The sequence below is a fragment of the Daphnia pulicaria genome, chromosome 6 (assembly GCF_021234035.1).
Source record: "Daphnia pulicaria isolate SC F1-1A chromosome 6, SC_F0-13Bv2, whole genome shotgun sequence".
NCBI classification, from domain to species: domain Eukaryota; kingdom Metazoa; phylum Arthropoda; class Branchiopoda; order Diplostraca; family Daphniidae; genus Daphnia; species Daphnia pulicaria.
In genome coordinates this window covers 13,797,778-13,934,531 of record NC_060918.1, presented here as the reverse complement: position 1 = coordinate 13,934,531, position 136,754 = coordinate 13,797,778, and the positions used below count along the sequence as shown (strand labels likewise).

Sequence of the window (136,754 nt, the reverse complement as noted above, 5' to 3'; positions counted from 1 at the left end):
CTGGTACGTTTTCCTAAAATGATCCAAGTTTAATGTATTGCGTTATAAGCTCTTAGCGGGTTATGTCTATAATCTCGAAAAGCACTAAAGTCATTTCTTGGAGAAGCGGGTGGTAGAAAACCTATTGTAATCAACGGAGCCCCTTCATATTCATAAATAGGAATGAACAAAGGGAGAATACTCAATCTAAATCAAAAGAGATACCAAAGAATTCGTTAAAAAAGAAATCAAAAACAAAGATAGTCCCACGCATCCTCACGAAAAACAATTAAATAAATAAAACGACATTGATCACGATTTTGTCGAGCTGATTGTTCCGTCTACAACAGTTTTTATTATTTTGTTTTTGTTTTACTAGCGCCAAAGATATTTATTACTTATTTACGTATTTGAGTGTTCAGGATAGTGTATTCGTCAATATGCAGTAAATTGCTTTGGAGCTGATTGCCCGTAAAGGCGAGGTGAGACAGCTCCAAGGCCGCTAGTTGATGGATGAGGAACCGGAATCGAAAATCCCATTTTTTCGTGCCCTTTTCTTATACACCCCCTCCCCTCTCCTCTCTACTTATTTCCCGTGAAAAATCTCTTAATGTCATTCGTCTGGCTTTTTCTGGCGAGATACAACTGCCGTAGACTGACTAACTATTTCCCAATAGCATGCAGCCGGCCTCGAGGATGAATATGATTAGAATTTCAAGCCAAGTATTGAATACATTCCTGGCAAAAACAAACCACTTTTTTCTACCAGAAATCGGATGCATAATTTTTAGATGCATAATATTTTTTTTTCCTTTGTGGTTAAATTCTGATTTTTTCTGATTGAAATTGACGATTTAAAATTTGATTTCTGTTGTAGGTGTTCCAGTATTGACTGGAACGGGAACCGTACTCATTTTCGTCGAGGATATCAACGACCACAGCCCGGAATTTTCTCAAAGCCAATACAGAAGTGATGTCGTAGAAAACGGACCCATTGGATTGTCCGTGACCAAAGTGTCTGCATTTGACAACGACTCCGGAGAAAACGCGCTCATCAGGTAATAATACAAATGTCCAATTATAATTTTATCCAATACGTTATCACAAGTACAAAAATGAAAGATAATTTATGTTTGACGTCTATTTTTAGGTATCAACTGAAAAACGACAAGGACAAATTTAGAATCGATTCCAGCACTGGAGAAATCTTCACGCAAACTAAATTAGACCGCGAGGAGCGTTCCAAATATGAACTGGTGGTCGTAGCCTCCGACTCCAGCTTGACTAATACCCGCACTACTGAAGTCAACGTCATCCTCTTTGTAAATGACGTCAACGACCATCCACCGATTTTCAGAGAGATGGTCGACATTATCTACATCCCCGATAACATTCAACCTGGGCAGTTTGTACTGGGTGCCAACGCAGTCGACGCCGACGTGGGTCTCAACGGAAAAATCGTTTATCATTTGTTTGGTGACGATGCTAGCAAGTTCAGTGTCAATCAAGACACTGGCGTCATCAAAGCGTCAAACCTTTTGGCTTCATCCGCTTCCAAATCGGCTACCTTCAAGTTGGAGATCCGCGCTTCCGACAGCGGAGTGAATTCCCTGTCGTCCATCAGCACCGTTGAAATCCAGTTACGTCCCGCTGACCAATTCCCCGTCATTCGCAGCGATGCCAAGTCTTTCACGTTTAGCGAGCAGATAGAAAATCGAGTTTTCACTACTGTCATTGCTACTTCACCGAAAACTGGAGCTGCAGGAGAAATCCAGTACGGAATAGCTGGCGGCAACACGGGAGATGTCTTCCAGATTAATAGCAAAACTGGCGAAGTGTCGATTGGCACAGGATTGGACTATGAAATCTCAAACCAATACGAACTGTGGATTGAAGCTCGCGACTCGGACGACATTTCATTGGCTAGTGTCACTCGTCTTCTCATCAATGTGACAGATTTCAACGATAATTCGCCGATATTCGATCACGCCATCTATTATGCAAGTATCCTAGAAGAGCAATTCCCTCCATCTCCATTGATGTCTTCTCAACGTGCGGGAGTTGACTCTGTTGCCTTACAGGTAAACTATATAAGAACTAGACGCAATGAATTACTTACAGATTTTTTTACTCATTTTTGCTATATCAGTTACTTCACATAATTCAATTTATGTTCCTTAATGTATAGTGTATTAACAATTGATTTTCTTTTATTAGGACGGAAAAGCTAGTTCAGGATTTTCTCATTCTAGTTCTCGCCATTCGACAATTGGTGAGTTTCGATTGCCATTTTGCTACAACAATCTTTTAAAATTTTAAAATTTTATCGTTTCTTTATAATATTTGCATGAAATTGCATAGAAGGTTAAAAATATTTGCCAATTTAATAATCCAATTAATCGCCTGATTTTTTGTTGTCCAGGGCACGAGAACTTTTCGGCGAACCAAATCGATCGTGCCCGTGGCCAAAATTCCACCGATAAAGTGGTCCTGACGGTGCACGCGACCGACTTGGATTCCGGACGCAATGGCCTAGTTCGCTACCAACTACGAAATAGCGGCGACCTGGATAATGCCTTTAGTGTGGACGCCGAGTCGGGGAAAATTTATACAAATGTCAAACTCGACCGAGAAGATGTTGGCCATTATGTGCTGATTGTGGAAGCGGTCGACCAAGGGGCCCCACAGCGGTCAGGAACGGCCACTGTCTCGGTCACAGTTGCCGACAAAAACGACAACCCACCTCGTTTCACGCGTCTTTTCAGCGTGAACGTAACCGAAAATGCGGCCATCGGCACTTTTGTCATTCAAGTGACAAGTTCCGACCGAGATATCGGAGTCAACGCCAACGCCACTTACAGCTTCACTGAAAATCCAACCGGAAAGTTCCGAATCGATCCAGTCAGCGGCAATGTGACGGTGGCCGGCGTCATCGATCGCGAATCGAAAGAAGAATATTTGCTCAAAGTATCGGCGGTTGACGGCTCTTGGCGTGCCGAAACTCCGCTCACCATTACCGTCCAGGATCAAAATGACAACGCTCCCGAATTCGAGCACAGCTTCTACAGCTTCAATTTCGCCGAGTTGCAGCGCAATGTGGCGTTCGTGGGACAAGTGACAGCTGCTGATCGGGACAAGCAAGGCCCCAACGCCATGATAACCTACTCGATCAAACATCCATCCGAGTTCTTCTCGATTGATCTGACCAGCGGAGAGATCCTGTCCAAGCAAACGGTGCGCTACAAGCACACGAACAAAGGATCGTCGCCCGAGAATATGTACACATTGTGGATAGTGGCGACAGACAACGGCAAGCCTCCGCTTTCATCCGAATGTCTGGTCAGCGTCAATGTCATCAACGCCAACAGTTACGCGCCTCGTTTCGACAAGTCCGTCTTCTTCTCGCCCGTTCCCGATAGCGCCGTCTTGGGGCAGAACATCTTGCAACTGATGGCCGAACGTGGCCAGCCGGATACAATTGGCGGCGGCACCGTTCAAGCCGATTCGGTGGAATTCACCAAAGTCGGTGGCAATGGATCGGATTTCTTCAATGTCGAAAAAGAAACGGGATGGGTGACTGTGACGGGCCCACTTTTTGGCCGCAGGGATATGGAATTTGTGCTGGTCGTTCGGGCCTACAGCACGGGAGCTCCATCGACTCACGACGAAACGCTGGTGCGTCTGGTGGTGACGGGCGAAAACCGGCACACTCCCATTTTCACGGCGCTGAGTTATCAAATCATCGTGCAGGAGAACGAGCCGTTGGGTTCCATCATCGTCAGCGTGACGGCATCGGACAACGACAGCGGTCCCAACGGTGTCGTCCACTACGCCATCGTCAGTGGTAACGACGAGAACAAATTCCTGATCGATCCCAACACGGGAGACATCAGCGTCGCCAATACTTTGGATTTTGACACGCTGCCCAAATTCACGCTCAACATCACCGCCACTGATATGGGTTTCGAGCCTAAACTTGCCACGGCTACTTTGACTGTGTTGTTGACGGATGTCAACGACAATCCACCGCGATTCAATCAATCCCATTACGACGGATTTGTACGTGAAAATTTGCCACCGGACACGCTGGTCATGGATCTGGAAGCGTTCGATGCCGATTCAGCCAAAAATGGAATCATCCAATATTCCATAATCGGCGGCAATGGCAAAGATTTCTTCACCATCGACTCTGAGACGGGCGTCTTGACCACAAAGAGCTCATTCGATTTCGAAGAGAAAAATTATTACGAACTGGACGTGTTGGCGTCCAATCCAGACTCGTCCATGTTTGGTTCAACGGTCGTTCGCGTTCACATCACCGGCCGCAACGAGTTCTTCCCCAAATTCGTCCAGCCCGTCTTCCAGTTCACCGTCTCTGAATCGGTGCCGGTAGGAGCCAGCGTTGGTATTATCCAGGCGACGGACAGAGACAACGGAGAAGACGGAGAAGTGTTCTACCTCTTCGTGGGATCCAGTAACGATCGAGGATTCCACATCACGCCGGAAACGGGAGTCATCACCGTGGCCCGCCCACTGGACCGTGAATCGAATCTTCATTTTGTCAGCATCTTGAAAGAGCAATTGCCGATGACTAGCGCCCAGCGTGGCAGCCAGTCCGACCTCAACGGCCAAGATATTTCATCCGTCGACTACATGGTGAGTCCCGTGGATCACGCTCGCATTGTCCTGTCGGTTATGGCCAAGAACAGGGGCGGCATTCGGGGCAATGACACCGACGAGGCCCAAGTCATCATTTCAATTCAGGACGGCAATGATGCGCCCGTCTTTGTCCAGCCGATTTATCATGTGCTCCAACTGGTCGAATCGGCTCCCATCGGCACCAAAGTTGTCACCGTCGAAGCTGTCGACAAGGACGTCCGGCCACCCAATAACGAATTCACCTACTCAATCCTGGGTGGTGAAGGAAGCAAAGCTTTCAGGATCGATCCTCGCAGCGGAATTATCGAAACGGTTTCCCTGCTGGACCGTGAGCGTCAGGCCGTCTACAACGTCACAGTGGGAGCCATCGACAGAGGCGTTCCACCCCAAACAGGCACCACTGAAGTGCATATTGTCATTCAAGATATCAACGACAACGGCCCAGTCTTTGAGCCAGTGCATCCAGTTGGTTCCGTCTTTGAGAACGAGCCTCCAGGCACAAGCGTCATGATTTTAAGTGCCATCGACGCCGATCAAGCTCCAAACGCCGAACCTTTTACTTACACAATCGTTGGAGGCGATCACAAGGACTACTTTGTCGTTGACAAAGATACAGGCGTCCTACGAACGACCAACATCCTCGATCGAGAAGAAGCGCCGCAAATGACGATCCTGGTGGAAATCGCTGATGCTGGAACCCCTCGACTCAAGTCGCAGTTACCTGTGAGCATCAATGTGTTGGATAGGAACGACAATCCCAGCACGGCTCGCACAGTCCGGCTGGTAGTCAACATCTACACAGAGACGTTCGTTGGTGGCCGAATAGCCGACGTGAGACCCAATGATTTGGACATTGCGGGCCAGTACCAGTGCCGCATTGTCAGCGGTCAATCTGTCAGTGCCGCCAATCTCTTCAGCATACCCAGAGGTTGTAACCTGCACGCTTCACGAATTCACAAACCATCTGATTACAATTTGAAAATATCGGGCAACGATGGCGTCCATCCGGATGTCACCTCCTCGATATCGATATCCTTTACATCTTTCGACAACAAGACGTTGCAAAATAGTGTCACTCTCCGCCTATTGAACACATCCACTGAGCGATTGCTGGTCAACCACTGGAAACCGCTCCTGGATGCCCTGCAGGCCAGCGTCTCTTTCGGCACGGTTCACATTTACAGCATCCATCCGGAAGGCGATCACGTTGATCTCACTTTGGCCGTCCAAAAGCCGCAAGGAGATTACTGGGATCAAGAAAGCGTGGCGACTTTCCTGGACACAGCCAAGGATCTCATACAAAAAGCTCTGACTCCGTCGACTAGGTTCGTCTCCAATTTCACTCCGTGCCAGAACATGCCCTGCGAGAACGGAGGTGTTTGCTCTTCCACTCTGCGGATGTCGGAAGAGCTGGAGACGGTTGATTCTCCAGTTTTCATTTTCACTTCTCCGCGACTGGAAAATCAGTTCATTTGCAGCTGCAAAAACGGTTTCAGCGGATCTCGATGTGAATTGCGACAAGATCCTTGCACACCTTCTCCGTGCCGTAACGGAGGCGCTTGCACCCGCCAAGGATCCGATTTCCAGTGCAGCTGTCCGATGGGTTTCCAGGGAAAACAATGCGACCAAGAACGCAGCCGGGCATGCGAGCATACGCCATCACCATGCCGCAATGGCGGATCATGTCAAGAAACACAAGAAGGAGCTTACTTTTGCCTGTGCCGGCCTGGATATCGAGGAAACCAGTGTGAGCTGACATCCGATTCGTGTCGACCAAATCCTTGCTTGAACGGAGGAATATGCGAAAATCGGAAGCCAGGCTACCGTTGCCTGTGCTCCGACAATTACTTTGGCACTCATTGCGAGAGATCATCTTTCGGATTCTCAGAACTGTCTTACATGATGTTCCCGCCTCTGGAAGCTAGCACCAATGACATTTCGATTGTTTTCTCCACGAATATGGATGACGCACTTTTGGCCTACAACTTTGGGCAGCAGACTGGCGGCCGTTCAGACTTTGTAGCGCTGGAAATTCACCAGAAAAAGGCCCGTTTTATGTTCGGCGGTTCCCAGACAGCCATCGCTTCCATAAGTGTTCCGAAGGTAGTGTCGGATGGCAAATGGTATCGGGTAACCGCAACCCGGAATGGCCGCATTGGATCTCTCAGCGTTGGAGAATGTTCCCACACGGGCGAAAGCTGTCGAGATTGCCGATCAGGCGATAGGACTTGTTCCGCCGATTACACCGGACCCACAGGGTAAAAATTAGTTTGAATATTTGATTTAATTCTGGCACACAATTTTTAAATTCTTTCTTTGTTTTTTTCTATTTTTATAGAACTCTGAACTTTAGCAACCAGCCAATGTATTTAGGAGGTGTAGCCACAATCGAATCAATCCAAGATCGGCCCGGCCAGGTGCACAGTGACGATTTCATCGGTTGCTTCCAAAGTGTATCGGTCAACGGTCGCTCCTTGAACCTTTCAAATCCATTAAAGTCGAGAGGAGTAACCAGCACTTGTCAACGTCGCCGAGAACTTTGTAATGGGCATGGCCCATCTTGCGGAGTGGGCGGTACATGTGTTGACGGCTGGAGCAACGCTACCTGCGTTTGCCAAGGAGGTCTTCAGGCTCCTAATTGTTTTGCGGCCCTGGAACCCATGTCTTTTACTCAGGGCAGTTACGCCGAGTTCTACATCTCCGAACGACATCGAAGACGTCAAATCATTCGCGCCCTCTACTCTAGCGGCCAGAAATGGAAAAGAGAAATAGCGGAAGAATTCCGCTCTATAAGCGGACGATTTAGCCAAAGCCGGATCCCGCGGGAAATTGGAGAATCCATCTCTCTTCACAATTCCGTCTCGGTCAGTTTTAGGACCGTAGCGAAAAATGGCTACCTATTCTTTGCCGCAACAAATAACGACTTTACAGCATTAAAGGTAATTGACAATCAAAATAATTTACTAGCGGGAAATTCAATGTCTATTTTTTCTTGCTTTTAGCTTCAAGATGGATTCTTACAATATGCTTCGCGATACGGATCTGGATCGCTGGTCAACATGACGGTTGAAGATACAATGCTGGCCGATGGAACGTGGCACAATGTCACATTGACGTCGAAATTCCGCACCTTGCGCTTAATTTTGGATGGCGTCGAAGTTGGAGATGAGCTTGACATGTCCATCGTCCACGACTTCATGGATCCTTATCTAACATCTGTCATCATTGGCGCCGCGAATAAAGACGTCTACAACATCAACACGAATGTCTTTGGTAAGTGAAATTTCTTCTTTAGACTACAACTTTTCGTTCTTGTTTTCACATTTGCCTATTTTTGTTTAAATTTCAGAATTCGAAGGATGCCTGGCTAATTTCACTGTCAACGATGAGATCCAGCCCCTGAACGGTTCTGGTGGAATATTTGACAGAGTTGTTCACCACGGTCGCGTTTTGACTGGATGCAGCAACAGTATCGCCGGTGCCTCAACTGCTCCCGATCCTTTAAGCATCGGCATTACCCTCGTCATCGTTTTCTTCGTGATCCTGCTCGTAGCCATTTTGATCAGCTTCGTAGTCGTGCGTGTTCGCCGCCAGCAGCGTGACAAAAAAGCCGGTTTGCAGATCAACAAGCATAACGGAGGCGCCATGATGGGAGGCGGATCGATCAACGATCCATCCCGAACCTTGGCCGAGTCAGGGTACGTCGAAACGTCTGACGTGAGTGAGGACGGATGCGTCCGTCCCCGGTTGACTCAAGATATGGCGTCGAAGAAATTTCGCGAGCGCGAAGTGGCGGACCATCGGGATCGAGACAGACCACAGCGGCCGGATATAATTGAACGTGAAGTGGTTAACAAATCTCCCGGTGTGCCCTTACGGGTTGAGGATTCGCATTTAGGAGACAACAGTTCCATGACTGGCCTTGGTTTAGGTGACTGCGAAGGTCCCGAGCATTACGACTTGGAGAACGCTAGTTCCATCGCTCCTTCCGACATCGACATCGTTTACCACTACAAGGGCTATCGTGACGGTAACGTCCGCAAGTACAAGACCAATCCTCACGTTCCGAGTTACCACAAGCACAGTCATCGTCATTCGCCACACAGCTTCGTCAGCCCTACTCACCGCGAATCGCCCAGAAACATTTTGCGATCCAGTCCAGCTCCTGGGTTGCCTGGTGGACCACCAGTGGCTCCTCCTCGTGAGTCTCCGGGAGTGTTGAAGATGCAAAGCACACCGCTAGCTCGACTTAGCCCCAGCTCTGAGCTCTCGCAACAAACTCCGCGCATTCTGACTCTACAAGATCTAAGCGGCAAACCACTTCAGACGGCCCTTTTAGCCACGTCGCAAGTAGGAGGCGTCAAGGATGTAATGAGCACTAGCGAAAGGAGCCTGAATAGTCCTGTCAGTCAGTTGAGCCAGAGCACAAGCTCGATACGAAACTCGTCCCAAGCCACTAAAAAGAAGAAGAAAACTGGAAGCGAAATGGGCGTAGCGCTGGGCTTGACGGCCGAAGAAATCGAGCGTCTAAACTCCAGACCTCGTAATTCCAGCTTGGTCAGTACACTGGATGCTGTTTCTAGTTCGAGTGATGACCGGCCGAGAAGTAAAGAAAAACTGTCCGAATTGATGGAAACCAACACGGAGTTGTTGGAAACGGCCGAGAGTTCCACGGACGAAAGTGGCAACGATTCGTTTACTTGCTCTGAATTCGAATATGAGAACAACTACGAGAAAGTTTCCAGGGATTTCGGGCCAGGGAACATGATTTTCTCCAAGCTGGCCGAAGTCGATAACGAAAACGAACACGACAACGAATCGGGCAAACATTACGACGGATTCGATTCTTTCCGAGGCTCTTTAAGCACTTTAGTCGCATCCGATGACGACCTTTCCAACATCAGTGCATACAAACCTCCGAATGGATCGTCACTAGGATGGGACTATCTTCTCAACTGGGGGCCAAATTTTGAGAGCTTGGTGGGCGTGTTTAAAGACATTGCAGAATTACCAGACTGCAATGGAAGAAACAATGTCTCTTCTCGTATGGTCGTGTGTCCCAAAGCAAATGAAGAGTATATATAAAAAAATACTGAATGTTTGTTTGGCTGTGAAGTTTTTTGCTAAGTGAATAAGAGTGTGGGAACAAGTGACTATTTAGCAATAACATGTGACGCAATTAGAACAGATAGTTTTGAATGTTATTGAAACTAAACAATACTGTGTTTTCGTGGTTTTGCAATTTTTGAGCTAAGTAATTTACCTCTTTAATAACTCAATATTGTTAGTTTTTGTTAGTTCATCAGTGCCTTTTGAAATGTGCATTCAGTTCTCCAATGATTTGTGTACAGCTTTCTTTTTGTCTTCCCTTGCTCACCTTGAGGATTTTTTATTGTTTTATTTGCAACGTATTATTTGCGTGTACATAGAGCACATTTGGCAGTTGTTGTACGCATTGCTCCATGTGTAGTGCCAAATACAGTGTGGTTTTCCAATCGTCAAATTTATTTGGTAATTTTAAGTGCAGAAGTTCCGCGAGAGAAATTCGAAATGGACTTTCTTTTTAAATAAAGCGACAATTAAGAGGTAATAATCATAAGATAATTTTAAAAGCAAAAAAAAGCGCTACCCCAAAATAAAAAAAATAGAGGAATTCTCTTGTGATACTTGATCGTAATAGGTTACGTGGTAACTACTAAAGCCCCGCATTTAATCAATCCGTTTGAGTTAGTTCAGGTAGACGAATCCATTCATCACCACTAGGTAGATTTATTCTTTACCAATTTCAGAAAGTGAGTTCTTTTATCTTAATTTTTTTCTTATATTATACAGATTATATTATATCACGCATAATATACTATCTTCATATTGGTTTAGAAACCTAGTCTTTGTTCTCATCAGATATCTTTTAAATGAGCTTTACCATTGATCAAGCTGGTTGTTGAAGAAGTGTAACGACAGAAGTTATATCCGATAGGTTCTCTGGAGTTAAATCCGACTGAGAGATACCCTATTACTTGTTCCTTCACCTATATACATACAACGAATGACAACTAAATGCCATCTTACTTAGTACCTCACAATAAATCCATATCCCCGGACGAGGAATCGAACTCGGGGTCAATGTGATGTTATCAGTACCACATGACGCCTTATCCGACTCGCCTAACCGTCCTTACAAGATAAATGTTCGCCGCTAGATGGCTATGAAATTAAACGTCTTCTACTACCAGTACCAACAGCGTTTCAACTTTCAAGAGTCAGACATGGTAAACTATTCGAAAAAAATTTCTCTTTCGTAAGCTTCTTTGATTTAATTTTAATTTAATCAGTTAAGATTATACCGCTGCTGATGCAGTTGCTATAGCGCTGGATGTCGGTCTGAAGCTGCGCACAACCATAAGCGTATGAAGAAAAAAATAGACGGAAAAAGCTGATTGAAATTGAATCGTTTTATTTCAAACTTTAATGAAAACTCGATCAAAAAAGGAACACTTAAACAAAAAAAGAAAAAATAGAAGCGATGAATCACTGATGTTCTTCCGCCAGTTGTTCCAACAGGAGTCGCCTTCTTCGTTCTAGTTCATCCTCACTCCACTCACCGTCTTCTTTATTCTTCTTATCATTACCGCTGTCATTTCTGCTTTTTTTTTCTTTGTCCTTCTTCTTTTCCTTTGTCCGATTCTCTTCGGAATCTGACGACGGCTGGAAAACAATAATACAAAATAAATAATAAAACTTAGTAATAATACGACCATCCTTATCTAAAAGAATATAGGCTTTTCACACGAATTTTTAATTTAGCCTAAAAATAGTCAGTACCGAACGACTACGTTCTTTCTTCTTTTTGCTCTTCTTTTTCTTGCTTTTCTTATGAGTAGATGGTAGTTCTTCATCAACGAGCTTCGCTTCATTTTCATCAGATTTAGATCGGGAAGGAGATTTGGATCGCGATTTTGACCTGGAACCCGATCTGAAAAAGAAACCATATAATCGGTTATTAGGTACTTGCATATCAAGACTAATTAAATACCTTGTGGTGGAAGGTGACCTCGAAGATGAGGATCGTCTTTTTTGTTTCTTTTCTTTCTTCTTATTTTTTTTTAGATCTCGAATGATGGTGGCCACATGTCTCTTCCATGTCATGTTGATACTCCTACAGAAAGCCAAATTAAGTGTGTTATTATTCACTCAATTAAAATTTTTCAATTTTTTCAAACCTTAAATATACGAATACGATCGGACTCCTCAGTAATCGCATCAAATGCAGGATCTCCTTCCAATTTTGATACTGAATCTTCCCAACTAACTAAATGATCCAATTCTTTAGCTCTAAGAAGATTTCGAAATGCACTTTCCAATTTCTTTGAACGTCGGTTCTCTTCCTTTAACCTTTCTTTCTCCCGACCTTCAGCCTTTGAGATTTGAAAAAAAAAAAAATGTAAATTATTAAAAGGTACACCATTAATTTATGTTGCAGAGATCTGCCTGTACTTTACATACCTTCTCAAGTAAAGCGTTGTAAGTTAATTTAACATTGCCGCCATCCAAAATTACTGATCGTTTATCTTCACACACCACAGTAGCAAAGTCTTCAAATGTTGTTTTGATCTAAAAAATTGAACGGTTATTAATCATTGTCAATCTAGGTCACCTAGAGGCAGTTTTCACCTAGACTAGGTGAAAACTGCCTTCTAATAGCGTAAATTAAATTACATCAACTTCGAACGATTTTTGCTTAAGAATCTCCTTAATGATTTTCTTTTCGTCGTGAAATCGAGATTTCAAGTCTTCTATATAAAACTTAAACAAGTCAAGTGGATTCGAACCTAAAACCCACATAATAAAAATGAATGTATGAGCATAAGCATATTCAAAATATATGTTTTCGTGACAAACTCACCCGGCTGCCCTAGCATAGCAGAGAATCGTAGGTCGGTGCTTATTATTGGGTATAGTTCGACCCATAAAGACATTGAAGTTAATTTGCCATTTTCATGTAGTTCATCAAGCAGATTCTGTTTTAAATTTACGGTACGGTTACTTGGTGGGATTTTCGATAAATAAGCAAACCTAATTAAATGACTTACCAGGAAAGAATCCCGGTTTTTACGTTGTAGACGTTTAATTCTTCGTTTATCCCTCTCTCCCTTTCTTCCTCTTCTTCATGCTCTAATTCACGAATATGTTGTTCAAAAACAACTAAAGCGTCTTCTTTATCCATCGCTGTAGAAGTGAACACACACACAAAAAAAAAAAATTAATATGTTCTTTCCCAACGTAGTACAGACATTGATGTGGGCTGATATTATTTTTTTGGGGCGTTATCTAGTTTTATACCCATATATATATTACATACTGTGTACAATAATAACTAAGTAAGGTTTGGTTTATAACACGATCTGACGGATTGTTCAGAAACCTAGTCATTGTGTTCATCAGATATCTTAAATGAGCTTTACTATTGATCAAGCTGGGTATTGAAGAAGAGTAATAACAGAAATATCAGGAGTCTGAAAGGTTCTCTGGAGTTAAATCTGGCTGAGAGATGCCTTATTACTCGGATCTTCACCTATATACATACAAAGAATGACAATTAAATGCCATTATGCTTAGTACCTCACAATAAATCCTCTAGGACGTTCGGGGGATTCGAACTGCGGACCACTCGACCCGCTCATGGAACGATCACTTATCCGATTCCACCACAAGACCTCCATCTGTTCCACTTTTAACCGCATTCAAATATCTGGCATGTGAGATGTGACATCCAAATCCAATTGGCACTAAATAGAACAAATCGAACAAAAGCGAGGAAATGGAAATTAAAATATGTCTTCTAAACAGTTAATGCGCGTTGATATTTTTGCATTTGAACTTGGAAGATAAAAACAAACAAAAATTCAATGCGATACTTTTTTTATTGTTTTTAATTAGCGCCACCCGCTTATTTTTGAAAAATGATCTACAGCGTGCCTCTATCCTCTTCTACAATTAGTATAGTCAAATTAGGCCGAAAAAATGGTTATCCCTAAGAATATTATTTAATTTTTGTTCATGAGCATTGTTTATACATTTGTAATAAACTTCTGTGTGAAACCCCCATGAAAAATATTCTAGGAACATTAAAAAAATTTGGTTTAAAAATTTCCATGTTTTTAAAATCAGTGTAATTATACTTTTTTATGCCGATAAATTATTTAAAAAATCTAAAATGTGGGAAATCTTTCATTCTTCTTGTAGTACCAATTTTTGTGCAATGCAAAGACCCGGTTTTTACTAGGGAAAACGATTTCGAAAAGGCATTATTGATGTTTCAATTAATTGTCTTGATGAGCAAGTATTAACAAAGAATTCGTCGCTAGAAAATCGTAATTTGAAGTTGATAATATAATTGTATATTTACATTATAGACGTAATAACAAAACAAATAAGCGAAGAAAAGGATCGAATATTTCTAAATATTCCCAAACAATTATGTCCTATCGTGAGTAAATGCGCCAGTAAATGCGCAAAAATAACCCGAAGGCATCCGTACGGTTCTTTGGCTCTTATCTTATTTTAATTTATATTTGGATAAAACCTTAGAATACAATAGAACTAACGACTATAATTATTTGCAAATTTTTGCAAAATCTTTAATCCAAATCTAGACATAAGTACTAGTTCTCTTAAAGTCTAGTTCTCTAAGTCTGATGCAGCATGAGCAATTTTTGAGCATACCACTAGTTTAACACTTTAACTTAATGTGCTTTATTATGGTTCTGGAAGTAGAAAAAGGGAAGAAAGAACACCTACCGACCTACGTGAATCTTTCTACCTCCGTAAGTTACACAAAAAAAAGAACCAAACAAAATACACTGCAATTTTATTATAAGCGCCATTCACGTTACAGCGTTACATATCGATCCGCATTGCGGCTTCCTTCAAAAAATGTGGAAGAGAAGAAGTTCTATGGTCAACCACTAGCGGTCGCTGATGTTCTGGATCCATTCTGGATCCATAATACTCATTGTAGGCTATTCATTTTGTATGGATGCAGTTCAGTTTGTAGTGTTACTCTAGCCTAAGGGCCTCATCCCTTGAAAAAAAAAAAACATTAATAAGTTGATAATTTGATCAACGCAATCAAATCTGAAATGTTTTCCTTCAAGACCCTTGTGACTATTTTTTTCATTAGTGTTTTTGTGATTGCGGTTCGCTGCTGGGACCCATACGATGTGTTAGGTCTGAAAAGAGGAGCATCAACTTCAGATATCCGCAGAGCATACAAACAACATGCGAGAGAATGGTAATTTTTTCTAAAATATCTTGCCTAAGAATAAGAATTTGTTCTATTTATTGTAATATACCTATGTGTACAGAATTTATTATTAGCATGGGATGTGAATCAAATTTTTTCTTATTATTTAGGCATCCAGATAAAAATAAAAATGAAAATGCAGAATCAAAGTTTGTGGAGATTAATAAAGCATATGAGGTACTTTTACAATTTTATTTTCAATAAGTTGACAGTTCTGATGTATAGATGTTTGGGTTACAGTTATTGTCAGATCCTGCCCGAAGGAAACTTTTTGATCAAAAAGGAGTTGTTGATGATAGTCTGAACAGGAACATGAACAACCCTAATACTGGCTTTGGAGATAGAGGATCATTTTTCTCAGAACATGGTGGATTTAGATTTCAGTTTAAAATGTCTGAAATGACTGCATTTCATCAGCATAGAATTACTATGAGGTAATAAAGTACATTTGTTTTTAATATTTTATAGGAGGTGCTAACAATATTGTTTGTGTAGGGGTTATGAAAATCTAATTTCCCCACAAAGTCAGAATCAACCTTACTTGATTTTTGTCTATTCTGAATGGTGTCTGATGTGTGTTCATGTGTTGCCCATGTGGCAACGATTGGTAGAAGATTTGAATCCAATTGGAATAAACTTAGCTACAGTTCACTTTGACCAAGAAACCGAGTTAGCTCATAAACTTGGAGGGAAAAGAGGAGAACTTCCACACATTGTGCTGGTGATGGAATCCAGAATTTCATGCTACAAGGATGACGAATTTAGCACTGTCAAAGTTATAGGTATGAAAAATTTTAATCCTGAACGTGTGATGTATACAGATAATTGTTATATTCCGTAATCGACAGAATTTATCAGGAGCCGGTTTTCACGTAATCTGATAACCGCAATTAATGACCAGAATTCAGAACAGTTTTTAAGTGGATGGAAAGATAACAAAGTCCGTGTGCTGCTATTTGGAAAATTGGAACTAGTCCGTCTACGTTACTTGACTTTGGCTTTCAAGTATAGATCTCATGCCGTTTTTGGGTAAGCTCCCTTTATATTACTGGAATTTTGTCTTTTGGACTTAATTAAATAAGAAACTTTCTTGTCATAACCACATATATTTATTCGATTGCAGTTACGCGCAGTTAAACATAGAGGCAACACAAACTCTTTCCGAAAAGTTTGATATCCCTTCAAAATTAGATTCTCTCTTTCTGTTTCATGAAGACCGTGACAAACCGGCTGCCCGATTAAGTATGGCGGATTTACCTTACTCAACATTAAAAGACGTGATCGAAACCAACAAATATCTCCAGTTGCCAAGACTTTCTTCTCAAGTAGGTTTTTCAACTTTTCGACTAAAAATGAAACAAACAGAAACATTAATCTGATTTGTGCTACTAGAATATGCTCGATTCACTCTGCCCTCCCGAGAGTTCAAATGTCCGCCGACGCCTCTGTGCCATTCTTGTGACAGACGATCGAGAAGAGGATGAAGAAGCGCGAGAACAACTTCGACAGTTTACTCGCCAGTTTAAATTCAGCCGTGATCGAATTGCCTTCAGTTATGTTTTTAGGGAAAAACAAACGGAATTCCTTCGCGCACTACTAGAAGGTTTAAACAAATAGCTCGTTTGGTTTTTCTCAATAATTAAAACACTTTGGAACAAAGATGGGAAATCTCCGACTGAGACAACTACTCATGTAGTTATTGTTTGGCGTCAAGATATTCGACGTCTAAGCTATAGTTGGCTTTCGCAACCTTTTGTTTCCGGGGTAGACAATTGGAACTCTAGCATTGAATACCTTCATCGTACTTTAACTAAAATCATGGGAACTGCACAACCGTTAGCACATCAAACAGTTGTGAAGGTATAAATTTGGTTTAAAAAAAATCACATTTATTTTAATTATAACCCCAATTGATATGCGATTTGCATTTAAAACATTTAGGAACTCGTTGATGAACATGCTCAAGGTATTTTTGGTCGAATCACTGCACGCCTTGTGACAGCGGCTGAAGTTCTCGGAGATCATATCACTCGTCAAGAACTTCTTGCTGTCGGCTCAGTTGTTGGAACAGGTTCGGAAAATCATATCAAATTTTTGAATTTTTCCCTTCAGTTATACTAATTTTAATTAATTTGACTCTTTCCAGTTCTCTTTATCGCGGCAGTAGGATACGTCATGACTTACCTTGTGTAATTTTTTGCATTTATCGCTATATCCAGAATTGCTGAACAAAGTTTTATCATTTCAGTTATGTTAACGAACTCTGTTTCATTTTTCCGTTGATTTTAGGCGTTTAGAAGAAGAAACAATTCAAAAGAAAAACAAAGGGGTAATTCAAACCCCTCGACAAACTAAAACGGAATTAAAACTCCATGAACTGCGTTCTGAAACGTACAACGGAATGGTTAGACTGCTGAAACCTGGCTGTCGCACTATTGTTTTGTTGTTAAATAACCAATCAATGGACATCTTAATTCCAAAATTTCACAAAGCAGTTTGGCCTTATCGAAAGTAAAATCTTCCGGAAAATTTGCTAAAATTTGATTCTCCCACGTTTATGATTATTTTACTTTGTCATTCTTTAGAAATAAAAGCTTATTGTTCGGTTGGATGAATATCGACCGTGGCCTACAGTGGTACAGCCGACTGCTAAATTTAGCTTTGAAGAACGTCGAAGAGGATGAAGGAACTGGTAAGCCATTTTTATAAAAATGTATTTATTACCCAACATTTGTATACTAAATCAACCTTGGCAGACATTACGCTAGATTCAAATCTTGTCAAGTCGAAAAACTGCGTCGGTACTGTTATTTCTCTAAACGGACACAGACGATACTTCTGTATCTATCACGCTCGTCATCCAGAATGTATTTCTGATAGTGGTGGAAAGGTAATTTATTTTTATTTTGAGCTAGATTAAACTGAAATAAACTTTTTATTTTTTTGTTTTTATTTTATGGAAACAGAGGATGCAAAGCATGGCTCGACGTTTAACAAAATCAAACCATTCTATAAATGATCCCAGTGGGGCGTTTATGGGGTTTGATGATACGTCATTAGAAGATTCAGATAATTCAGATGTCGAAAAGGGTGATTGCATGAAATCACTTGATGATGAGGTAATTTAAAATTAATATTTTGATGAGGTGTTCGTAAATTATATTTTTTTGGTTATTAGCAACCCTTGATAACAAACGGATTGGGATTGCAAAGTCAACGAGCTTCTACAGAATTTGTTTTAGACGGACTCTCTAATTGGTTAGATCGTCTTTTTGAAGGCACAACCCAACGCTATAGTATCAATTATTGGCCCGAATTCGGAAATTTCTAAATTATTTTAGTTAAAAGTCATTTGGTGTTTTATTTGCTTGTCCTCCTAGTCAATAATATTACAAATGTATTGTATTGAATCTTTTCCTTTTACCATTTTTGCCACAACACATTTTCCTTACTAATTGCATTTCTAATCACATTACATTAATACAGGTTGAATCAGGAACTACAACACCATGTATTTTCCATGATGAAACTAATCAATAAATCTGTGAGAAAATTAAACAAGAATTTCAGAAGATGAATCCTTTACATTAGCTGTTGTCCCCATAACCTATACAGGAAATTTGTTTATAGCTGATGTGCATTAAGATCTGCATTAAGATTTTGTACCTTGATTTGATCAGCCCTAACCATAAAAGGGACATTCAACTTGTATTGGCAGTTAGAAGCACCCATTCCTGCTCCAACTCCAACTCCAAAAACAACAGGCCATGATTTCCCTTTTAAAGAATAAAGCAACATTCAGTAAAGTAAATTAACCTAGCACTAAAAGGTTTGCTTACGCTTAAACAAAAACAATGAGAACAGCACACCAGTGGCCATTCCTCCTCCTATTTTAAAAGCAATATCAAATGTGTAGTTTTTTTTAGAGGTGGGATGAATTGTGTTAAATAAAAACAAAGTTAAGCATAGAATTATCCAACTTATAATACCGATTTTGATTATTGTATCAGCAACACACGAGTCAAATGTTTTTGCAAGAGCATCTTCCGAGTTCGCAGAAGGAGCCATGTTTTATTGGCACTTTGTAGAACTACAATTATTTCAGCAGAAAGGATGTGATTGTGAATTCGAGTGAAAGCGATAGTGGGTAAAAAACAGTTATTAGAATAAGAAACGAATTTTACTGTAAAATTTTCGATGATCTGAGATAACGTCTTCTGCTTCGATCACAGACTAATAGACTAATAAGGATGGCTAACCGAAAAAGAGAATGGAGCCTGTGAGAAGTACTGCAGTGCTGCTTTCTTGTGCGTACGCGGTAACGGTTGAAAACTGCGATTTTTGGCCTAAAAAATTAATAATTAAAAAAATTCTGAACAAATTGACTTGACTTGCAACTTTTGACCAACTCACCAAATTATAATAATTTTTAAAAATGTTGAACTAGTTACTTTGCTAGTTACTTGTTAGTTGTTAACTGGTTAGTCGCTAGTCGCTACAGTCACACTATCAACAACACAAGTACAACAATCGTCTGCTAGCCTAGCTAGTAGCTACTAGCTACTCTAGCTACGTTGTTCGTTGTTGAAAACCTAGAAGTTTCAAGTTTTCAAATTATCTGTCAAATATAAAATAATTCATCCAATCGATCAATCGATGAAAATCAGCTTAAATAATAAATACTGAATCTTGAAATTTAAAATGTTCATTTCCTAGAAAATCGTTCATGAAAATTACACTTTGACACCAGTGTATGAACTATACTTCGTCTTTTGCGAGTTAATGAGTGACACAGACATTCTATTTAGATTTCTAGAGCCACTCCACTAGGCACTAGGCAGTAGGCGCGGATAGAATAGACGAACAGACCAGGTCCTTCCTTGACAGAAAATTTGGAGAAGGTTAGCGACGTAATTTCACGAACTTGGAGCACAATTTCCAAAGTCAAAGTGTAGCCGAACGTGTAGCGCGTCACACCCACGGAGAACTGTGTTTCGCTGTACAAAGAATCAACGTGAAATTAATCCTACGGTAGTCGGTAAGCACATTTTAACTTAATTTTTGTATTGCCAAATTACATGTGAAATTGTGAATCATTCTTGAAAATCGAAAAAGGTGTTGCATTTGAACGAAGTCGACAAGAAACTCTTGCCTTTTTCATGTCACGTGATGGCTTCTATTTAAAAGTAAATTTGCAATGATGCTATTTCACTGATTGCCATAATGTTATCAATAGTATTAAAATATGGTTAAAAACTGCAAAGTATGCTACTTAGTATCGCCATGATCTCGACTAGTTGTCGGCTTGTCGCTTTATCCCGGGCAAATTTTTTTTTTCTAATCCGCACTTCGTGCGGTGCCTGTAATGTCACACGAGTAAAGTTAAGTATAAATTTAAAAAAAAAAAATGCACGTCAACACAGAAAGACACTTGACAGGCGAAAAGTGTTTCTGATATTTTTCCAACTCGCATTTGTTTACCTCATAAAGATTTGTGTGTTTATCTGTGCTGCTGACTTATGAACTGCGATTCTCTACTTTCTATTCACGTGCGTGTTTAACCAATAGGGAAATGTTGTGTTTTCGTAGAATGCCAAAAACTAAAAAGAGAATTCAAAAACAAGCATATCAAACAAATTTGATGAAAGATTTATATCGAGAAAAGAATGCAGCAAATAAAATGAAAACAGTTTTATAACAAAGTGTCGTGATCGTAAAAAAGTCTTCTTAGGGACAATTTCCTGTGTCACCATATGCCAACGGCATCCGTTTGGCCGTTTCTTTCTAAGCTAGGCCAAAAACTAAGCGGACTAAACGAAAAGACTACCATCCTCCATTCCGTGCAAGGCAAAAGGGGTGATGCTTGAGTTGTTCAAAAACATGCTTTACGCACCAGGTTGTTGCGGGAAAAACTGCTTAATCAAATTTTTTACTTTTTTGTTCATAATCACAAGTAGCCTTTCTTGACAGAATGTGAATTATTTCCGATTTTTTTTTGTGCCGAAACTTTCCAGTGCCTTAATGAATTGCTTCCCCCCCCCCCCCTCAATGACACTGACAAATCGGCGTCTCAAGGTTACCGATACTGTCGAACAGCGTTGAATGGGACACCAGTGGAGCATTGAACAACAAAATAGCTGGCCAGCAAGCAAGTTCATCTCGCCAACCCTTTTTGGAGTGGCTAGCGCGTAAAACCCGAGATGGAAGTCAAGTGTAGACTTTTAGGTAACACGATAGCACAATGTATGAATATAAAATCACTTGCTTTGCTTTTTCTTTATTTGGTTTCAAATGCAGCTAAATTGTATAGCAACCCAATAGTAATTCGAAAATAACTTTTTATTTGAAATTGACTCGCATTTACAATAATTTTTGAATATGACGTACGTTTTTTTCAATTTTCGATATACATTTATAAGCAGAATAATAGAATGATCGTTCTTTTACTCTGTTATCAGTGTTTAATTTGCTTATAACTATTTATATTTGACATTTATTCATTTTTAGAAATCCCGGGAAAAGCTACTATCCTTGTTGGTCGCCATCGCATAGAAATCGACCCTCGAGTCATTTATAGAACTAACGCCGATGCTTTGCGTGCATTTTTGGAGAAACAATGCGCCGGATTTACGTCGAACCAACCCAACGGCGACTTGACAGTAGATGAGTCGCTCATTCTGAGTCTCGTCCAGCATTATACTTCTTGTTATTGGCTCAAGAGCCTGGACTATGCGTCACTATCCGTTATCAGCGGGCTCGATTGGCTTGACGAATCAACTTGGAACAAGTTTCGAGCAACACTTGATTTGTCAGACATCATTACCACCAGTCACGTAGGCGAGTTATGGGGAAAATTTCATCGCCTTTGGGTTCAGCAACCCTCGAAAACTTCTGATATTCAAATCATCTGCTTCGGTTTTGATGAAGGCTCCAGCGCCCTCAAGTTATCGCTGCCATCATCTCATCCATCCACAACGCATCACTATCACCTGTTGTATGACAAGAAGAAAAAATGCTTCGACGCGATAGCTTGTCTGTCAGAGTTTTATCAAGACACGGCTTCCTATTGGGAACATTTGGTGCTGCGTGCCGAAAATTGTTTCGATCAATTTTTCAAAAAAAAATTTGCCGATTTATCCGACGAGGCGCTGGGAATCCGATTCGATCAACTGAACGATGAAGTCAAGTTAATCGAGAACACATTTGATTCTTTCAAGCAACAGTTTAGAAAATGGGAAATCGGCGACGAATTCCACCACATCGTTTTAGACATGGAAAATTGCATCCTGTCACCGGACCAGAATTCTAAAGATTCCGCCTCGGCGTGCTGTGAGCAATTGTGGCAAGTGACGGCGCGTTGTTTGGTTCGGCAAATCGAACAGGCCTTTATTGATCAAAAGAGGAAGATTGAAATGAATCGGCGAGAAACCAACGAAGAAATCGACAAAATTCTAGAGAATGTTGAACGTCTAAACTCGGAGATTGCCAAATCTCGTCAACGCATCCACCAAATCGACAGACGCGCCGCTGAAGAACTCAAACTGTTGGAAAAATTAGCTTGGAATCAATTGCTGCTCGATCTGGCCAATCCCGCCTTTGTTCCCGACTACAATTTGGCTTGCCAGCGTAGAAATCACGAAATTTACAGAGAAAGGAATGCTTCTTTGTTGGCTGTCAAGGTTTTCGATCTGATACATCCTCAGTCGACTGCCAATCGAGAGAAGCGAACCATGTTACAGAATTACTTGAATAGCCAGTCGAATAAGAATGAAGTGATGCAAAAGCTGCTCTCGGCTTTGGACAAATTTATAGGACGAGAAGTCAGTAATGGAATTACACGCAATCATGTCTTAACCATTGACGGAGAAGCGAGTGTCGTGCTGAAGAAAATTGCATCATCAGTAAAACTCGGTGGTTGCAGAGAAATTGTCATCAAAGCGGAACGGGTTATCTATTTGGATTGCGACTGGAAAGTGCCCGGCATTAGCGTGACCCTCACAGCTCCGCTTATTCACGTCTGTTCACCTGGCGTAGTAGGGAAGTGCTGGACCATAGACACGTCGGGTCGCAACGGTAAAGAGCACGAGCATCTGAAAGCGGACGACGGAAATGGAGCGGGCGGGAGTGGAAACCATGGACTAGCGGGCCAAGATGGTGAGGACGCCGGCAACGTCAACATTTGCTGTCAAGATTTCAAAGGCTTTTTGAAGATTGTGGCTCGGGGTGGAAAAGGAGCCGACGGCCAGGACGGCGGCGACGGCAAACCCGGTTCTAAAGGGTACGACGGGCGTGATGGGGTGACTCCCAGGGATCGAGAAGAAGGATATAGTTGGTACGCATTTGGTGATTCAATACGTGGTATCACAAATATGGTGTACAGTGACAGTGGATGGCCCGGAAAAGCGGGTGGTGATGGTGGATCTGGCGGAAACGGTGGCAAGGGTGGACAAGGTGGGATCGGCGGACAGGTGAAATTTGTTTCGTCCCATCATCGATCGACCAATTCATCTCAATTCATTCAACAAGATTGCACCAGTGGAAAAGACGGTAAGGATGGCCAACCGGGCCACGGCGCTGCGGGAGGATCGGGCGGCAAAGACGGGCAAGACGCGTTTTTGTATTTCGAGCCAAACGACACATGGCCAATCTTTTTTAATACGGGATATTGGCGAAGTCACATGGGTTCCATAACCCATCTGAAACCGGTCAGGTTTGCGGGGCGGGGGGTGATTGTAGGACACGAGATTCCTACTAGTTCTTCAAGAAGGCATCAAGCTAGGGAAGGCAAACGCGGCACTGAAGGCAAAAAAGCCGCATGTCATCAGCAACAGAGACAACGCTCTTCTAATGCAGCTGCTGATCAAACCACTTCACAATTTCACAGTCATCATCAAACAGGAAGCGACGAATACGAACGTGAAAGAAAAAGACAATCGGAGGCGAGACGTCACGGCGAGCGGGAGAAAGCAAATGAAAGGGAATCTATCAACCGAATGTCGAGAGAGGTGATCGGAGAGCAGAATGCCGTTTCACGTCACGAAGGAGCGCTGGCCGCCGATCGCAAACGACTTGAGCGGATGGACGAAATCCGCCAGCGCGTTCAAGCCAAAATTCAAGAAACATTTGAGCAGCGCATCGCTCATCAGTCAGTTGTCGGCCAAAGAATAACGAGGCAGTTGAAACTGAATTTTGAAGACGAAAACCTTCTGGGCCTTCCTGCTTCCAGGATCCCAACTAATTTTGCGAGCGACGTGCGATCCGGCCGTTCGGTATACGGAGAATCGACAGCGGCATTGCGTTGCTCGGCTCAAGTCGATGCATTGGTCATGTCCCTTATGATGAGCAAAGGAGACGACAGTAATTTACTGACGCTGAAAATACCTCAGGCAATTCAATCGCTGGTCCTCAAATTAAAGTTCGATGAACACGAAAAGGAATGGGAGTCCATTGAGAAAATTGTCAGCAAAGTTTCGAGCCATACGCAAAAATTGGCCGATTCTTTGGAGTTTATTGCATCGCATCTTCCGTTGATTATTTCACTTTCCGACCAGTCGCCGGCTAGTTGTAATTTGATCGAAATTCTACTCGCATTTCTGGCGTCAACTGGCCATCACGAAGCTGCAGAGAAGAACACCATTTGGATTTTGCACGAATTCCACCAGCGCCCCATCCCAGTTCAACAAGTCATCGTCTTACTTGGTTGCATATCGGACCGGACCCAGCAAAGTCAAATTTTACTGGGCCTCTTTTTGGACAAGTGGATCCTTAACAACATAACTAAAAAAATTTTTGGAGCTATTGGTAATCAAGAACTCCGTCAACCAAGGGCCAGTCTCTTCACCGAAGTTTGGCTGCAATGCTCGCCGGTGTCTAAATGGATCAAATCTGCTGCACCTTCATCGGACGCCGAAAATGAGTGGTTGAAGCATGTCGATCAATTCGTGAGCAAGCTTTCGAAAGCTTTGGGTCATGAGAATAGCATCGCCGCGGTCGACAAGTTGTTGCTGCCCTTTGCTCGGGATCGGCTCGGTATAGCCCAGGACATATCTGAGATTGACGTCAAAAAGAGATGGCAACTGGTTTTCATCATCGATCACATGTCGCCGGAAGTCGACGAGATGGACGCGATCGGTCGGTGGGCGCGCAAAAATTGCGATCGCCACTTGATGGCGCTTGTCGAACGGGCATTCAGCGAAAGATTCTTAGCACCGATTTGGTTGCAAATGCAGTCGCTTTTCAGTGAAAAATGGACCAAAGATGGGAAAGTAAACGAGGATGTTGGAGAGGCGATACGTCGACTGAAAACGGCTATCCAATCTTCATTCACCAGTTTATCTTTTAAGGAACGACTGCAGTTGGGACGCGCTTTGAAGGAAAAACTGGATGGTGCCGAGAAACCACTATCGGAAAAAGTTGAAGTGTCAACTGCGGAGTTGTTTGTATCGAGAAAAACTGATGCTCGCCAAGAAGTGGAAATCATTTGTTCCTTGCTGGCTGATTCAAAGAAATTTGAAAAGAAGAACTTGATCCTGGAATTGCACTTTCGCCTGAGTCATCTTTCTGCATCGTTCGAACCGAGTCAAATCGAGGAAGTGGCCGGTATTTTGTTCAACAAGTCGGCCAATCCCATCACCGACCATTTCAACAGTTACCATTGGCACTGCTTCCGGTCGACGTTCCTTGAAAAATGGAGTAACTATTTCTTCTTGCGTTGGAGTAAATGCAATGAACAGACAGAAAATCTTCGTAACGTGATCGCCGGCAGAAATCCCGAGGACGACGATCGAAGTTTGAACTCTTTGGAGTTGGCTCTTGAACGATATTTGCTTTTCACAACTGGTCTGCCACCGTTCGAGGCCGTCCAAAAATGGCTTCAACTCCAGAAACAGTCTTCACCCAAAGATCGCTTCGAATTCATTGCAAACGATCTCAAACAAGCGGGTGAGTGCAATTTATTTGAAAGAAGTAAAATTTTCGTGTTTCACTTGTGTTTTTATTGTTATACAGTCAAAGCGATAGCATCGACAATTACTCCAATAATAAACCAACTCTATTCCAATGAATTATTGGTCATAACAAAAAATGGTAATGCTATTAAGTTCGCCGGAGCGTTAACATAATTGCATTAATTACTTTTGTTTAATTTAGAAAAATATGTCGGAAAAGACATCGTCGCCTTGACGGATGTTTTGTTTGAATTAATTTCGGGAGCGACAGTTCCATTTTTTGATGACGCGGAATCAGTTCGATCGCTACTCGTCGTGATCGAGGCAGCTCAATTGATGATGGACTTGATTACTGACGACGCCAAAAATACCAGCAGCCAGCTGATATCGTCAGCTAAGCTCGGAGAATGGAAGAAGAAATTAGTCCAATGGAAAGTCCTGGATAGCGAAGCGCAATCTATGGTACATTTTGCTGTCAAAGAATTAGTCAAAACCGCCGAATCAAAGTCGTCAAGTGAGGACGACTGCAGCAGAGAAATCTACGATCGGATGGCCGCTCGTCGTCGAAACATGTTACACGCGTTCAATCAAGCCCTTTCCTGGTTGGAGATGTTTGTTGGTTATTTGGCTGATTCTAGGTTCGGTATCGACACGCTCACGGTTATCAAAGCGACTATTGCATCTAGCCAATTTCTCAGTTGGAACGGATTGAAAAACGAAAAAACATCCCTACTCCGAGCAGCAATTGACATTTTCGTGGCGTGTACTTCAATCCCAAATCAGTCCGAAATCAGTTGGAGCTCGTTTTTTGACGCTATTTTGAACCTTAACATCAGTCAGGTACATAGTAGGCTACTTTTATTTCCATTTTCAAGTATTCTCTAATCTTCTTTTCAATATACGTGGAATAGAAGCCAATTGGATTGATTATGACATTGGCGAATTTCGTCGGTGGACAGCTGAGCAGCGACCGAAAACGAGCAACTTGGGCTATGGCTAGACGTTGGGTCCTTCGACTTTATGATTTGATTAATCACACGAGAAGGATGCATGATACATCTCATGGTGAAGATGGACAAAATATTAACCACTGGAAAGAAATTATGGGAATCCAGCAAGTGTTGGTCGATTATTGCACCGCCTGCTACGAGAATAAGTTGCTGGCCGATCCAAAAAAAGGTCCAAACAAGAAGGTGGACTTGAACCTTGTTTGCTTCACATTTAAAAACTTCGTTGATCGCTGGACTAATATTGTCCGATTTGTGCGACCAAATAAGAAAACTGCCAGCAGTCGAGTGGAGAGCGAAACCGAATTTATGATAGATCAACTGGAAACCCGGCAACTTGTCCTAAAGGGATTGATTCGACTAGGCCAATCCGATTCCTTGTATTGGGATGAAAAAACTGTCAACCATTTTCTAAGTGGTTTCTTGATTCCAGGTAATTTCAAAACAAAATTTAAAAAATTATTTTAAATTAACCAAACGAATTTATTTCTTTGAAGAACTCGATCCGTCACCCGGCAAAATTTCCTTCCTGTCGGAAATGTTGAGCGGAAGTCGAAAGGCTTTCGTTGAACGATGTGTCGCTCTGGAAAGTTGCTGGGAGCCGGGACGCATTCGTCTTTTGGAGGAGGCGCTTCGGGATAAGAATGGCAGCCTCAATGACGCCCAGTTATTTTTTTCCATCACCGATTACGACATTTTCAACGACGAAGAAAAATTGTACATCGATCTGATCGACGATTGTCCCTCAGTAGAGAGCGCGCTGTTGGTTGACGACCAACACCCGTCGTGTTTCTTGGGTGCGCTACAAAAATTGGCCATCGAACGATTCCGAGCGGAGTTTGTACGCTGTTTCGAGCCGTCCATTACCATCTGGGACATTGAACGCTTTTCGATGCCCAACCAGCAGATTGGCGCTCCATATAGCCAGGAAGCTTTAGCGGACAAGCAGCACATCATCCAACTTTGCCGCTCATTTAATCGGCTGATCCGCACAAAGAAAGAACAAGGCGACGAAGTGCGTGATTGGCTCCTTTGGTTTCGTGACGTCGTTATTCCTTCCCTTAAATCGTACGAGGCGCACCAAGGACTCTCCGTCCACCAGATAATCAAATTGTTTGAAGAGGTTGGAGAATTTTCGCTCGACTTGTGTCGATCCGCCACGACCGGTTGCCGACCTCACCAGTGGATCGATATGCTCGCCATTTTCGCCATTCAGAATTTACTCGATCAACTCAACGAAAAGTGCCGTGAAGATGAAGTTGATGTTAAGAGTTCCGACGTCGTCCAACAACTTGTACAATGGTGGCCATCGTCCGGAGCGCCAGGATCTTTCTTGCATACCTTCTATCATAAGATTCGACAGGAAATGGCGGGTGATCCGATTCGACTGATGAAACTCGTCCAAGAGGTGACCAACAAGTTGACGGCACTCAAGCTTCAATTTCACGAAGACGTAATATTGGCCAGTTTCTCCAATGCTTCTTTGATCGATTGGGCGTCGGTGATGCGTTACGCCCAGCTGGCCGTTGATTGGACGCCCGACCTTGCCCGTCGCTTGGTGTCTATACTCGACGTCCAATTCGGGCAGCAAAGAAGCGACCACTTTCTTCGTTTGGTCATTCACCGCCACCCGGAACTAAAAGATAAGTCGGGCGACACCGCTCATTTAAAAAACATTCTGCAGAATTTGTCTCGGTACCCCTGGATTCAAGATCGTTGGATTGCCTTGATCGACAAAAGTTTGATGAAAAAGTTAATGGTGGTGGGAGATTCGTATTGGAATTCGCTGTCCGATGCGAATATCATCGAAAAAGACATGAGAAAATTGAGTCAAGTCGATTTGAGTGTCGAGGACATTTTTTCCATCATGACTCGAGATCCTGAGTCGAGCAAAGTGATCGGAAATTGCAGCGAAATGGTTGAACGCATCAGACGCATCCGGATTAGAGAATTTGAAACTAAATTCGACGTCAGAAAATGGAGTAATGAAATAAAGAAGCTGAGCAGCAAATCATTGCAGGTGGACGATTTTCTGGCAGTTGCTTGTCGAGTCGTCCACGATAAAAAGGGCTACTTGCCGAGGGACGTTCAACTTATTGCAGTCGCCGCGTTCGTCTCTTCCGATGATAACCGTCAAGCCGGACATATGATTCGACGTATGGGACAAATTTCAACTGGCGAAGGAAAAACGCTCATCTCTGCTCTGTTGGCCATTTACCATGCCTTGCGCTACTGGAACGAGGATCGACACGTGAACATCATCACGAGTTCTTCCGTGCTGGCCGAAGCCAACATCGCCGAAATCAGATGGCTCTTCCAGGCGTTTGGCGTGAGCGTGAGTAACAATTGTGACCAGCAATGTTCGAACGACGAGGATATCAGACGTAATCGGTACAACAACGACGTCATCTACGGCGACCTGGGCAGTTTCATGCGTGACATTCTACTCATGCGCTTCTTCGAGGACAAGAACGTGACCCGCAACCGCAACCCGGGAGCCATTATCGTCGACGAGGTGGATTCGATGACTCTCGACAAAGGTATTAGTGCATTGATTCATGATTATCGATTAAATAATTAACTAGAGTTATTAACTTATTATTTATAAAGGTGAAAACATCCTGTACATGTCGCACAACATTCCCGAAATGTACGATCTCATGCGGTTGTTTGTCGAAATCTGGACGATGGTCAACGCCCCCGACGTCGTTCGTTTGGCCGAATCGAGTGACATCGTCGATGAAGTTCACCAGTTGATCGAGCCGATGATTCCAACTTGCGTTCCCAATTGTTTGAAGCAATTTGCCGAACGGCACCTGTCGACGTGGATCAAGAGCGCGTTCCGGGCTTGTTACCTACTCAAACCCAACGACGCCTACAAGGTGGACGATTGCGGCGACGGACAAGGCAGACGGATCGTCATCATGGACAAAGAGACGGGAGTGGAGCAAGTGCAAACGGAGTGGTCGGACGGTTTGCAACAATTTTTGCAGTTGAAACACGGCCTGAAATGGACGCCCATCTCGTTGAAGGCCATTTTCATGTCCAACATTGGCTACTTTAGCGAATTTAAGGGCCGCATGTACGGACTGACGGGCACACTTGGTTCCGCGGCCGAGTGTGACCTTCTGGGCCAAGTGTTTGGCGTCGATTTTTTCCGCTTGCCGCGATTCAGGCCGCGCTTTTGCCTTCAACACGAGCCGATCATTGCTCACGATCGACAAAATTGGCTCAATGGAATGCAAAAGAAAGTCGTCAGCGTTGCTTCGAACCAGCAGCGGGCCGTTCTTGTCGTTTGCGAGAACATTGAATTAGCCAACTCGATTTACGACCGTCTTAAAGCAGACGCTTCAATTCAAGTCGTCAAATACGTCAGCTCATTCGACGAGGCCTTCAAGGAGAAACAACACCAAGAAGTTCTTCCAGGTCAGGTGATCATTGCCACAAACTTGGCCGGCCGTGGAACAGATTTAAAACCCAGTAAAGAGCTCCTCAACAACGGCGGTCTTCACGTGATTATCGGGTTTCTACCGCCCAACTCCCGCGTCGAAGCTCAAGCCGAAGGACGAACGGCCCGCTCTGGCCAACCTGGAAGTTACCAATTTGTCATCGAAAATACGGATGAGGAAAATCGAAAATCCCACCTAAGTGGCGATCCTTACGGCCGGATACTTCAGTTGAAATCAAAGCGCGACGAAGACGAACGGCTCCGATTGGACAACATCCGACGAGAAGCTCTGCCAAAGATCCAACTGGAAGAGAAACTTTTCCACGAATACCACGAAATGCGTCCGCCCCTTGAACCAAAGATCTCTCGAATCATTTCAGTCATTCAGCACAGCTTCCAACTTGGAGCATTTACAGCAAAATTTCAAAACGATTATGAGAAATTGTTTCAACAATCGCTGGGCGCTTTGGCTCGACGAAAATACCGTCTCCATCGAGAAAGCCCATCGCGATCCGGTACTCACCGACAGACTGAGCGATAGTTTCGATCGTCTGACAATGTCCATCCAATCATCGGACGTCGAGTCTATCATGTCCAGTCCGAGCGAATGGACTATGCTCGCCCGTTGCTACGAGGAATCGTCGCGCCCGAGCCGTGCGGCAAAATGTTACAATAAAGTGGCGACTATAGAACCGAAGTGGTGCGAAAACGCCCTGCTCGATCGCGCCCGCCTCGCTCTGGCCGACAACGCCGGGTACGAAAAGAAAAGGGAGGCAAAAGGCTACTTGAAACGGGTCCGGAAACTGATCGACGATCGAATCGAAGTGCTCACCAGTCTCAACCAACGAGTCGATCAATGTTTGAACAGACAAATGGAAAACGGATCGTCCCTCTGTCACAAGCGGTTCGAAGAACAAGTGACGAATAAAATCCGTTTGTGGCGAATTCACGCGTCCAAAATCGACAACCTGGTCGGCGTGTCGTTGAAATCTGCCCTGGCTTCCATCCTACCCACCGAAAACGACCAACACATCGATCAAGTCATCGAGTTGCTCGTAAGTACTTGTAACATTTAATAATTACCAGAATAATGAAACTGTTGTCATATTTAGGGGAAGTGTTATTTCATTAAGCCACGCCGCTACAGGAAAGCGGCTGAAAATTCGTTCGATTGGCCTTCGTTCGTCACCCACTGCCGCGAGCCTCTCTTAGATCTTGTGAAAAATAAAAATAACAAACTGTCGGATATCGAGGACGCCATCTACAAAGTGGAAACAAGGCTTTGGAGCAGTTTAATTTCCGTTTACATCGATGAGGGCCAACTAGCTGGTGGTGGGAAAATGATCAAAGGCGATCAGCACATCGGCGAAATACCCGACACCATCGTATCAAAAGCTTACCGGCGTATTTTACCCGGTTGGTTGAAATTTCACGACGGCCAAGATTTTTCGCTCGTTTCCTCCACACTCGGTATCGAAGATAGTGGCCAATTGAAGAAGCTGGAAAAGTGGCTGGACGGCGAGAAATTATTGCAAGTGACGGACAAATGCTTTCGTCACCGCATCCTGAAACCGATTCCCTCGATGGATCGAGATCCTGACGCTCAACTGGTGAAAGGTGTAGCCCTCTCGTCTTGCGCCGATGTTGTAGCCACTTGGTTCTCTTCGCCCATCGTCGAACGGAATGGAAATCAGTACGTTCTTCGGCCACTTTTCGATGAACGTAAAAAGAAATTGGCCAAACAATTCCTCGATTTCCTGGTCGACGTAGAAGTTCTCAAAGATCCGGCCATTAAATTTCCGTCTGCAAACAGAGAGCGATCTCGAGAAGATATTCAAAAAGATTTTGATGAGATCAAGAATAGGATTAATTCCCTCAACGGATTCGACAAGCTTGCCAAGCTCTTTTACAGCAAAGAAGAAACAGAAAAGGCGAGAGAAGAAGAAAAGCCAAAAAGCACTTTAGAACAAAACATTAAACAGCTGATCCCACCGATCGTTCCGGCCTTTGGTAGTTTGGCTGTTGTTAGCCATTTTGCTGAGATTATCAACAAAGTTCAAGAGGCTGCCGCTATGACAGAGAGAAGGAATAATCTGTCCGCAGCGCTTATGCAAGCCGTTGGCATTCATCTCGGCCAGTTGAAAACATTGGCGAACGTCAAGTCCTCGTTCTGTTCGTTGCAAGACGCTCTTCCGCCAGCCGGCGACGATCAAGCGAGTCCATTCGACGAGGTTCAACAGTTCAACAACCAGCATTTGGATCGCGTTCTCAAAGTTGACGAGTACGTGTCACGATGGGATTGGCGGATCGGCGTCGTTGCCCTGATTGGAGTCGCTCAACTGGTCGGCGCTATCGCTTTCCCATTCTTCAGTGCGGGACTCGTCGGCGAGGGCATCAACGATTTAATGTTCGCCTTCCAGACCCTACAATCACCAGGATCCTTCACTTGGAAATCCTACCTTGTAGACAAGGCCAAAAGTTTGGCGCTCACTGCCGTCACCATGGGTCTGGGAGCCGCCCGGCTTGTCAAGGCGTGCGGCGGCAGTTTCAAGCAAGCGGGCAAACTGATGTGTCGATTCAATGGAACACTAAAAGGATGGTTTGAGGCCGGCAAGCAGATCTTGATCCAGTGCGCCAACATGATATCGTCGTCCATCATCGGCCAGGCTGTTAGCCACTTCCTCACGTGGCTCAACAAATTCATCAGGGAACAGGTGCTTGAGCGCATAAAATCTTTCTTGTTCAGCAACTCCTTTTTGCGAGAGGCTTTCACTCGGCTCAAGGATCTCATGAAATTCCTGATGATTGCCATTGTCAAAAGCGGCAAGAGCGCAGGCGAAGCGAGCCAAAAGATCAAGGAAGTGCTGGATGGAGCCACAAATCAATTGAAAGCCGGCGATTGGTTTACTGAGCTTCGCACGAACGCTTCGTCAATCACCAGTCGCATGATGAGAATCTTCAACGACTCATCAGCTGGCTTGTCCGGTTTGCAGGGCAACTACGCCGGCGAGTACCGGTCACACGCGTCCACCGGAAACACCCAAGGCATCACTGCCGCTGTTAACGCCGGTACAATTGAAAAGGCCATTCAGATGGGCAAGACTATCGTTGATTATGGCCAAAAAACGACTGAAGTGATTCAAAAGGTCAACAATTTAGTGACTAATTGCGAGTCGGTCATGAAATTATCAACACACGGATCGACGTACGTCGGCGATCTGAATGCCGCTCTACAGGACGAACTGAGAGCGATGAAAATGAAAAATCAGCAGGAGCAATCAGCTGTTGGCGAAAGTGCTGGTGGCGGGTTATCAGCAAAAGAGGCAGAACGATTTGAAAAATTTATTGCTGAAACCGAGGGCGAAATTCAATCATCGATAATGAAGGAAACTCTCGATACGATCCAATCGACGTGGCTCCAGCCCATGATCCAACTCCAAGTCGAGAAGAGGGTAAGAAATATCAGCTCAAAATTCGTCAAAAAATACTGCCCCTCTCTCTTACCGGAAGGAGCTGACGACCTCAAAGACAAGAATGATTCTAAGAACGGCGCTGACGATGGCAAAATACCAACTGAGGATCAATGGATCGATGAAATTGGCAATGGAAAACCGGTCGGGCCCATAGAAATGCAAAACGCGGTAGACGCTTGCGGCTTCGTGCTTGAAATAGAAGATAATACTGGCCAGTACACGCAAGGGACCGAAGGGGACAAGTTCCATTACTGTCCGGAAGGAAATCCTTATTCGGATAAACCCGTAGTCAAAATGAGTTTCACGCAGAATGACGACGGAACCAAGCACGTCTGCCTCATCATGCCCGATGGAACGAAACACGAATATGTGCCCGATCCTTCGGAACCACCTAACCGCTGCTTCTTCAACGCCCTTTCAAAGGCTCAAAATGATCCTTCGGTGGATCACACAATTGAAAAGTTAAAGAATCACGCCAAAGGAAACGATCGAGCTCGATTCATGAGCAAATTGGGTGTCAACCAGAGCTACCAACACTTGCAGGCAGGTGCATGTAGTAAAACCAGAAATGGAAAGACCATTTATGAAAAAGACAAATGGGGAAGGACCGTTCGAATAATTACAACGGAAACGGAGAGAAAACAGGAGCGCAATTCCAAAAACATGAAGGAGATCTAGGAAAAACTAGGTTTTCAACCGGGAGACGTGTACAGTCACGATGTCTCGCTCAACTCTGGAGGTGTCGACGAAGTTAACAATATTTCTAGAATGACACACGAGTGCAATCGCTATCTCTACCGAGAACATGAGGAAAACTTTGAAGATTTTCGCGACTACAATAAACAAAATGGGTCACCAGAAGTGATCACCAGGGTCATCACAAAACATTACGAACATTCAGTCGGCGAAATACTGCGCATGGAGAAGGAAGGAAAATATGCCGACCGTTACAAAACCAAGGGTTACCAGCACAATTTTTATACTGGATCACTGGAGCAACCAACTAACCAGTACTTGAGTGGCTTCATTCCCAATTGTAATGGACAACAAGCAAGCATCTTTTTAATGCGAAATAATGATTTGAGAAGAATGAAGAGGACCGATGCGCGCAGAAGAGCAACCAATGTTCCGTTCGTCAGCGGACGTAAATTCGAAACATTTTTTCTTGATCGCAATTAATAAGGCCCATATGGAAAATTAACACGATGACATCTTGACAGTAACCAGTGCAGCTTATGATTTTAATTAATCAATCCTTGTAATTTTTTTGTTTTTTTGTTAGCCATTTACTAATTAAACTGATGCCCATACTATGTCAACCATCACGCGAATCCTTTTCTTCTGTGCAGCACATTATTTACAGACTATCGGTAGAGTCGCCAGGTTCTACAGGGCACCCGGCACCACTGTCATTCAGAAACCGGCTTCGGGTAATTTGAAAGAAAGGCAGGAAATATTACAGTGAATCCTGCAGACCTAATCCTACTCTTCATCTCAGGGTGACATAAAAGTGATATTCGTACCACAAATAAAGACAACGACGACGTGATTTTACTTCATCTGCGTCTTGGCATTATCAAATTATTTAAATTTTATCTTAAGCCTTAAAACATTACAAAACAAAATCGTCCCAATTTCCGAGAACCCTTTTAAAAGAAAAATGAAATCTGCGTTGAAAAAATTTTGCCTATGCAAGGGCTTGAAAACTGATACATTTGGCATAGTGAACTTGATGAGTTTAGTAGCGAATTATTTTGAATAACACATAATTTATTATTGAAATAATTATCTAGCCAATACATGCTAGATAATAAAAATAATATGAAATGTACTGTCGAATTTGGACAGCAGACGACATTGGTAGCCAGTCGTTTCAATAGAAACCCAAAGCCCTTCCCAAATGCCTGATATCTGTAACACGGAACGACCAAATGCGATTTCCGGCCTGAACCACTACGCCACGGCTGTCAAGGAATCCAGCGCTTACGTAAGAAGCAATATCATTGACCGACAAAACAGAACGTGATGAAACTCTATGCTGCTCTTCAAAAAAAAACTGCGCTTACAATCTGGAAATCAAGAAAAACAAATTAGAACAACACGGTATATAGAGTGGTTGACACTGCTCCAATATTGCGCCAAAGTAACTGTTTCCTGGGGGTGGGGCAGATGTAGAAAATTGAAGTTTCTATAGATTCCAACAGATTTTTTCCGCTTGAACGTGGAAACTGAGAGTAGCACTTGCTAGCATCTGTAGAGCCGTAGAGGTAAGCTGAAGCAGGGAAATTAGAAACAGCATTTCTTTCTTTGATTCTTCAGCGAAATGACGAATTTTCACACGAAGGTAGTGTTTGGTGTAATATTTGGAGTATTATTCGACACAGAAGTTATAAGATTCCTAATACCACATAAGTTCAAATGCCTCGCGTTCCTCGGTCTCTTCGATGCATTCTGTTCCCTTATTTTAGAAATTATTCCTATCAAAAGAAAATAAATTAAATTTTTTAAATAAATTTTTTACTTGATAATTATCATTACTTTGGACGTCTTGGATGATTTTCTCGCTGACATATGCCTTTCAAATTGTCGTCAATTTTTTATTAGTAGATGCGTTTGGTTTCGTTCGTGAAATCCGATAACCAAAAATTGGGAAGCAATGGTGGTGATGCAAGCTCTTCCTCAATAAGTAAAAAAAAATCCAGAATGGTGGAAATGAATAGTGCTTTAAGAAGTAAAGTTGCGCATACATAATTTAAACACTATTTAACACAAAGTACTACTAACGATTTTGTCACGGGCAGTTCAATTTGCACACTTGTTGTCTAGAACGCAATCAATAAAAGGCATATCAAATCGCTGGCCAACGACACCGCCACAGTCAATCAGGTGGCTTTCACCTTGGCCCTACACTAATTACACTTAGCCTAAAACAATGATTTCCCTAGTACATGGGTCTAACACTAACACACACACTCGCACTCAAGCTCACCAACACGGCTTACACACAACCAACACATGGGGAACAAAACCAACTCAAACAGGAGAGTAAATACGACCGTCTGGCGCAACAAGTAGTCAAGATCTGCTATGGAAAAAAGGTTACAACTAGGAACTCAGGTTGATCGGAAGCCATCCAGTGCTCACTTAAGGAACAAAAGCATTAGGGAACAGACGGAACGTGAAAATATTTTCTGCTTATTGCTGTCATCGTTGGGACATGATGTGTAAAATTCAAAATTCTTGGTGAAAGAGATTTGTACAAATAGGTATGTCATCCAATATAATTTGTTACTTGCATACAAAATAGTTGCCTAACACTTTACTCCAACAAAATTCGAAATTACAAGGCAGAAAAGTTACTCTAATTTCGAACATTTGGGGTTGATTGATGGAAGAAATGGAAAAAAACGTCTAGAAGAAGACATTTTTCCTAGTTACCTTTTCAAACTGGATTCACCATATTATGTACTTCCAATAAAACCTAACCGACAGACAGCAAATTTATTCTACATCAAAAGAATAAGCAACCCTTGGAGTTTAATAGAACATGCTTTGGGTTCAGCACTACATGAAAAAGCTATAATCGAAATTGAGTATGTTAAGAATGATAAAATATAGATATTTAATAAAAATTTTCTTAATTTTCTTCTTTCAAAAAAAGGAAGACTTTAAAGATGACATTCAATGTGAAAATTGGGGTTTATTTCAATCTGGTTGCTCTCAATTGGTTGGATTCCAAAATGCTACAACACCAGCTTTTCAGTTTAAAGGAACGAAAGTTAAACCACACATGTCCTATGCTTCAATGTTGTTGAAACTCCAAATAATTAGAGCACTAGAAGAAGACAAAAATGGATTTTTCTTTTTGGCATTCAATCACGAAGATCAAATACCATGCAAACCCGTGGATTTAGTAAGTTTCTTTTTTGTAAAAAATTAAACAAATAATTACTTTTTTCTAAAGGAATTCCAATAAATTTTCTCAAGAGGATTGGGGTTGATTTGAAAAAAATTATTTTCCTAAGAATTGAACTAAAAGATCCCAAATTTAATTACAAATTTGACTGCAATCAACTTTCTGCAGCACTTTATAGTAAAATTAATCCAAATGAAGGAGACACTGTACTACACAAATTCTTACTGATTCTTGCAAAAAGTAAGCAGATTTCAGGTTGTAGTTTAATCAAATTTTTCCAACAGAAATGAAAAATTTTAAAATGTGATATTTAGGCTATAAAGCGAGAGTAGAGAGTGTTGGAATCAACAGAAATTTTGTTCCAAAATCCTTACGTCACTTACTCGGGGCTTATTACGGGTCGAAGAAAATGTATTGAACTTGACAGTTGAATGTCCTTTTTGTGCATGTTTTACAACTGAAGTTGCATTGGATAATCACATTACTAACGATTGTAAGTTCAAATCTTAAAAAAAAATGTGAGTTTTGTTCGCTAAATTTATTCGTAATTAGATTCTGGTGTAGTGCATGAATAGATTACTGCTGTTCCAATTCCTTGGCTGTTTGCCTATTTCATATGTACCTTGAAGTTGTGTTCAATTTTAACAATTTTACAACATAATTTTATTCGATAACTATCACTCCAAAGGAAGTTTCTACTGGAGAAGTTACTAAACCACATGTCCTTTCTTCTCTATTCTCACCAACGCCATCGATTTGATTCGTTATTCAAAGTTTACTTTTATAATATTCGATTTCACATTCGTCTCAGTTTGTAAGTAACTTAATCGCTATGTAATTCACTTAATAAACAATAAAAGCCACAGGTACCTTATGATGTCAATTCTATGTGAATTAGTCATTAGATATAGATATGAAATGGTGGGATATTCAAGTCATGTGAGAATATGTGACAATTCTGCATCTTGAAATCAATAATAATGGAAGAAGCGGCTATAAGGGAGTAATAAACGTTAATCATTTCATACCACACATGACGTCGTGAAGAAAATACATTCCAGCGTTGAAGTCCCCATGGTGGCATTGCTTATCTAGTTTTGAGAATAAATTCATGTATCCTAAAATTTCAAAAAATAAAAAAAAATTTCTTATCTTATTAATCATGAAGAACAATGCAACGTTTCAACATTTTTTTTTGTATTGCCACAATATTGCCCAACGCCAATGTTCAATGGCATGGGTTTTTCTGATTTTCTCAAGATTTTGATAGATTTTGATTTCAATCTGCTTTCCCGCTTGGCTACTTTGGAGATCGCAAACACGACAATTTTTTTTTAAATAGAAAAATATCAAAGATCTTAATGTGTTATTTAAAGGCAGTGGCCTAGAGTGGCACGGAATCTCCAATCTAATCAAACTTAACGCCATTCGATAGAGCTCGTTAAGCCGATTCGAATGGTATATGGGAAAGTTTGTGCAAATGAACGCATCCCTGAGTAAATCGACTTTAAAGTTTTTGGTTTACCGGGCTTCCGTAGCGTCCTTGGCCGCCCCTTTGCGCACCCCCTGAGCCCACCCCTCGTCCCTTGAGGGATCACCCCTATTTTATTTCGCGGTACCTGAGAGCCTTTTTTCGAAAAAGTTTTGCCCGTCGCTGGACTCGAACTCGGAACATGCTTGCTCAACATTTACTACCAACCGAGTACTATAACCACTACACCATTGAAGTTGTGGAAAGATGGAATTTAAATACATAGAAAAACGAAGGTTTTTTTGCACATTCTCTTGTTTGTTTTTTTGACGTGCCCATAAGGACAGACATAATAACAGACACACATAAGGATAATTCATGGCGAAACGTAGAGCCATATTACCTCGTAAACTAATATTCGTAACTAACTCGCACACTTTGAAAACTGTCCAACTCGATAAAAGATCTCTCCCGTGCGTTAATTTCTTGGACGCGTATTGCGACCACGAAAATGTAGCTGTCAGGTCGTCCATAATGGTGTAATAAGAGCCATTTATGCAAATCATGTCTTTTATAAGGCTCAAAAGAGCCAAAGGGTGCCAATTCTTTTGTTACCGTCATTGTTGCCATATAAGACAACTGTCTAAACGTGAGTTGCCAAATTTGTGAGCTGTATTGTCTCTTCATAGTCTTATTTTCGATACTGATGGTTTAATTACAACATATTCGAAATTGTTTGTATCATGTATGGTGTAGTGGTTATAGTAATCGGTTGGTAGTACAGGTTGAGCAAGCATGTTCCGAGTTCGAATCCGGTGGCGGGCAAAAATTTTTCGAAAAAAAGGCTCTCGGGAGTTATTGGTATTGCGGACACGTCAACAAGAAAAAACAAGAGAAGGTGCCAAAAAAATCTTAGTGTTTTTATGTATTTGAAGTCCGTCTTTCCATAATTGTGGCCACCCTATGCGACTCCATCAGTCATCGGCTTACCCTGACGGTTGTTATTGGTATTGCGGGCACGTCAACAAAAAAAAACAAGAGAAGGTGCAAAAAAAAACTTAGTTTTTTTATGTATTTAAATTCCGTCTTTTCACTACTTCAATGGTGTAGTGGTTATAGTACTCGGTTGGTAGTAAATGTTGAGCAAGCATGTTCCGAGTTCGAGTCCAGTGACGGGCAAAAATTTTTCGAAAAAAAGGCTCTCAGGTACTGCGAAATTAAATAGGGGTGATCCCTCAAGGGACGAGGGGTGGGCTCAGGGGTGCGCAAAGGGGCGGCCAAGGACGCTACGGAAGCCCGGTAAACCAAAAACTTTAAAGTCGATTTACTCAGGGATGCGTTCATTTGCACAAACTTTCCCATATACCATTCGAATCGGCTTAACGAGCTCTATCGAATGGCGTTAAGTTTGATTAGATTGGAGATTCCGTGCCACTCTAGGCCACTGCCTATTTAAATGACACTACAAAGTATTTATAATAAAGGAAAGGGCAAATCAACCATTGGAATTGTTAAAGATATTCTTGAGGAAGCATGCTGGATTAGATTTCCTACCTACCAATGAAGATCTGTTGGAACACATAGTACAAAACACTAGTAGTACAAATGTCTGAAAAAATAAAACAAAATATATACGATGACATTCAAAGAAAACTTGCTAATAATAATTAAATAATGAACCCATATTTCCTGATCACAATGCAGCAAGGATAGATATGATGTCAAACTTCTCTAAAGAGTCACAACTAGACGAAGATATTGGTAAGCTAAAATATGAATTAGACTTATTAAAACTAAAACTAATCTATTAATTTTACTATGATGGCCCTTTAATTCGTTAATGTTTTTTTAAAATGCTGCAAGGACAGAGATGATGTCAAACTTCTCTCAAGAGTCAGCACAACTAGACGAAGATATTGGTAAGCTAAAATGTGAATTAGACTTATTAAAACTATAACTAATCTATGAATTTTACTATGATGGCCCTTGAATTCTTTAATGTTTTTTGAAAATGCAGCAAGGACAGAGATTATGTCAAACTTCTCTCAAGAGTCAGCACAACTAGACGAAGATATTGGTAAGCTAAAAAAAGAATTATACTTATTAAAACTAAAACCAATCTATGAATTTTACTAGGGCAAACTAATTCATAACTTCATTTCTGCGCTGGCCTACAAAAGCCACACAATTCGGTGTGCTACAGCGTCGAGAATCAGATTCCCAGCATGTTAGTATCATCCCAGGTGCAAAGCCAAAGGCATTTATCATCCATTGTCACTTCGTCCGGTGCTGAAATGTTGAAAAGTACTCTGACGGAATCACTTGCCGAAGGTTGTGAATTGAAGTCTCTGCATTTGAAAAAGCTTGAAAAGGTTATTTTTGAAATTGAAAATGGAAAGAAACCATCTGTTGTTGCAGATAACTATAAAATGAGTAACAAGAAATTATGGGATGTAGTAAGTAGTGTTACAACAACATTTAATTAACTATCGTCGTATTTAGATTATCATTTATGTAATAGCTTAAAAGTAGAAATCTTCTTAAGAATGACTAGAAAAGGAAGCCGGAGATATAGGACCGGTCGAAATAGGCCCCGACGAAATAGGCCCGGCAAATAGGACCGGACGAAATAGGACCCTACGAAATAGGCCCACTTTTAAAATATTTTTATAGCGGTCCTATTTCTCCGTCAAAGTGGGCCTATTTCTCCCAATTATTTCTAAGTTCCATAAGGTACTTTGAAATAATAAAAAAATAAATTCGACCTACTCTACATGAGCGAGAAGGCGGAATAATATATGAGAGATCCGCCACCGTATATATTCATTGCCGTAGCTCAAACCACGATGATTGATTTCACACATTGCCGTTTCGTTTTTCACATGTTAGGCAGCTGATTCCCGTCTTTATTTTTTGATGAACGTATTCCCCTTTATCTTAACTGTAAAATTCATTTTTTACAAACGTCGTTTTCACTTATTAACTATCGCTAATTTTAAAAAATGAACAAATTTCCGTGTTTTCTTCGCCATTTATTTGTTCCGTAGCTCGATCCCCCCTTCAGCGGCTCAGCCTTGAACGCGTCTCTCCCCTTTCAGCGGCTCAGCCTTGAACGCGTCTCCCCCCTCTACCTATGCCAGTACTCAGGTGAAGTAGGAAATGAACATGTTTGATTAAATAAATCTTACGGATTGATTTCAAACATATCCATAACAATTTCATGTTTTTTTTTTAAGCAACAAACGCATATCACTTTTAAGTTTCTTGTTTTATGGGGCTGACGCGAGGTGCTGCTCAAGCCGGCCAGAAGGGTGGTCGAGCGGGGGTGGCTGCACGCACTCATGGGAGAGGGGTGAGTGAAGGGGGGTTTACCTGGGCCATACCATACACGCCCATGGTTTCCCTTTTCCGTATATGTTAAAGGATGGACTAATAGTTAGCAACTCGGGCTATGAATCTCAAGCGCCGGTGTTCGAATCTCGGCCATGTCGATAAAGATTTTTATTTACAAAATATTTTAGAAAATTAATAGCTCAACAGCATAAAGCGGTGTGGAACTATCCTGGCGAAATTGATGGTTTTTTCTTTTTTTAATTGATTTAATATACAGCACGAAAAGGAAATTTCTATTATAGTTGAATACCAAATGTGGTTTTGAAGATTTCCATCTATCGGTGATAGTAGCGTCACTAGCGTGGTTCAATAGCGTCATGAAGATGGCGTCATCTGCTCATCGTCAACTTCAGCGTTTAATTTACAAATAAGAAATAGAAATCTTATAAAAAAATTAAAATAGCTTCAAGATGTGTACATTTTATTTTTAATCATTTTAAAATTTGAATTGCAATTTTCGTTACATTTGATCTGTAAGAATTCGATTCTGAATCATTCTCATTTCAAATCGATTCACACACATAGCAGACGCTAACACATCAAGCGTCATCAATAGCGTGGTCTATGGTGCAATGCTATCACTGGAGTAAGGCGTTTATCTTCTATTCGGGTATGTTAGAGAACTCTTATCATGTTATTTTCAATCTTTAGTTTCTAATATTGTAATTATCAACTTGTGTGGATAGGTAGCGTCATGATTGGCCTACCCTGATGGCGTCATGATCGCTGCTGATTGCCTTTCAAATAGGTTTTCAGCATTCTGCTTACACCTTTGGCATAGAGTCACATATTTCACAATCCAACATCAATTGGTACCAACAGCAGCCCTTCTCTCCATCATCCAGAAGGGTCTGAGATCAGTGTTGGAGATGTGTGTGACAATTTTAATATGATGAAATTTATCTACCACCAAATTTTTACTCTTATGTTTTTGTTTTTCAGGATGGTTCGGAACAACCCATGGAAAGCTTATCACTCATTGATGCTGTGATGCCTGATGTTGTTGCAAGTCGTCAGCAGCAAACCCAGAACAAACAGAAACCACAAGTGGTAAAGACAGAACCACCAAATTCCAATGGAGATGAACCCATGCATTCCAATCGTAAGATAGTCACTACTTTTTTTTGATCCCCTGAACTGCTTACTTATTTTCCCTTCAACTATTTAATGAAGGCTGGGAAGAGGAAACAGGAGTAGAGATACCTGCCAGCAAATCTACTGTACTTCGTGGCCATGAATCTGAAGTTTTCATCTGTCTGCGCCTGAACCCAACAACATTCAGAAGGGTGGAACTGAAGTTCCGAGCAACAAAGATGTCACCTCACTTGACTGGTATGTAAGTTGTGCTATGTAATGCTATGTGTAATGTAATGTGTATGTAAGCAAGTGCTTTTGATGGAAGTGTAAGTTTGGTTTTACTATTTCATTCGATTTGTTTTAATTTTATTTCATTTCAAGGTATTTGCTGGGATAACTGAACAGAAGTTTTAAAGAAAGACTGAAACAATTGACAAGGCAAAAGATTGGGAACCTGAATGCTATTCAGGTAACTAGTGCCAATACATTTTATACATCAATAAAAATAAGATAATGTGTTCTAAAATTCTTCGTCACGAAAATGTAATTAAGTATCTCTACATTAATATTTTTTGTTTCTGATTTTCTTCTTTTTATCTGAACAGAGTGCAGGCGAGAAGCTTAAAGCTGCACTTGAACATACAGTGACGTCCTTAAGAAGCTTTGTAGAAGAAATTCGTACTAAAGAAGATACTATACAAAAACTTCAAACGCATATCGAATCTATGCCACCTTCAGTACTAACAAGGTAATAAACTTTTGTTATCCACTTGAGTAACGAGATAGTTGTATCTCTTTCTTTTTAGAACATTTTATACTCAAAGAATACTGAGTATCGTAGCCAACGTCAAAAAACAAAATGAAGAAATGCATCGGGTGCTTGAAGATGTAAAAAGTGTGCAGCGTGAAATCAATTCAATACAGGGAAAAGTTGAGCGTACGTTTACCGTTACGGATGTAATTATTTTTCGGGTATCTATTACTACTATCAAAATGCTGATATTATTAATAAAAAAATGTTGTTACCTTTTTCTTTTTTTATTAGATGGCCAAATCGGATGAGACTGCCCGGCGTATTTACAAGTATTTGATTTCATTGCAAACTGATTGCTCTGACATCCAAAAATTAGTGAAAGAATCTGGCAACTTGTCACGAGAGATAAAGGATTTAGAAGATCAAGTATGTTTCGCTAATTTTTGTTTGTTTGTTTGCATTATTGTCAAATAATGTCAAATAATGATGCTGTTTGTTTCGTAATCAGGCGGAGATCGAATTACGTAAGAATATTGCTACAAAAATTAGGCGACTGCAAAGTGACCTCGAACAGATACGGACGGAAAATCAGATTTTAGAAGAACGAGTCGGTACTAAAATTTAATTATTCATCTTAGTTTATTTCCAGTCAGCCTCACTTTGTTCAAATTAAATTTTTCTCACTTCAATAAAGTTCAACATTCCAATATTCTATCTCATTCAGTAGCCATTAAGTGGATTGTACATTATACAACGCTACTATAATGCATTGATTGTGTAATGAAGCGTCCGCTTAGATAGCGCGCGCTGAATTATTATACTATTTTATTTGAATATTATTCACGCATACCATATATAGTCATGTGCGAAACAAGCGCTATAGTTATTTTGGCCAAGCTTTTATTGTATACGCTTCATGTACTGCTTCTTCCATTATTATAATTTTATTATGCTTAAACCAGCTTAATTAGAATTATGAAGCTAGATTTGCAGCTACAAACACGTTTGTTTGCAGCTGCCAATCTGGAATGTTCTTACCTTTGTTCTCGATTTGCAAACATTTATATTTAGCATTTTGTACGAGGGTTTATAAGGAACTCTCGATCCGCCAGTTCAGTTCAGTCTCTTTCAGTCCCAGTTCAATCTTAGTTCTCTTCCAGTCTTTAGTTCTTGATTTACTTCCGTCTTGTGTTCCTGTTCTAGTCTTGATTCATCTTAGTTCCCTTCTTCAATCGTTTCTAACAGTTACCGGTCCCTTCTTGTGTACCGAGAGTTATTAGTGTTGAGCTCTGTGTTGAGTTCTAGTGCTGTGTCAACAAGTGTCTTATCCTGTCTCCTGTTTCTTCTATTTTTCATCTCAGTAACGGTATGTTATTCTTAATTATTATTTGTGCTACTAGTTATTAGTGTTAGTCCAATACATCGGCTTGTGGGTAAAACGCCTCTGGTTGTTTATTCTTTATTATTTTTAGTCTTCTCTTTGTAAAGTTATTCCGTCCGAGAGGATGGATCTTTACATAATGGTGGCAGCGATTTTAGAACTCACCCACAATGTTGAATAATGATGTATTTGGTGCTAGACCTAAACTTGTACGCACGCCTATTATAAGTGTATCGAATCCCTTGTACAACGTTGTTGAAGTCGAGATCCATGCCCCACCTGTTTCCCCGATTCCGTTGAATTCTGTAGTTTCTGATTATCAAGAAAGTTTTGCAAATATTGTCGATACTGGAAGTGCGAAGCTCATCCAGGATCCTGTCCGGAAAATTCAGGGATCTACCGATAAAGAATTAAGAACCAGGGTGTACAGTGAAATCCAGAAAAAACTTAGATCATACTCCGGTTATCAGCAAGTAGATCCGTTATTAAAAACACCCCCACGTAGACAATGGATTCGCGAAGAAGAAACAGTTTTTAACAGTAGTGACGACGTTTCCTCCCCTTTGTTGCCTTATCTCACTGATTCTTCCACGCCCAAATCTTCTCGTCGAATTACACCAATAATAGATTGGACACGTCGTCTCTCAAATTATTTCAAAGAGAAAACAACGAATGGCAGACCATTTCGAAATTCAATCGAACAGATTAGTAGCGGAACAAATAGAAATTCGGATTCGAAGAACAGTAGAAGGAGTAATACTAGGGCCGAATGCAGTTTATCCGAAAGTAGTTCATCTACTTCCATCATTAATCCTAGCTTTGAAGAACTTAGAGGAAAGAAAGACAGATTTTCAAAAAAACAGTCAAGCAGTCTGGACGCAATTACTTCGGTTATTCCAGAATATTCAGGAGTTGGACACAGAGTCGGAGCTGATAGATCTATCAGCGGCGACGAAGTTAGCAGAGATAACAACCGAATTATCGAAATCCCAACTAGAGCTAACCCAGCCAGAGCTGAGGGAAGCAAGCGGACCAGTCCGGGGAATCAAGCTGTTGACGGAAGTATTGATAAATTGCGGGAGGAAAACATTGACATTCCTTCTGGGGGAAATTCTGTGTCTTCACGAACTTCTTCCGTTCGTACCAAAAAGAGAAGAACATTTCCTAAATTATTTTCCAAGCCAGGAAATACAAAGAGTAGACGAGGACGGAGATTATCACTCGGTAGTTCAAGAAATTGGAGAAGCGTCTTACTTCGTGCTAGAAAGTTTTATAAATTCACACGCCAATTTTCTGAGAAATATTCAAGCCCTCTACACGTTTCTGAACTTAGTTTACAAATTGGGACAAGTACAATCACTCAATCCGGGGCCATTGGAAACACTCAGGCCGGAGCTGATCAGTCTATCGAACAAATTAAATCAGCTTCCCCAAGTCAAGAGGTTCTCACGCAAAATATCTGTCCGGGAGTTAGAATTATTGATCAAGAAAACGAAGAAGAATTTGAAGAAATTAATTTCATTAGCAGTTTCAGCTTCCGAGGAACAAGTCCAGAAAGTGAACAGGCAGAGCCTTCAGGTCAATCAAAGCAGGTCAGAGAATCAATCAGTCCCGAACCAGAGAAGACGATCACGAGGGAACAGAGCTCTAGCTTGCGTCGAACAAGTCCAGCAGGTGAACAGACAGAGCCTTCAGGTCAATCAAAGACAATCAGAGAATCAGTCAGTCCCGAACCAGAGAAGACGATCGCGAGGGAACAGAACTCTAGCTTGCGTCGAACCAGTCCAGGTGGACAGACAGAGCCTTCAGAACAATCACAGAGATTTGGAGTGTTACGCAGTACCCAGTCAGAGAAGACGATCACAAAGGAGCAGACGCTCGACGGGATCTTCGCAGATTTTGGAGAATCGCGTAACAACACCACTACAAACAAGGGAACTGAGCCCATCGAGTCAATCGATTATAGAGACAGAAATAAGAAACAACATAGAAAGATTCCAAGCACGCCTCAGACTAGTCCTAAGCGTAGTGCCAGAATAGAGGATTTTTGTTTATTATCAAACACAAATTTAATTACCAAAATGAATACCGATACTACACCTAGATTTGCAGCAGCTTCAGATCTATCCGCTTTTCAAAAAGATCAATATGTCCGCTCAAGCCTACAATCTTTACCATCTTTTTCTGGAGGTGCTCTCCAGCGATTTGACACTTGGCTAGAAACATTTGAAGCCATCATGTATGACTCTGATATGACGGAAAAAGACACTATTCTAGAATTATATAAGAAAATGACAGATAAGGCACATCGAACTATGAAATATATTTTACACAGTGGGAATGACAAATTTGAGGAAATTAAGGAAAAATTATTGGACCATTTTCACGGAGATGAAACGACAGAGAAGTCTTTAAAAAAGTTTAAAAAAGCAAATAGAAAACCAGGGGAAAAGATTTATGATTTCGCTATTCGTCTTAAGGAACTATTCAGATACGCTTATCCCAAGAATTATGAAGAAGACTCCTTTCAAATTATTTTAAAAGAAAAATTCATAGATGGAATTGATGAAAAATTACAAATGAAAGTTAAATATAAAGAATTCAGAACCTTTGACGAACTTGTTGCCGCAACAAGAAAATATTCGGTTCGTATGGAAGCTATTGAATCCAATAAGGAGAGACACGAATTTGTTAATGCTATCAATCAGACTAGCCACTCGAATAATTCAGAGATACAAGAAATCAAACAGATAGTAAGGGAACAACACGAAACGGTCAATGCCATAGCGTCTGCATTAAAACAGGGGAATAAACAGGCAGAAGAAACAGCTACTGACCAAAGTGAAATTGCTAATTGTATACAGGAACTTTCAAAAGCTGTTAGCTTTCTGTTGACAAAAGACGGAAAACAACAACACGTTCAGAAACAAGTAACCTTTCAAAATCAAATGCCAAATTTTCAGCCAACTTACCCCAATAATGGAAATAGTCTCAGATTGCCTTATAAACCATTTATCAGTAATAATACGCAACAGAATCAGCCTTTTTATAATAGACCAAGTTGGCAGCCTCGACCACCCAGATCACAGCAGTGGCAACCGAATCAAAATGCTTTTCAGCAGCCAGGGTTTAGACCAAATTTCCCAACACCTTTTCAAATACCCAATCAACCATCCACTCCGACCCAGCAGTTTACTAGATTCCCACTCATTTGTTTTTCGTGTGGTGTAGAAGGCCATGTAAAGAATAATTGCCCTGTTCCAAGGCAACAGAATTTTCAACCAAATTTTCCATCAAATTTTCAGTCAAATTATCAACCAAATTTTCAGCCAAATCATCAACAAAATTTTCAACAAAATTTTTCTCAGAATCAACAAGTCGAAGCTTTAGAGTCAGCAAAACCGCCAATTTGTTACAATTGCAGAGGTATCGGACACAAATCATTTGAGTGTCAAATGAAACCAATGGGCCCAGGTCATCCTAATTTACCAGGACCCCCTCCAAGGAAACAGGGAAACCAATAAGTATCAACTGTGGCTTCGGGTCAGTTGATAGTGAGCCTCTTCTTCAATCCCGAAATATTGCTAAGTTAACTACATTAACAAATGAATCAACTCCTCGAATTCCTCTTTCAAGTTTTCAGCGTTCTTTTCAGGCTTTATTTGATACAGGAGCAGCTAGAAGTGTCATGCATTACAATCTTTTTCAATCTCTTCCACAGCGAAGTCGAGGGACCTGCAGCAAACTCGATTTTGATTTATATGATGTACATGACAAAAAATTAAATACGTTTGGACAAGTGATTTTGCCTATATATTATGGAGATGTTAGACTTTTCCAAAATTTTGTGATTAGTGATGGTATTTCAGAAGATTGTATTTTAGGATGGGATGCTATTAGGAAACATGGCTTTACAATTAATGGGGAAAATCAGAGCATTTATCTAGCTAGAGAGGAGCCAGACCAACAAAAAGGCACATCAGGACCAGCGCCCGAAATGACGATTACAGCAAGTCAACGAGTAAAAATACCCCAGCAATCAGTAATGGTAATTGAGGCGAAGATGAAGAGATCATTTCCTTATGTCTCTCCTAAAGCGACAGTGGTTTTTACGTCTAATAAAACACTACCAGGTGGTCTAGAAATAAGGGATTTTGTTAGCACCGTTTCGAACGATGGAAAATATAGTTTATTAGTAGAAAATCATTCAATGCATTCTGTTTGTTTACCAAGATCTTCTCAATTAGGAACGATTGAAATTGCGAGTTCAATCATTGGAAAAGTAAAAATAGATTATGATAGTAGTTTAGGGGATAAAACTCAAGTTTGGTTAAACTGTGAGGACCCAGAAAAAGGAAATATGGATAATGATAATAAATTAAGGGATAATACTCAAGTTTGGTTAAACTGTGAGGACCCAGATAAAGTTGAAATAGATAATGATAGTAGTTTAGGGGATAAAACTCATGATTGTTTAAAACAATACTATGAGGACCCAGAAAGCTTTAAAGAGCCGCAAGGTTATTCACGACGGAACATTGTGGCAGCAGATTTTTTTTGCGAACCTAAGGATTTTTCCCGTCGGATTCTTACGGTGTCAGAAAATATAAATGAGCCAGAGGTTTATCCAAGAAGGAGCCTGGTGGCGTCAGAAAGCTTAAAAGAGCCTAAAGTTGATTTACGACGGAGCTTTGAGGCAACAGATTTTTTTTTGCAAGCCTATGGAGGTAGCAGAAGATCTTAAAGAGCCGACATTTTTTAATGAGGTTCCAGAGGATCTTAATAGTGATTTAAGCTTAGATTTAAGGTCAAGCGATTATTTAAAGCAGAGTAGAAAGATAGAGACTGAAAACGCGTACGCGAACGAAGAAAAGGAGAGAAGCGGTAAAAATCCAGAAGTTGATTCATTTGAATTCCCAGACGTTGATTTAGAATTTCGAGAACCCCTTTCGGACTTAATCTTTGAATTTGAAAAAATTTTCGCTTCTGAAACTTCAGAGTTGGGTAGTACCGACTTAATAAAACATACGATAGACACACAAGGGAGAGGCCCTATCAGACTACGCCCATATCGCTTACATGTAAAATATAAAGATATAGTTCTTAAGTTATTGGCTGACTTGAAAAAAGCTGGGATTATAGAAGAATCAATTTCAGCTTGGGCAGCACCAGTAGTTATAGTTATAAAAAAGAATGGAGAAATAAGAGTTTGTGTTGATTACCGTAAATTAAATAGTATAACAAAGAAAGATTCTTTTCCGATGCCTCGTATTGACGACACTTTAGATAAGTTATACGGAAAAAAGTTTTTCTCCACTTTGGACTTGGCCTCAGGCTATTATCAAATTGAATTGGAAGAATCGGCCAAAGAAAAAACAGCATTTGTAATAGAAGATCACCTTTATCAGTTTACGAGAATGCCATTTGGATTATGTAACGGGCCACCAACTTTCCAACGGCTAATGAATTATGCCTTGAGAGACGTCTTAGGGAAGAAGGCATTGGTCTATTTGGATGACGTTATAATTTTTTCAGACACATTTGAACAACATTTGAAAGACCTCCGTGAAGTATTCGAGTTGATAAGGGAAGCAAAATTAACGTTAAAATTCAAAAAATGTCAATTTTTGCAAAGATCAGTTAATTATCTGGGCCATGTGATAACAGCGGAGGGTATCAAACCAGACCCAGCAAAAATCGAGCAAATAAAGAACTACAAAATACCGGCATCAGCAGATGAAGTTCGTTCCTTTCTAGGATTTGTTGGATATTATAGAAAATTTTCACCAGATTTTGGCGCGATAGCAAAACCATTAACTAGAAAGACGCATAAGGATATGTTAAAACAGCCGTTCACTTGGACGGAAGAAGATCAGAAGGCGTTTGAAACGTTACGCGACCGTCTTGTGACGCCGCCCATACTGGCATATCCCAACTTCAACGAAAAGTTTTTACTTTTCACCGATGCCTGTGACTACGGAATTGGAGCCGTACTGTCGCAAGTGCAAAACGGAGAAGAACACCCGATAGCCTATGCAAGTAGACAGCTGACGAAGCCAGAAATGAAATACTGTACTACTGAGAAAGAGGCATTGGCGATAGTTTATGCAATAAAACATTTTAAACATTATTTACTAGATAGGCCTTTTGAGATAATTACTGATCACGCAGCTCTTCAGTGGTTAAAAAATCAGAAGGATAGTAACGGTAGACTTGGTAGATGGGCTATAGAATTAGCAGGAGTAAATTACGAAATAAAGTATAGGCCTGGGAGAGTTCACCAAAACGCAGATGCTCTTTCACGTATGAAAATAGCGAGCCTAGTAACAATCCAATCGACGGATAAATTTCAATATGTATGTGAAAAGCAGAGGGAAGACGAATTATGTAAAGAGATTAAAGTTTATTTAGAAACCGGCGAATTAGATCAAAAATATGAAAACAAGAAACCAGAATGGGCGAAAGAAATAGAATATTTTGAAGTAGTCAACGGAGTGCTTTACCGACGGGAAATTTTAACAAAAAAGAGCAAGAGAAACGAAATAAACCATCAGCTAGTTCTCCCCCTTTCGCTTCGTTTGCTAGTATTAAAAGAGCTTCATGACGGACCAATGGGAGGTCATTTAGCATTTCTTCGCACATACTTGAAAGTTAAAAATAACTATTATTGGCCAAAAATGAGAAAAGAAATCGAAGAATATTGTAAAGCTTGTAAAGAATGTACAGAAAATTCCAAGTGTACGTTAAAGGCCTATTTACATCCACATGACCTAGCACAAGCACCCTTTCAAGTCATAGGAATTGATTTCCTGGGTCCAATAACACCAGCATCAACAAACGGAAATAAATATATCTTGGTAGTCACGGACTATTTTTCCCGTTGGCCAGAAGCATTCGCGCTAAAGAATCAGAAAGCTTTAACGACGGCCAAATGTTTATTTGACACAGTAGTGACCCGGCACGGAATGCCTAATGCTATCGTTTCAGACAGAGGAACAAATTTCACTTCAAAATTATTTAAATATTTTTGCGAAAAATTGAAAATAAAACATAGATTAACGACCTCTTATCACCCGGCTAGTAATGGAGAGACAGAAAGATTTAATAGAACGATAACGACCATGTTAAGAAAACAATTAAAAGACGGTAATCATGAAGATTGGGAAGATTTAATCGACCCTTTACTCTTTGCCTATAGAAATTCAATTCATTCTTCGTCAAACGAGACCCCGTATTATATCATCCACGGTAGAGATGCCAACATACCTATAAATGAATTTCTGGGAGCAATCCCTAAAACAAATATCTCACCCTCCGATTATGTAGGAAATCTGGTCAATCGTTTACGCTACACTTTTCAACGAGTACGGGAAGAAAGTGAAAAAGCGAGGGAGCGGCAACGAGAACAATATAACAAAAGAGCAAAGGAAAATAAATATGTAGTAGGGGATAGAGTTCTATTAGATATAGTGGTAGTACAAACCGGAGACAGTAAGAAATTTACTTCAAAATATAAAGGACCCTTTCGAGTAATTAAAACTTATAATAACAAGACAGTAGACATCGCCGACAATTCTTATAATATCCAACGCGTGCATGTGAATAGGCTAAAACCGCTGTTTGAAACGATGCTGTGGAAAGACGAAGCGTGCCCAGAAATAGAGAAACCAGCCGAAATAAAAGACCCGCGCTTTAAGTCAATAAGTACGCAAGTAACAGAAGGAGCAGAGGATGAAAAAGACGAAATAAATAGCGAAGAATCAAATATTTCTAGTAACAGTAATGAGGATGAAGATGACGAAATAAATAGCGAAGAATCAAGTATTTCAAGTGAAAGTAATGAGGATGGCTGGGAAACTTTTAGTAATGAAAGCGATTCAATTGAAACGGAAAACGAAGAAAACGTAAACGACGTAGGCCTAACAGACGAGGAAAATTCTAGCATAGATAAGAATAACGTCGAAAAAGAAACAACGAAAGTCAATGCAAATGAAAAGGAAAAAGGATTGCATACGGAGAGAAAAAGCACAAGTAAAGAGAAAAAGGGGAGCAATATTCAAAAAGCTAAAAATAGAAACTCGCGTCCTTATCGCGAGCGCGTTTTCCCCTGTCCACCCTCCCCTGTGTTAGCTGATATCATATTTAACGCGCCATCAACACCAACTCAACCCCTTCAAGCAAATTTACACCCAGTAGTAACGGCAGAGAAAAAGAAAGAATTAAAGAAAAAAGAAACAGTAAAAGTGGCCGATTCTAACGAAAGGCCCAAAAGAATTCGACGGAGACCTATTCGTTATGAAGCAGAAATGTGAAAAAGGATTGAAAAAAATATATATATGTGGAGATGGAAAAAGAATGTGGAACATTGAATTCAAGAAATAATCATGTGTTTGTAATTGTCTTTTATCAAAATCAGTCAACTTCCTTCCTTATCTTATACCTTATTATTCATTTTTTTGCCTCATTATGATTTTACGCCGTCTTCTTAATACCCCAATAATTATGCGACATTTGAATTCCTATATTTTTGTTGATAAATTTCTCTACCAGTAACCAGAGTTATAAGAAGGAAAATAAGAAAAAAGAATTCGAGACAGAAATAAGGTCCCATTTCAACTTTTAATAATTCAGTAAATTAATAATAAAATCAATTTAGATAAAAGGAAAGAAACAAAAAAATATATATATATATTTTTGTCTTACAATTGAACAAAATCTAAAATATTTTTTTTCTCTTTTTCCCACATTTGAAACTTTAAACTTAAAAAAAAAAAAAAAAAAAAAAAATTCTCTTTAAACTTTTAAAAATGATAGTAATAATAATTAAACTATAATCTCACTTTGATAAAAATGCCGTTTTTCTTGAATATTTCCCTTGCAGTATATTAATTCACCATCCAAAAAAAATCTTTACCCTCCCACACTATTATCCGATATCTTAATATTGTTCCATACATCGTGTTTCTTTTTATAAGTGATTATATTTTGTCTTAAATTTGTTTGTAACCCGTAAAAAAACAAAAATCGCTTTCGCTACGAGAAATCTTAATAGAAAAAAAACCCACAACCGATGATTGATAAATGCTTTAAATGATAATTTTTTATTCATAATTGTTTTTTTATATATTGAATCTTTTCTTACTGTATTGTTATATTATGTGTGAATTTTGTATTACTCTATAAATTTTTGTCACCAGTAGCACGAGAATGTTTGTTCTCCGTATGCTACTGCTGCTAGGCCTATACGCTCTAGGCCTAAACGCTCTCGAGGTCACCGTCTGTGATTGCGAGCAAGCGTCTCAAAAAGGAATTCTGCAATTCTCCGATGAAGACTGTCAGCCCGAAAAAAATGAGAATCGCACAAATGCAGTTAAATATTCAGTATATACGGAAAAACGAGAAGAATTAAAATTCCCTGGCTATATTTGTGCAAGATGGAAGCAAATCAAACACATTACTACAAGCTTCTTCGGTCAAAAAGTGGTTGTGCCTGACAAAATTGCCTTGGAAACATCTCCTCTCGAGTGCCTAACAATGTACGAAAGCCGTCGGTGCAATGAACAACCAATGACGATCAACGACAATAAATTTTTCTACGATCAAGAACCAGTGGAAGATGGATGGTGGTTGGAAACAGTCACAGCCGAAACTATCAACTGTGCCGTCGAAAAAATCCAACTGTACCAAGAAACAGAAGGGGAAAGTTTTTCAACTCCCCTTGGAATAGCGCCAGCAACAGCAGGCAGCATATCCCACAATCACCTTACTTTAATTTGGGATAAAACATTTACCGTAAAATCAGAGCCTAAAGCACGTCTGGTTGAATCTGGTGTCGCGATAATAATAACAACCGGCACACCGAATAAATTCCGAATGCACGATGAAGAAAAAGAACTAGAATTTCACATACAAATAACGAACAAGAGGTGCCTCCCACCACTGACAACTTGCGACGTTAAAGCAGATGCTTTTGACGTGATAGGCCAACCTAAACTATACATTTTCACAACACCAATTATTCCGAAAAATTCTTCGCTAGAGGAAGTGTCAAGAAAACGCCCGGTGTTGAAAGAAGATGCAAGTATTGATGTCGTCGCCAACTTTCAATACTTGCGTGACCAGCTCCTCGACAACGAAAACGACTTGACTCGAGAAATAGAGAACTTACAGTGCGAAAAAAGGAAAGCTACCCATGAACGTGTTGTTTCTACAGCCCAGTTTAACGGATGGCTGGCAGCATCCATGGTCAACCTTCCGAAGTGTACTAAACTGAGCGCGTTCGGGAAAACAGTGCTAGCTATTACTTGCAAAGTGCGCAACGTGTCGTTCGCTGCAGAAGTGACAAACTGTGGACCTCAGCCAAAATTTGAAAAATATACCATAAATCGTGACGGTTGGGAATTAGTTCCGTTTTCACCATGTTACTGGTCTGTAGGCTTTATAAACTTTAATGATAAGCCGTATGCCTACAGCAATGGGACTTGGCGGCCAATCGTCGCACAGATTGTGGTCCCAACACAAACTTTGGCGCATTCATTTCGCTATAATGAAGTGAAATATTTTGATTATGTGCATCAATCTAATCCAGCCTATAACGACGCCCTATTGGACAGCATGAACGTGCTAGCAGATATCGTTTCAACAATTAACGATCACTCCGCCGGAAATTTCACGCCATCTCACGTTCCAAGGACCACTAATATCTTAGTCAACGCCGAAGAATTGTCTGTCTACCCGGATTGGATTGAAAAAATAAAGAAATATTTTCTTCTTGCAGTAGTCATCATCATCGCTATTATCCTGATTCGCATTTTTATAGCTTGTGGCTGTTGCAATCTGCTTAAAAGTTTTTGCTGTTTTCTATGCAAACCTAAAGCTACCACCGCCGTCAATCCACGCGCGCGCCGTCCTTTGAATTGAATTACGGGGCGTAATTCAACGGAGGTGGGAGTGATGTAATGAAGCGTCCGCTTAGATAGCGCGCGCTGAATTATTATACTATTTTATTTGAATATTATTCACGCATACCATATATAGTCATGTGCGAAACAAGCGCTATAGTTATTTTGGCCAAGCTTTTATTGTATACGCTTCATGTACTGCTTCTTCCATTATTATAATTTTATTATGCTTAAACCAGCTTAATTAGAATTATGAAGCTAGATTTGCAGCTACAAACACGTTTGTTTGCAGCTGCCAATCTGGAATGTTCTTACCTTTGTTCTCGATTTGCAAACATTTATATTTAGCATTTTGTACGAGGGTTTATAAGGAACTCTCGATCCGCCAGTTCAGTTCAGTCTCTTTCAGTCCCAGTTCAATCTTAGTTCTCTTCCAGTCTTTAGTTCTTGATTTACTTCCGTCTTGTGTTCCTGTTCTAGTCTTGATTCATCTTAGTTCCCTTCTTCAATCGTTTCTAACAGTTACCGGTCCCTTCTTGTGTACCGAGAGTTATTAGTGTTGAGCTCTGTGTTGAGTTCTAGTGCTGTGTCAACAAGTGTCTTATCCTGTCTCCTGTTTCTTCTATTTTTCATCTCAGTAACGGTATGTTATTCTTAATTATTATTTGTGCTACTAGTTATTAGTGTTAGTCCAATACATCGGCTTGTGGGTAAAACGCCTCTGGTTGTTTATTCTTTATTATTTTTAGTCTTCTCTTTGTAAAGTTATTCCGTCCGAGAGGATGGATCTTTACAATTGTAACCTTATACGTAGTTTAAACAATCAAGAAGCTACCAACAAATTAATTCGTTACGATGCAAGTTACTAACGACGATAAGCTAAGCTATTAAATAAGCCATAAATAAGGTTTCCTTCGTATTACGTTGGAATTGTTGAATTAAATGATTAATTGTTCCATGAATGCATTCTGCATTGCCAACACTTTCTCCTTTGCTTCAACTAGAAATCCTGAGAAAAAAGTGTAAAAATTAAGTAAAGAAATTACACATTCCAGTAAAAATATTAACAGACCTTTCATAAAATCGATAAGATCGGGATCTGCAACTAACAATTCCTTCTGAAGTTCATCAATCTGTGATTTCCATTCTCGAACTTCTGTTGCCAGTGTCTCAAGACTCAGCCTGCTCGCTTCTTTTACAGAAGCCAGTTGGACGGTGATATCTAGAAGAGATAGGTCTTGTCAATTGTTTCTGTCTTTCTTTAAAACTTCTGTTCAGTTATCCCAGCAAATACCTTGAAATGAAATAAAATTAAAACAAATCGAATGAAATAGTAAAACCAAACTTACACTTCCATCAAAAGCACTTGCTTACATACACATTACATTACACATAGCATTACATAGCACAACTTACATACCAGTCAAGTGAGGTGACATCTTTGTTGCTCGGAACTTCAGTTCCACCCTTCTGAATGTTGTTGGGTTCAGGCGCAGACAGATGAAAACTTCAGATTCATGGCCACGAAGTACAGTAGATTTGCTGGCAGGTATCTCTACTCCTGTTTCCTCTTCCCAGCCTTCATTAAATAGTTGAAGGGAAAATAAGTAAGCAGTTCAGGGGATCAAAAAAAAGTAGTGACTATCTTACGATTGGAATGCATGGGTTCATCTCCATTGGAATTTGGTGGTTCTGTCTTTACCACTTGTGGTTTCTGTTTGTTCTGGGTTTGCTGTTGACGACTTGCAACAACATCAGGCATCACAGCATCAATGAGTGATAAGCTTTCCATGGGTTGTTCCGAACCATCCTGAAAAACAAAAACATAAGAGTAAAAATTTGGTGGTAGATAAATTTCATCATATTAAAATTGTCACACACATCTCCAACACTGATCTCAGACCCTTCTGGATGATGGAGAGAAGGGCTGCTGTTGGTACCAATTGATGTTGGATTGTGAAATATGTGACTCTATGCCAAAGGTGTAAGCAGAATGCTGAAAACCTATTTGAAAGGCAATCAGCAGCGATCATGACGCCATCAGGGTAGGCCAATCATGACGCTACCTATCCACACAAGTTGATAATTACAATATTAGAAACTAAAGATTGAAAATAACATGATAAGAGTTCTCTAACATACCCGAATAGAAGATAAACGCCTTACTCCAGTGATAGCATTGCACCATAGACCACGCTATTGATGACGCTTGATGTGTTAGCGTCTGCTATGTGTGTGAATCGATTTGAAATGAGAATGATTCAGAATCGAATTCTTACAGATCAAATGTAACGAAAATTGCAATTCAAATTTTAAAATGATTAAAAATAAAATGTACACATCTTGAAGCTATTTTAATTTTTTTATAAGATTTCTATTTCTTATTTGTAAATTAAACGCTGAAGTTGACGATGAGCAGATGACGCCATCTTCATGACGCTATTGAACCACGCTAGTGACGCTACTATCACCGATAGATGGAAATCTTCAAAACCACATTTGGTATTCAACTATAATAGAAATTTCCTTTTCGTGCTGTATATTAAATCAATTAAAAAAAGAAAAAACCATCAATTTCGCCAGGATAGTTCCACACCGCTTTATGCTGTTGAGCTATTAATTTTCTAAAATATTTTGTAAATAAAAATCTTTATCGACATGGCCGAGATTCGAACACCGGCGCTTGAGATTCATAGCCCGAGTTGCTAACTATTAGTCCATCCTTTAACATATACGGAAAAGGGAAAACATGGGCGTGTATGGTATGGCCCAGGTAAACCCCCCTTCACTCACCCCTCTCCCATGAGTGCGTGCAGCCTCCCCCGCTCGACCACCCTTCTGGCCGGCTTGAGCAGCACCTCGCGTCAGCCCCATAAAACAAGAAACTTAAAAGTGATATGCGTTTGTTGCTTAAAAAAAAAACATGAAATTGTTATGGATATGTTTGAAATCAATCCGTAAGATTTATTTAATCAAACATGTTCATTTCCTACTTCACCTGAGTACTGGCATAGGTAGAGGGGGGAGACGCGTTCAAGGCTGAGCCGCTGAAAGGGGAGAGACGCGTTCAAGGCTGAGCCGCTGAAGGGGGGATCGAGCTACGGAACAAATAAATGGCGAAGAAAACACGGAAATTTGTTCATTTTTTAAAATTAGCGATAGTTAATAAGTGAAAACGACGTTTGTAAAAAATGAATTTTACAGTTAAGATAAAGGGGAATACGTTCATCAAAAAATAAAGACGGGAATCAGCTGCCTAACATGTGAAAAACGAAACGGCAATGTGTGAAATCAATCATCGTGGTTTGAGCTACGGCAATGAATATATACGGTGGCGGATCTCTCATATATTATTCCGCCTTCTCGCTCATGTAGAGTAGGTCGAATTTATTTTTTTATTATTTCAAAGTACCTTATGGAACTTAGAAATAATTGGGAGAAATAGGCCCACTTTGACGGAGAAATAGGACCGCTATAAAAATATTTTAAAAGTGGGCCTATTTCGTAGGGTCCTATTTCGTCCGGTCCTATTTGCCGGGCCTATTTCGTCGGGGCCTATTTCGACCGGTCCTATATCTCCGTCAATCCTAGAAAACAATAAAAAAAATCGAAAAAAAAATCCTGGAAGAAGCAGTTCAAGAAGTAAAGAATGGGTGTTCCGTATTCAGTGTTTCATTAGATTTTGGCGTTCCAATTTCAATTTTAAACGAAAAAAGTTTTTAATATTAGAATTTGTTAATGAGACAGACTTTATAATAATTTTTTTTAAAATAAATTTTAGAGATAGTAAGTTTAAAAGTGTTTACAAAAGCCAGAGTATTGAAGCAACAGTCCCTAAAACAAGCTCTGAATGATGTTGAGTGTGGTGAATCGATCCTCACAGCAGCTATGAACAATAACATGAGTTGACACACTTTAAATAGAGAGGTGATTTCAAGTCAAATGAGAGCACAATTGGAATAGAAGAATCGCGCTGAAAATGAAAAATCTCCAAACCATGTATGAAATATTGTTAGTTAAAAAGTTGGCTATCAGATATTTTTATTTTATATATTCTATTCTATTTTTTTTCAACAGTTTAACGTGTTTTCAAATGATAACTTCAATACTTCATCAAATCAATACTAGAAATTTTCGAACAAGCTATGAAAGACATAAAAAACGGAGCTTCGATCAGAAAAGCTGCTAGAAAACATAACATTAGTCGGAAAGCATTAAGTTGAAAAGTATTTTCAGTTTTGATTTGAATATTTATAAAATTTTTGATATGAAATTTTACTTTTGAAAGGTGAATCTAATTCAAGTGAGAAAAGCTGGCTGAAGATCAGCCGACCAGCCTCAAGAGAAAATTTGCCATTGACTCGATTCAAGAAAATCTATGTAAAAAGTCCGGGTCGGATAGTGGGGCTAATGTTTCTCCTAACGAAGGAAATAACAAGACAAAAAATAAACCGATGAGCAATAAAAGATATAGCGAACCTAGTGTTGCCCCCACTCTGTGGTCTGAATCCATCTGTGCCGATTCCAGTGAAGGTATTACCCGTTAATTATTTTCGCTGTCAAAATCTCATTTGTAAAAATGCTTTGCGACAGACCACTGATGTAGCCAAGATATCCAGCTTCGTTGGTGAAGAAAATAAAGCCACGAGCTCGGCCACGATTAACTTATTATCCGGTTCTAATGATGAGATTATTACTCATCCCAACCCTGGTAAGTGTATTAGACTTTTTTAAGTATTTTTTTTTTATTTTTTTTTGTAATTGTTGAAATCTATATAAAACAGGAAGAAAACCCCCAGCACGAAAAAGTCTTCCTCCTAAAACTGTTTACCGTCCCGTTGATAAGGATGCATTAACAAACGATTTATTGTACCGAATAATAAGCTGGAGTTATACCTGGATTGTAGTAATTTTTTAAATTGTTATGTTAAAATTTTGGTTCTAACTAAATTATCTTGGTAATTTGCTTCTACAGTCATTTGCTTATTATTTGAAAAGTGTATGAAATATGATATATATTTTAGGCGAATGGATCAAAAATATGCGCCGTTCTGGACTAAGCGTGGCTAAAAATTTCGGAGTAAATCGACGATTTTTTCTCTCCACTTTGCACGAATTTGAAGTCGCAGTGCATCCAGAGGCAAATGACATAAACTCGTACGTAAATAATTTTGCTAAGAAGAAACCAGCAAGAATACGACACTAGGGGATGGGTGTGGAGGGATTGGGGGATGGGTGCGGAGTTGCCAGACTTGGCGCTTGTGAAAATACCTCGGTGAATCTAATACCGCGTTATTACTGCAGTACTGCGGTACTTTCACTGGGTTCTACCGCGGTATTAATATTTTTTAAGTACCGTACCGCAGTAACGCGGCAGAAACTTTTGCTTTGCGGTACCGGTACTTTTTTCTTAAAAATCACCATCTAGTGGCCAAGTTTCGAGGCTTTTAAGTCGAGTTTTTTTTACAGACGAATGAATTTTATAATTTCCTGACTGTCAGTTAGACTTCAGACTTTCAGTTTTTGATTTTTCAAATTGGCTTTGTCGTGTTAATCTTTTTTCTAAATTTCACTTCACTTGGGAAATGCGAAGGTTATATTGTAATGATATGATACAGGCAAACGTGCTTATAGCCAAAAATAATTCAGGCATTTTTTTTTCAAATGTAACGCAAATTGTACCGGTACCACGGTATTACTTCGGTACTTTTACCAGTACCGTTATCGCTACCGCATTTTTTGAAAAAAAATTACCGCAGTACCGCCACCGCGTTACTTTTTCAAAGTACCGTTTTCAACACTGGCTATATGTTGTTGTCTACAGCAGAGGATGAGAGGGCCATCAGAAAATCGTTATGCAACAATACTTTAAGGTGAATCTGCTCCTTGATGATATAGCCGAGCGGTCAAATGTTGGCAAGAATAACGGCTGACACTGTCGAGTTTGTTCTGAAGGACCTGGAAATGGTAATTATCAATGGTTGCTGATTGGCCCGGAGTAATTTAGTACACCATTTCATTCTCGATTCTCCACCCTAGATTATACAGCCATATGGTAATTTGGGGGAGGAATAGGGATATGTCAATTGCGGTGAGTTTCTCCCGAGATAGGCTCCATGGGAGCCCGCAGCATTTGTTTACGATAAAAAGTAGACGTTTGATGCTGTTTTTTTTTGTGTTACGAGCTCATGCCAGTTCATCTTCATGTCGATAGTGAGCCCAAGGTAGGTGCAACTACTGGAGGGATTAATTGCTGTGTATTTTACATGGATAGGTAGGGGGTCTGATTGATTCCGGCCTTTTGCAAGAGAAAAACATGTATACAGTTTTAGCCACATTGAACGTAAGCTGAACGGTTGTGTCCCACGAAATGGCATGGTCGATCATTGACAGGCGAGCTATCTCAGGGTTGTAGTGCCAAGTACAGAGATGATTTTGTTGGCGAAAGAAAATAGGGTATCCAAGAGGTTGTCAACCAAAAGTGAACCCTCTTTTAATCAGCCATTTAGGATCGTGGGCTGCCAAGCGGCTTCAAACCTGCTTTTTATGTCCAGAAAAACGCAAAAAGTGGTCAGCATCTTCTTAAAATTGCCTTCAATGAGGTTGACAAGTTTCGATCCGGCTGACTCGGTTGATCTGCCGACTCGGAAGCCGTGCTGGCTATTGTTCGAACCAGGATTTAGTGCCGGATTCGGAGAGTGACTTTAAACGAGAGTGAATAATACGTTCAATAGCTTTTTATAGTGAGAAAATGATGCTAATAGGGTGATAGCAGTTAGGGATGTCATACTGCGGCTTGTTACTGCGACGTCTGTATCACATATTTTTTGAATCGGTTTTAAAACAGGAAACAAATTATTTAAAAAATACTAGTTTCACGTAAAAATAATGTAATAAAGTGGATTGAAAAACTTTCTCTAACAATCTATATTAAAGATACTATTATTGCATTACTTGATTACATATCAACACGATGTATGACATAATGTGTTATGTACATGATTAAAATGTTAACAATTGAATAACTAAATGTCGATACCTAACCAAACATCTATTTCACATCACTTTTTAAATGTAAAAAAGTGTAACTTCCTACACACACCTATAATTAACATCCCTATAAAACTCACATTGTCTGAATATCAAAATAAATCACACAACAGTCGTGTCCATTTCATGTCGCGTATTTAGACAATAATGTCTAAATGACAATAGCATATCAAATTGACATAAAATTGATATTCTAGAGCCAGTGTAAAAGGAATTGAAGGAAGCTCCCGCCTCCAAATCAGCAGGTTTGCTTGCTGCAAATAAAAATAAGAAATGTTGTTCTGTTTGAAGAAAACGGAACTGTCTTTTATCCTAAAGTCATATCACTTCATAAAACTTGTGGCATCTAATTGAGGAAAAATACTCCCTTGTATGATTTCAATTTGAGATGATCCCGACAAACATTGAAGAAATTGTTCGGAATTCCTCCAAAGAAAAAAGATGTGGATGAGAACGCCAATGTTTCAAATAATGGTGAGTCTGATTTTTCTTCAACGTCTATGAAATTGTATCTTTCCTATAATGTGTTAACTCAAATGGTTTTAAATTCAATGATCTATGGGATAAAAAAGCGTCAACAATATATTCCAGAATACATGTTTGTAGATAGTAAAATTGTCAGGTATACCCCTTTCATTGTTCTCCTCGTAACCCCAGTGGAGTTTTTTAGTGTGATTCTGGTGTGGTGTAAAACACTCATCTCAAACCATTCATTTCTACGATGTGAAAGCTGCATTATAGATACTCTTTTGATCCTTGCGTTACGAAATTATTTACTTCACTTTTACTTAGAGCAAACGTTATTTTTTAAAATCAGATTCAAGAGCATTCCTAACGGATGCAACCCACTCGTCAATGATATTTTTTCCTCTAGTTGATTGCATTTTTTGGAAAGTGTCTGAAACCAATATGAACTGTATGTAGAATTAGATTTAAGCACCGTATCAATTTCAATTGTAAGTGTTGCGGGATTTATTTGGGGAATATGGGTACACATGGGATACAAACACCCTGAACTTATTTCTGGACTCATCGGATCATCATTGTGGGAAAAGTGGTGTATTGTCACAGACAACGGAGCAAATATAAGGAAAGCCGTAAAGTACATATGTAAGATTGCGCCCAAGAAAGAGAGAAGACTCGTCGTCTAGTAGTTTTGGAAGCCGCGAAAGCAAAATGGAAAGACGAAAAGGCAGCAAAATTGTCTGAGAAATGTGGCAAGCCAAATGCAAAGTAAATGAAGAAATCATCGAGCGCACCAGCGCACGTATGGCCAACTGCAGTTCTTTTTAAATAGGGCGTAAATAGACTAATTACATTAAAGTACAGAAAATACTATAAGCCGTATCAATTTACAAGTATTTCGTATCTTAATTTTCATAAAACACTATGATTTCTCATAAAGCGATAACCGATTCTGACATTGAGATATAGATGATATTGATTTGGACATTGAATAAGATGATGAAATCAATGAAATAGAAGTCCAAGAGCTATATGCAGCCAAATTTCTTAAAGAAGTAAATGTTGAATCTACACCATTTGAATTTGTTGTCACTAAACTTATTTTCGAGCGTATTCCATGTGTTTCACAATCCTGGGATTTAATGGCAACAATTGATTAAAAAAATTCTTGGCTGTTTTTAAAGTTTGTCATTAGGAACCGTTTGGAACTATATAAAATTTGTGAAACTCCTGTTACAGAAGTATATTCCAGCATCCGAAATTACATACAATGAATAGGATAATTGCCTTTAAATGGTATTACTAGTATTAAAAGAATTTCTTTAAATTCATTATACAGATTTTTTATTTTCTTGCAATTTACAGGTTGGCAACTGAAAACGCCAGTTGTCCGATACGCTGGAATTCCGAGTTTGATGCTGTTTCTTCTATCATGAATACAAGATCAAGTAAAACTTGTCATAGAAATGGGGAAAGATTAAAAAGGGCCCAACTACATGGGACTGGATTAGGTGGAACGGACTTCTAATTCTATGGTCTTCTTAACAGAAAGAATGGAATTCTGTTAAAGAGTGATCGTATTCTATTTAAAACGTGCTAGAACACCCAAACAGAAGTCTGTAACGTCTGTATCGGATTTAAGTGGTAATCAGTGTCAGTCTGAAAATATTGAAATGGAGAACCAGGCTGATATTTCCGTTGCCTTCAACATTGCAGAGGGGAAAAGAAGTAGTGAGAGCTTTCAGTAAGTACCCAAGTAGCACAAATGATGTCGTTTAATCGTTTTGTAGTCGGTTGTTATCGTTTTTCGCATAAAAAATGGATACTTAAGGTATGTCATTTGGTGTTATCCAAGTGGGAACGCAAAAGAGGCTCGTTTGAACGTTTACAAAAATTACATCGTTTTTAGAACCTTAAAATGATGTTATTATTACTATTCCCTAATAACATCCAAGTGGGAACGCTAACAAGGCTAATTTGAACATATTAAAAACGATATAATTTCTGGGACATGTGGAAATGATGTATAAATAGCGACGTCATTGAGATAACAAAATGAATCTCAAAAATAACATTATTTGGATATATCGTACCAAAAAATAGAGATCGTTTTCTAATTATTGTTCAGATATATTTGTGATGTGAAAATGTAAATATGAAAATTATAGAAGCAATTTGACATGAGCTTGATATTTATTAATTTACCTAGATTATATTTATTTCAACTGACGCGCAATGAAACGTGGATTACATATAAAATACATGTAATTTGACAAATGAAATTAAGTTATTCGTTTTTCTTTGCATACTTGGACTTTATGGAACTTCTTGTTTTTGTAAAAACTTCTATATATTTTGAATGAATCCTGGCCACCGTTTCATTTGGAAATGGATCAAGAATAGAATCTAAAAATAACAGAAGAAATGTTAATAAATTACCTTCGAAAATAAATAAAACGCTGTTTTTCTTACTTTCTATACATTGCTAAATGTCCAGTCCTTTGAATTTGCGAACGATTGTTGGGGTAACAATACTTAAACATAACAATGTTGTTAAATACAGTTCATCTCTAACTAAGAGGAAAAGGTTTTGCTTTGTGTTTTAAGTGTTGTAATATATATTTCAATTTAGTTTGCTAGATTTTCCTTGTAATATTTATAAATCCCATTTGATGGCAATTTCAAATATTTTTCTCTGAACTGTAGCTGATTTTCTAAATATACAAAAAAAATTTTGTAAAACTCGACATTTGGATTTAAAAAATTTATTCTGACATTTACTCTTACAGTAAATCAGGTGAACATGAAGAAGCAGTAGACGAATTTGACTTGCCATTAACACAACTATTGTATGTCATTAGTAAACACATTGGATGGCTGTTGTCTTGCCACACGTATCCCTGCAACTTGATGTTTCTTAAAGACAATGTTTCATAAGGCAACGTTATTACTTTCTTTTGAGTAGTCATCATTTTTCTTCATCGTGTGTTTTTGCTTCATTGCCGTTGACTATTTGTTGTTTCATCTTATCTCTTTTCTCATGGACTTCATCAACTGGATTCTCTTTTTCATGATTTTTTCATGAATTCATTTCATGATTTCTTTTTCATTTTTCAACGAACTTCAGCTTCAGTTTGGTCTTCATCCTCTGATCCTTCATTAGTGAAGAATATTACTATATGAACAGAAATAAAAACAATTATTCATTATTAAATAATGAGTATCTTAGCCAAATACAAATGTTTAAACAATTGAATTATAAATGATTAAGGCTAAGTTGTAATCAGAAGCTGAAATAAAGTTACTTAAAGTGGCCAATAATATACCAGCTGAAAATTGTAACGCTCAAGTCAAAATTATTGTAACTACAATTTTTTGTTCTAAGTTGTTTCCGTAGAATTATTCTCGTCCAAATTAGAAGATGACTGTGAATCTTTGTTGCTTTGCTCATCATCAGTGCCCGTTTCAGCAACGACCTGGGCATTTTCTTCATAGTCATCATCATTTGGGATATTCTGTGTATACGTACTTGTTTATAATGGATCTCCAAGAATGTTAACTACATCGGCAAATGTCAATTCTTCAAAATTTCCTATTAAAACAACTGAATATTATTTAAAAGGCAAAAGCATGAGGTGAGAAATACGTGCTGGCAATGTTAAAGCTACTACTCATCAGCTAATTTTTACAGTTTCAGTTCCTGATTTTGCCGACACTCCTTCAAATTCTCCATCGTCAAAATCCTTCTTTTTTCTATTTATAGTTGATTGCCTCAATGCAGATCCTTCAGCTGCTTTTCTTATAATATAAAGATTTAAAAACAGTTGTGTTTGTGTACTAATAACAATATCTCTGTAGAGATTTATATTCATCAACAAAGACTGAGAAAGATTTGCGAGAAAATAATTGCATAACAAGCAGAACAAGAAAAAAAATGAAAACCACGAAAAGTGGTCGGAAAGACAAGATATTGACAATTCTTGGGATGTGAGGAGAGAAGAATTAATGGCTGCATTTATAATGTATGAAGCTCAAAATTTTTCACAAAGGTTTCATCAATGCCAAAAGGCCGTCTTAAGTTGTATACGATGTTCAACTTTCAAATAAGTTTTGTTCATAGATTTTGATTTAAACCGTTACAAAACTAGGCCTTTCCACAATAGATCATGTTTGAAAATTGACTATGTATTTTCCACTAAAACCAAATCTTGGATACCGACGATAACATTTTTGAAAAAAATTATGCATGTTATTTACAGAAGTGTCTTTGAATATTTTGATAGTTACTCTTTGTTATTAGACGTTCTTGTTCCAGTCTTTTGTCCAATGGAATGCTCCAACTGTCTAAGTAAAGGGGGAAAAAAATACCTCGCCGGTAATAAGTCGATTATGGACATTACTTTTGATGGTATTACTGATTGTTAAGCAAACATTTATTTTTAATGAAACTAATTATTGTTCATTACGTAGGTTGATTTGATCTTTCAGATTCTTTAATCCAGTGTACACAGTGTCTGCATAAAACAGAAGTCACGGTTGAGCTCTATCTCCAGTCCAGTTTTTGCCCCGATCTCACAACGTCCTTGATTTATCTGTATTCGGAAGATGTTTTGGAATACTTGATTCACCTCGAGCATTAGCTACCTGGATCTTCAGAAAGGAAATGCTAAAAATTTGTGAAGTACTATCGAGAAAGAGAGGCAAGTAAGTTACAAACTAAAATTACAAAATGTATCTGTTAACTTACTTTATTGAAAATACTGAATTAAGATCTAAAAATCATATTACTACAGGACGGCTTACTATAAAGAAATTTGATTTCATGAGTGGTGCCAAAATACGGATGCTGAGTTGAGAGTTCTAGAAATTCCGCCTAAACCCGGTAAACCAAGACATAATCAAACAATATGGACCGGACCCCTCTAAAATCATTCGTAGAAAGCAGAATTCTCTCTCCTCTTCTACCATTTATCAATAAAAACTTTGAGAGACCGAATTTTCGATAATTTAAATTCTCTTTAGTTTTCAAGATTGCGTTATTGTCACGATATCTAAAAGATTTTGTACCAGAAGCTAGATTATGTTACGTTTTTTTTTTACAAATTGTATACACGCTAGTAGGTCATATCTCGTAACGTATGAGGCTACATATGACTCTTAAATATACTAGGTAAGCATCCATATACAAAAGGCTAACGGAGGGATAGAGTTGTAATGTAAAAAGATGTGCGACCAACGACGCCCGTTGCTTCGAATCCGAAGAAGTTTTTTATACATTAAAGAATCATAATTACAATAACGAATTATCCTATTGAAATATAGACCATTGGTCAACGAGACCTTTAGTGATAAAACTGATAAAGGTTGATGACAATTTCAGACTCGTAACTTAAATTGAAATTATTAAAATATTATTTGTACGCAATTTTACGTTTTTCATTCTAGTTTGTAAATCCATTGGCTGCAAATATATGTCCATTTTTTACGTTCATTTTAAGAGAAAAAAATGTACGATAAATGGACATCCACCAGGCTTGATGCTAGAATTTTTTCTATCAGTTTTTCTATCATTGGGACGTCCAAAAACAACAAAAGTAACGTCCGCCTAGAACTCCAGCTCTTACTTGATGGACGAGTTTATTAAGCATTGAAATTTCCGACAGGATAAGCGTAGGTGTCAGTCACAAATAAACTTCTGGATCCAACCTAGTTATAGCTGCTTGTCAAAAACGGAAATTCTTCAGTGCTTTGGACTTCAGGAAAAACACCAGCAAATACGTGACATCGTCACTACTGGTTGGATGTACCAATGAAAGTAAATATCCACAATGTTGTACAAGCCGTGGCTTGGGAAAAACTGTGCAGTCAAAGAAAGCAAAAGGAAGGCCTGGTGGTGTTTCTGCGGATTGTTCGAGCCACGAGTGCAAATAGTGGAGTTATGTGAAAAAATTGGTTCAAATGTTTGCCCACCCATTTTTTCACATAACTCCACTATTTGTGAATATATTTTAAAAATTCAAAAAGCATTCGAAAGAAAATCAAATTTTCTATCGAATAGTTGTATTGCCACATGTTCAATGAATAAGGGGACGAGGCAAAATGAAAAAAAAATGTATTCAAAAACGGCGAACGGGAAAGTCACAAAAATCAAAACTAAAAACGCAACAACCTTTTTACGGATAAGAATTTTTTAAAATCCTTTGGGGGTTGTAATTGCACAGTAGTTCTTGATCTACTGTGCAAATTTGAATAAAATCGGAGGTTTCATCGTGCCACCGATTTATTGTGGAGTTGGCGCGGATTGACCCAAATGCTACCTGTGTGTGAAAGTGTTTGACAAAAATTGATCTGATTCATGATTTGTGTGTGCTTCATTACCTTTCAATTACTTATGTCTCGTTCAAGAACAAGATAGAGAAATCATTTAATATTTTTTATTAATGGAATCACTTTAAACTCACTGTATCCAGATATGTAAAATCTTAGAGGGATAATTATAAATCCCAATTTTTGTAGTTAACAGCGCGATCCTCTGTAACTAAAGAAGGCACTACATCTGACAGTTAATATTTGAAAAGATCCATTTGTTTTATTCCTTTTAATTCACTTCGGATTACAGTAAAATACACAAAGCAAATCATGATCTGAATTTCTCCTTTTTTTCTGAGGTTGGGTAAATATATCCTACTACGGGTAAATATCTCATCTATATCATACTAAGGCGATATTTTCCGTCCTCCTACGAAAACAAGAAAAGGTGAACATGCGAAAACACCCCGAGATTGAATAGAAAGGGGAAAATTGTACAAAATATTAAAATCCAATTGTTTTAGAACCTATAATTTTGTCTATTGCACAGAAACCTGTGCCATTCGATTGGAGCAAGGTTCGTATATCGTTGAAGTAGCATAAGATCTTTACGAAAAATGCACTGCAATACCATTTAGCACGATGTTATCCATTTAAATGCAAAGTAGATGGTTTTTTCTAATGGACAGCAGAATGGGGTGCGACACGAAAGGACCGAGGGTCAAATTTCCATATGAAGTCCATGACCATTCACAGAATCGACTTGGACTAATAATTTATTTAGTTTGAATGTATGCCCGCTTTACTGTATACCTACAACTGGTTTCACTGGAAAACAGTCCAGTCTAAACAATCTGGTAGAAAAGCGTGATTTGGAAATCAATAAAATTTACAATTGCACCTTGCTAGAGATTATTTACGAGAAAAAAGAACAAAAAAATACGTTACAAATATATGGAATAGTACTGTCACGGGTAAATCGGCCGGACTTCTCGTTACTTGGACACAGATAATGAAAGGCACCAAATTGCTGGCCCACGATACCGGCTCAGATAAACTTGGTGGCTTTCGCCATTAGCTCTACACTAATTACACTACAACAATATACCAATGGTGCCCCTAATCTACAACTAACACACAGACGCACACTTACACACTAACACGACGAACACACAGAGAAGTGCAAAAAAAGGAGAGAGCGATAGATCACACTACCAGTTGATGCAAAAAGTGTTCGAGGCCTGTTAAAGAAGTAGGTATAATTTGAGCCTTCGAGGGAGTCACGTCGACGCGAGACGATCCAGCGCTTACGTAAGAAGCAATATCATTAACCAACAAAACAAAACGTGATAAAACTCTATGCTGCTCTTCAAAAAAAAAACTGCGCTTACAATCTAGAAATCAAGAAAAACAAATTAGAACAACACGGTATAGAGTGGTTGACACTGCTCCAATATTGCGCCAAAGTAACTGTTTCCTGGGGGTGGGGCAGATGTAGAAAATTGAAGTTTCTATAGATTCCAACAGATTTTTTCCGCTTCATAGTGGAAACTGAGAGTAGCGCTTGCTAGCATCGGTTGAGGTAAGCTGAATCAATGAAATTAGAAACAGCATTTCTTTCTTTTATTCTTCAGCGAAATGACGAATTTTCACACGAAGGTAGTGTTTGGTGTAATATTTGGAGTATTATTCGGCACAGAAGTTATAAGATTCCTAATACCACATAAGTTCAAATGCCTCGCGTTCCTCGGTCTCTTCGATGCATTCTGTTCCCTTATTTTAGAAATTATTCCTATCAAAAGAAAATAAATTACATTTTTTTACTACATTTTTTACTTGTTAATTATCATTACTTTGGACGTCTTGGATGATTTTTTCGCTGACATATGCCTTTCAAATTGTTGTCAATTTTTTATTAGTAGATGCGTTTGGTTTCGTTCGTGGAATCTGATAACAAAAAATTGGGAAGCAATGGTGGTGATGCAAGCTCTTCCTCAATCAAGTAAAAAAAAATCCAGAATGGTGGAAATGAATAGTGCTTTAAGAAGTAAAGTTGCGCATACATCATTAAAACAATATTAAAAACATCGTTGGGACATGATGTGTAAAATTCAAAATTCTTGGTGAAAGAGATTTGTACAAATAGGTATGTCATCCAATATAATTTGTTACTTGCATACAAAATAGTTGCCTAACACTTTACTCCAACAAAATTCGAAATTACAAGGCAGAAAAGTTACTCTAATTTCGAACATTTGGGGTTGATTGATGGAAAAAATGAAAAAAAAACGTCTAGAAGAAGACATTTTTCCTAGTTACCTTTTCAAACTGGATTCACCATATTATGTACTTCCAATAAAACCCAACCGACAGACAGAAAATTTATTCTTCATCAAAAGAATAAGCAACCCTTGGAGTTTAATAGAACATGCTTTGGGTCCAGCACTACATGAAAAAGCTATAATTGAAATTGAGTATGTTAAGAATCATAAAATATAGATATTTAATAAAAATTTTCTTAATTTTCTTCTTTCAAAAAAAGGAAGACTTTAAAGATGACATTCAATGTGAAAATTTGGGTTTATTTCAATCTGGTTGCTCTCAATTGGTTGGATTCCAAAATGCTACAACACCAGTTTTCAGTTTAAAGGAACGAAAGTAAAACCACACATGTCCAATGCTTCAATGTTGTTGAAGCTCCAAAAAATTAGAGCACTAGAAGAAGACAAAAATGGATTTTTCTTTTTGGTATTCAATCACGAAGATCAAATACCATGCAAACCCATAGATTTAGTAAGTTTCTTTTTTGTAAAAAATAAAAAAAAAAAATCTTTTTTCTAGAGGAATTTCTATTAAATTTTCTCAAGAGGATTGGGGTTGATTTGAAAAAAATTTATTTTCCTAGAATTGAACTAAAAGATCCCAAATTTAATTACAACTTTGACGGCAATCAACTTTCTGCAGCACTTTCTAGTAAAATTAATCCCTATGAAGGAGACACTGTACTAAACAAATTCTTACTGATTCTTGCAAAAAGTAAGCAGATTTCACGTTGTAGTTAAATCAAATTTATCCAACATAAATGAAAAATTTTAAAATGTGAATTTAGGCTATAAAGCGAGAGTGGAGAGGGTTGGAATCAACAGAAATTTTGTTCCAAAATCCTTACGTCACTTACCAAGGGTCGAAGAGAATGTATTGGACTTGACATTTGAATGCCCTTTTTGTGCATGTTTTACAACTGAAGTTGCATTAGATAATCACATTACTAACGATATTGTAAGTTCAAATTAAAAAAAAAAATGTGAGTTTTGTTCGCTAAATTTATTCGTAATTAGGTTCTGGTGTAGTGCATGAAATTTTACTTTTGAAAGGTGAATCTAATTCGAGTGAGAAACGTTAAGTATCCCGATTATCCAACTAATTTATCGAAAGCAGTCAATACCGTTAAAGAAGGAAATAAACCTACTGAAGCTGCTGATTTGTTCAGAATTTCAGCAATAGCGTTAGATACCGAGGTAATATACAAATACAACAATCAAGAAGATTGATGTAACACAATTGAAATTTTTTTTCATTGATATTTAAAAGCTCCGTAGGCTGAAAGTGTTTGCTAAAAACAATTTGTCAAAGGAGAAATCTGTGAAACAAGCTCTAAAGGAAGTAATAGAAAATGGTGAATCAGTTATAAGAGCAGCGGTGAATTATAACATTGAACGAACAGCATTACTTAGAAAGGTAATTATAGTTATTAATTTATTCTTCAACATAATGTCTAACGAAACTTTTCCAATCACAGGTGCAATTACATCGAGTTTTTAAAAAATAGACATGGTGTAAGTCATGATATAGAGGGGTTGCCACCCGTTTCGGCACTTTTTTCGGCACTTTGAATTTTGTCCGTTTCGGCACCAATTTTTTCTGTTTCGGCACTGCGATTGTATTTTTCGGCACCGCCACCAGAGGTGGTCCTAAGTATTGGTATTTCGATGTATAGCCACTTTTGTCCGTTTCGGCACTATTATTGTCTGTTTCGGCACCGCCCCCAAAATTCATAAACAATAAATTCCACTAGGTGTCGTGTATATTGTGCAAAGCCTTCTTCAGTTACGGCCACAGAGCTGTGATTCACCCTGGGAGTCAATTTTGTTCGATCCACCCACCGACCCTCAGCTGCCTGTGGCAGTTATACCTCACCTATGCCACATGCGTTGCCATTTTACGAAAGTATGATTTTCAATTCCTGTTTTCCGCAAAATCTTCCCATTGTTTCCACCACGATTCATAGTGAGTAAGCAATTGGCAGCCTAGTGGGTACAGCGGTGGATTCTCATAAAAGAAGTATTAGGTTCTATTCTGTGCAGGTCATTATCCACTTTTAATCATTTTTCCTTGTTTTTTTCTATATTTTTAAAACGAAATAGATGGAATGCCTAGATTCTGTAAAAAATGCGAGTTTTTTCTCATTTTTTTAACAAAATCTGAATTTGTTTTCTTTGGCAAGGACTTAGAAAGATTATTTATTAGATTATTTATTCATAAAGTTTATTTGGTCATTATCATTAGGGATGACGATATATCGTCAATTTCAGATTTCAGATTCTCGTACTTCTTTAGAATTGAACTGAGTTCTTGGCGTGTAAGCATAGTATTCAGCTTGAGTGCGGGACATCCGGGTTTGAATCTCTTATGTAATACAATTTATTAGAGGAAATTCATTTTATAACTAAGATGCATATTTTATAACTAACCATGCAAAAACGCATTCCCAAACTTTTCTGGAGGAGTTGATGATGAGGTTAGTGGTGATTCTGGGCGAGTTGTGCGAGCTAGGCAGAGGTAGACGTGGTGGATTTGATGGAGGAAATGAAAATCCCCCTAGATGACTTGAAAAATAATTTTTTGTTTTTGTGCCGAAACGGACACAGTTGGTGCCGAAAAAGACATAATTTGTGCCTAAACGGAGAATATTAGTGCCGAAACGGAAAGATTTTTAATGAACGAGGAGATTTTAAATACAAGGGGGGGGGGGGACCAAGCGTTTTATATGGGTGCCGAAAACGCCAAAATCGAAAGTGCCGAAAAAGTGCCGAAACGGGTGGACACCTATAGAGGGACCATGAAATACATCAACAAAAACAGATGGTCATTGACATCAACAAGTTCTAGTTTGTTGGTCTTCTAAAACCAATGTGTCAATCACCGAGAAGACGAGGAGAGAACGAGAAACGACGTTGAAAGCAGATGGAAGATATTTCTTATAGTTCATTTAAATTGTGTTGTATGTGACACTTTGGCTAGAAAATTTTTAAAAATTGCGTTGTCAGAGCACTTTTTTTGTTGTGTTTGAGTTTGTGCGGTATTCGAAGAGAGGAAAGGTAGATTTTTGAGAAAATTTAAAGAGTTCATCCTGGCTTCATCCACCAGTCAGCCCAACTTTTTGCTGCAATCCATTCTGCATTGTTCACAGACGCTTTTTCTTGATTTAGCCCTATGGCTTTTAGAAGAAACTGTTGATATTCTTTTTCAGAAAATGGGTGATCTCCTTTGAGAAGTTTAAATGCAAAGGTGACGTCACTTGCGCTTACCAAATCCGGTATTTTGTATGCAATTAAAAAAAATATAGGTCTTTAAACATTACGAAAAATACCAACAGCCACTTTTCTGGCGTTCGTTAAAAATTTACTATGCATCCTCTTACAGTCTTATTCCTGATGCAATACGAAGAATGGCAGTTGATTCATCACTCTGTGGAACTCTGAAATTAACAACTCATGTGGCAACTAACTTGTCATGATCGAAAGAGAAGATGCATGTTGGCCACAATTTCAAAAATTTTCCACCGAACAAATTTTTATAAGCTTACTGAATCAGCCTATTCATCAGACATCTGGCAACCATTTCAAAATGATTGCAATTATGGTTGTAGGTTGCATTATATTTCAGTTATAATGAAACGATGCTCATCCGGGATAGGTAGCATCGTCTTCAATAAAGTCAGCTTGACTTTTATGGCAACTAATTACCGTCTCAAAATGATTGCAATTATGGTTGTAGGTTGAATTATATTTAGGTGATAATGAAACGATGCTCATCCGGGTAGGTAACATCGTCTTCAATAAAGTCAGCTTGACTCATCAGTTGGACCAAACGAAGAGTAAAATACTGAATATTCCAAAGATTTCCAAAAATTTGTGGAACCTTTTGACATGCAAATACGACAAATTATAAACACTAAACGGTGAAAAATAATGCATCCTCACATACGGTGAGCACATCTTCATAACGGCTTTATTACTAAGAGTTTGCGGATGTAATGAATTGGAACGGGTAGGCCAGGTTGCTGTTTGTCGCTCAATCGTCAACTTAAAGATTAATTAAAAGGGACATAGTCTGTATTAATAGGCCGGACCGTTTTTTTTTATTTGATTAAGTCTTTCGGGTCAAAAGATAATTTAGGATATAAATAATGTATTACGAGTTTTCAATAAAATCTGACACATCATTTTCCCCCGGGAGTGATTTTTCTAGCTCAAAAACCTTCTTTTTTCTTACTAGTAACCATTTAAGGCTAAGTTACTTTTTTCAGTTTTCCATTAAAAGTCGTTGAAACTTTTAACTTTTAACTTAAAAGTTGTGGAAATTAGATGGATTATGAAATGTCAGTGTTTGACTAAGAGCTTCCTCCAATCTTTCGTTGCTTCGTTGGCCAGCTCCCAATTGGTAGCATGACCAATTCATCTGTAAAATTTGAAGCAATTAATTTTAATAATTTGCTTTAATTTGATGGTTAGGAACAAATTACCAAAAGGGAGGGATCGTTCAATAATATTTTCCTTTAGAGTCTGTTGCTGAGATCTCTAATGCTGAAGTACAGTTGTCGATACTTAGTCTTGCACCTTGGGCAATCCAGAAAGGTGCACGAGAAAATAGAGTGCTCAAATTCCATGGCAAGTTGATTACTTTCCACTGCAGTGTGGACTTGAAGAGAAACATCACTGGCGCTTCTGTCCCACAATGCTTTACTGAGAGTTTCTCTCACTTTTATACGAGTTGGGTCAAGACAATTGTGCCCATTCACACTAAAGGAAGCGTAAAGATCAACATGGCCTTCTAGAAAAGTAATAAGAATGCGTAATCAGATGAGTTTCTCTCACTTTTTAAGAGAAATCATTGGAAATCCAAATGATCATATTGTCACGCATCAAACGCATGATCGGACGCTGAAACCAGAGGATAAGGAGCGGACGGAGTAAAGTCCGTCGAACTGCAAGTGGATCTGAAGGAGATGGCTTTGATTTCCCGAAAAGGTCTAGAAAAAAGCATTTTGGAGTAAATCGACGATTTTTGATCTCCACTTTGCACGAATTTGAAGTCGTAGCGACTACATTTAAGGTAAACTACTTCAGCTTATTCATTGATAAGTTCAATTTGTTACCAATGTTTAAATTTTTTTCCGAATTTTAATAGATATTAATGCGGGAAGTTAATTTTCTTTCTGGATCAGCGCCTGAGCTACAGCATAATTCGATTTTAATCCAAACTGAGTTTCAGCGCATTGTTATTGATGGGATAGGGGATCCTGTCGTCCTTCAAAAACTACTTAAATTGCGATGGGTTATCGCTGGAGACCTCATTGACAGTCACGTGAAGCTACACTCGCACTTGCGAGCCCTATGACTTTTGACAAAAAAAAGTTATATATGTTTCCTTATTCGGTACTCAGTTCGAGATTTTCGTTCATAAATTAATTCATTATTATTTTTATTTGTTTGTTGTTTTAGTTTTAAGATATTTGGATAAATATCAAAGACGGAGAAGCCAAAGCTCGCGTTGATCTTCTCATGCAAATTTTACAATTAGGTGTTTCAGCAGCCCCTCCCGCTTAGTCTGGTCTCGATTATGAGTAACGGTAATGGCCAAATGGCAAACAAGCAAATTTTTTTATTTTTAACTTACTCCCAGAGTGGCATTTTAAGTAGCAAATTTTTTAATTGATGTTATAAATTTAACGTAACTTAAACTTAGGGAATAATTTACTTTACTGTTGATTCCCTTATTTTTCCCCGGATAAGATTGTTGTATTTGTTTGGCTTCTGAACTTCTTTGCACTTGACCAAATCCCAGAATTGTCATTTGTAAAAAGTTAAATTCGACTGTTGCTATGTTAAATGAAATCAAAATGTGTCAAGAAAATTGTTCCTGCTAGCTTATAATTTTGCAACACCTGCTCTCTCGCTCCTCCTTCCGTCAACTTCAACTTCAAAAACAAAAAAACCTATAACTGGAAATTTATCCCAAAAATGCGACACGGAACTATGACGGAGGATCTCCCCCTTAAAACACAAACAAGATAACAACAAATTCTGAAAGAAAAATGTCAAAAAGTTTCGAAGCGCCTCTAGCGGGTGTCTTTTTATTACTTATTTTTGTTTATTCTAGTTTAATGAATTTTCAAATTCATTTTTAGTATTTTAAAATTCATATTTAATATTTTAAAATAGAATAAACAAAAATAAGTAATAAAAAATACATTTGAATTGATTTTTTGGCGCAAATTTCAAAAAATTGTGATTTTCAATCACAAATTAAACATATAAAAATTGCCTAATCTAAATGAATTAGGTTTTAAAGGATAGGAAATGAAATAAAGCTTAAATGAAATCAATTTCTGGCCTCATTGATTAATAATTTTATATGATTAAGAACGAAAAACCCCTATATTTACTATACCCCCGAGAGGGGATAAGCCCCCAACACTAGCGAACCTGGCGGGGAATCTTGGGACCCTTTACTTAACACCCGCCGGTCTTGGGGATAGCCGAGAGTATACCTTTCCTATCATATCGTGTTTGGAGTTTGGACATTCAGATTCAGAGCCATTGGCCGGGGACTTTCAGGCCCTGGCTTGAATGTCAAGGCCTCGAGGGTGGAGTAGTCGCCAATTGAAATTGATTAGTTCAACGAATTGTTGACTCGTCAGAGCCTTAGGCCCTTAGCTACCTAAAAATGCTTCGTCATCGTGAAATATACAAACGAAATCATGGATATACTGTATTAGTTATTAGCAGAATCGAACACAAGCATCAATATTTTATAAACTATACAAGATCAAATGTAACGTGGAAACTACAGTAGACTTGAAACTCTCAATGCTTTTCATTTTATAACGAAATATATTTTTGTATAGGTTTACTTACGCATTAATAGCCAAACGATAGATTACCAAATCATTTCCAAACTAAATATTCGAAAAGGGCCTATACTATATTCAGATACAACTTTGTTTCGTGCAACCAGCAGAAAAAACTCATGACCTCCGCGTTATTAGCACGGCGCTCTAACCAACTGAGCGAACAGGCCAATAAATTCTTAATATATTAATCAAAGGTTCATTCATCATCAGTTAGGTATACTCTGTGTGTCTTTAGAGAGAATGATTTAAGTTATCTACCAAGCAACGCTATATCAGCAGCACATTTCAATCGTCACTGTGAAGGCAATGCAAGCCAGTGATATTCATTGAGTGTTCGAGATATATTTGTAGTTTTATTGATCTGACATGATTCCCCATGGTTTGTGGTTAACTACTACTCATCATGAACGAATAGTTTCGTCATATGCTATTAATCGTGGCGGGACTCGAACCCGCAATTTTCGGATAACTACTTTCATAGAAGTCCGACGCCTTATCCATTAGGCCACACGACCTACACTTAAAGAAAGTGCTAGGATTTTGCATATCTCATTTAACCTGCTCTTCAGTAAGGTCAAACCCCTACTAACACGGCCCATCCTCTTTATGTAAGATGTAGATAAATATGGGATAAATAGATCCAGGTCGCAATTGTGGGGCGGTAGTATAGCGTAGGTATAAATTTATTCGGATCTAGGATGGGATCAAATAAAGAATATTCATCGTAGATCCACCAGCGTATATTCATTAACATACTGATTGTACATCAAAGTAATATACTCGGGGGTATGATTTTGTTGTGATACCATTTGGTACATACACAGAATGTGCATCACAGTATAACCATATTAGGTACACAGTGGACGAAAAAGCTAAAAAATATCTCAATTTCCATTACTCCCAAACGTTTGTTCCTAATTTGTACGAACAGTTGATCAAATGGTTAGAGAGGTGAGCTACGGAATTGAAGGTCTGTAGTTCAAGTCTCGGGGTAGACTTTCATCTTTTAATTTCTGACAGAAATCATATCCAAAGATGGATGTTATTTAAGGATACTGTGTATACACAAACCGGTATATTCAAGGGACATACAAATGGTACGTGCGGGGAAGGGGAAATAAGGATAAACATGAAGCATTCCATGGATATGCTGTTTGTATCTCCCTTATCCTTGGGAGTACGCTTCAGTCATATCCATGGTACATCGCTGTGTTAGTAGGGACGGAAATTTTGGTGAACCAATAAATATTATTACTAGATTGTCTGAAAATTCGGGGCAGTTGTGGCCGAGTGGTTAAGGCGATAGACTTGAAATCTATTCCTCTCTGAGGGCGTAGCTTCGAACCCTACCAACTGCGGTGAATTGCCATTTGTTTCACATGCTAGTATTTTCTAGTGGAACAACTCATTTTCAATCGTTTACTAATATCTCAAATTTACGCATGATTACAAATATGATCTGTGCAGTCATGGGTATCCTAGGTCCCGGGATCTATCTCGGAGCCATAGACCGTGACCTGTCACTTGGGGTTTCCAGAAACGTGTCTATTTTTCAGAGGCCAGTGCCGAAATGCATTATAGCGGTCTTTAAGTGTAGTTTACAAACACAAAATGTAGTCAGAGACAAATTATAGGATGAAAGAATGTGAACTCATTTTGTTTACGAAGAATAGAAAAACGTCCGTACTTCCGTCCGTAAAAGATCTATAAGCAATCGTAAAATTTGAAAATGAACTCGAACGGAAAACTATTGCAATATCAATTATTAAGCCCGGTTAGCTCAGACGGTAGAGCGCGGGACTTTTAATCCTGAGGTCAAGGGTTCAAGTCCCTTATCGGGCGGCTAGTCTTTTGATTTTAGTTAGTATTTTTGGTTTTCCACCATTTATTATCAAGTTAATATCGTTTGAAATCATTCACCATTATGGGCAGAATTCATAGATGTTCATAGACGACAACACGAGTTCTCATGGTGTTTCTTTATGTTAATTCCTACGATGTAGAGAAAGTGCGAACCAAAAGGAAGTACATTCGGATATAGGTCGTGGAACATACACAAATAATGAAATGAGATAGTGAGAAAGAGTATCCCATATTGTGAGAGTAGAAAGCCTTGATATTTGATACAACTAATTGCAATAGTAAATGTATGTCCAGTTATAGAACTCGAAAGCTGTAAATAGAGTTTGTAGTTAAGATTATTCAAAAAACATGGTTTTCAAGATTGAGACGATGTCCACAGACGGTAATCGCTGTATGTTTATATAACATGGGACGTTTGGCTATCTTCTATGAAAAAGCTTTGCGTCATTTCTCGGATAGGAGATTCGACATAACTCAGCCTTTATGGCCTAATGGATAAGGCACCGGCCTCCTAAGCCGGGGATTGCGAGTTCGAGTCTCGCCAGAGGTAGCGAGCAACCGCAACTATAATTATCGAAAATCGTCGTCAAATTGGCAATTACTTGTCTTTTGTTTTACTGTTTTCAAGCAAAAATTTTCATTGGTCCAAGTGTTGGGAAATCGCTGAAATGGCATGCTTAAACTTGGAAACCTTTGCCAGTGACAATTAATTGGCAACGGAACTTATTCTGCTGTTTTACAGGTGAACTCTGACTCTCTCATCCTTCTCTGCCGTCTTCACTGGTTCCTGGAGCAACAACGCGCTGAATTCAAGACGCTGGTCATGATGGTAAGGTGCATTCTCGGCAACGTGTACTTGTTGTCTCTCATCTACTTTTAGAAACTATCTAAACCTGGCCTACGATCACAGACCTCGACTTCGATGGACCTGACTGTTCTTACCACTCGTACGGACCATTGTTGAGAGCATGCCTTATCCAGGGTCACCCCGTTGCTTAGTTTGTCTTGTCTTGTCCAGGGCCATCACATATGCTAAAGACCTAAAGACCTTTCGTTCTTCTCTCACTGTGTACTCCCCTACTGATTTTAAACTTGGATGTTCTCCCAAAAAATGACTAGAAATAACTTCTGGCGTCACTTGATCAAATGTTGTGTAGTTACATTTACCAATAAAATGCCACAAAACGCAGATAGTAGGATTCGAACCTACGCTCCAAGATGGAAACTGATTTCGAGTCAGTCGCCTTAACCACTCGGCCATATCTGCATTAAATGTTGTAGCAAAATATTTCGAATCTATCAGTACCTTTTTAGAGTGGAAAATATTTAATGGAAGAATTATAGTGGCCCGTAAGAGGATCGAACTCATGACCTCCGCGTTATTAGCACGGCGCTCTAACCAACTGAGCTAACAGGCCAATAAATTCTTAATATATTAATCAAAGGTTCATTGATCATCAGTTAGGTATACTCTGTGTGTCTTTAGAGAGAATGATTTAAGTTATCTACCAAGCAACGCTATATCAGCAGCACATTTCAATCGTCACTGTGAAGGCAATGCAAGCCAGTGATATTCATTGAGTGTTCGAGATATATTTGTAGTTTTCTTGATCTGACATGATTGATTCCCCATGGTTTGTGGTTAACTACTACTCATCATGAACAATTGTTTCGTCATATGCTATTAATCGTGGCGGGACTCGAACCCGCAATTTTCGGATAACTACTTTCATAGAAGTCCGACGCCTTATCCATTAGGCCACACGACCTACACTTAAAGAAAGTGCTAGGATTTTGCATCTCTCATTTAACCTGCTCTTCAGTAAGGTCAAAAGGAAATTTTGGTGAACCAATAAATATTATTACTAGATTGTCTGGGCAGTTATGGCCGAGTGGCTAAGGCGATAGATTTGAAATCTATTCCTCTCTTAGGGCGTAGCTTCGAACCCTACCAACTGCGGTGAATTGCCATTTGTTTCACATGCTAGTATTTTCTAGTGGAACAACTCATTTTCAATCGTTTACTAATATCTCAAATTTACGCATGATTACAAATATGATCTGTGCAGTCATGGGTATCCTAGGTCCCGGGATCTATCTCGGAGCCATAGACCATGACCTGTCACTTGGGGTTTCCAGAAACGTGTCTATTTTTCAGAGGCCAGTGCCGAAATGCATTATGGCGGTCTTTGAGTGTAGTTTACAAACACAAAATGTAGTCAGAGACAAATTATAGGATGAAAGAATGTGAACTCATTTTGTTTACGAAGAATAGAAAAACGTCCGTACTTCCGTCCGTAAAAGATCTATAAGCAATCGTAAAATTTAAAAATGAACTCGAACGGAAAACTATTGCAATATCAGTTATTAAGCCCGGTTAGCTCAGACGGTAGAGCGCGGGACATAATCCTGAGGTCAAGGGTTCAAGTCCCTTATCGGGCGGCTAGTCTTTTGATTTTAGTTAGTATTTTTGGTTTTCCACCATTTATTATCAAGTTAATATCGTTTGAAATCATTCACCATTATGGGCAGAATTCATAGATGTTCATAGACGACAACACGAGTTCTCATGGTGTTTCTTTATGTTAATTCCTACGATGTAGAGAAAGTGCGAACCAAAAGGAAGTACATTCGGATATAGGTCGTGGAACATACACAAATAATGAAATGAGATAGTGAGAAAGAGTATCCCTCATTGTGAGAGTAGAAAGCCTTGATATTTGATACAACTAATTGCAATAGTAAATGTATGTCCAGTTATAGAACTCGAAAGCTGTAAATAGAGTTTGTAGTTAAGATTATTCAAAAAACATGGTTTTCAAGATTGAGACGATGTCCACAGACGGTAATCGCTGTATGTTTATATAACATGGGACGTTTGGCTATCTTCTATGAAAAAGCTTTGCGTCATTTCTCGGATAGGAGATTCGACATAACTCAGCCTTTATGGCCTAATGGATAAGGCACCGGCCTCCTAAGCCGGGGATTGCGAGTTCGAGTCTCGCCAGAGGTAGCGAGCAACCGCAACTATAATTATCGAAAATCGTCGTCAAATTGGCAATTACTTGTCTTTTGTTTTACTGTTTTCAAGCAAAAATTTTCATTGGTCCAAGTGTTGGGAAATCGCTGAAATGGCATGCTTAAACTTGGAAACCTTTGCCAGTGACAATTAATTGGCAACGGAACTTATTCTGCTGTTTTACAGGTGAACTCTGACTCTCTCATCCTTCTCTGCCGTCTTCACTGGTTCCTGGAGCAACAACGCGCTGAATTCAAGACGCTGGTCATGATGGTAAGGTGCATTCTCGGCAACGTGTACTTGTTGTCTCTCATCTACTTTTAGAAACTATCTAAACCTGGCCTACGATCACAGACCTCGACTTCGATGGACCTGACTGTTCTTACCACTCGTACGGACCATTGTTGAGAGCATGCCTTATCCAGGGTCACCCCGTTGCTTAGTTTGTCTTGTCTTGTCCAGGGCCATCACATATGCTAAAGACCTAAAGACCTTTCGTTCTTCTCTCACTGTGTACTCCCCTACTGATTTTAAACTTGGATGTTCTCCCAAAAAATGACTAGAAATAACTTCTGGCATCACTTGATCAAATGTTGTGTAGTTACATTTACCAATAAAATGCCACAAAACGCAGATAGTAGGATTCGAACCTACGCTCCAAGATGGAAACTGATTTCGAGTCAGTCGCCTTAACCACTCGGCCATATCTGCATTAAATGTTTTAGCAAAATATTTCGAATATGTCAGTACCTTTTTAGAGTGGAAAATATTTAATGGAAGAATTATAGTGGCCCGTAAGAGGATCGAACCCATGACCTCCGCGTTATTAGCACGGCGCTCTAACCAACTGAGCTAACAGGCCAATAAATTCTTAATATATTAATCAAAGGTTCATTCATCATCAGTTAGGTATACTCTGTGTGTCTTTAGAGAGAATGATTTAAGTTATCTACCAAGCAACGCTATATCAGCAGCACATTTCAATGGTCACTGTGAAGGCAATGCAGCCCAGTGATATTCATTGAGTGTTCGAGGTATATTTGTAGTTTTATTGATCTGACATGATTCCCCATGGTTTGTGGTTAACTACTACTCATCATGAACTAATAGTTTCGTCATATGCTATTAATCGTGGCGGGACTCGAACCCGCAATTTTCGGATAACTACTTTCATAGAAGTCCGACGCCTTATCCATTAGGCCACACGACCTACACTTAAAGAAAGTGCTAGGATTTTGCATCTCTCATTTAACCTGCTCTTCAGTAAGGTCAAACGGAAATTTTGGTGAACCAATAAATATTATTACTAGATTGTCTGAAAATTCGGGGCAGTTGTGGCCGAGTGATTAAGGCGAAAGACTTGAAATCTATTCCTCTCTGAGGGCGTAGGTTTGAACCCTACCAACTGCGGTGAATTGCAGTTTGTTTCACATGCTAGTATTTTCTAGTGGAACAACTCATTTTCAATCGTTTACTAATATCTCAAATTTACGCATGATTACAAATATGATCTGTGCAGTCATGGGTATCCTAGGTCCCGGGATCTATCTCGGAGCCATAGACCGTGACCTGTCACTTGGGGTTTCCAGAAACGTGTCTATTTTTCAGAGGCCAGTGCCGAAATGCATTTTGGCGGTCTTTAAGTGTAGTTTACAAACACAAAATGTAGTCAGAGACAAATTATAGGATGAAAGAATGTGAACTCATTTTGTTTACGAAGAATAGAAAAACGTCCGTACTTCCGTCCGTAAAAGATCTATAAGCAATCGTAAAATTTGAAAATGAACTCGAACGGAAAACTATTGCAATATCAATTATTAAGCCCGGTTAGCTCAGACGGTAGAGCGCGGGACTTTTAATCCTGAGGTCAAGGGTTCAAGTCCCTTATCGGGCGGCTAGTCTTTTGATTTTAGTTAGTATTTTTGGTTTTCCACCATTTATTATCAAGTTAATATCGTTTGAAATCATTCACCATTATGGGCAGAATTCATAGATGTTCATAGACGACAACACGAGTTCTCATGGTGTTTCTTTATGTTAATTCCTACGATGTAGAGAAAGTGCGAACCAAAAGGAAGTACATTCGGATATAGGTCGTGGAACATACACAAATAATGAAATGAGATAGTGAGAAAGAGTATCCCATATTGTGAGAGTAGAAAGCCTTGATATTTGATACAACTAATTGCAATCGTAAATGTATGTCCAGTTATAGAACTCGAAAGCTGTAAATAGAGTTTGTAGTTAAGATTATTCAAAAAACATGGTTTTCAAGATTGAGACGATGTCCACAGACGGTAATCGCTGTATGTTTATATAACATGGGACGTTTGGCTATCTTCTATGAAAAAGCTTTGCGTCATTTCTCGGATAGGAGATTCTACATAACTCAGCCTTTGTGGCCTAATGGATAAGGCACCGGCCTCCTAAGCCGGGGATTGCGAGTTCGAGTCTCGCCAGGGGTAGCGAGCAACCGCAACTATAATTATCGAAAATCGTCGTTAAATTGGCAATTACTTGTCTTTTGTTTTACTGTTTTCAAGCAAAAATTTTCATTGGTCCAAGTGTTGGGAAATCGCTGAAATGGCATGCTTAAACTTGGAAACCTTTGCCAGTGACAATTAATTGCCAACGGAACTTATTCTGCTGTTTTACAGGTGAACTCTGACTCTCTCATCCTTCTCTGCCGTCTTCACTGGTTCCTGGAGCAACAACGCGCTGAATTCAAGACGCTGGTCATGATGGTAAGGTGCATTCTCGGCAACGTGTACTTGTTGTCTCTCATCTACTTTTAGAAACTATCTAAACCTGGCCTACGATCACAGACCTCGACTTCGATGGACCTGACTGTTCTTACCACTCGTACGGACCATTGTTGAGAGCATGCCTTATCCAGGGTCACCCCGTTGCTTAGTTTGTCTTGTCTTGTCCAGGGCCATCACATATGCTAAAGACCTAAAGACCTTTCGTTCTTCTCTCACTGTGTACTCCCCTACTGATTTTAAACTTGGATGTTCTCCCAAAAAATGACTAGAAATAACTTCTGGCATCACTTGATCAAATGTTGTGTAGTTACATTTACCAATAAAATGCCACAAAACGCAGATAGTAGGATTCGAACCTACGCTCCAAGATGGAAACTGATTTCGAGTCAGTCGCCTTAACCACTCGGCCATATCTGCATTAAATGTTTGAGAAAAATATTTCGAATCTATCAGTACCTTTTTAGAGTGGAAAATATTTAATGGAAGAATTATAGTGGCCCGTAAGAGGATCGAACTCATGACCTCCGCGTTATTAGCACGGCGCTCTAACCAACTGAGCTAACAGGCCAATAAATTCTTAATATATTAATCAAATGTTCATTCATCATCAGTTAGGTATACTCTGTGTGTCTTTAGAGAGAATGATTTAAGTTATCTACCAAGCAACGCTATATCAGCAGCACATTACAATCGTCACTGTGAAGGCAATGCAAGCCAGTGATATTCATTGAGTGTTCGAGATATATTTGTAGTTTTATTGATCTGACATGTTTGATTCCCCATGGTTTGTGGTTAACTACTACTCATCATGAACTAATAGTTTCGTCATATGCTATTAATCGTGGCGGGACTCGAACCCGCAATTTTCGGATAACTACTTTCATAGAAGTCCGACGCCTTATCCATTAGGCCACACGACCTACACTTAAAGAAAGTGCTAGGATTTTGCATCTCTCATTTAACCTGCTCTTCAGTAAGGTCAAAAGGAAATTTTGGTGAACCAATAAATATTATTACTAGATTGTCTGGGCAGTTATGGCCGAGTGGCTAAGGCGATAGATTTGAAATCTATTCCTCTCTGAGGGCGTAGGTTCGAACCCTACCAACTGCGGTGAATTGCCATTTGTTTCACATGCTAGTATTTTCTAGTGGAACAACTCATTTTCAATCGTTTACTAATATCTCAAATTTACGCATGATTACAAATATGATCTGTGCAGTCATGGGTATCCTAGGTCCCGGGATCTATCTCGGAGCCATAGACCATGACCTGTCACTTGGGGTTTCCAGAAACGTGTCTATTTTTCAGAGGCCAGTGCCGAAATGCATTATGGCGGTCTTTGAGTGTAGTTTACAAACACAAAATGTAGTCAGAGACAAATTATAGGATGAAAGAATGTGAACTCATTTTGTTTACGAAGAATAGAAAAACGTCCGTACTTCCGTCCGTAAAAGATCTATAAGCAATCGTAAAATTTAAAAATGAACTCGAACGGAAAACTATTGCAATATCAATTATTAAGCCCGGTTAGCTCAGACGGTAGAGCGCGGGACATAATCCTGAGGTCAAGGGTTCAAGTCCCTTATCGGGCGGCTAGTCTTTTGATTTTAGTTAGTATTTTTGGTTTTCCACCATTTATTATCAAGTTAATATCGTTTGAAATCATTCACCATTATGGGAAGAATTCATAGATGTTCATAGACGACAACACGAGTTCTCATGGTGTTTCTTTATGTTAATTCCTACGATGTAGAGAAAGTGCGAACCAAAAGGAAGTACATTCGGATATAGGTCGTGGAACATACACAAATAATGAAATGAGATAGTGAGAAAGAGTATCCCTCATTGTGAGAGTAGAAAGCCTTGATATTTGATACAACTAATTGCAATAGTAAATGTATGTCCAGTTATAGAACTCGAAAGCTGTAAATAGAGTTTGTAGTTAAGATTATTCAAAAAACATGGTTTTCAAGATTGAGACGATGTCCACAGACGGTAATCGCTGTATGTTTATATAACATGGGACGTTTGGCTATCTTCTATGAAAAAGCTTTGCGTTATTCCTCGGATAGGAGATTCAACATAACTCAGCCTTTGTGGCCTAATGGATAAGGCACCGGCCTCCTAAGCCGGGGATTGCGAGTTCGAGTCTCGCCAGAGGTAGCGAGCAACCGCAACTATAATTATCGAAAATTGTCGTTAAATTGGCAATTACTTGTCTTTTGTTTTACTGTTTTCAAGCAAAAATTTTCATTGGTCCAAGTGTTGGGAAATCGCTGAAATGGCATGCTTAAACTTGGAAACCTTTGCCAGTGACAATTACTTGGCAGCGGAACTTATTCTGCTGTTTTACAGGTGAACTCTGACTCTCTCATCCTTCTCTGCCGTCTTCACTGGTTCCTGGAGCAACAACGCGCTGAATTCAAGACGCTGGTCATGATGGTAAGGTGCATTCTCGGCAACGTGTACTTGTTGTCTCTCATCTACTTTTAGAAACTATCTAAACCTGGCCTACGATCACAGACCTCGACTTCGATGGACCTGACTGTTCTTACCACTCGTACGGACCATTGTTGAGAGCATGCCTTATCCAGGGTCACCCGGTTGCTTAGTTTGTCTTGTCTTGTCCAGGGCCATCACATATGCTAAAGACCTAAAGACCTTTCGTTCTTCTCTCACTGTGTACTCCCCTACTGATTTTAAACTTGGATGTTCTCCCAAAAAATGACTAGAAATAACTTCTGGCGTCACTTTATCAAATGTTGTGTAGTTACATTTACCAATAAAATGCCACAAAACGCAGATAGTAGGATTCGAACCTACGCTCCAAGATGGAAACTGATTTCGAGTCAGTCGCCTTAACCACTCGGCCATATCTGCATTAAATGTTTTAGCAAAATATTTCGAATATGTCAGTACCTTTTTAGAGTGGAAAATATTTAATGGAAGAATTATAGTGGCCCGTAAGAGGATCGAACCCATGACCTCCGCGTTATTAGCACGGCGCTCTAACCAACTGAGCTAACAGGCCAATAAATTCTTAATATATTAATCAAAGGTTCATTCATCATCAGTTAGGTATACTCTGTGTGTCTTTAGAGAGAATGATTTAAGTTATCTACCAAGCAACGCTATATCAGCAGCACATTTCAATCGTCACTGTGAAGGCAATGCAAGCCAGTGATATTCATTGAGTGTTCGAGATATATTTGTAGTTTTATTGATCTGACATGATTGATTCCCCATGGTTTGTGGTTAACTACTACTCATCATGAACGAATAGTTTCGTCATATGCTATTAATCGTGGCGGGACTCGAACCCGCAATTTTCGGATAACTACTTTCATAGAAGTCCGACGCCTTATCCATTAGGCCACACGACCTACACTTAAAGAAAGTGCTAGGATTTTGCATCTCTCATTTAACCTGCTCTTCAGTAAGGTCAAACGGAAATTTTGGTGAACCAATAAATATTATTACTAGATTGTCTGAAAATTCGGGGCAGTTGTGGCCGAGTGATTAAGGCGAAAGACTTGAAATCTATTCCTCTCTGAGGGCGTAGGTTTGAACCCTACCAACTGCGGTGAATTGCAATTTGTTTCACATGCTAGTATTTTCTAGTGGAACAACTCATTTTCAATCGTTTACTAATATCTCAAATTTACGCATGATTACAAATATGATCTGTGCAGTCATGGGTATCCTAGGTCCCGGGATCTATCTCGGAGCCATAGACCGTGACCTGTCACTTGGGGTTTCCAGAAACGTGTCTATTTTTCAGAGGCCAGTGCCGAAATGCATTTTGGCGGTCTTTAAGTGTAGTTTACAAACACAAAATGTAGTCAGAGACAAATTATAGGATGAAAGAATGTGAACTCATTTTGTTTACGAAGAATAGAAAAACGTCCGTACTTCCGTCCGTAAAAGATCTATAAGCAATCGTAAAATTTGAAAATGAACTCGAACGGAAAACTATTGCAATATCAATTATTAAGCCCGGTTAGCTCAGACGGTAGAGCGCGGGACTTTTAATCCTGAGGTCAAGGGTTCAAGTCCCTTATCGGGCGGCTAGTCTTTCGATTTTAGTTAGTATTTTTGGTTTTCCACCATTTATTATCAAGTTAATATCGTTTGAAATCATTCACCATTATGGGCAGAATTCATAGATGTTCATAGACGACAACACGAGTTCTCATGGTGTTTCTTTATGTTAATTCCTACGATGTAGAGAAAGTGCGAACCAAAAGGAAGTACATTCGGATATAGGTCGTGGAACATACACAAATAATGAAATGAGATAGTGAGAAAGAGTATCCCATATTGTGAGAGTAGAAAGCCTTGATATTTGATACAACTAATTGCAATCGGAAATGTATGTCCAGTTATAGAACTCGAAAGCTGTAAATAGAGTTTGTAGTTAAGATTATTCAAAAAACATGGTTTTCAAGATTGAGACGATGTCCACAGACGGTAATCGCTGTATGTTTATATAACATGGGACGTTTGGCTATCTTCTATGAAAAAGCTTTGCGTCATTTCTCGGATAGGAGATTCGACATAACTCAGCCTTTATGGCCTAATGGATAAGGCACCGGCCTCCTAAGCCGGGGATTGCGAGTTCGAGTCTCGCCAGAGGTAGCGAGCAACCGCAACTATAATTATCGAAAATCGTCGTCAAATTGGCAATTACTTGTCTTTTGTTTTACTGTTTTCAAGCAAAAATTTTCATTGGTCCAAGTGTTGGGAAATCGCTGAAATGGCATGCTTAAACTTGGAAACCTTTGCCAGTGACAATTAATTGGCAACGGAACTTATTCTGCTGTTTTACAGGTGAACTCTGACTCTCTCATCCTTCTCTGCCGTCTTCACTGGTTCCTGGAGCAACAACGCGCTGAATTCAAGACGCTGGTCATGATGGTAAGGTGCATTCTCGGCAACGTGTACTTGTTGTCTCTCATCTACTTTTAGAAACTATCTAAACCTGGCCTACGATCACAGACCTCGACTTCGATGGACCTGACTGTTCTTACCACTCGTACGGACCATTGTTGAGAGCATGCCTTATCCAGGGTCACCCCGTTGCTTAGTTTGTCTTGTCTTGTCCAGGGCCATCACATATGCTAAAGACCTAAAGACCTTTCGTTCTTCTCTCACTGTGTACTCCCCTACTGATTTTAAACTTGGATGTTCTCCCAAAAAATGACTAGAAATAACTTCTGGCATCACTTGATCAAATGTTGTGTAGTTACATTTACCAATAAAATGCCACAAAACGCAGATAGTAGGATTCGAACCTACGCTCCAAGATGGAAACTGATTTCGAGTCAGTCGCCTTAACCACTCGGCCATATCTGCATTAAATGTTTGAGCAAAATATTTCGAATCTATCAGTACCTTTTTAGAGTGGAAAATATTTAATGGAAGAATTATAGTGGCCCGTAAGAGGATCGAACTCATGACCTCCGCGTTATTAGCACGGCGCTCTAACCAACTGAGCTAACAGGCCAATAAATTCTTAATATATTAATCAAATGTTCATTCATCATCAGTTAGGTATACTCTGTGTGTCTTTAGAGAGAATGATTTAAGTTATCTACCAAGCAACGCTATATCAGCAGCACATTTCAATCGTCACTGTGAAGGCAATGCAAGCCAGTGATATTCATTGAGTGTTCGAGATATATTTGTAGTTTTATTGATCTGACATGATTGATTCCCCATGGTTTGTGGTTAACTACTACTCATCATGAACTAATAGTTTCGTCATATGCTATTAATCGTGGCGGGACTCGAACCCGCAATTTTCGGATAACTACTTTCATAGAAGTCCGATGCCTTATCCATTAGGCCACACGACCTACACTTAAAGAAAGTGCTAGGATTTTGCATCTCTCATTTAACCTGCTCTTCAGTAAGGTCAAAAGGAAATTTTGGTGAACTAATAAATATTATTACTAGATTGACTGGGCAGTTATGGCCGAGTGGCTAAGGCGATAGACTTGAAATCTATTCCTCTCTGAGGGCGTAGGTTCGAACCCTACCAACTGCGGTGAATTGCCATTTGTTTCACATGCTAGTATTTTCTAGTGGAACAACTCATTTTCAATCGTTTACTAATATCTCAAATTTACGCATGATTACAAATATGATCTGTGCAGTCATGGGTATCCTAGGTCCCGGGATCTATCTCGGAGCCATAGACCGTGACCTGTCACTTGGGGTTTCCAGAAACGTGTCTATTTTTCAGAGGCCAGTGCCGAAATGCATTATAGCGGTCTTTAAGTGTAGTTTACAAACACAAAATGTAGTCAGAGACAAATTATAGGATGAAAGAATGTGAACTCATTTTGTTTACGAAGAATAGAAAAACGTCCGTACTTCCGTCCGTAAAAGATCTATAAGCAATCGTAAAATTTAAAAATGAACTCGAACGGAAAACTATTGCAATATCAATTATTAAGCCCGGTTAGATCAGACGGTAGAGCGCGGGACTTTTAATCCTGAGGTCAAGGGTTCAAGTCCCTTATCGGGCGGCTAGTCTTTTGATTTTAGTTAGTATTTTTGGTTTTCCACCATTTATTATCAAGTTAATATCGTTTGAAATCATTCACCATTATGGGCAGAATTCATAGATGTTCATAGACGACAACACGAGTTCTCATGGTGTTTCTTTATGTTAATTCCTACGATGTAGAGAAAGTGCGAACCAAAAGGAAGTACATTCGGATATAGGTCGTGGAACATACACAAATAATGAAATGAGATAGTGAGAAAGAGTATCCCATATTGTGAGAGTAGAAAGCCTTGATATTTGATACAACTAATTGCAATAGTAAATGTATGTCCAGTTATAGAACTCGAAAGCTGTAAATAGAGTTTGTAGTTAAGATTATTCAAAAAACATGGTTTTCAAGATTGAGACGATGTCCACAGACGGTAATCGCTGTATGTTTATATAACATGGGACGTTTGGCTATCTTCTATGAAAAAGCTTTGCGTCATTAACCGGATAGGAGATTCAACATAACTCAGCCTTTGTGGCCTAATGGATAAGGCACCGGCCTCCTAAGCCGGGGATTGCGAGTTCGAGTCTCGCCAGAGGTAGCGAGCAACCGCAACTATAATTATCGAAAATCGTCGTTAAATTGGCAATTACTTGTCTTTTGTTTTACTGTTTTCAAGCAAAAATTTTCATTGGTCCAAGTGTTGGGAAATCGCTGAAATGGCATGCTTAAACTTGGAAACCTTTGCCAGTGACAATTACTTGGCAGCGGAACTTATTCTGCTGTTTTACAGGTGAACTCTGACTCTCTCATCCTTCTCTGCCGTCTTCACTGGTTCCTGGAGCAACAACGCGCTGAATTCAAGACGCTGGTCATGATGGTAAGGTGCATTCTTGGCAACGTGTACTGGTTGTCTCTCATCTACTTTTAGAAACTATCTAAACCTGGCCTACGATCACAGACCTCGACTTCGATGGACCTGACTGTTCTTACCACTCGTACGGACCATTGTTGAGAGCATGCCTTATCCAGGGTCACCCCGTTGCTTAGTTTGTCTTGTCTTGTCCAGGGCCATCACATATGCTAAAGACCTAAAGACCTTTCGTTCTTCTCTCACTGTGTACTCCCCTACTGATTTTAAACTTGGATGTTCTCCCAAAAAATGACTAGAAATAACTTCTGGCGTCACTTGATCAAATGTTGTGTAGTTACATTTACCAATAAAATGCCACAAAACGCAGATAGTAGGATTCGAACCTACGCTCCAAGATGGAAACTGATTTCGAGTCAGTCGCCTTAACCACTCGGCCATATCTGCATTAATTGTTATAGCAAAATATTTCGAATCTATCAGTACCTTTTTAGAGTGGAAAATATTTAATGGAAGAATTATAGTGGCCCGTAAGAGGATCGAACTCATGACCTCCGCGTTATTAGCATGGCGCTCTAACCAACTGAGCTAACAGGCCAATAAATTCTTAATATATTAATCAAAGGTTCATTCATCATCAGTTAGGTTTACTCTGTGTGTCTTTAGAGAGAATGATTTAAGTTATCTACCAAGCAACGCTATATCAGCAGCACATTTCAATCGTCACTGTGAAGGCAATGCAAGCCAGTGATATTCATTGAGTGTTCGAGATATATTTGTAGTTTTATTGATCTGACATGATTGATTCCCCATGGTTTGTGGTTAACTACTACTCATCATGAACTAATAGTTTCGTCATATGCTATTAATCGTGGCGGGACTCGAACCCGCAATTTTCGGATAACTACTTTCATAGAAGTCCGACGCCTTATCCATTAGGCCACACGACCTACACTTAAAGAAAGTGCTAGGATTTTGCATCTCTCATTTAACCTGCTCTTCAGTAAGGTCAAACGTCAATTTTGGTGAACCAATAAATATTATTACTAGATTGTCTGATAATTCGGGGCAGTTGTGGCCGAGTGGTTAAGGCGATAGACTTGAAATCTATTCCTCTCTGAGGGCGTAGGTTCGAACCCTACCAACTGCGGTGAATTGCCATTTGTTTCACATGCTAGAATTTTCTAGTGGAACAACTCATTTTCAATCGTTTACTAATATCTCAAATTTACGCATGATTACAAATATGATCTGTGCAGTCATGGGTATCCTAGGTCCCGGGATCTATCTCAGAGCCATAGACCGTGACCTGTCACTTGGGGTTTCCAGAAACGTGTCTATTTTTCAGAGGCCAGTGCCGAAATGCATTATGGCGGTCTTTAAGTGTAGTTTACAAACACAAAATGTAGTCAGAGACAAATTATAGGATGAAAGAATGTGAACTCATTTTGTTTACGAAGAATAGAAAAACGTCCGTACTTCCGTCCGTAAAAGATCTATAAGCAATCGTAAAATTTGAAAATGAACTCGAACGGAAAACTATTGCAATATCAATTATTAAGCCCGGTTAGCTCAGACGGTAGAGCGCGGGACTTTTAATCCTGAGGTCAAGGGTTCAAGTCCCTTATCGGGCGGCTAGTCTTTTGATTTTAGTTAGTATTTTTGGTTTTCCACCATTTATTATCAAGTTAATATCGTTTGAAATCATTCACCATTATGGGCAGAATTCATAGATGTTCATAGACGACAACACGAGTTCTCATGGTGTTTCTTTATGTTAATTCCTACGATGTAGAGAAAGTGCGAACCAAAAGGAAGTACATTCGGATATAGGTCGTGGAACATACACAAATAATGAAATGAGATAGTGAGAAAGAGTATCCCATATTGTGAGAGTAGAAAGCCTTGATATTTGATACAACTAATTGCAATAGTAAATGTATGTCCAGTTATAGAACTCGAAAGCTGTAAATAGAGTTTGTAGTTAAGATTATTCAAAAAACATGGTTTTCAAGATTGAGACGATGTCCACAGACGGTAATCGCTGTATGTTTATATAACATGGGACGTTTGGCTATCTTCTATGAAAAAGCTTTGCGTCATTCCCCGGATAGGAGATTCAACATAACTCAGCCTTTGTGGCCTAATGGATAAGGCACCGGCCTCCTAAGCCGGGGATTGCGAGTTCGAGTCTCGCCAGAGGTAGCGAGCAACCGCAACTATAATTATCGAAAATCGTCGTTAAATTGGCAATTACTTGTCTTTTGTTTTACTGTTTTCAAGCAAAAATTTTCATTGGTCCAAGTGTTGGGAAATCGCTGAAATGGCATGCTTAAACTTGGAAACCTTTGCCAGTGACAATTACTTGGCAGCGGAACTTATTCTGCTGTTTTACAGGTGAACTCTGACTCTCTCATCCTTCTCTGCCGTCTTCACTGGTTCCTGGAGCAACAACGCGCTGAATTCAAGACGCTGGTCATGATGGTAAGGTGCATTCTCGGCAACGTGTACTTGTTGTCTCTCATCTACTTTTAGAAACTATCTAAACCTGGCCTACGATCACAGACCTCGACTTCGATGGACCTGACTGTTCTTACCACTCGTACGGACCATTGTTGAGAGCATGCCTTATCCAGGGTCACCCCGTTGCTTAGTTTGTCTTGTCTTGTCCAGGGCCATCACATATGCTAAAGACCTAAAGACCTTTCGTTCTTCTCTCACTGTGTACTCCCCTACTGATTTTAAACTTGGATGTTCTCCCAAAAAATGACTAGAAATAACTTCTGGCGTCACTTGATCAAATGTTGTGTAGTTACATTTACCAATAAAATGCCACAAAACGCAGATAGTAGGATTCGAACCTACGCTCCAAGATGGAAACTGATTTCGAGTCAGTCGCCTTAACCACTCGGCCATATCTGCATTAAATGTTGTAGCAAAATATTTCGAATCTATCAGTACCTTTTTAGAGTGGAAAATATTTAATGGAAGAATTATAGTGGCCCGTAAGAGGATCGAACTCATGACCTCCGCGTTATTAGCACGGCGCTCTAACCAACTGAGCTAACAGGCCAATAAATTCTTAATATATTAATCAAAGGTTCATTCATCATCAGTTAGGTATACTCTGTGTGTCTTTAGAGAGAATGATTTAAGTTATCTACCAAGCAACGCTATATCAGCAGCACATTTCAATCGTCACTGTGAAGGCAATGCAAGCCAGTGATATTCATTGAGTGTTCGAGATATATTTGTAGTTTTATTGATCTGACATGATTGATTCCCCATGGTTTGTGGTTAACTACTACTCATCATGAACTAATAGTTTCGTCATATGCTATTAATCGTGGCGGGACTCGAACCCGCAATTTTCGGATAACTACTTTCATAGAAGTCCGACGCCTTATCCATTAGGCCACACGACCTACACTTAAAGAAAGTGCTAGGATTTTGCATCTCTCATTTAACCTGCTCTTCAGTAAGGTCAAACGTCAATTTTGGTGAACCAATAAATATTATTACTAGGTTGTCTGAAAATTCGGGGCAGTTGTGGCCGAGTGGTTAAGGCGATAGACTTGAAATCTTTTCCTCTCTGGGGGCGTAGGTTCGAACCCTACCAACTGCGGTGAATTGCCATTTGTTTACATGCTAGTATTTTCTAGTGGAACAACTCATTTTCAATCGTTTACTAATATCTCAAATTTACGCATGATTACAAATATGATCTGTGCAGTCATGGGTATCCTAGGTCCCGGGATCTATCTCGGAGCCATAGACCGTGACCTGTCACTTGGGGTTTCCAGAAACTTGTCTATTTTTCAGAGGCCAGTGCCGAAATGCATTATGGCGGTCTTTAAGTGTAGTTTACAAACACAAAATGTAGTCAGAGACAAATTATAGGATGAAAGAATGTGAACTCATTTTGTTTACGAAGAATAGAAAAACGTCCGTACTTCCGTCCGTAAAAGATCTATAAGCAATCGTAAAATTTAAAAATGAACTCGAACGGAAAACTATTGCAATATCAATTATTAAGCCCGGTTAGCTCAGACGGTAGAGCGCGGGACTTTTAATCCTGAGGTCAAGGGTTCAAGTCCCTTATCGGGCGGCTAGTCTTTTGATTTTAGTTAGTATTTTTGGTTTTCCACCATTTATTATCAAGTTAATATCGTTTGAAATCATTCACCATTATGGGCAGAATTCATAGATGTTCATAGACGACAACACGAGTTCTCATGGTGTTTCTTTATGTTAATTCCTACGATGTAGAGAAAGTGCGAACCAAAAGGAAGTACATTCGGATATAGGTCGTGGAACATACACAAATAATGAAATGAGATAGTGAGAAAGAGTATCCCTCATTGTGAGAGTAGAAAGCCTTGATATTTGATACAACTAATTGCAATAGTAAATGTATGTCCAGTTATAGAACTCGAAAGCTGTAAATAGAGTTTGTAGTTAAGATTATTCAAAAAACATGGTTTTCAAGATAGAGACGATGTCCACAGACGGTAATTGCTGTATGTTTATATAACATGGGACGTTTGGCTATCTTCTAGGAAAAAGCTTTGCGTCATTCCACGGATAGGAGATTCAACATAACTCAGCCTTTGTGGCCTAATGGATAAGGCACCGGCCTTCTAAGCCGGGGTTTGAGAGTTCGAGTCTCGCCAGAGGTAGCGAGCAACCGCAACTATAATTATCGAAAATCGTCGTTAAATTGGCAATTACTTGTCTTTTTTTTACTGTTTTCAAGCAAAAATTTTCATTGGTCCAAGTGTTGGGAAATCGCTGAAATGGCATGCTTAAACTTGGAAACCTTTGCCAGTGACAAATACTTGGCAGCGGAACTTATTCTGCTGTTTTACAGGTGAACTCTGACTCTCTCATCCTTCTCTGCCGTCTTCACTGGTTCCTGGAGCAACAACGCGCTGAATTCAAGACGCTGGTCATGATGGTAAGGTACATTCTCGGCAACGTGTACTTGTTGTCTCTCATCTACTTTTAGAAACTATCTAAACCTGGCCTACGATCACAGACCTCGACTTCGATGGACCTGACTGTTCTTACCACTCGTACGGACCATTGTTGAGAGCATGCTTTATCCAGGGTCACCCCGTTGCTTAGTTTGTCTTGTCTTGTCCAGGGCCATCACATGTGCTAAAGACCTAAAGACCTTTCGTTCTTCTCTCACTGTGTACTCCCCTACTGATTTTAAACTTGGATGTTCTCCCAAAAAATTACTAGAAATAACTTCTGGCGTCACTTGATCAAATGTTGTGTAGTTACATTTACCAATAAAATGCCACAAAACGCAGATAGTAGGATTCGAACCTACGCTCCAAGATGGAAACTGATTTCGAGTCAGTCGCCTTAACCACTCGGCCATATCTGCATTAAATGTTTTAGCAAAATATTTCGAATCTATCAGTACCTTTTTAGAGTGGGAAATATTTAATGGAAGAATTATAGTGGCCCGTAAGAGGATCGAACTCATGACCTCCGCGTTATTAGCACGGCGCTCTAACCAACTGAGCTAACAGGCCAATAAATTCTTAATATATTAATCAAAGGTTCATTCATCATCAGTTAGGTATACTCTGTGTGTCTTTAGAGAGAATGATTTAAGTTATCTACCAAGCAACGCTATATCAGCAGCACATTTCAATCGTCACTGTGAAGGCAATGCAAGCCAGTGATATTCATTGAGTGTTCGAGATATATTTGTAGTTTTATTGATCTGACATGATTGATTCCCCATGGTTTGTGGTTAACTACTACTCATCATGAACTAATAGTTTCGTCATATGCTATTAATCGTGGCGGGACTCGAACCCGCAATTTTCGGATAACTACTTTCATAGAAGTCCGATGCCTTATCCATTAGGCCACACGACCTACACTTAAAGAAAGTGCTAGGATTTTGCATCTCTCATTTAACCTGCTCTTCAGTAAGGTCAAAAGGAAATTTTGGTGAACTAATAAATATTATTACTAGATTGTCTGGGCAGTTATGGCCGAGTGGCTAAGGCGATAGACTTGAAATCTATTCCTCTCTGAGGGCGTAGGTTCGAACCCTACCAACTGCGGTGAATTGCCATTTGTTTCACATGCTAGTATTTTCTAGTGGAACAACTCATTTTCAATCGTTTACTAATATCTCAAATTTACGCATGATTACAAATATGATCTGTGCAGTCATGGGTATCCTAGGTCCCGGGATCTATCTCGGAGCCATAGACCGTGACCTGTCACTTGGGGTTTCCAGAAACGTGTCTATTTTTCAGAGGCCAGTGCCGAAATGCATTATAGCGGTCTTTAAGTGTAGTTTACAAACACAAAATGTAGTCAGAGACAAATTATAGGATGAAAGAATGTGAACTCATTTTGTTTACGAAGAATAGAAAAACGTCCGTACTTCCGTCCGTAAAAGATCTATAAGCAATCGTAAAATTTAAAAATGAACTCGAACGGAAAACTATTGCAATATCAATTATTAAGCCCGGTTAGCTCAGACGGTAGAGCGCGGGACTTTTAATCCTGAGGTCAAGGGTTCAAGTCCCTTATCGGGCGGCTAGTCTTTTGATTTTAGTTAGTATTTTTGGTTTTCCACCATTTATTATCAAGTTAATATCGTTTGAAATCATTCACCATTATGGGCAGAATTCATAGATGTTCATAGACGACAACACGAGTTCTCATGGTGTTTCTTTATGTTAATTCCTACGATGTAGAGAAAGTGCGAACCAAAAGGAAGTACATTCGGATATAGGTCGTGGAACATACACAAATAATGAAATGAGATAGTGAGAAAGAGTATCCCATATTGTGAGAGTAGAAAGCCTTGATATTTGATACAACTAATTGCAATAGTAAATGTATGTCCAGTTATAGAACTCGAAAGCTGTAAATAGAGTTTGTAGTTAAGATTATTCAAAAAACATGGTTTTCAAGATTGAGACGATGTCCACAGACGGTAATCGCTGTATGTTTATATAACATGGGACGTTTGGCTATCTTCTAGGAAAAAGCTTTGCGTCATTCCTCGGATAGGACCCAGCTAAAAAAGAACTTCAGTTTAACTGTAGTTTAACTATAGTTTCCATTACTAGAGTAATTTGGCCGCAAAACTATAGTTTTTTTAGTTCAAATAACTGTAGTTTTTCTTCAATAAAAAATGCAGTTTTATTACTATCATTGTTAAATAACTTCGAAAAAAAAGATTCGACGTGGGCCAGTATCGAACCTTCAATTCTGGAGTTGACAACTCATCTCGCTAACCACTAGACCAATTGACTTATTATATTGGATGACATCTATGAAATAGTTTATGATTTTTGTTTTCTATAACCTATGGACTTAAAAGTTTTCTAGTCTTTGTTAGTTTAGAAAACAGGAGTAAGAAGGTAGCGGGCGTGTTTGTCGAAAACACTCACAAATACAATTATAGTACTTAGACTTAACATTATAGGTTAGACTACTTACGTTTTAAGAAATTGGTAAAATTATAAGCAAGGGGAGATACATAAAAATATTTCACGTTGGAAAATGTGATGTATGGCTAAGTGCAAATGAAAATTGATCTACTTGATAAATAGGCCTAAAGTGGTTAATGGACTTATTATAAACTATTAAATAGACTTTAAATAATTTTGTACCGCTGCTGCATATAGAGAAAAACTAAACTTGTCAAGTCAAGAAACAGTAATCTCGTTAATTTTATGAAGATTATTGTCCCAGAATCATTTCGGGAACGGGTTATTTTTAAAGAGTTAGTCATTTGTCCCAAATAATTGTAGATTTGAAATGGATTAAATGTGTTCCTGCTGTATAATATTTAATAATTTTTTTTCAGTCAATTTTATAACTGCCAAGTCATGTGTATGTGAACAATTCCTATTAAATGTATTGTTCACGTACAATTTCATATTCGTTTAACTATTTTTATAAATCAAACAACTGTTTAAACTGCAGTATTACAGATACATAGTAATAAAAACTGGAGTAAATTTTGCTGAACTGCAGTTTTTAAAATTTATACTACATTAAACTAAACATAGTAATAAAAAACTAAAATACATTTTGCTGAACTGCAGTTTTTAAAATTTATACTACAGTTTAATAAAAAAAACTGCAGTTGTTTTAATTTTGGAAAAACAGACTTGGTAAAACTACAGTTTTACAAGGATAAACTACAATAAAATAAATATAGTAATGGAAAACTAAAGTAAATTTCGAATAACTACATTTTTTTGCAAAATCCCGCAGTTTTCGGCAAAATACTGCAGTTCTTTTTCAGCTGGGGAGATTCAACAAAACTCAGCCTTTGTGGCCTAATGGATAAGGCACCGGCCTCCTAAGCCGGGGATTGCGAGTTCGAGTCTCGCCAGAGGTAGCGAGCAACCGCAACTATAATTATCGAAAATCGTCTTTAAATTGGCAATTACTTGTATTTTGTTTTACTGTTTTCAAGCAAAAATTTTCATTGGTCCATATGTTGGGAAATCGCTGAAATGGCATGCTTAAACTTGGAAACCTTTGCCAGTGACAATTACTTGGCAGCGGAACTTATTCTGCTGTTTTACAGGTGAACGCTGACTCTCTCATCCTTCTCTGCCGTCTTCACCGGTTCCTGGAGCAACAACGCGCTGAATTCAAGACGCTGGTCATGATGGTAAGGTGCATTCTCGGCAACGTGTACTTGTTGTCTCTCATCTACTTTTAGAAACTATCTAAACCTGGCCTACGATCACAGACCTCGACTTCGATGGACCTGACTGTTCTTACCACTCGTACGGACCATTGTTGAGAGCATGCCTTATCCAGGGTCACCCCGTTGCTTAGTTTGTCTTGTCTTGTCCAGGGCCATCACATACAGTCATGCGTGAAAGTTTCTTGAACAGGCAAATGGCTCTCTATGTTTTCAGTTTAATTTGACGGAAGGGATACTACGGTGCCTACCGTACCCCCAGTATTTTGCGCCTTTTTCTCTTTTTCTTTCTTAGATAAAGGAAGAGAAGAATGGAAGGAAAAAGAGAAAAAGGCGTAAAATACTGGGGGTACGGTAGGCACCGTAGTATCCCTTCCGTCAAATTAAACTGAAAACATAGAGAGCCATTTGCCTGTTCAAGAAACTTTCACGCATGACTGTATGCTAAAGACCTAAACACCTTTCGTTCTTCTCTCACTGTGTACTCCCCTACTGATTTTAAACTTGGATGTTCTCCCAAAAAATGACTAGAAATAACTTCTGGCGTCACTTGATCAAATGTTGTGTAGTTACATTTACCAATAAAATGCCACAAAACGCAGATAGTAGGATTCGAACCTACGCTCCAAGATGGAAACTGATTTCGAGTCAGTCGCCTTAACCGCTCGGCCATATCTGCATTAAATGTTTTAGCAAAATATTTCGAATCTATCAGTACCTTTTTAGAGTGGAAAATATTTAATGGAAGAATTATAGTGGCCCGTAAGAGGATCGAACTCATGACCTCCGCGTTATTAGCACGGCGCTCTAACCAACTGAGCTAACAGGCCAATAAATTCTTAATATATTAATCAAAGGTTCATTCATCATCAGTTAGGTATACTCTGTGTGTCTTTAGAGAGAATGATTTAAGTTATCTACCAAGCAACGCTATATCAGCAGCACATTTCAATCGTCACTGTGAAGGCAATGCAAGCCAGTGATATTCATTGAGTGTTCGAGATATATTTGTAGTTTTATTGATCTGACATGATTGATTCCCCATGGTTTGTGGTTAACTACTACTCATCATGAACGAATAGTTTCGTCATATGCTATTAATCGTGGCGGGACTCGAACCCGCAATTTTCGGATAACTACTTTCATAGAAGTCCGACGCCTTATCCATTAGGCCACACGACCTACACTTAAAGAAAGTGCTAGGATTTTGCATCTCTCATTTAACCTGCTCTTCAGTAAGGTCAAACGGAAATTTTGGTGAACCAATATATACTATTACTAGATTGTCTGAAAATTCGGGGTAGTTGTGGCCGAGTGGTTAAGGCGATAGACTTGAAATCTTTTCCTCTCTGAGGGCGTAGGTTCGAACCCTTCCAACTGCGGTGAATTGCAATTAGTTTCACATGCTAGTATTTTCTATTGGAACAACTCATTTTCAATCGTTTACTAATATCTCAAATTTACGCATGATTACAAATATGATCTGTGCAGTCATGGGTATCCTAGGTCCCGGGATCTATCTCGGAGCCATAGACCGTGACCTGTCACTTGGGGTTTCCAGAAACGTGTCTATTTTTCAGAGGCCAGTGCCGAAATGCATTATGGCGGTCTTTAAGTGTAGTTTACAAACATCAAATATAGTCAGAGATTAATTATAGGATGACAGAATGTGTACCTATTTTGTTTACGAAGAATGCATAAGTAAAGTGAAATGCTATTTACATAAAACTAATATCATTGCCAATGTCCTTTATGCATATTTGAGGCCTGAGCTAGCAATAGTAAGAGCATGATGTTGCAAGTGTTGCTTGTTCTCGTGTTGTCTTGACACCAGCAACAATTTCAGTGCCGTCACTTGGGTAATAATTTTTGTTATTTTCATTCCTATGTTCTGTTTGATATGTATGAATGATGCATGACTTGCACCAATGCCGTTCATTACATCGAAAACTGAAATTCACTTGTTTATTTTCAATATAAAACTAAGGTTTAAACACTGTCACTTTACAATCTTTCCTAACTTGTTTTTGTTTCTGTCAATGTTTTTTCGTAACCCAAATTAAATAATTCCCTAACTATTCCCCAATTACCCAGCTAGCATGTCTTTATTGGTAAAATATTTTTTTCCGACAATATCCTTCGATCGATAACCCACATCTTGGTATAATATAATATAATTACTTTGTTGCGACAAGGTGGCTGTTAATTTTTTTTGTTGTTTTCCCAATAAATGACTATTATCAAAGATGAATAAATCAATATTATTTTTTTTTATTTTCCCAATAATCCCAATAACGGATCATTAAATAAGGATTATATCGTTTTCTATGAAAAAGCTATAGTCTTTTACATTTACCACACGTTTAAAATCCTAAATGAAATTTTTAGTTCTGTCATTTTCACCGGGAGTGGGTTTGAACCATCACCCTTTAAATCACCAATCCAATGTTATAACCACTACACCACCGTCGGATATGTAAACTAAGTCTCGACGTTACCAGATGGATGGTGCATACTTACACATTGTCATGGTTATAGCCCAGCGTGAGCAAAATCGATTTAATTACATCAGTGTAGGAATTTATGATTATTGAGACTATTTGTTTCATAAGTCATTTGTTTGCTGAAAGTGGGTTTGAACCAACCTCCATAGAATTACCTATATGGATATATAAGAATAGCAGTTTTAACATTTCATCTCCTAAACGTTTAAGTTAAATTATATCACGTTAGCGTGGAGGTAGAGTTTTAAATTTGAAGTACGAAAGTAAGTTGTTCGAGACTTGTACAAGATCTGGATTTTAAGACAATTAGTTTGTTCATTTAGGCAATTGTATGCAGAGCTAACGAATTGAATACGATATAAAACATTTAGGATTTTGAACGCACGTTAAATGTAAAAAACTATAGCTTTTTCATAAAAAAGGATTTATTACTTTTTTAATGGTCCGTTATTGGGGAAATAACAAAACATAATATTGATTTATTCATCTTTGATAATAGTCATTTATTGGGAAAACAACAAAACAATTTAACAGCCACCTTGACGCAGCAAAGTACTTATCTAATATTATACCAATATGTGGGTTATCGACCGAAGAATATTCTCGGAAAACAATATTTTCCCATTACGGGACTTGACTTATCCCTTTTTTGGCCGTAGGGACATCCGTGGCGAGATCCTCTGGATCTCGATCTCTATTGCCTGTCGGGACAAACCCCTATAGGGAATCCCCTCTTAACCCTTGTTTACGTGGCGTCTAGAAGTTAAAAACTTTTATTGCCTCACGTCGATAAAGTGTTGTAATATCGCTGTTGGTGTATTGGTTATAGCATTAGATTGGTAATTCAATGTGTGATGGTTCAAACCCACTCTAAGCCAAGAACAAAACAGCACTTAAAATATAATCGCTCCTAATAACAAGTTGGAAATGAATAAATATTCTACTATATAACCACGACAACCAGATTTCCGTCAAAATTTTAAAAATAGTAAAACTGATATTTCACCAATAAAAGTAAAATAAGTAAAAAAACTTGAAAAATATTGTGAACCAACAAATTTGGGTGCAAAAATATATTGGAAAAATATTTAACAAGCAATCCACCACTCAAGTGCACCAAATCCATGGACCCCACTTTTTTTCCCATTCCGCTATGGGACCTAAAAATCTGAAATAATTCAGGCATATCCAGTTTTTTACTCCGGATTCACCTGTTGTTGCAGAATTTAAATATTCTCTGCCGTTCGGGAGATATTTAATGTTAAAGTTTGGGTTTTTTCAAATTTTAACAATTTTGGGGGGTCTTTGGTATCGCTTTATGGGTAAATGCTAACCTTAAAAAAAAAAACAAATTCTCCCAAAAGTTTGCTCGTCCATCCCTCAATACGAATCCAAAAGGAATTTACATTCTAGATTAGATTGGCCGAGTTATTCCCAATCTAGTAAAGTGTAATTTTTACAAGTTTCCCACCCAGCCCAGTCGCCATTTTTTATCACTCTCCCTCGCGTTCCTGGCGGATGACAGCCGAAGCTACGCTTTCCTGGCCTTCACTTTAGACCGGGGGACATACTGTAGGCCCTTTCATATAGTCTAGGGGCCGGCAATATGAAGCCCGAGGTGCAGAGAACTCGTATGCTTCGGCTGTCATCCGCCAGGAACGCGAGGGAGAGTGATAGAAAATGGCGACTGGGCTGGGTGGGAAACTTGTAAAAATTACACTTTACTAGATTGGGAATAACTCGGCCAATCTAATCTAGAATGTAAATTCCTTTTGGATTCGTATTGAGGGATGGACGAGCAAACTTTTGGGAGAATTTGTTTTTTTTTAAAGGTTAGCATTTACCCATAAAGCGATACCATAGACCCCCCAAAATTGTTAAAATTTGAAAAAACCCCAACTTTAACATTAAATATCTCCCGAACGGCAGAGAATATTTAAATTCTGCAACAACAGGTGAATCCGGAGTAAAAAACTGGATATGCCTGAATTATTTCAGATTTTTAGGTCCCATAGCGGAATGGGAAAAAAAAGTGGGGTCCATGGATTTGGTGCACTTGAGTGGTGGATTGCTTGTTAAAAAAATTATTTTACCAACATCTCAAATGTAGGAATATAATATTTTAGCAATATTTGGGAAATATACTCTGCTAGCTGGGTAGTAGCATCATGTACATGTTGACAGCAGTCATCGAAAACTGTTATGACAAGGTCACACTCGTGGCATAAAAAATGTCGTCGATTACATGCAAACCATCAAATTTGGTAATCTATTCAATTTTAAATTATTCGTCGAAGTGTTAATTACAAATTTCACAAATGAAGATTCAATTAATCGAAGATTTCAAGAGAATCCAAATTCTTGTAATTTTTTTCACAAGTGTTCAATAGTTGTCAACAAGCCTCGGACTTTCTTGATTTGTCCTATTTGTTTACTTTTCTGTTCAGTGATTAAGACGACCAACAACATTTCAATTGACACACACACTGGCCATAAAGTGATGCCATACCCACTACTTTGCCAAATAAAGTTGAATTCCATTCGTATGGCTGATTGAAATTGAAACTTCTGTGTATTTTTGTTGTTTTTCAACAAAAAATGCTGTATTGGGGTTGTGAGTATCTTTCTCTTCCACGAAAAAAATGCGAGGAGCGAAGAGAAAGCAATGTGATACAGAGTCGGGGGGAACAAGGAGTACACATTAAAAAAAAATCTGATTCTAACCAGAGCTATAGACTAGGAGTCTATAGCTCTGGTCTTACAAAATTATCCAAATTTCTAGAAAATGTCCAACAAAAAATTCTGTGTTGGGGTTGTGATTATCTCTCTCTTCTAATTAAAAAAAAGAGAGGAGCGAAGATAAGGTAATCTGATACAGAGTCGGGGGAACAAGTTAAAGCTTTTAATCAGCATTTGGAGACACGACTACTTCTGTAACATGGTTCCGCTCCTGCTTTTTATTCCTTTCTTTTTTATTACACCAGCCTCCACTGTCGTCTTGTGGGGTGGGGAGGGGGTCATCAGGCTCACCAGGGCCACCTTTCAGGCCGACTGGACGTCCGTTTTCTCTTCCAGGATGGCGTTGACCAGATGCGGCGTCAAAACTTCAATAAATTTAGGGGGGGAACTTTTTTGGATGACGGCCCAGATAGTGGATCGTCTGCGCCACCAGCTTCTTCACTTCGTTGCTGGTGTGATTCCGAGTCTTGGCGAATGCCAGGCATAACGGTGGTGGGAACGAGACTGGGCTGCCGCTAGGGCAGCCGCTCGTCATCAGGTGATTTAAGAGGAAGCCGATGGCCCGGATGATGTTGGAAAGGATGGGAACCCAGTCGTCCTCCAGGTAACTGAGGAGTACGCGGTGCAACTTATCGCGCTATTCCGGCGTGCAGACGTTCTCGGCCGCTTCTTTGAGGGCCACTGAGAGACAGGCGCTCTTTCCGTGACGCAGAGTCCAGTCTAGCGACGGATCGTCTTGAATCAAGTAGTCGTTAAATAGAGTTACCAGTTCGTCGGCGGGCAGGTGACGGAAGAGGGCGCCAAAACATCCGGCGGTGGCCGATCGCGTTTTTTCTTTGACTGCAGACTGGCCAAGATGGACTTGCGGATGGGCTCACTCATCTTGTCGCCGGCCTGAGTGATAACGGCTCTGAGGGCATGCAGCGACGTCTCCTTGAATGACGAGTTTTCTGTTTTCTTGGTTTTTGTGTAGATCTTGTAAAACAGTGGATCGACGCGCTCTTGACCAAATACTAATTGACTCAGCAGACGACTTGCCGCCTCAAGACGGACTTGACGGTTCTGATCGCTCAACCATTTCACAAAATTTTTTTTCTTGTTTTTATAGAGGCATGTATGGTCCAATGACTTTTAAATTGTACAATTTGGAGGCCATCTTCATGTATGCTTTAACTTTCGCCAGCTGTTTTTTTTCGCCTCCTCCATCTCTTGGTACACTAGAACAGAAATTTATATAAATTAATAATGCGATATTTTCTCAAAGAACACAACATGAATGCTTACAGCTTCCTTTGATGAAAAATGTAAGTCGGCAAATGTATTGCTCACCCCGAAAAAGTTTACTTTTCGGGGTGATGTCACATCTCATGGTTGGTAACAACTCATCCAAGACCCGCACAACAATCTGAGGATGGTAATAGCCATTGATCCTCATTTCTTTTTCTATCTGTTTTTTGTAGAATTTAAACGAAGTTCCTGGCAGGAACGCCCTATTAATTATTCAAATAAAAAATTATGATTTGAATAATATTTAAAAAATTTGAATATAATAACTTACCAAGTCATAAACTTGTCCACACAAAGACGGTTTATGTACTTGAGCAGGATGAAATTTTTGGATTGCTCCATTACTGAATGATTGAAAGTAATGGATCTCCGTAGACGGTCAAACGTGCCTGATGGAGATTCTTCAACTTGACTGTGTCTAGTTCAAAGGATGTACCGGCGTACTTTGAAAGAAATCCAAAATGAAGTTGGTGATGATTTTTTTCGACGTATTTCATTGCGTGACAGGTGAATCGGAATGATTGTAATGTTGGGTCGTTGGCACAAATAATTATCCTAAACATTTCACTTTAGATATGTCTTTTTCCTGATCCTTTTGTCTGGAAAATGGCCATGTTTTGGCTGTCTGTTAGCCAGTAGATAGTTAATGCTTTGTTAGTAGACACGCCGATCCGTTCGTAGTATTCAAGAGTCCTCGTGACTGCTATTAGTTACGTCCACTGCTATGTCCACATGACGATTCTCGTTCAACTCACTCAACACGCCCCGAGATTAGAGATGTTCACCTTTGATAGAGAAACGCAAGTAGCAAAACTGGAGGCGTCACTGGCCAAAATATTTTCTTCATTTTTTCGAGCATGGTTGGCAACGAAGCTTTGTTTCGTGAAATAGTTTGGAGGACCGATGATTGACACAACTGATATTTCGTTGGCTGCCGATCGGTTGATTGTCAAATTTGTAGCAATTCTCGACAAAGAATTTCATCCCGTTGATGAACTCTTCGCTCATAACTAAGCACGTGCTCCATTCTCTTTACTCGGCGGCCTTGTCCAAATCAATATACGCTGCTCTTGCGGCCATGACAACAACTGGTCCTATAGCCGGTTCTATGGCTACAATTTCTCCAAGTGTACTGGAGAGATTCAGCTATTTTAGCGATTTCAGCGAGATCCCTGTCTGAAATAAACTTTGACCCATGGTTAATCGTTTTGTTTACTTGTTGTAAGCTGAGCTGTTAATTTTTTTGTTACTGCAAGTCGTACCGCCACGCTGCTGGTGTCAATGATGAAGCCCAAGTTCTCTTTCGCTTGACTTGCGTCACCTCTTTGATCAGATTTCTTGGCTTCAATAATGAATTCTGACTATTGCAAAACATCGTAAATATATACGATATGCTCTTCTGCTTGGCGTTGTGAAACTGCTGTTACTCTGCCATCGTCCAAATAGATTGAATGACGCATTTCTTTCACGTGTAAAACAGCGTTGACCGGCTTAAGGATCTTTGTGATACAGTGGACAGCAGAGGAGAGTCCAAAGGGAAGATTGAGGAAGATGAGATATTGAATCTCGCCGTTCGGCTTTGGTATGGCTGCGCCGAGATATTTTGTTTGACAGGGTGGATTTTTATGTGCTGATAGGCCACCTTTAGATCATAAGTTATCTGGTAGTCTTGGTCTCGTGTCAATTACAATAATCGCTGGAAGTGCTCGCTGAGAGCGTAACCTTTTGTTCCTTGATGCTCAGATTTACACATCTTGACCCATCCCAGCAAAGTCTCTTCTTATTCGAACCGTCTTTTCCGTCTTTAGATTCAATAATCTCATCTGAATTCCTGTAAAAAACAAATTGTATTTGTTTGTGGCTAATGACAAATAAAACTCGATTTGAGATCGCGCAATTAAAAAGTGTAATGGCCATTTTATTGAATCAGTCAAAATAATTACTCCTTGTGGGTGTTTTTGGGACAGTTTCTGACAAAATGATCCGTTGCTCCGCACAAATAACATTTCCTTTCTTCTTTGACTGTCGTTTGTCTCCCTCATCAGGGATAGCCTCCACGCCCTCTTGGCGTATATCCTTCCTGATAGCCGCCAGACGGTCCAGCTCCGGAATCGCCGTATTGTGTATAACCTCCAAATCGTTTGGGAAACGTATGAGAAATGTCGATGGCACATGATTCAACTGGTTTTTCTACGTTTAACTCCCAAGCAACTCTAGAAGCTTTGAGTATCTCTATAACAATAAAATTTGTAATTTTCAAAACATTGTCAAATTAAATTGTAAATGACAATTTCATTTGTAATTGTCACCTAGTTACTTTTTATCCTGTCAGTTCTGGTTTCTTTCAGACGAAAAAGAATTTAAATTTAGTATTATTAAATTATTTGTGGGAGTAGTGCATGGAAATGGCATTACTCACGAGTGAAGATCTCCCAAAAGATTCTGAATACACATACAACCTAAAAATTCCCAAAGATAAAGTTGGCCTGAATAAGGTGGCCCCAAATCATTTCTTGTGTTGACAATTTGTTAGTGAAGCATTTCAAAGAAGCTAAACATTTATCTTAGGGATTCATTTGATGCTGTTATTGAAATGGCTTAAAAATTAATCATTCATAGGCACATCGTCACATCACATAAAATTTCTTTCATACTGTAATTTCTCTACAAACATATGAAAATAAAATACTAACATGCTATTGAAATCACTAGTTATGCCATTTAAGTTTACAAGATGAGAGCGAAGACAAGAAGGGAAAGAGGTTTCTTGACTTTGGACCATATCGTTCGTGTTGCAATAGCAATCATCGGCTATATTTAGATTGATTCTCAAACATAAAATTATTGGTAGTGGAGTCACAGCAAAACTGCATAATAATATTTAAAGTGTTAGTTTATTTCAGTATCATTAGTTTACTACAGTTATTCTTATAAAATGTACTTAATATTATTATGGAATTACGGTTAGTTGAAATGTCTTATTTTACAGAGCTATCAGAATTTCTTTCGGACGATTAAAATCTAAAAACTGATATGTTGTTGGGGAATCACATTTTCTATTTCACTTAATTCTTGTTTAATTCCACTGACATGCTATTTTTAATGACTTTAGAATCCGGTGATGAGTTCTAAAATGGAAACTCACCCTTGTTTCTTGTATGCTGCATGGAGAAGTTGCCATAAGATGTTTTCCAAAAGGACAATTCTTGTAAAGGAATAAAATTTCATCGTCAAGAAGCATCTATTTTTTGCCAATCAATAATTATAAAGCTATAAATCGCTTTTGATTGGCCTTTTTACAATCAATTGGGCATTATCTTGTTAATTTTTTGGCGAAAGCCGCTAATTTTTAAGTATTATAGTTTAATGGGAAAACTTAATTTCGTCAATGGTGCTTGGCCATAAGGCGCCGTGTAAACCACGGCTGCCGCGCGGCTGAAAATAATTTGACGGTCTGTCACTATTAATTTCATAAATAAGCTATTTTACACGTTGTTTTTCTGAAAATTTGATAATTAACACGAGGGAATTTATTAATAATTTATTTATAATTAAAAGTACTATATTTTTTCGAAAATAAAAAAAATTTAATTTAAAATTTATTTTTTTTACGTAATTTTTAATATTTTCACGGGGGGGTTTTGGATGTAACACTTTAAACACTACATTAACGAAGCTCATTTAAAAAATTTCTGGATACATTTTGTTCGAGGTTAACAATTAATTACCCTATACTAAAAACGAAATGTGGATCAGAGCTCGGGAAACAAGACAACTGATGCGGGAGATTTTTGAAAAAGTCAGGAAACTGTAAGAACCATTGCAGCGTTACACCTCAAATAAGTCCTCTTATTATTACATAGACATCCTAATGTTGCCATTGCATTTGACAGCAAACTTCAACGGTCAATGCAGTTCGAAAGAAGAATTAAATGCCGTCCACACTCTATCGACGAAGCAGGGGAAGCTTTAATTAATAATCCACATTACAAGTATTTAATGTGCCAGCAATTCATTTATTTCATTACATTTATTAGGGAAACCCCGACCGAACTTTTTCCTAACTTTTCGTGCGATGTCAAATGTATGAAAAAAGAGAGAGTAAATTTTTGTTGGATACTATTACGTTATGGCGTTTTTATCCCAATAGTAGGACTAAAGATAGAAATTCCCTCTTTTATCATGGGAGGGTTCATACTGAAACAGGAACAACACTTGTTTTCATATCTAGAAATTATACCGATTTTGCGATCTTAGGAAGAGATAGCCTGCGACGCAAATTTTGCTAATCTTCCATTTCTTTTTGCGCAGCTTTTTAAATCCACGTTGCTGCCTATGCAGTAAGTTAATTTCAATTAAATTTTGTTTTATATATATTTGATTCATAGCGCTGCTAAAAGTGAGAGTGCACTCTCACTTTTTGTTCCCTACTATTCATGGTAGATTCTTTCATTTTACTATCACAAGTGGGGAAAAAGTGATTGACGGAGATATAGGACCGGTCGAAATAGGCCCCGACGAAATAGGCCCGGCAAATAGGACCGGACGAAATAGGACCCTACGAAATAGGCCCACTTTTAAAATATTTTTATAGCGGTCCTATTTCTCCGTCAAAGTGGGCCTATTTCTCCCAATTATTTCTAAGTTCCATAAGGTACTCTGAAATATTAAAAAAATAAATTCGACCTACTCTACATGAGCGAGAAGGCGGAATAATATACGAGAGATCCGCCACCGTATATATTCATTGCCGTAGCTCAAACCACGATGATTGATTTCACACATTGCCGTTTCGTTTTTCACATGTTAGGCAGCTGATTCCCGTCTTTATTTTTTGATGAACGTATTCCCCTTTATCTTAACTGTAAAATTCATTTTTTACAAACGTCGTTTTCACTTATTAACTATCGCTAATTTTAAAAAATGAACAAATTTCCGTGTTTTCTTCGCCATTTATTTGTTCCGTAGCTCGATCCCCCCTTCAGCGGCTCAGCCTTGAACGCGTCTCTCCCCTTTCAGCGGCTCAGCCTTGAACGCGTCTCCCCCCTCTACCTATGCCAGTACTCAGGTGAAGTAGGAAATGAACATGTTTGATTAAATAAATCTTACGGATTGATTTCAAACATATCCATAACAATTTCATGTTTTTTTTTTAAGCAACAAACGCATATCACTTTTAAGTTTCTTGTTTTATGGGGCTGACGCGAGGTGCTGCTCAAGCCGGCCAGAAGGGTGGTCGAGCGGGGGAGGCTGCACGCACTCATGGGAGAGGGGTGAGTGAAGGGGGGTTTACCTGGGCCATACCATACACGCCCATGTTTTCCCTTTTCCGTATATGTTAAAGGATGGACTAATAGTTAGCAACTCGGGCTATGAATCTCAAGCGCCGGTGTTCGAATCTCGGCCATGTCGATAAAGATTTTTATTTACAAAATATTTTAGAAAATTAATAGCTCAACAGCATAAAGCGGTGTGGAACTATCCTGGCGAAATTGATGGTTTTTTCTTTTTTTAATTGATTTAATATACAGCACGAAAAGGAAATTTCTATTATAGTTGAATACCAAATGTGGTTTTGAAGATTTCCATCTATCGGTGATAGTAGCGTCACTAGCGTGGTTCAATAGCGTCATGAAGATGGCGTCATCTGCTCATCGTCAACTTCAGCGTTTAATTTACAAATAAGAAATAGAAATCTTATAAAAAAATTAAAATAGCTTCAAGATGTGTACATTTTATTTTTAATCATTTTAAAATTTGAATTGCAATTTTCGTTACATTTGATCTGTAAGAATTCGATTCTGAATCATTCTCATTTCAAATCGATTCACACACATAGCAGACGCTAACACATCAAGCGTCATCAATAGCGTGGTCTATGGTGCAATGCTATCACTGGAGTAAGGCGTTTATCTTCTATTCGGGTATGTTAGAGAACTCTTATCATGTTATTTTCAATCTTTAGTTTCTAATATTGTAATTATCAACTTGTGTGGATAGGTAGCGTCATGATTGGCCTACCCTGATGGCGTCATGATCGCTGCTGATTGCCTTTCAAATAGGTTTTCAGCATTCTGCTTACACCTTTGGCATAGAGTCACATATTTCACAATCCAACATCAATTGGTACCAACAGCAGCCCTTCTCTCCATCATCCAGAAGGGTCTGAGATCAGTGTTGGAGATGTGTGTGACAATTTTAATATGATGAAATTTATCTACCACCAAATTTTTACTCTTATGTTTTTGTTTTTCAGGATGGTTCGGAACAACCCATGGAAAGCTTATCACTCATTGATGCTGTGATGCCTGATGTTGTTGCAAGTCGTCAACAGCAAACCCAGAACAAACAGAAACCACAAGTGGTAAAGACAGAACCACCAAATTCCAATGGAGATGAACCCATGCATTCCAATCGTAAGATAGTCACTACTTTTTTTTGATCCCCTGAACTGCTTACTTATTTTCCCTTCAACTATTTAATGAAGGCTGGGAAGAGGAAACAGGAGTAGAGATACCTGCCAGCAAATCTACTGTACTTCGTGGCCATGAATCTGAAGTTTTCATCTGTCTGCGCCTGAACCCAACAACATTCAGAAGGGTGGAACTGAAGTTCCGAGCAACAAAGATGTCACCTCACTTGACTGGTATGTAAGTTGTGCTATGTAATGCTATGTGTAATGTAATGTGTATGTAAGCAAGTGCTTTTGATGGAAGTGTAAGTTTGGTTTTACTATTTCATTCGATTTGTTTTAATTTTATTTCATTTCAAGGTATTTGCTGGGATAACTGAACAGAAGTTTTAAAGAAAGACTGAAACAATTGACAAGGCAAAAGATTGGGAACCTGAATGCTATTCAGGTAACTAGTGCCAATACATTTTATACATCAATAAAAATAAGATAATGTGTTCTAAAATTCTTCGTCACGAAAATGTAATTAAGTATCTCTACATTAATATTTTTTGTTTCTGATTTTCTTCTTTTTATCTGAACAGAGTGCAGGCGAGAAGCTTAAAGCTGCACTTGAACATACAGTGACGTCCTTAAGAAGCTTTGTAGAAGAAATTCGTACTAAAGAAGATACTATACAAAAACTTCAAACGCATATCGAATCTATGCCACCTTCAGTACTAACAAGGTAATAAACTTTTGTTATCCACTTGAGTAACGAGATAGTTGTATCTCTTTCTTTTTAGAACATTTTATACTCAAAGAATACTGAGTATCGTAGCCAACGTCAAAAAACAAAATGAAGAAATGCATCGGGTGCTTGAAGATGTAAAAAGTGTGCAGCGTGAAATCAATTCAATACAGGGAAAAGTTGAGCGTACGTTTACCGTTACGGATGTAATTATTTTTCGGGTATCTATTACTACTATCAAAATGCTGATATTATTAATAAAAAAATGTTGTTACCTTTTTCTTTTTTTATTAGATGGCCAAATCGGATGAGACTGCCCGGCGTATTTACAAGTATTTGATTTCATTGCAAACTGATTGCTCTGACATCCAAAAATTAGTGAAAGAATCTGGCAACTTGTCACGAGAGATAAAGGATTTAGAAGATCAAGTATGTTTCGCTAATTTTTGTTTGTTTGTTTGCATTATTGTCAAATAATGTCAAATAATGATGCTGTTTGTTTCGTAATCAGGCGGAGATCGAATTACGTAAGAATATTGCTACAAAAATTAGGCGACTGCAAAGTGACCTCGAACAGATACGGACGGAAAATCAGATTTTAGAAGAACGAGTCGGTACTAAAATTTAATTATTCATCTTAGTTTATTTCCAGTCAGCCTCACTTTGTTCAAATTAAATTTTTCTCACTTCAATAAAGTTCAACATTCCAATATTCTATCTCATTCAGTAGCCATTAAGTGGATTGTACATTATACAACGCTACTATAATGCATTGATTGTAACCTTATACTTCGTTTAAACAATCAAGAAGCTACCAAAAAATTAATTCGTTACGATGCAAGTTACTAACGACGATAAGCTAAGCTATTAAATAAGCCATAAATCAGGTTTCCTTCGTATTACGTTGGAATTGTTGAATTAAATGATTAATTGTTCCATGAATGCATTCTGCATTGCCAACACTTTCTCCTTTGCTTCAACTAGATATCCTGAGAAAAAAGTGTAAAAATTAAGTAAAGAAATTACACGTTCCAGTAAAAATATTAACAGACCTTTCATAAAATCGATAAGATCGGGATCTGCAACTAACAATTCCTTCTGAAGGTCATCAATCTGTGATTTCCATTCTCGAACTTCTGTTGCCAGTGTCTCAAGACTCAGCCTGCTCGCTTCTTTTACAGAAGCCAGTTGGACGGTGATATCTAGAAGAGATAGGTCTTGTCAATTGTTTCTGTCTTTCTTTAAAACTTCTGTTCAGTTATCCCAGCAAATACCTTGAAATGAAATAAAATTAAAACAAATCGAATGAAATAGTAAAACCAAACTTACACTTCCATCAAAAGCACTTGCTTACATACACATTACATTACACATAGCATTACATAGCACAACTTACATACCAGTCAAGTGAGGTGACATCTTTGTTGCTCGGAACTTCAGTTCCACCCTTCTGAATGTTGTTGGGTTCAGGCGCAGACAGATGAAAACTTCAGATTCATGGCCACGAAGTACAGTAGATTTGCTGGCAGGTATCTCTACTCCTGTTTCCTCTTCCCAGCCTTCATTAAATAGTTGAAGGGAAAATAAGTAAGCAGTTCAGGGGATCAAAAAAAAGTAGTGACTATCTTACGATTGGAATGCATGGGTTCATCTCCATTGGAATTTGGTGGTTCTGTCTTTACCACTTGTGGTTTCTGTTTGTTCTGGGTTTGCTGTTGACGACTTGCAACAACATCAGGCATCACAGCATCAATGAGTGATAAGCTTTCCATGGGTTGTTCCGAACCATCCTGAAAAACAAAAACATAAGAGTAAAAATTTGGTGGTAGATAAATTTCATCATATTAAAATTGTCACACACATCTCCAACACTGATCTCAGACCCTTCTGGATGATGGAGAGAAGGGCTGCTGTTGGTACCAATTGATGTTGGATTGTGAAATATGTGACTCTATGCCAAAGGTGTAAGCAGAATGCTGAAAACCTATTTGAAAGGCAATCAGCAGCGATCATGACGCCATCAGGGTAGGCCAATCATGACGCTACCTATCCACACAAGTTGATAATTACAATATTAGAAACTAAAGATTGAAAATAACATGATAAGAGTTCTCTAACATACCCGAATAGAAGATAAACGCCTTACTCCAGTGATAGCATTGCACCATAGACCACGCTATTGATGACGCTTGATGTGTTAGCGTCTGCTATGTGTGTGAATCGATTTGAAATGAGAATGATTCAGAATCGAATTCTTACAGATCAAATGTAACGAAAATTGCAATTCAAATTTTAAAATGATTAAAAATAAAATGTACACATCTTGAAGCTATTTTAATTTTTTTATAAGATTTCTATTTCTTATTTGTAAATTAAACGCTGAAGTTGACGATGAGCAGATGACGCCATCTTCATGACGCTATTGAACCACGCTAGTGACGCTACTATCACCGATAGATGGAAATCTTCAAAACCACATTTGGTATTCAACTATAATAGAAATTTCCTTTTCGTGCTGTATATTAAATCAATTAAAAAAAGAAAAAACCATCAATTTCGCCAGGATAGTTCCACACCGCTTTATGCTGTTGAGCTATTAATTTTCTAAAATATTTTGTAAATAAAAATCTTTATCGACATGGCCGAGATTCGAACACCGGCGCTTGAGATTCATAGCCCGAGTTGCTAACTATTAGTCCATCCTTTAACATATACGGAAAAGGGAAAACATGGGCGTGTATGGTATGGCCCAGGTAAACCCCCCTTCACTCACCCCTCTCCCATGAGTGCGTGCAGCCTCCCCCGCTCGACCACCCTTCTGGCCGGCTTGAGCAGCACCTCGCGTCAGCCCCATAAAACAAGAAACTTAAAAGTGATATGCGTTTGTTGCTTAAAAAAAAAACATGAAATTGTTATGGATATGTTTGAAATCAATCCGTAAGATTTATTTAATCAAACATGTTCATTTCCTACTTCACCTGAGTACTGGCATAGGTAGAGGGGGGAGACGCGTTCAAGGCTGAGCCGCTGAAAGGGGAGAGACGCGTTCAAGGCTGAGCCGCTGAAGGGGGGATCGAGCTACGGAACAAATAAATGGCGAAGAAAACACGGAAATTTGTTCATTTTTTAAAATTAGCGATAGTTAATAAGTGAAAACGACGTTTGTAAAAAATGAATTTTACAGTTAAGATAAAGGGGAATACGTTCATCAAAAAATAAAGACGGGAATCAGCTGCCTAACATGTGAAAAACGAAACGGCAATGTGTGAAATCAATCATCGTGGTTTGAGCTACGGCAATGAATATATACGGTGGCGGATCTCTCGTATATTATTCCGCCTTCTCGCTCATGTAGAGTAGGTCGAATTTATTTTTTTAATATTTCAGAGTACCTTATGGAACTTAGAAATAATTGGGAGAAATAGGCCCACTTTGACGGAGAAATAGGACCGCTATAAAAATATTTTAAAAGTGGGCCTATTTCGTAGGGTCCTATTTCGTCCGGTCCTATTTGCCGGGCCTATTTCGTCGGGGCCTATTTCGACCGGTCCTATATCTCCGGCTTCCGAAAAAGTAGAGAAAAACCCCAATTTCTCTACTTTCCCATACCTTTAGTAAGAAAATGGCACATTGTAACCGTACGAAACTTTTAGCTAGTTCTATACTAGAAATTGCTAAAAGAATAGTGAAATGGGGTATTTCCAAAGGTCTTGATTTTGTGAAATATAACTAACAAACTCTAAGAACCTTATCGTCATACATTTGCCAGAGCTAAATACAAAATACCAGTACTATTACATGTACCAGTACCAGTACTATTACTACTATTACATGGAAAAGCTATAACACAAATACAAACCCCGCTAATTGTCCTTTAGCAGCAATTAACAACAATTATCGCCAATTTTCGTTTTCAACAGCCACTAAAGTGACCTTAAGTTTCTGAATATTAACTAGGCCTATACTCATCAGAATAAACACCACGGTAATGAAGTTCAGATATTTAAATGCATTTCCCCTGTTCTTGTGCCACATCAAATTTCTTTCGCATACTAAAACCGTGGTACCCAAACGAGAATCAGCCACTCGGTTACAGGCGTATTATTTTAGGAGCATTACTTTCTCTTCCAGCGAACCTTTAGTTTTTGGAAATTGTTTCTGTGTCTGCTCGATTGAAACACGATGTTGCGTTTCTTAGGTGTAATTTTCCTCCCCTGGGTGACCTTAAAAATATTTCACGCACTTTTATGATGTTTCTTTTTCCTGGAATGTGGGGAAATCCCATTTCACCTTTTTCTCCCACTTTATACTGGTATCTTTTGAGACCCCTTTTGACACCAATGATTTGTTTTTGAGCTCTTTGTAGCATCAAGAATTATTTTCATCTGACTTGGATGGTGGCTTGCTGTTGTTGTTTTTTTACTAATGACTTTTTCAAAGGCTGTTTTTATTTTTTGCACAGACTATTTACACAGACTATTTTTGCCTCTCACCATCATATCTGCTTATGAAGACATGCCAAAAAGTCGTGCGCAGTTTACGCCGATGCGCACCACAGCGACCGATAGCAGAACTAAGATTGTTATTACGCTTGACACCATTTGTAGGCCAGATCCTTTGTTCGAGAACCGTCTGCTTGTCGAACAAAGGATCTGGCCTACAAATGGTGTCAATTGTAATAACAATCTTAGTTCTGCTATCGGCCGCTGTGGTGCGCATCGGCGTAAACTGCGCACGACTTTTTGGCATGTCATCTACTTTTTTATTGGACTAACATCTATATACTCTTAACTATATACGTTCAGAAAAATTCTCTTGACAAGATGACTTCGATAACATATTGAAAAATGTGTTTATGTAAACCGTATGGAGAAATGTGACATACTATGTACAGAAATTCAATTTTCAAGTCCGAAACAAGTTTAACATTAAAGCAAATATAATTTAAAACATTCAAAAGTTATTCCAAAAGAAATTCAAATTTTTACTTTTAAGTTTTAACGTTAAATAATTAGTTATCGTCTTACGTTAAATTACTAAAGAAATACAATACTTTCCAGTAGTAGTGATTTAGATTCCCTCCTTTCCTGTTGTAAGTAAAAACATAAGTTGTAGACAATTTTTTAAGTTCTACGATTTTTCTTATACTTTAACCGCTTCTCTTCTTTTGCTGCTTCCTACGCTTCTTTTGGACATTCCCTCGTAGATTATTTTTGACTTTCCCTCGTTTTTTCTTCTTGACTTTCCCTCATTTATTCTTCTTGAATTTCCCTCGTTGATTCTTCTTGAATTTCCCTCCTCCATTCTTTTGAACTTTGCCATTTTGTTTCTTGACATTTTTCTCTTCCAAAATTATAGGTAGCTTGTCCATTTTCATAGCGTCTTCAAGAGTGATAACCGAAGCAACTTTCATAATAAATCTACCTCTCTTTTGAGGCCACTCACCAAGAAATAGTGGCTTCATCTGAAAAAAACAAGCAAAACAATCATTGGTGTTAGATTTACTATTGCCATTTAATTGTGTTTTGTCTTACATTTTGTAAATAATCAGCATTAAAGATTATCATGCAGTTTATGTGCCAAGTTTCACTTTTAATGTAGCCTTTGCAAAACTTTCTAAGAATGTACAACTTACAACAATTTCCCGGCAGTGCGTAGCTTGAGAACAGAGTGGTTTGCTATCTAACACTGTTTTCAGTTGTCGTTGAAGACGTGCCATTACCACAGGCCCTGCTCCAACCGTTTGGATAAGTAGGCCGATAAGTTTTATCTCAAAGTTTGTCAAGATAATTTTCAAATAATGAGTCAAACTTCCAAATAGGAAGTACAGCCTGAGAAGAAACCAATTTTTTAGTTGGGCTTCATAATCACATATTGTGATATGGTGTTTGGCATACCTGAAAAGTTAATGATATAAAAACAGCTGAAGACAACTGCTTAGAGTGAGTTCAAAGTCACTAGCTTGCCTTGGGTGAATCCAACTTCCAAACGCCTGATAACAAACATTTGGTTAGGGTTATTTCATGCTTACATATTGTGATATGGTGTATGGCATATCTGAAAAGTGAATGATATCAAGACAGCTGAAGACGTAGAGTGATTCCAAATTCAATTCATTCAAGATCCAACCGGAATGCAGCTGCCATATTGATTTGTTATCATCAAAACAAATATTTATTATTGCAAATGATGAAAACGATAAAATTTACACTTACCCCAATCGAATTGAAGATCCGTCGGGTTTTTGGGAAACTTCGGTTGCTTCTTTCGTTGCAACGCCCTAATAATGTTGTCCTTCACTGGGAGATTGCGCGATGGATCTTTTGCGAACTCCACCATCATTTTTTTCTCTACTACTCCCCTAGCTGAGGCTAGCGGATTGCTGATAGCCTGTGCCTTCGCTTTCATGAGAACTGAAGCATCCCTAGAGATGTCCAGGTTGGTTTAGCAGGTATGAGGTACTCTGAGGGTGAAGTTGGCATCACATTGCGACACCCGAGAACGGCAGAAATTCGGGTTTGTGTGCTCATTCCACGCTACCGATCGCTTGTTGGTCCGCTTCTCGTGGTAGCTGTGACCAACCCCATCGAATAACGTATTGCGCTCGCTGAAAAATAAAACACATTACTTGGGAAATAAAACATAAACGAAATAATTTGCATACTTTTTCATCGCTTTCTCTGTGATGTGCCAGACAGGCTCATCATCGTCGGATGACTTGAGATCATCATCTTTAATTGTCGACATCCTGGATGGCTATTGGCTTGTAGTGTAGCAGTTCGACAGCGTCTTCCGCAACTGGAACGGTAACTTCTAATCGGCTACTAGCTTCTCCAACGGGAGTGGTAGTAAACGTCACTAGAGAAAAATTCGATTAAATGAGATAAAAGTACACAAATACACTTGCGTCACCAATTCTTCATTTAACATTTGACGCATTCCATCGAGATCCATCATCTACCATAAGAATTTCAAGATTACCAAATTTAGACTGGGTTCGAACCCGGGTCGACCGGGTTGGATGGTTTAACGATAAGCACATAGTTAAGTAGTTGACATATTTAATTTAATAATATGAGACCCTTATACATAGCAATTACTACTTTACAATTAAAAAAAACTTACTGGGCGTCCACGTTTAGCTGGTTGAGGAGGCTCAGCACTAATACAAATAAAATTACCCAATCACATCATGTGAATTCAATATTATCAGATTAATTATGACTAATGGTAGCCCTTTAGGAAAGTTCCAGTAGGCTATGCCATAACAAACCTGGAACGGTGATGTGCTCTAAAGGGAGGATTGGTTCCAAAACCACAGACAAAGCTCCGACCAGTGTTCCCGGTGTCCCAAAGGTGTAATGGATCTGTTGCTGAGCAAATTTGTGATAAGTTAACGAATTGATGTTGAGGTCAGCTGCCTATATTAGAAACCAACAAATGAAAACCACAAAAAATTAGGTGCCGCTTAAAAAAAGGAAAATATGCTTGAATTTCACCTGTAGACAAATTTAAGCAATATTGGATGTATGGCACAGTGATCCCCATCGACTGATAAACAAAAGTCCCTTAGGTGTCTTGTGTTGATTGACACAGGAATCCCAGAATGTTCTGATGGAAATGATGTAAGTCGGATCATTGGTTAACTTTGCCAACAATACCTGAAATTGAGCGTTCCTTGGCCGATTCACGGTCACTTTCGCGTTTTTAGTCGATCTTTTCCTGGTCTTCCAATACTTTGGGACAAATTACAAATTATCTAAAGAAAAAATTTAAATCTCTTCGAGGGAGGAGCATTTTGTGTGATTCAGGGGTGATGGCGTCACTTCCAATCTGTTTTTAGAATTGCACAATGGTCATGAGTACATTCATTCATTAAAACGAGTTAAAAGTATCTCGTGGAATGATTAACCTACCGGGCTTCTTCGCCTGCAACCAGCTTACTGAGTACCAAAAACTTCTTGTCGAGTGCCGTTTTACGACTATCCATCAAATCCTGGTTTTTGTGCTCCTAAATGACCATTTCTTCGTGAAAACGTGTTATCCCCGCTAATGCATGGAAGAGTGAACGGCTTCAGCAACCTGCAGAGCTGATTCGCGCGTTTGGTGCTCGGTTTCAAAATTTCGTTCCATTTCAGCAATTCCGTCCTGTCAAGACAAGAAAAATGTGATTTTTCATATCATATGGAGTAGCCATTGCACGTTTCCAACATAATACAGTCATGTGTGAGTTAGGTAAAACCAATTCAGACAGATGATTACGAGCTGTAAAGTTCTTGGTTATGAGCGCCAGCTGTACTTCGTTGCTCTTCTAGCTGGTTTTCCAAATGTTTAACCTGTTTAATCAAGTTAGAGTATATTTCAGGCTGTGAAGAGGATTAATCTAGACAAAATTGTTGCTTATAAGCCAATAATTGTTCCTTAAGTGGTTTCTGATATAGTGGTACTTTCTCTTTCAAACTATCTCTCTGAGATGATATCCTATCATTTTATAAAATTATATTATAATCGCGAATATTAATTGGGAATAGGGAAATTACCTTGTTTTCCTGATTTGCTCTGGCCATGTCGGTTTTTAGTTGATCAGGCTTTGAGCTGATTATAATGGGTTTCCAGCTGCTTGAATGAGGTCACTTTTAGATTTGTTGTACCTATTTGAAAAAATGAGAACCGAACTTGTTAAACGTCTAGGTTTTCCCTAGAAATCAAATCCATTTTTGATAAAAACTCTACTTACTTTAGAAGAATTTCTACCAACTCAGCTTTGTCCCGTCCTGCTTCTAGCTCAATTCTTTTCTTTTCTTTATATTTTTTAAGCAAGATCAAGGTTGATTATCATGTTCGATAGATAAGAAGACCCTCTTCAATGTCTCCAAAATACAGGCTTAACTCTATGTTCCAAAAAACTAACGAACAAAAAAACTTAAATGTCATGAGGCGATAAGCCGACGTTTTTGTTCTGGTGAGGAATAAGGAGCATTCCTTAGTTTAGCATCAGTTGTCGCAGCAATACCAAGGCTTCCATGACCCCATCAACTTGCTGTCTACTCGAGCCACGTCTGTTTACCATCAAGTCTGAAATAGTTGCAAAGTGCCAGAATTCGAGGGTGGACGTGGGGCAGACGAGATACCATGGTGAAGGATGAGCTTTGCTTGGTGGCTTGAGTACCCATCCAGTCTATCGCAAATGATGGATGGTCCAAAGCTCCCATCGTTGAGTTCAAAGACGGAATGGTATGAATAACCCTCGAATGTTTGTTCTTATTTTTGTGTCTATATATGTGTGTGTGTGTGTGTACGACGAACGATTGGGCCCCTGAGTTGATTAGCTTACAGACAACATTGGGTTACCTTTCTGTTTTGAATGTTTAAACCTCGACCGCCAAGACCCCAAATTGTTGAGTACCTACTTGCTGACCTAAAACAACTGGTGGATAGTTAAGTGGTTATCGGTTGCCGTTTAATTTTTTTTTCCATTTTTCATGTTACAACTTAATTTGCGGGCACCAGTCGGTCTAGCACGTCTCATCATCACTACTAACTTACCACTCCTTGGCTGATGTCGTTTCAATTTCTACAAGATTGACAACGTGTAAAATGGACAAGTGAGCGATTGCTTGCTCGTGTGAAGTTGCCGGAGAACGTGAACGCTAAGTCGAGTCGCAGATCCCCTACGACCAACGATAACTATAAAACAATTAAAAAAATTCAAATAAAGCCTCTCTCAATCTCTACTTATTCCTTACTTTTTTTGTTTTTTCGTTCACGTTTTTTTAAATGAGCTAAGAAGGCTGCGAAATCATCGTCAAAAACATATCGTAAAGCTTATCAACGCAGGCCTAGTGCTAAACGAAATCACCGTTAAAGGCGGACAACTAACCAAAGAATTCAGGCGAAATAACGCTTAAGATTCCCTTCGGCCAAGAAGCGGTAGTTAGAGCTACAGTGTATATTCTGTAACGTTGAAGGCCACGGGTACAGGAACTGTCCCATTCACAAGTAGTGGTTGGAATCCAGAAGGGGTAAAAGCAAAGGGCGACCGATAAGCAAGTGTCCGTGAGTAAATTGTTTATTTTTTTGTCAATGCCTTACATTGTAAATAAAAGTCAACCTTATTTTTTTTATTTTGGTCTGACTAGCTGTGAGAGATCATGACATCGTTACCTACAGGCCAACTGTTTCCAAACTCGGAATTTTCTGTGAATTTGTGAGTAAGAGTATGATACCCACTCGCATTACAGCGGTGGAATGCTGAACATTCTATCCCCGACAATGGAACACTTTTTATCTCTTAAAACACCTATTGAAGCCATCAGTAATGCCACAGAGGCAAGAGTACGAAAAAAAAGTGAGATAAAATTCCGCAAAGATGATCTCTCGTGTGTCGCTTGATCAATTCATTAGGAGAGGCGTTAAGCCTTCGCTGAATAAAGCAGGATTTGCCACTTATGGTTCCAATTCTTTTTTCCCGGAAAATTTCCAATTGTTCGACGGAGATGTGATCGGTTTAAACCGGAGATGTGCCGAATAAACCGATTCCCGAATATGTCGTTAATAAAGACATCACGGTGTTTCACGAGGACGAAAACTCTTGGTATGCTTAAATTACATTCTTTTAATGGTGTGACTGTCATCGAAATCATGTTCAAAAGTTTGTTTTTTTTTCTTATCCTTTTGTGTGTTTTGTTTTGTTTAATGTTTTGGGTTTTTCCCATTGCCATCGTGTTTTTTTGTTGTTTAATGTTTGGAATTTTCCCATGGCCATACCCCAAACCCATTTACTAGAAGTCTTCCAAACTTCAGTGCGACATTTCTTCCATAACTCAAAAACCCTAGAGCAAAGATACCGGAAATAAATGTCTGTCAATTGTTAGTAGGGCCGGCTCAGAGCTTCACCGAGATACACGTTGAAAATTTGAACTTGGCCAGTGCCTACTATCTTCACAGCGGCTTACCAAAGTATTGGATCGTGTAATTTGTAAGTATTACAAAACAATTATTTGCTGAAATTCCCCATTATTTCACTTAATTGTGTTATTCATTTCTATGTTTGGATTACAGGTGTTCCTGAACGGTACGCCACACGTCTTCTGCAAATGCTCAAAAAGCTGTACCCAGTCGAGTATAAGAAATTCCCCAACTTTCAATGGTGAGTGACCTGAGTCTTCTACATGAAATACTTTTTGCTTACTGATTCTAGTTATTTTCTTTTTTCCGCTTTTATATGGCTAGTCACAAGAACTGCTTGGTCATGCCACATGTGCTTAAGGTGGCCGACCTCCTATACCTTTTCACTGCATCAAGCAGGAACCGGGTCATTTAGTTTTGATCTACCCCAGTGCGTTTCATATGGTTTTAAAAACGGGTCCCAATTGCACCGAGGCTATCATGTGTGTGTCACAGTTGGAGCGTTTCGCCCATAAGCCCAAGTGCACGTGTAAGACAGAATACACTGCAGTGCGAGAGAAGTTTGACTTGTTAACATGCTCATCAGCTTACGAAGTGTACACTGGTGGGAAAGTAAACACTGACGTCGCACATGCGGGTCATAGTGGTAAATTTTTATTATCAAGAAACAGATAGTAACCCCTTTCATTAAATCTTTCTTTGTTACCTAGATTCTGACATTGATTATTGGGCAAGCGACGCCGCTGAACCTGGATGCCCTCAACAGGAATTTCGGCTTACGTGTTAGACGACTAAGAGGCTGCCTCGACATTATCTTACTAACCGGACAAAACTCGCGTTTCCAAGGAGGTTTGCTTGTTAGCGGACGAGCATCCAGCATTGATAGATTGTTTCAACATGGATTAGGGCAGACGGGAAGCGACGAGTCCAAATATGGTCGTCGAAATTGACAAATACTGTACTGTCAACATTCGGTTATTGCTGTCCGAAATTCAATTATTGGCAAGGGGCAACCCATTCAACGACATCAGGTTCTTTTTCTCAGTTGCCTTTGGTTTGTTCAACGGAATCTGATTTTGTTTGTGTATCTTTCATTTTTTGGGTCGTTTTTAGCCTGGTTGACTATTCTTATTTTTCCTATATCTCTTCCAAATTCTTTCTTCTACTCGGCTTTGTTTATCACCAAATTAGAAAGGTATGTCTTTCAGTTTTATTTAAATGTGGGAGTGTGACTCTGTCTGAACTGATAATTTCATTGTTTCCCTTTTTTGTCCACCCCTTCCGTTTTCCGCGTACAGGAACAATTGGATGGAACCCTGCCTGGTCCTGGTTGGTGTCAAAGGTGCATCCAACGATAAACGACTGATGAACTACTCCAATGTATTAATTCTTATCTGCGCCGATAACCATTGGACGCTTGTTCACGTAGAATGACGAAAAGTCTACGTGGTGGGTTAAAATGTTAATGTATTATGAAGTGTTTTTTAATGGTTTGAGTTCCATTTACATCAGCGTGACGTTGCGTGTTTACAACTCAACAGCAAGCAGAAGCACCTCATCCAAAATCTAACAAGATTTATTGGTAGAGAACTACGGCGCAAACCCAAGCAAGAAACCGCCAAGCTGTACGAACCTGTGTGGGCTAAGGGTGTCAGAGTTCATACGCAGTTGGTAGATTCTCAGGACTGCGGCGCTTTCCTCATTTATTACTTCGTCAAGCTGTTGACTGTAAGTTGACACTCTTGATGAAGTTCAATTCTGATTTGTTGTTTTCACTGTTTTGTCACTATGTACAATTCTTTCGTTTTATCCTTTGTTTGGTATTGCGGGACACCGGAAGCTGTCGAGCGCCTTAAATGTGAAAGTAAGAGCGACACTGATTTTGGCTCATTGGCAAGGCCACGGAGGATTAGAAGAATGAGGGACATCGCTCCATAAGCCCCTACAGCAAGAAGTGAAGACCAGTGAAGACCAGTGTACCCCTACTAAAAGTTGCCATATTTTTTTTGAACTGGACCTAAAGACCAGCATTTCCAGTTCTAAGAAACGACGTTTTGATGAAAGTGCCGTAAAATTATGTTTCCATGACGACAGTCGTCTGCTGTCTTGATCCTTTTCTAATTTCGACCACCAGGGACCCAAATCAATAAAATGTTTTTTTCTAGAACTGGCAATGCTGGTCCTTAGGTCGGACTTTGTCAAAAAAATATTTAACATGGGAAACAAGACCGTCATGACACTGAGCCAGAGTCGAGCATGACTGGACTGCACTTGTCTTAACTAGTTTTCCAGGACAAAAACGGAGAACAAAAAAAAATCAAAAACTAATGTTTCACGCTCTCCAAAAGTCGCACAAAGTAAAAGAAAAGCGAAAACATTCCAAAGGGAGCAGCCAATAGGTCTTGCGTGGATGTTAGTTAGTGATGCGAGCTTTGGAATATAATTACGTGAGGTGGGGTGGAATAAATTGGGCAAAAAAGCACACATGGAAAAGAAGGCACACGGCGAGCGATAAGGTTGTCGAGCCCTAGGGAAAAATTATTAATTTTTATTGGAATGAATAAACAACATTTCCCATTGCAACAATATTTTTTGGCGCATCGCCAATAAGATTTCTCTTGGACGAAAACAGTCGAAGAATTTCCTTTGCAGTTGCAATGGATTTTTCCGTTACCATCCATAAGGTAGTAAGGACATGCAGCTTGCTCAGCCAAACGTCTAAGGAAGTCATTTATTTTAAAGTCACCAGCTCGTGACTATCCATCATTAGCGTTGAGATCTTGTTGTATTACCGATGTGGGTATCACAGAAGAAGTTTTCCTTTTTAACTGTAGAAACGGAACACTGATGTCCTGGTTTTATGCAATTGACTCCTTGTTCTTCAGTGATGACGTTTACTTCTTCCAAGACTCCGGCATCAACAATCTTGTATCCATTTTTTTTGTGATAATTTGTTCAAAATTGCTTCGTTTTCTTTCACTGATAATTAAAATGGGAAAAAATTTCATGGATAGTTATCATACAAGGAACGTTTGTCTATGTTTTACGCTTGACTAGAAATTAACTAGAAATTAATTTCTAACATTTTCTTTTAGATTGCTGTGATAATTTTATCACAAAAACTGTTTGGAAACAATTTTTTTTTACTGAAATTCAGCTGGAGTAAAAATAAATATAAAATAAACAAATTATAGCATTTATCAATTAACTTAATTTTACCTTTAGATTTCCCGTGAACCACTTAGCTTGGAAGAGCTGTCTTTTGGTTTGTCTCGTTGCTCATTGTATCTGTGCATTGGATTTGTATACTTTCATATACAATAAATAAAGTTTCGCAATATTAATGCTTTTATTTTTCTGTTTAATCTTTCTAAAATAACTTTAATTAAATAAATAGAAATCGAATCATATTAGGCGTAATTACGGTTTGAAGGATTACGGTTAGAGGGAAAATTAAAAATGGCTGCATCTTCTAGGTTTTTGGTAGTCTGTCGTCGGTGAGTCAGTAAGTTGTTGCTATACGCCTCGGCAGGATGGCACAGCGGGATGGACGAATATGTAATATATGTAATTTTCCCTAGACAAAAAGGCCATCTCGGATTTTCCCCGGCCGGCCAACATAATGGAGCTTCGCTCATTTATAGGGCTCGTAGAGCAGTTGGCGGTATTGTCCGTGGAAGTGGCGGCCTCAAAGGGCCCATTACGGCCGTTGCTCATCTCCCGGAATCCTAATGTGTGGACAACGGGCCAAGAAATTGCTTTCGTCGCCCCGTAAGAAACTTTAAGCTAGTTCTGCCATCTTCCATCTTCCATGTTCGGCCATCTTCATGTATGCTTTAACTTTCGCCAGCTGTTTCGTTTTAACCTCCTTCATCTCTTGGTACACTAGAACAGAAATTTATATAAATTAATAATGCGATATTTTCCCAAAGAACACAACATGAATGCTCACAGCTTCCTTTGATGAAAATTTTAGGCTGGCAAATGTATTGCTCACCCCGATAAAGTTTACTTTTCGGGGTGATGTCACATCTCATGGTTGGTAACAACTCATCCAAGACCCGCACAACAATCTGAAGATGGTAGTAGCCATTGATCCTCATTTCTTTTTCTATCCGTATTTTGTAGACATCAAACGAAGTTCCTGGCAGGCACGCCCTATTAATTATTCAAATAAAAAATTATTATTTGAATAATATTAAAAAATTTGAATATAATAACTTACCAAGTCATAAACTTGTCCACACAAAGACTGTTTATGTACTTGAGAAGGACGAATTTTTTGGATTGCTCCATTACTGAATGATTGAAAGTAATGGAGCTATCTCCGTAGACGGTCAAACGTGCCTGATGGAAATTCTTCACCTTGACTGTGTCTAGTTCAAAGGATGTACCGGCGTGCTTTGGAAGAAATCCAAAAAGAAGTTGGGGGTGATTTTTTCACCGTATTTCATTGCGTGAAAGGTGAATCGGAATGATTGTAATGTTGGGTCGTTGGCACAAATAATTATCCTAAACATTTCACTTTAGATATGTCTTTTTCCTGATCCTTTTGTCTGGAAAATGACCATGTTTTGGCTGTCTGTTAGCCAGTAGATAGTTGATGCTTTGTTAGTAGACACGCCGGTCCGTTCGTAGTATTCAAGAGTCCTCGCGACTGCTAGTAGTTCCCTATGTCCACATGACGATTCGCGTTCTATCTCACTCAAAAATATTCACTGGCAAAAATATTTTCTTCATTTGTGCTAGCATGGTTGGCAACGGAGCTTTGCTTCGTGAAAGAGTTTCGAGGACCGATGATTGACACAACTGATATTTCTTTGGCTGCCGATCGGTTAATTGTCAAATTTGTAGTAATTCTAGACAAAGAATTTCATCCTGCTTATGGACTCTTCACTCATAACTAAGCGCCTGCCCCATCCTCTTTCCTCAACGGCCTTGTCCAAATCAATATACGTTGCTCTTGCGGCCAGCCGGCCATGACAAAAACTTGTTATATAGCTGGTTCCATGGCTACAATTTTTTCAATTGTGCTGGCGAGATTCAGTTATTTTAGCGATTTAAGCGAGATCCCTGTCTGAAATAAACTTTGACCCATATTCAATCGTTTTGTTTACTTGTTGTAAGCTGAGCTGTTTTTGTTTTTTTGTTTCTTCAAGTCGTACCGCCATGTTGCCGGTGTCAATGATGAAGCCCAAGTTCTCTTTCGATTGACTTGCGTCACCTTCTTGATCAGATTTCTTGGCTTCAATAATGAATTCTGACTTTTGCAAAATGTTGTAAGCAAATACGATATGCTCTTCTGTTTGGCGTTGTGAAACTGCTGTTACTCTGCCGTCGTCTAAATAGATTGAATGACGCATTGCTTTCTCGTGTAAAAAAGCGTTGGCCGGTTTAAGGATCTTTGTTATACAGTGGACAGCAGAGGAGAGTCCAAAGGAAAGATTGAGGAAGATTAGATATGGAATCTCGCCGTTCGGCTTTGGTATGGCTGCGCCCAGATATTTTGTTTGAGATGGGTGGATTTTGATATGCTGAAAGGCCGCCTTTAGATCATAAGTTATTTGGTAGTCTTGTTCTCGTGCCAATTACAATAATCGCTGGAAGTGCTCGCTGGAGCGTAACCTTTTGTTCCTTTATGCTCAGATTTACACATCTTGACCCGTCCGAGCAAAGTTTCTTCTTATTCGAACCGTCTCTTTCCGTCTTTAGATTCAATAATCTCATCTGAATTCCTGTAAAAAAAAATTGTATTTGTTTGTGGCTAATGATAAATAAAACTCGATTTGAGATCGCGAAATTAAAAAGTGTAATGGCCATTGTATTGAATCAGTCAAAATTAATTACCCCTTGTGGGTGTTTTTGGGACAATTACTGACAAAATGATCCGTTGCTCCGCACAAATAAAATTTCCTTTCTTTTTTTACCTTCGTTTGTCTCCCTCCTCAGGAATAACCTCATCACCCTCTAGGCTTATATCCTTCCTGATAGCCGCAAGACGGTCCAGCTCTAGAATAATCGTATTGTGGATAACCCCCGAATCGTTTGGCCTGTGCGGCTGAGTGTTCCTTGTCCGATTCACGGTAAAATTCGCGTTTTAGTCAATGTTTTCCTGGTCTCTCAATACTTTAGCCAGGTCATTTTCCAAATATTCAACCTTCTTCCTGTATATTATATCTTCCTTTCTTCCTTACTGCTGTATTTGACAGCTATCGGCCGGCCATGTTTCCTCGAGACTTGGAGAAAGAAAATTTGTTTGTGTTATTCTTCGTCCGACTTTCTCAGCTCTGCTAGTGCATTCTCGGATGCAGTCTTAACATTTCCAGCCTCCACGATTGCGATCACTGCCGTTGATGCGAGTATTCCGTTTTGTAAAGGAATCATAATTTTCCCCAATGCTTCCAGTTGCTATAATAAAGCAAATGAAAGAAGAACTGTTAATTACAAGTTCTTTCTGTTTGGCTAACATAATATATTTAAATAATAGATTTGTTGTTGTTATTCGTGTGTGTGTCAATTTAATGATTCGTGACCTCATATGATTGAATTTGTCTTTTTTTGCGACCTGGTTGTCAACAGGCAGCTGTGTTTGGACCCATGGCTGTCAATCTACATCTTTTCTCATGACTATAACATGCAGCTCAATTTCTGACTGTGAACAGGCAATTGTAATGGAGCTCATGACTTCCCACATGCAGCTCAATTCCTGACTATCAAAAGGTAAAAACTGTTTATGAACTCATGATTTTCATTATGCACCTTAGCTCATGACTATAGAAATGCAGCTTACAATTTGCCAACGACGTGGGGTTCAACTTCAACCTAGGTTTAAAATTATAACTTTATTTGACAATACTTACCCATCCAGTGATGGATGATATATCATGTGAAACCTTGAAGAAACAATTAAGAAAGAGTTGTCAACAAACCAGCCCTCATTGGGCATTTCATTCCTGACTATATACGTGCAACTGGTTGATTGATTTGTTGCTGACTAGTGAATAAAAGACTTATGGCTCTCGTGTAGCCAGCGGTGAGATTATGTGTTGTAAGTTATGCTAAGTAGGTGCCCGGGGCGCAGTCGTGGCAAGGTGTGGTTGGGGGTTGAGATCCTGTTGGCAGTTCACGGGCACATCCTTTTTATTGGCCATCTTTTTGCCATGATTTTTCTGTAGCTGATGTGACCAATGGATGAATGGATTAAAGCCATTCCTGAAGAGATCTCTGAAATGGATAAGCAATAAATGTTTCATTGTCTCGAGAAATAGTGATATCGAGACGGTATATAGAGCTTGTTGTCAATTCGGGTGGCCGTCATTTCGAGTGCTCCATTTCTTTCAATGAATTCGCGTGACTCGGTGAAGTGCACCTCACTTCCTTCTGCAATAAAGAATCCAACAGCGAATAGATTGATTCCGATAGAGGGAGTATAGAGAACGTCGCTGATAGTGCATTTCTTACTGACATCGTTGACTGGTGTTACGATGTGTATATTTTCTTTGCCAAGAACAGCAGTTTGTGGTTTACCAATCCCGTTGATCCAGCTTGAGTCAGTTTCGAATGGTGTGAAGTTACGCAGCATCCATTGTTGATCAGTCATATGACTGGATGCACCAAAATCTCGAAAAATGTCGGTTCTGGAACGATTTTCTGTTGAGAAGCATGTGTTCAGCTCATCGGTGTCCACCCGTTTCGGCACTTTTTTCGGCACTTTCGATTTTGGCGTTTTCGGCACCCATATAAAACGCTTGGTCCCCCCTATAAAACGCTTGGTATTTAAAATCTCCTCGTTCATTAAAAAATCTTTCCGTTTCGGCACTAATATTCTCCGTTTCGGCACAAATGAATGCGTTTTTGCATGGTTAGTTATAAAATATGCATCTTAGTTATAAAATGAATTTCCTCTAATAAATTTTATTACATAAGAGATTCAAACCCGGATGTCCCGCACTCAAGCTGAATACTATGCTTACACGCCAAGAACTCAGTTCAATTCTATAGAAGTACGAGAATCTGAAATCTGAAATTGACGATATATCACCATCCCTAATGATAATGAGCAAATAAACTTTATGAATAAATAATCTAATAAATAATCTTTCTAAGTCCTTGCCAAAGAAAACAAATTCAGATTTTGTTTAAAAAATGAGAAAAAACTCGCATTTTTTACAGAATCTAGGCATTCCATCTATTTCGTTTAAAAAATATAGAAAAAACAAGGAAAAATGATAAAAAATGGATAATGACCTGCACAGAATACAACCTACTACTTCTTTTATGAGAATCCACCGCTGTACTCACTAGGCTGCCAATTGCTTACTCACTATGAATCGTGGTGGAAACAATGGGAAGATTTTGTGGAAAACAGGAATTGAAAATCATACTTTCGTAAAATGGCAACGCATGTGGCATAGGTATAACTGCCACAGGCAGCTGAGGGTCGGTGGGTGGATCGAACAAAATTGACACCCAGGGTGAATCACAGCTCTGTGGCCGTAACTGAAGAAGACTATGCACAATATATTATAACACGACACCTAGTGGAATTTATTGTTTACGAATTTTGGGAGCGGTGCCGAAACAGACAATAATAGTGCCGAAACGGACAAAAGTGGCTAAGAAAACATGCATCGAAATACCAATACTTAGGACCACCTCTGGTGGCGGTGCCGAAAAATTCAATCACAGTGCCGAAACAGAAAAAATTGGTGCCG

The 136,754-nt window shown here is 39.1% G+C and overlaps 8 protein-coding genes, 1 long non-coding RNA gene, 52 other non-coding genes and 1 pseudogene across 67 annotated transcripts in view; 32 read left to right on the top strand and 30 right to left on the bottom strand.

Moving 5' to 3' along the window:
- The window catches only part of LOC124341989 (cadherin-related tumor suppressor-like), a 20,908-nt gene extending 10,767 nt beyond the window's left edge, over positions 1-10,141 (top strand). Inside the window, exons 10-17 of the mRNA XM_046794943.1 lie at positions 1-3; positions 857-1,037; positions 1,130-2,060; positions 2,197-2,251; positions 2,402-6,896; positions 6,977-7,577; positions 7,641-7,911; positions 7,988-10,141. The exon at positions 1-3 is cut by the window's left edge and continues 907 nt beyond it. Of these exons, the coding sequence (XP_046650899.1) occupies positions 1-3; positions 857-1,037; positions 1,130-2,060; positions 2,197-2,251; positions 2,402-6,896; positions 6,977-7,577; positions 7,641-7,911; positions 7,988-9,723 (8,273 nt within the window). The 3' untranslated portion in view covers positions 9,724-10,141. The remainder of the gene's footprint in view (positions 4-856; positions 1,038-1,129; positions 2,061-2,196; positions 2,252-2,401; positions 6,897-6,976; positions 7,578-7,640; positions 7,912-7,987) is intronic.
- A 934-nt stretch (positions 10,142-11,075) lies between these two features.
- LOC124342092 lies at positions 11,076-12,480 on the bottom strand (annotated as a pseudogene).
- A 2,170-nt stretch (positions 12,481-14,650) lies between these two features.
- LOC124341990 (dnaJ homolog subfamily C member 16-like) lies at positions 14,651-18,715 on the top strand. The gene is made up of 15 exons (XM_046794944.1): positions 14,651-14,929; positions 15,052-15,118; positions 15,182-15,375; positions 15,437-15,723; positions 15,790-15,970; positions 16,065-16,266; positions 16,334-16,544; positions 16,602-16,801; positions 16,883-17,012; positions 17,088-17,130; positions 17,231-17,452; positions 17,527-17,633; positions 17,698-17,831; positions 17,908-18,060; positions 18,120-18,715. The coding sequence occupies exons 1-15, from the start codon at positions 14,778-14,780 to the stop codon at positions 18,270-18,272; spliced, it is 2,436 nt and encodes an 811-aa protein (XP_046650900.1). The 5' UTR covers positions 14,651-14,777; the 3' UTR covers positions 18,273-18,715.
- On the bottom strand, positions 18,434-19,273 carry LOC124341991 (MICOS complex subunit Mic10-like). Of its 3 annotated transcripts, XM_046794946.1 has the most exons (5): positions 19,126-19,273; positions 18,931-19,031; positions 18,781-18,828; positions 18,608-18,717; positions 18,434-18,548 (listed from the first exon to the last, which is right to left on the bottom strand). In XM_046794946.1, exons 2-5 carry the CDS (start codon positions 19,007-19,009, stop codon positions 18,495-18,497), a joined length of 291 nt encoding a protein of 96 aa, XP_046650902.1. In that variant the 5' UTR covers positions 19,010-19,031; positions 19,126-19,273; the 3' UTR covers positions 18,434-18,494. The 3 variants fall into 3 exon arrangements, with proteins under 3 accessions (XP_046650902.1, XP_046650903.1, XP_046650901.1); XM_046794947.1 differs by having other exon boundaries at positions 18,434-18,571; positions 18,931-19,230; XM_046794945.1 differs by having other exon boundaries at positions 18,931-19,226.
- Positions 19,274-19,750: 477 nt separating this feature from the next.
- Positions 19,751-30,981, top strand: LOC124344604. Of its 2 annotated transcripts, XM_046798208.1 has the most exons (9): positions 19,751-19,979; positions 20,057-20,127; positions 20,956-21,166; positions 21,449-25,882; positions 25,949-26,026; positions 26,090-26,727; positions 26,799-27,327; positions 27,392-29,434; positions 29,505-30,981. In XM_046798208.1, exons 3-9 carry the CDS (start codon positions 21,142-21,144, stop codon positions 30,881-30,883), a joined length of 9,126 nt encoding a protein of 3,041 aa, XP_046654164.1. In that variant the 5' UTR covers positions 19,751-19,979; positions 20,057-20,127; positions 20,956-21,141; the 3' UTR covers positions 30,884-30,981. The 2 variants fall into 2 exon arrangements, with proteins under 2 accessions (XP_046654164.1, XP_046654165.1); XM_046798209.1 differs by lacking the exon at positions 20,057-20,127.
- A 13,088-nt stretch (positions 30,982-44,069) lies between these two features.
- LOC124344328 (coiled-coil domain-containing protein 22 homolog) lies at positions 44,070-45,133 on the top strand. Its single transcript, XM_046797841.1, has 5 exons — positions 44,070-44,141; positions 44,278-44,420; positions 44,479-44,644; positions 44,718-44,852; positions 44,935-45,133. Exons 2-5 carry the CDS (start codon positions 44,398-44,400, stop codon positions 45,049-45,051), a joined length of 441 nt encoding a protein of 146 aa, XP_046653797.1. The 5' UTR covers positions 44,070-44,141; positions 44,278-44,397; the 3' UTR covers positions 45,052-45,133.
- A 12,462-nt stretch (positions 45,134-57,595) lies between these two features.
- LOC124344418 lies at positions 57,596-58,971 on the bottom strand. 2 transcript variants are annotated; one of them, XR_006919737.1, is made up of 6 exons: positions 58,851-58,971; positions 58,590-58,774; positions 58,359-58,518; positions 58,129-58,287; positions 57,781-58,002; positions 57,596-57,717 (listed from the first exon to the last, which is right to left on the bottom strand). XR_006919737.1 is itself a non-coding variant. In XM_046797955.1 (6 exons), the coding sequence occupies exons 3-6, from the start codon at positions 58,498-58,500 to the stop codon at positions 57,647-57,649; spliced, it is 522 nt and encodes a 173-aa protein (XP_046653911.1). In that variant the 5' UTR covers positions 58,501-58,518; positions 58,590-58,774; positions 58,851-58,971; the 3' UTR covers positions 57,596-57,646. The 2 variants fall into 2 exon arrangements, 1 of the variants encoding a protein (XP_046653911.1); XM_046797955.1 differs by having other exon boundaries at positions 57,781-57,930.
- Positions 58,972-80,159: 21,188 nt separating this feature from the next.
- Trnar-ucu lies at positions 80,160-80,243 on the bottom strand. Its single transcript is given in 2 exon segments — positions 80,160-80,195; positions 80,207-80,243. It is a non-coding gene; the product is annotated as a tRNA-Arg (tRNA).
- Positions 80,244-81,004: 761 nt separating this feature from the next.
- On the top strand, positions 81,005-81,086 carry Trnas-uga. The gene has a single exon. It is a non-coding gene; the product is annotated as a tRNA-Ser (tRNA).
- Positions 81,087-81,497: 411 nt separating this feature from the next.
- On the top strand, positions 81,498-81,570 carry Trnak-uuu. The gene has a single exon. It is a non-coding gene; the product is annotated as a tRNA-Lys (tRNA).
- Positions 81,571-82,068: 498 nt separating this feature from the next.
- Trnar-ccu lies at positions 82,069-82,141 on the top strand. The gene has a single exon. It is a non-coding gene; the product is annotated as a tRNA-Arg (tRNA).
- Positions 82,142-82,776: 635 nt separating this feature from the next.
- On the bottom strand, positions 82,777-82,858 carry Trnas-cga. The gene has a single exon. It is a non-coding gene; the product is annotated as a tRNA-Ser (tRNA).
- Positions 82,859-82,935: 77 nt separating this feature from the next.
- Trnai-aau lies at positions 82,936-83,009 on the bottom strand. Its single transcript has one exon. It is a non-coding gene; the product is annotated as a tRNA-Ile (tRNA).
- A 267-nt stretch (positions 83,010-83,276) lies between these two features.
- Trnar-ucu lies at positions 83,277-83,360 on the bottom strand. The gene is given in 2 exon segments: positions 83,277-83,312; positions 83,324-83,360. It is a non-coding gene; the product is annotated as a tRNA-Arg (tRNA).
- Positions 83,361-83,469: 109 nt separating this feature from the next.
- Trnas-uga lies at positions 83,470-83,551 on the top strand. The gene has a single exon. It is a non-coding gene; the product is annotated as a tRNA-Ser (tRNA).
- Positions 83,552-83,962: 411 nt separating this feature from the next.
- On the top strand, positions 83,963-84,033 carry Trnay-aua. Its single transcript has one exon. It is a non-coding gene; the product is annotated as a tRNA-Tyr (tRNA).
- Positions 84,034-84,531: 498 nt separating this feature from the next.
- On the top strand, positions 84,532-84,604 carry Trnar-ccu. Its single transcript has one exon. It is a non-coding gene; the product is annotated as a tRNA-Arg (tRNA).
- Positions 84,605-85,239: 635 nt separating this feature from the next.
- On the bottom strand, positions 85,240-85,321 carry Trnas-cga. Its single transcript has one exon. It is a non-coding gene; the product is annotated as a tRNA-Ser (tRNA).
- Positions 85,322-85,736: 415 nt separating this feature from the next.
- Positions 85,737-85,820, bottom strand: Trnar-ucu. The gene is given in 2 exon segments: positions 85,737-85,772; positions 85,784-85,820. It is a non-coding gene; the product is annotated as a tRNA-Arg (tRNA).
- Positions 85,821-85,938: 118 nt separating this feature from the next.
- Positions 85,939-86,020, top strand: Trnas-uga. Its single transcript has one exon. It is a non-coding gene; the product is annotated as a tRNA-Ser (tRNA).
- A 411-nt stretch (positions 86,021-86,431) lies between these two features.
- Trnak-uuu lies at positions 86,432-86,504 on the top strand. The gene has a single exon. It is a non-coding gene; the product is annotated as a tRNA-Lys (tRNA).
- A 498-nt stretch (positions 86,505-87,002) lies between these two features.
- On the top strand, positions 87,003-87,075 carry Trnar-ccu. Its single transcript has one exon. It is a non-coding gene; the product is annotated as a tRNA-Arg (tRNA).
- Positions 87,076-87,710: 635 nt separating this feature from the next.
- Positions 87,711-87,792, bottom strand: Trnas-cga. Its single transcript has one exon. It is a non-coding gene; the product is annotated as a tRNA-Ser (tRNA).
- A 77-nt stretch (positions 87,793-87,869) lies between these two features.
- Trnai-aau lies at positions 87,870-87,943 on the bottom strand. The gene has a single exon. It is a non-coding gene; the product is annotated as a tRNA-Ile (tRNA).
- A 268-nt stretch (positions 87,944-88,211) lies between these two features.
- On the bottom strand, positions 88,212-88,295 carry Trnar-ucu. Its single transcript is given in 2 exon segments — positions 88,212-88,247; positions 88,259-88,295. It is a non-coding gene; the product is annotated as a tRNA-Arg (tRNA).
- A 109-nt stretch (positions 88,296-88,404) lies between these two features.
- Trnas-uga lies at positions 88,405-88,486 on the top strand. Its single transcript has one exon. It is a non-coding gene; the product is annotated as a tRNA-Ser (tRNA).
- A 411-nt stretch (positions 88,487-88,897) lies between these two features.
- On the top strand, positions 88,898-88,968 carry Trnay-aua. Its single transcript has one exon. It is a non-coding gene; the product is annotated as a tRNA-Tyr (tRNA).
- A 498-nt stretch (positions 88,969-89,466) lies between these two features.
- On the top strand, positions 89,467-89,539 carry Trnar-ccu. The gene has a single exon. It is a non-coding gene; the product is annotated as a tRNA-Arg (tRNA).
- A 635-nt stretch (positions 89,540-90,174) lies between these two features.
- Trnas-cga lies at positions 90,175-90,256 on the bottom strand. The gene has a single exon. It is a non-coding gene; the product is annotated as a tRNA-Ser (tRNA).
- Positions 90,257-90,675: 419 nt separating this feature from the next.
- Trnar-ucu lies at positions 90,676-90,759 on the bottom strand. The gene is given in 2 exon segments: positions 90,676-90,711; positions 90,723-90,759. It is a non-coding gene; the product is annotated as a tRNA-Arg (tRNA).
- A 118-nt stretch (positions 90,760-90,877) lies between these two features.
- On the top strand, positions 90,878-90,959 carry Trnas-uga. Its single transcript has one exon. It is a non-coding gene; the product is annotated as a tRNA-Ser (tRNA).
- A 411-nt stretch (positions 90,960-91,370) lies between these two features.
- Positions 91,371-91,443, top strand: Trnak-uuu. The gene has a single exon. It is a non-coding gene; the product is annotated as a tRNA-Lys (tRNA).
- Positions 91,444-91,941: 498 nt separating this feature from the next.
- On the top strand, positions 91,942-92,014 carry Trnar-ccu. Its single transcript has one exon. It is a non-coding gene; the product is annotated as a tRNA-Arg (tRNA).
- A 635-nt stretch (positions 92,015-92,649) lies between these two features.
- On the bottom strand, positions 92,650-92,731 carry Trnas-cga. Its single transcript has one exon. It is a non-coding gene; the product is annotated as a tRNA-Ser (tRNA).
- Positions 92,732-92,808: 77 nt separating this feature from the next.
- Positions 92,809-92,882, bottom strand: Trnai-aau. The gene has a single exon. It is a non-coding gene; the product is annotated as a tRNA-Ile (tRNA).
- A 268-nt stretch (positions 92,883-93,150) lies between these two features.
- Trnar-ucu lies at positions 93,151-93,234 on the bottom strand. The gene is given in 2 exon segments: positions 93,151-93,186; positions 93,198-93,234. It is a non-coding gene; the product is annotated as a tRNA-Arg (tRNA).
- Positions 93,235-93,343: 109 nt separating this feature from the next.
- Trnas-uga lies at positions 93,344-93,425 on the top strand. The gene has a single exon. It is a non-coding gene; the product is annotated as a tRNA-Ser (tRNA).
- A 982-nt stretch (positions 93,426-94,407) lies between these two features.
- Trnar-ccu lies at positions 94,408-94,480 on the top strand. Its single transcript has one exon. It is a non-coding gene; the product is annotated as a tRNA-Arg (tRNA).
- A 635-nt stretch (positions 94,481-95,115) lies between these two features.
- Trnas-cga lies at positions 95,116-95,197 on the bottom strand. The gene has a single exon. It is a non-coding gene; the product is annotated as a tRNA-Ser (tRNA).
- Positions 95,198-95,616: 419 nt separating this feature from the next.
- On the bottom strand, positions 95,617-95,700 carry Trnar-ucu. The gene is given in 2 exon segments: positions 95,617-95,652; positions 95,664-95,700. It is a non-coding gene; the product is annotated as a tRNA-Arg (tRNA).
- Positions 95,701-95,818: 118 nt separating this feature from the next.
- On the top strand, positions 95,819-95,900 carry Trnas-uga. The gene has a single exon. It is a non-coding gene; the product is annotated as a tRNA-Ser (tRNA).
- Positions 95,901-96,311: 411 nt separating this feature from the next.
- Positions 96,312-96,384, top strand: Trnak-uuu. Its single transcript has one exon. It is a non-coding gene; the product is annotated as a tRNA-Lys (tRNA).
- A 498-nt stretch (positions 96,385-96,882) lies between these two features.
- On the top strand, positions 96,883-96,955 carry Trnar-ccu. The gene has a single exon. It is a non-coding gene; the product is annotated as a tRNA-Arg (tRNA).
- Positions 96,956-97,590: 635 nt separating this feature from the next.
- Trnas-cga lies at positions 97,591-97,672 on the bottom strand. The gene has a single exon. It is a non-coding gene; the product is annotated as a tRNA-Ser (tRNA).
- Positions 97,673-97,749: 77 nt separating this feature from the next.
- On the bottom strand, positions 97,750-97,823 carry Trnai-aau. The gene has a single exon. It is a non-coding gene; the product is annotated as a tRNA-Ile (tRNA).
- Positions 97,824-98,091: 268 nt separating this feature from the next.
- On the bottom strand, positions 98,092-98,175 carry Trnar-ucu. Its single transcript is given in 2 exon segments — positions 98,092-98,127; positions 98,139-98,175. It is a non-coding gene; the product is annotated as a tRNA-Arg (tRNA).
- A 118-nt stretch (positions 98,176-98,293) lies between these two features.
- On the top strand, positions 98,294-98,375 carry Trnas-uga. Its single transcript has one exon. It is a non-coding gene; the product is annotated as a tRNA-Ser (tRNA).
- Positions 98,376-98,785: 410 nt separating this feature from the next.
- Positions 98,786-98,858, top strand: Trnak-uuu. Its single transcript has one exon. It is a non-coding gene; the product is annotated as a tRNA-Lys (tRNA).
- A 498-nt stretch (positions 98,859-99,356) lies between these two features.
- On the top strand, positions 99,357-99,429 carry Trnar-ucu. The gene has a single exon. It is a non-coding gene; the product is annotated as a tRNA-Arg (tRNA).
- A 634-nt stretch (positions 99,430-100,063) lies between these two features.
- Trnas-cga lies at positions 100,064-100,145 on the bottom strand. The gene has a single exon. It is a non-coding gene; the product is annotated as a tRNA-Ser (tRNA).
- Positions 100,146-100,222: 77 nt separating this feature from the next.
- Trnai-aau lies at positions 100,223-100,296 on the bottom strand. The gene has a single exon. It is a non-coding gene; the product is annotated as a tRNA-Ile (tRNA).
- Positions 100,297-100,564: 268 nt separating this feature from the next.
- Trnar-ucu lies at positions 100,565-100,648 on the bottom strand. Its single transcript is given in 2 exon segments — positions 100,565-100,600; positions 100,612-100,648. It is a non-coding gene; the product is annotated as a tRNA-Arg (tRNA).
- Positions 100,649-100,757: 109 nt separating this feature from the next.
- On the top strand, positions 100,758-100,839 carry Trnas-uga. The gene has a single exon. It is a non-coding gene; the product is annotated as a tRNA-Ser (tRNA).
- Positions 100,840-101,250: 411 nt separating this feature from the next.
- Positions 101,251-101,323, top strand: Trnak-uuu. The gene has a single exon. It is a non-coding gene; the product is annotated as a tRNA-Lys (tRNA).
- A 1,749-nt stretch (positions 101,324-103,072) lies between these two features.
- Positions 103,073-103,145, top strand: Trnar-ccu. Its single transcript has one exon. It is a non-coding gene; the product is annotated as a tRNA-Arg (tRNA).
- A 912-nt stretch (positions 103,146-104,057) lies between these two features.
- On the bottom strand, positions 104,058-104,139 carry Trnas-cga. Its single transcript has one exon. It is a non-coding gene; the product is annotated as a tRNA-Ser (tRNA).
- A 77-nt stretch (positions 104,140-104,216) lies between these two features.
- Positions 104,217-104,290, bottom strand: Trnai-aau. The gene has a single exon. It is a non-coding gene; the product is annotated as a tRNA-Ile (tRNA).
- A 268-nt stretch (positions 104,291-104,558) lies between these two features.
- On the bottom strand, positions 104,559-104,642 carry Trnar-ucu. Its single transcript is given in 2 exon segments — positions 104,559-104,594; positions 104,606-104,642. It is a non-coding gene; the product is annotated as a tRNA-Arg (tRNA).
- A 118-nt stretch (positions 104,643-104,760) lies between these two features.
- Trnas-uga lies at positions 104,761-104,842 on the top strand. Its single transcript has one exon. It is a non-coding gene; the product is annotated as a tRNA-Ser (tRNA).
- Positions 104,843-116,778: 11,936 nt separating this feature from the next.
- Positions 116,779-117,842, top strand: LOC124341870 (coiled-coil domain-containing protein 22 homolog). The gene is made up of 5 exons (XM_046794822.1): positions 116,779-116,850; positions 116,987-117,129; positions 117,188-117,353; positions 117,427-117,561; positions 117,644-117,842. The coding sequence occupies exons 2-5, from the start codon at positions 117,107-117,109 to the stop codon at positions 117,758-117,760; spliced, it is 441 nt and encodes a 146-aa protein (XP_046650778.1). The 5' UTR covers positions 116,779-116,850; positions 116,987-117,106; the 3' UTR covers positions 117,761-117,842.
- LOC124341868 lies at positions 117,744-119,375 on the bottom strand. Of its 3 annotated transcripts, XM_046794821.1 has the most exons (7): positions 119,255-119,375; positions 118,994-119,178; positions 118,763-118,922; positions 118,533-118,691; positions 118,185-118,334; positions 118,003-118,121; positions 117,744-117,909 (listed from the first exon to the last, which is right to left on the bottom strand). In XM_046794821.1, exons 3-6 carry the CDS (start codon positions 118,902-118,904, stop codon positions 118,051-118,053), a joined length of 522 nt encoding a protein of 173 aa, XP_046650777.1. In that variant the 5' UTR covers positions 118,905-118,922; positions 118,994-119,178; positions 119,255-119,375; the 3' UTR covers positions 117,744-117,909; positions 118,003-118,050. The 3 variants fall into 3 exon arrangements, 2 of the variants coding, with proteins under 2 accessions (XP_046650777.1, XP_046650776.1); XR_006918651.1 differs by having other exon boundaries at positions 117,901-118,121; positions 118,185-118,406; XM_046794820.1 differs by having other exon boundaries at positions 117,901-118,121.
- A 2,455-nt stretch (positions 119,376-121,830) lies between these two features.
- Positions 121,831-122,823, bottom strand: LOC124341759. The gene is made up of 3 exons (XR_006918601.1): positions 122,667-122,823; positions 122,281-122,596; positions 121,831-122,219 (listed from the first exon to the last, which is right to left on the bottom strand). It is a non-coding gene; the product is annotated as an uncharacterized LOC124341759 (long non-coding RNA).
- Between the last annotated feature and the right edge of the window lie 13,931 nt (positions 122,824-136,754).

Coding starts and splice junctions, on each gene's coding strand:
- LOC124341990 (XM_046794944.1), top strand. CDS start 14,778: ATGTTTTCCTTCAAGACCCTTGTGACTATTTTTTTCATTAGTGTTTTT. Junction 15,376..15,436: donor CAGCATAGAATTACTATGAG/GTAATAAAGTAC, acceptor TTGTTTGTGTAG/GGGTTATGAAAATCTAATTT. Junction 17,131..17,230: donor TACGTCATGACTTACCTTGT/GTAATTTTTTGC, acceptor CGTTGATTTTAG/GCGTTTAGAAGAAGAAACAA.
- LOC124341991 (XM_046794946.1), bottom strand. CDS start 19,009: ATGGCTCCTTCTGCGAACTCGGAAGATGCTCTTGCAAAAACATTTGAC. Junction 18,829..18,930: donor TGATACAATAATCAAAATCG/GTATTATAAGTT, acceptor CTTTTAAAATAG/GAGGAGGAATGGCCACTGGT. Junction 18,549..18,607: donor TTAGGGCTGATCAAATCAAG/GTACAAAATCTT, acceptor TTTCCTGTATAG/GTTATGGGGACAACAGCTAA.
- LOC124344604 (XM_046798209.1), top strand. CDS start 21,142: ATGGAAGTCAAGTGTAGACTTTTAG. Junction 26,728..26,798: donor TGAACCTTAACATCAGTCAG/GTACATAGTAGG, acceptor TACGTGGAATAG/AAGCCAATTGGATTGATTAT. Junction 29,435..29,504: donor TTCGATGACTCTCGACAAAG/GTATTAGTGCAT, acceptor TTATTTATAAAG/GTGAAAACATCCTGTACATG.
- LOC124344328 (XM_046797841.1), top strand. CDS start 44,398: ATGCCACCTTCAGTACTAACAAG. Junction 44,421..44,478: donor CCACCTTCAGTACTAACAAG/GTAATAAACTTT, acceptor CTTTCTTTTTAG/AACATTTTATACTCAAAGAA. Junction 44,645..44,717: donor CGGATGTAATTATTTTTCGG/GTATCTATTACT, acceptor TTTTTTTATTAG/ATGGCCAAATCGGATGAGAC.
- LOC124344418 (XM_046797955.1), bottom strand. CDS start 58,500: ATGGAAAGCTTATCACTCATTGATGCTGTGATGCCTGATGTTGTTGCA. Junction 58,288..58,358: donor TGAACCCATGCATTCCAATC/GTAAGATAGTCA, acceptor TATTTAATGAAG/GCTGGGAAGAGGAAACAGGA. Junction 57,718..57,780: donor TCTTATCGATTTTATGAAAG/GTCTGTTAATAT, acceptor CTTTTTTCTCAG/GATTTCTAGTTGAAGCAAAG.
- LOC124341870 (XM_046794822.1), top strand. CDS start 117,107: ATGCCACCTTCAGTACTAACAAG. Junction 117,130..117,187: donor CCACCTTCAGTACTAACAAG/GTAATAAACTTT, acceptor CTTTCTTTTTAG/AACATTTTATACTCAAAGAA. Junction 117,562..117,643: donor TAAAGGATTTAGAAGATCAA/GTATGTTTCGCT, acceptor TTTCGTAATCAG/GCGGAGATCGAATTACGTAA.
- LOC124341868 (XM_046794821.1), bottom strand. CDS start 118,904: ATGGAAAGCTTATCACTCATTGATGCTGTGATGCCTGATGTTGTTGCA. Junction 118,692..118,762: donor TGAACCCATGCATTCCAATC/GTAAGATAGTCA, acceptor TATTTAATGAAG/GCTGGGAAGAGGAAACAGGA. Junction 118,122..118,184: donor TCTTATCGATTTTATGAAAG/GTCTGTTAATAT, acceptor CTTTTTTCTCAG/GATATCTAGTTGAAGCAAAG.